The sequence below is a fragment of the Saccopteryx bilineata genome, chromosome 2 (assembly GCF_036850765.1).
Source record: "Saccopteryx bilineata isolate mSacBil1 chromosome 2, mSacBil1_pri_phased_curated, whole genome shotgun sequence".
In the NCBI taxonomy this organism is placed as follows: Eukaryota; Metazoa; Chordata; class Mammalia; order Chiroptera; family Emballonuridae; genus Saccopteryx; species Saccopteryx bilineata.
In genome coordinates, this window is record NC_089491.1 from 268,507,514 (window position 1) to 268,619,328 (window position 111,815).

The 111,815-nt window shown below is 52.0% G+C and overlaps 4 protein-coding genes across 4 annotated transcripts; 2 read left to right on the forward strand and 2 right to left on the reverse strand.

Moving 5' to 3' along the window:
- Positions 1-41,258: 41,258 nt before the first annotated feature.
- LHX5 (LIM homeobox 5) lies at positions 41,259-49,418 on the forward strand. The gene is made up of 5 exons (XM_066255064.1): positions 41,259-41,431; positions 43,357-43,580; positions 44,240-44,517; positions 45,160-45,325; positions 49,051-49,418. The coding sequence occupies exons 1-5, from the start codon at positions 41,259-41,261 to the stop codon at positions 49,416-49,418; spliced, it is 1,209 nt and encodes a 402-aa protein (XP_066111161.1).
- A 14,014-nt stretch (positions 49,419-63,432) lies between these two features.
- Positions 63,433-74,305, reverse strand: SDSL (serine dehydratase like). Its single transcript, XM_066260503.1, has 8 exons — positions 74,169-74,305; positions 70,335-70,529; positions 69,411-69,450; positions 68,581-68,720; positions 67,808-67,896; positions 66,929-67,156; positions 64,745-64,869; positions 63,433-63,837 (listed from the first exon to the last, which is right to left on the reverse strand). Exons 2-8 carry the CDS (start codon positions 70,506-70,508, stop codon positions 63,644-63,646), a joined length of 990 nt encoding a protein of 329 aa, XP_066116600.1. The 5' UTR covers positions 70,509-70,529; positions 74,169-74,305; the 3' UTR covers positions 63,433-63,643.
- Positions 74,306-82,950: 8,645 nt separating this feature from the next.
- On the forward strand, positions 82,951-88,387 carry SDS (serine dehydratase). Its single transcript, XM_066260505.1, has 7 exons — positions 82,951-83,271; positions 83,627-83,666; positions 83,896-84,035; positions 84,146-84,237; positions 85,052-85,279; positions 86,869-86,993; positions 87,688-88,387. Exons 1-7 carry the CDS (start codon positions 83,119-83,121, stop codon positions 87,894-87,896), a joined length of 987 nt encoding a protein of 328 aa, XP_066116602.1. The 5' UTR covers positions 82,951-83,118; the 3' UTR covers positions 87,897-88,387.
- A 1,639-nt stretch (positions 88,388-90,026) lies between these two features.
- Positions 90,027-109,328, reverse strand: PLBD2 (phospholipase B domain containing 2). Its single transcript, XM_066260504.1, has 12 exons — positions 108,957-109,328; positions 103,076-103,169; positions 102,228-102,386; positions 100,855-100,955; positions 100,429-100,643; positions 96,522-96,619; positions 94,198-94,358; positions 93,481-93,576; positions 93,144-93,215; positions 91,905-92,057; positions 91,137-91,299; positions 90,027-90,909 (listed from the first exon to the last, which is right to left on the reverse strand). The coding sequence occupies exons 1-12, from the start codon at positions 109,244-109,246 to the stop codon at positions 90,742-90,744; spliced, it is 1,770 nt and encodes a 589-aa protein (XP_066116601.1). The 5' UTR covers positions 109,247-109,328; the 3' UTR covers positions 90,027-90,741.
- Between the last annotated feature and the right edge of the window lie 2,487 nt (positions 109,329-111,815).

Here is a 111,815-nt window from a genome sequence, read left to right on the forward strand (position 1 = left end):
TCAAGGCCACCTCAACCAGGTGACAGCAAGCTCCCTCCAGCTCTGGCTGGAGGAGGCCAGGGAACACAGCATGAGCTGGCGTGTGTTCTGAATGGGAGTGTAGACTTGCAACATGGATAACATTCAAAGGATGGTAAATGAGATGGATGGTGTTACTGTTGTTGTGGCTAATGGTGACATCGAAGTCTACTAAGTGCTCACGATGTGCCAGGCACTGCACTAAGCCCCTCCAAATGCTATATGTGAGTGAGTCTTCACAGCAGCCCGACAGTCCCCAGTTTATAGAGGAAAAGCGAAGGCTCAGAGAGGTTAAGTAATTTGCTTGAGGCTGAACAGCCACCAAGTAACAGGGCCGGGACTGGGGTGCGGGTTCAAGTGTCTCTCTAACACTTGTGTGATTGAAGACTGGGGGAGCTGGTTCGCTCTGACCTCTCTATGTCTGGTTTACCCTGATTCCCCTGAGTAGGCTGTGCAGGAAGGAAGTGAGTGTCAAGTTCTCTGTGGGTCACACTGCCAACACCCTTACTAGGTGAGCCATCAAAACAAGTCGCCCTTGGTCCCTTGAGTCTTAAGAAAGTTTCCATCCTCTTCAGTGCTTCATTCCCTCCCAGATGCACATTTGAGATCTTTCCCTGTAAAAATGCATGGGTTTGGGCCACATCCCCCAAACCTCAAACACACAGTAGGTCTTCAATGCCTACTCTGCATCTCCTGTTCCCTCCATCCCGCCAGAATGTCCCACCCCCAGATCTTTGTTGCATAAGTGACTCACTCACACCAGCGGACTAGAAGTAACCTTTAGAAAATGCATTCACGCAATCATGTAAGGAAGGAACGTAGTCCCCCATTTTATGGATGAGCTTCTGGGGCCTAGGTAGGGGCTGCCTTGAGTTCACAAGGGGCATCATCTGCAGATGTCAGGTCTTCCCCAGCGTGGGGGAGTGGAAATGGGCCGGAAACAAGGGCTCCGTGTTGCACAAGCCTCGCTAATCCAAAGCAAACAGATAAAGCCAGGGAAGAGAGATCGGGAAGCCGGCCCTCCCACACACCGATGCCCATGGCCAGCTCACGGAGTTCTGACTGCCTTAGGAACCACCTGGTCTCCAGTTAGCAGAAAACTGCCCCCTTCACTTGGCGCGGGCGGTGGTAGGGGCAGTGAAGGGACGTCAGGTGCTTCTTGGCTGGGAGCAGAGAGGAGGCTGGGACTCATGCATTCAGCTGGCCTGGGCTCCTGCCACCGTGGGGTGGACCAAGCAGGCCAGACAGTCTCCTTTCCTGCTGGATAGAGGGGATTTCACTCACCACACTGATGGGGTTTTGTTTTCTTCCTCCTGCTCCTGGCAGGGGAGGCTGGCAGAGTTGGCTGCGGGCCCTGTCCCTGGAATTTGCCATCTCAATTAGGACCCAGGATGAGCGAAACACCTGACAGGGAGAGGAGGGGGAGGCCCACCGTGCAGTGACTCTGGGAAGCCGGAGATCCAGAGAGAAAGGACCTGAAAATCCTGCAGCCTAATGGGCCTCAGCAGAGGAAAGGTAGGGGAGGGGCCCCAAGGAATCACAGCAGCAGGGCTGGACAAGCTTCCTGTCTCTCTGACAGCTGTGACTAGTTACCTTCCAGTGAGCACCTACTGCGTGCCAAGTGGGGCACTATTTTATGTGCATTTTTACATCTCCCTGGCAACCCTTGCAAGATTCCATTCATTCATTCATTCATTCATTCCCACAAGTATTTCTTGAGCACCTGGTCTCCATCCTGAGAATTAAAGATCTTTCTAGATAGACACAGTCTCTACCCTCATGTAGCTTACAGTCTAGTTGAGGGAAAGAGGCAATAAACAAATAACTCAGTTACACAGTATTTTAAAAGGTGATTGGGAAATGTCTCTTTAGGGAGGCAGGCAACAGCTGAGTAGAAACCTGAATGAAATAAGGGTGCAAGTCATAAGGAGGTGGGAGAGCAATCCAGGTAACAGCAATAGCCAGTGCAAAGTCCCTGGGGTGAGAATGAGCTTGTAGATTTGAGTGACAGCCTAAGGACCAATATGGCTGACACAGAGTAAGCAAAGGGGCATGATAGGAGGTAAGGCAGGAAAGCTCAGTGAGTCAACCAGGAAGGGTCTTGGGAGCTGTGGGAATTAGGTAGGATGTGGAGGGCTTGATTCAATTGATAATTTACAAAGATCCCTCTGGCGGCCACATACAGTATGTAAACAAATGGGGATGGCTGTGTGCCAGTAAAACTTTATTTACAAAAACAGGGTGACTGGCCTAGGGGTCAGAGTTTACTGGCTCTTGACTTACAAATGACCTAGGAAGACTTTCAGAAGAAATGAGTAACAAGGAACCATTTAAAGAAGCAAAAATAACCTTATTAACTGATGTAGGTTAATGGGACAGAACTTCTGCTCTTTGGGAAAATAAAAATACCCATGGCAAAGAAACAGTAACATCTGAGTTGAGCTAGAAAACTTTCAACTTCACCAAGAAGCCCTGCCTTAAACTCATGGGTGGAGGCTGGGGGGTGGGGGCGGTGGAGAGCAGAGCCGGACTCCCCACCCAGAGGTGTCTGTCTGGCTGATGACAGGACCTGAGGAGGTGGGGGATTACGACCACCCCCACACACACCATCAACGTAGCAGATGTGTGGGCTGGGAACACCTCCAGACCATTGGCACTCTGCAATCGTCCCAGGAGAGAAAGCAGGACACAGCTGCTATTCCGGAGCATGAAATGGGATGGAGGGAATGGAGACATCGCCGGGGGAGAGAAAGCACCCCTCGAGGTCCCTGTCATCCATATTAAGAAAAGGCTGGCACCGTTCGCAGAGCTGTGGTCGCTGTTTTGTTTGAGTTTCCGCATGTGTCTGTTTGGAGAGCAGGAATTGTTCCATCAGGTTTGTTATTTGGTTTGACAGAGGCACTTCAGCAACACCTAGCTTGTGCCGTGCCCATCCCTGGATGGGAGTCTGTGACTGAACCAACCGGGCTGGGTGAGCCTCAGCTCCCTTCCCTGCAGATCAGGGAACGATTGAGGTAGCAGGGCGTTGTGTTGGGTTAGCCCACTGCCCTCAACCTTGATGGTGCATCCGAGTCACCTGGGGAACTATTGAAACAACCCATGCCCCGATATTTTCCCAGAGATTCTGGTTCAGTCAGTCCAGGGTGGGACTTTGTCATCATAGGTTGAAAAGTTGCCCTTTTAGGAGTGATTCTTGGGAGCAGCCAGAATTGAGACTCCCTGGGCTAGACATATAGCAGGAAGCGGCTCTCAAAGTGTGGGACAAAATTGGCCAGCAGGGACAGCAAATGCAAAGGTCCTGGGGTAGGAATGTGTTTGGTGTGTTTGAAGAGAGATGGAGGCCAGTGTGGTCGGAGGAGGGGGAAGATGGGAGATAGACAAGGACCTAGGTGCTGTAGGTTGTTATGGACCAGTGTCACAGTTGGGTTTTAGTTTAAAGAACACTGGAGATCTTTAGGCAGGGTAATGGCATGCTCTGATTCCTTTGTTCCTAAGGTCACTCTGACCATTGCATGGAGAAATGGCTAAGTTGAATAAATGAATCACTGATTCACTTGGATTTCACAGACTAGTAGATGCCTCCCCCTGCCAAAAAAAAAAAAAAGAAGGGTTATTATAAAGTTGTCAACCCTTCATCTCACCAAGATTGAAAATGTTCAAAGAGAAAAATAAAAACCCTACTGGCTCCCGTGATCATAATTTTATAATAAAAAGGACATTTTGGCATAAAAAAAAAACATAGGAAGGACATAGTCGCAGAATAAGGGACAGTGGTTTGCATTGCATTCCTTTAGCTTCATCCTGACTTTTCTCATTTTCCCTGAGGACAAGCAGCTGCTGTGTCAGGCCCTGGTGCACCCTAACCCCAGAGCTGGCTGGGAGGTCAGGGGAGCAACCAGGGTGGGGAGGAGCCAAGGTCCTTGAAGAGGGGCTGTGTTGAGGTGCTTTTTATGTCCAGAGCCCTTTTGATAACCTTAAAACTCTTCCCAGAGAGCACTCAGGATCTAGTCTCTATACCCCATCCCTGCACCCCAGGGTGACCCCTCACCATCCACCGAATTTGAGATCACTGAGTCCTAAAAGACAGGAGTCCTCGTTGGGAGCTCAGAAGATGTCACTGAACCTTCATTTATATTACAAATAATGAAAAATACCGGTAATGTTTGTGTGCCAGGAACTATGCCAAGAGTGTTATACATATTCAGTCACTCAACAATGATAATATAATAATTATAATGTATTATATATAATTTATACTATCATTAAATATTAGATGTAATAGCTATAGTATCATATTACATAATAAAACAATAACAACCCCATAAGGCAGGTGCCTCAGTTTTACTGTGAGAAACGTGAGGCACAGAGAGATTAAGTAACTTGCCTGTATTAACACAACACATACGTGGTACAGTTGGGATTTGAGCCCATGCAACTCCCATGCCAGTGACTTTATGCTGCTTAGGTTTCCCTCCTTTGCTTTCCAAGTGTAAAATTACATGATAATAATGAATATGCTTTATCAAATTGCACACTCCCTGCCCATTTCCCACCCCAAGATTCGGGTGCAACCTTTATAGATATATGCAACAGAAATGCGTTGAACACCCACTACATGAAAAGTCCTTTATGGAGCACTGCGGGGAGGCCACCAGCCCCACGCCCTGGCTGAGAGGACTGAAGAGGGAATCTGGGGAGGGGGCAAAGCCTGCGGTGTGAGTGTGACAGGGACAGGGCAGAGGGATGGGAGGCAGGGTGTTGGACTGAGCAGAGGATAGACGAGGTGAGGGAGGGCAGGAGGGGCACTCGGGAAGAAGTTGGGAGCCAGGCAGTGTTGGATATCTCATCACCTCACCCAGGCCCACCCGAGCAGCCAGGGGCACAGGGGAGTTGCACATAAAAGCCCTTTGTAGACCCTGTTCCAAGGCCTTGGTTCAAAGCCACCCACCCATTCTCTCAAAGTTTCTCCTTCATTCAACAAAACCCTCCTGAGCACTACTGCAAACCGAATGGACAGGTCCCCACCCTTCAGAGGCACGTGGAAACCCAATGAATGAGCCTGCAATCACAGAGAGAGCGAGGGGAGGAGGCTGAACAGGCCCAGAGACAATACAAGGTGACCTGACCCTGCCCTGGGTGAGGAGGTAGCCTAGCCCTTGGGCGCCGTTCAGAAACGGGTAAAATCGACTAGCTCAGCACGTCTCAACCTTCCCAGGGCCTCAAGATCACCTGGGGAGATTTTTTTTAAATAGCCTGGCTGGGTGCCACCCCTGGAGGATCTGCTTTAATTGGTCTGGGGTGAGCTCAGGAGCTGGGGAGCTTTAGCAACTAGACCACGGATTCAAATGTGCAGGCAAAGTTGGGGGACAGGGGCTGGACAGAGAAGGAAAAGAGTGCTCCAGGCAAGGAGATCGTCCTGAGAAAGGCCTGGGAGCTGCAGAGAGCTGGCCGCTTGGAGGATCGGCAAGAGGGAGGATGACAGGTGGGATCTGCAAGGCCACCAGTGGTCAGACAGCCGGTCCTCTGGGCCACGCAGGGAACCGGATTTTCAAGAGAAAAGGGAAATTTTCAAGTTTCTATGTTCCCAAGGTCATTTTCTTTCATCCCCTTGGAAGAGAAAACAAAGAAGTTAGTTCCTCTGACCCTGTGGGTGGCAATTCCCCTCACCCCAAAGCGAATAGCTTTTCTAGAATCAGAGGGCTAGACAGACCAGTTTTCCTTCAAATGTCTTTCCCTCTCTCATGAGTGTCGCGCCCCAGCTTCAAACCCCAGCCCTGCCCCCAACAATCTGTGCCGCTCTACACATCACTGAGCCTCGGTTTCCTCATCTGCCCAGTGGAGGCAAATGTTTTCCAATTCCCAGGAGAAGCAGATGAGGGTGCTTGTGAACAGGCTCTCTCCTTGGGTGCCTACTCTGCGCCAGGCGTGGTGCTGGGCGCTGGGGACAGAGCCATGGACAAGCCACTGCCTGCTGCCCTCGAGAAACTCAAATGCTAGTGGAGAGAATGAAGTTGACGGGTAGTCTGTAAGCAGAGAGGGGGCCGGGGCCAGGAGGGCACAGCAGGGTCCCCGTTGTGGTTCCTGCAGTCTTATCCTCCCTGTGAGGTGAGGTGGGACAGTGGGCCATCGGAGATCAAGGTGGGGTAGGCATTGTGGGATGGCCCGCGAGGCCCAGAGGGTGGGGAACGGGTTCAGGGTGGGTGCTAGGGGGATGGAGAACCTTGCTTTTGGGATCCTGGAAGAGGCAGCCCCAGAAGGACCTCGGCCACACAAAGGAAGCCAGGAGACAGCAGGGGGAGCCTAATGCAACCTTTTAAAAAACAATAAATAATAGAGCTCGTGATAAATGCATCTCCTCATCTGAATGGCGGCTGGAGAACTGGCCCCTTCTTTCTAATCACTTAATGACCCCCAAGAGGGCAGAGGGGGCTCTCTCAGGGCCCCCCTCCCCCTTCCCTTCTCTGCACTGACGTCTATAAAGAGAAACTCGCTTCTTAAAGAGGGTCATTTACAAACCCTCCTTAATGGAGGGCAGCAGAGCTCCCGGGTGACACCCTTCTGGTCCCGGACAAGGGTCATGAAAAAGGAATTGGCTTTGGAGGCCCCAGCACATGAGCTCACCCAGCCCCGAGCAGCCCCCTCGTGGTCCCCCACGCCTCTCTAGCCAGGAGCCCCACGGCTGGCACACTCCGATGTATTTATTATTTTTCCCCCCATTGTCTCAGCCTCCCCCCACCCCTGCCCGGTCCCCTTCACTCCTCGGGGCCTCCCCCCTCCCTGGCCGCCCCTCCGGTCCGCCCTCCGCCTGCATCCAGCCTCTCTCATAATAGCATCCTTTTCACAGAGACAAATTGTCTGGCCTCAGGATGCACCTGAGGACTTTCGCCCCTTAACAAATGGTCTTTTAATTTTCTACCAGAAGGGCAGAGGGAAGGGGGGGGCTGAATCAATCACACATCCATCTTCATCATTGCTGCCCAGGGACTCTTTTTGCTGGCTGGCTGCCCCTGGGGATGATGGGGTGAAGAAGAGGAAGGGGGGCGCCATCGGAGGGGCCGTGGGGGAGGGGCAGCTGCCGGAAGCCATGCAGAGAAGCCCCTCTCTGCCTCTCGGAAGGCGATGCCCCACTAGGCACACCTCACCTTCCAATCAGACTTGATTAGAACCAGTACGACGCATGGAACCAGGTATGGCTATTTTGACAAGTGGGGAGACTGAGGCCCGTACATCCAGAGGTCTTACGGAAAACAGTTCATGCCTCTTGGCTACTCCTGGCAAAGTTTTTGGAGTCAGATAGGTCAGCTTTCCAATTCTGCTCCTTTCCTACTTACTAACTGCATTCTGCCTCCAACTTTTCATTTGTAAATGGAGTCCTAAGGGTGCCTACCTTGTGAGGGGCTCATGGGGACTAAGTGATCCACAGCGAATGCTGAGCCTGGGACCAAGCATGGAGTGAGGATTTGGTTCATGATAACTAGGTCACGGGAGGTTCCCAAGCCAGGTTTCAAGCATGTCCCAGATTACCCCACCCTTTCAAAAAAATGGTGATTCTACTTCAAAATTTGGTATCCCTGGAGTCTGGAAAGCTGGCATCTACTTTCAAGGTAGGTATGGTCCTGCCTCAGGGCCTTTGCATTGGCTGTTCCTTCTTCTTGCTTCCTTTGGATAGCATCCTTTACCTCCTCAGGTCTCTGCTCAGCTGTCTTCTCAGTGAGACTTCCTTAATCATCCTGCATAGCATTGGAACTTTCCCCCCAGTCCCAGTCTCTTATTCTGTAGAACACTTATCACTATCTATCATACTAGATGTATTTCTCCTGTCCAAGTGCTAACCAGGCCCAACCCTGCTTAGCTTCCAAGATCAGACGCGATCAGGTGTGTTCAGGGTGGTATGGATATAGACTAGATGTATTTCTCATTTATCCAACACACACACTTGTACAGCATCGTCCGTGTGCCAGGCACTGTGCTAAGCACATTTTCAGATACTGACTTATCTAATATTCATACAACCTAGGAGGTAGGGATGACTGTATCCCATATAACAGATGGAGAAACTGAGGCACCAGCTAGGTGTGCTCAAAGAACCTCATGCAGTGACAGCCCAGGAGCAGTGAGCACCCTGGAGCTCAGATCATGACCTCTACATACCATTCCCCACTGGATCAAAGAGCTGTTGTACATTTACACAAAGGAATACTACACGGCCATAAAGAAGGAGGAAATCTCACCTTTTGTGACAGCTTGAATGGACCTGGAGATCATTATACGAACTGAAATAAGCCAGGCAGAGGAAAGACAGGTACCATATGATTTCACTCATTTGTGGAATATAACGGACAAAATGAACTAACAAGCAAAATAGAAATAGACGCGCATACATAGAGAGCAGACTGACAGCTGTCGAGGGTGGGGTGGGAGGGGAAAATGCAGGTTGGATGAGAGAGGTGAAGGAATAGAGAGAAAAAAAGGACTAAAAGAAGCCATGGACATGGACAACAGTGTGGAGACTGGCTAGGGTGGAGGGTGGGGGAAATGGAGGAGGGTATAGGGAAATAAATGATGGTGGTTGAAGACTTGATGGGGGGAGGGTTGAACACACAATACGGCGTACAGAGATATGTTTTAGAACTGGGCGCCTAAAACCTGTATAATGATGTTACCCAGTGTCACCCCAGTAAATCCCAAAAATAAAAAAAGGACCCCGGCTCCTTGGAGAAATAGCTGACTCCAGGTCCAGAGCATGGAAAGTGCAGCGTGAGTCTGAAGCACCTGCCGGCGCGAGACAGTCAGGAAGTGTCGGAAGACTGATGGGGACGCAGCAAAGGGGCACCGGGGCCCGCCCGAAGACTCCCCTTGGCCACATCTAGGGCCACTCAAGCGTCCAAATAAATAGTGATTGTATACGGTTATTGCCCACGGAGTGAAATGAGTCCCGGAGCCCGTGCCGACCACAGTGAATAATTAAATAAATAAGGAATTCTCTTCTTTACAGTTTGGGAAACATGAGCATCATAATTGATTTGGGGCAAATCAATTATGCTAGTCGGTCCAAGTCTGAGGAATAACCAGGTGTGTACCTCATCTCAAAGCATCTTCACACACACACACACACACACACACACACACTAAGCATCTCCCCACAGTGTCCTCCCCTCCTTACAGAGGGGAAAAAGTCAGTGTTAGGTGGGGCAGGCACACCAGAAGCAAGCGGTCAAAGTCAACATCACCCATCATGGGACAAATCGACATCTTGTGCCTCCTGACACAAGGCACCAGGAAGAACACAGCATCACCTAAATAGAATTCTTGCCAAAACGCACACTCTGAATCCAATCAGAGAGAAATACAAGACACGCTCAAATCGAGGGACATCTCATGGAGCTTACTTACGTGTGGGTCTGACATCTGGATGCTTCAAAAAACACACTGTCTTGAACCTAAACACTAAGGAACTGATTCCCAGAGTAAAAGAGGTTAAAAAAAGAGACATGACATTGAATGCAACCATGTGGTCCCGTAATTTCTTTTGCTGTGAAGGACATTATCAGGACAAAGGGGGACCTCTAAGTAAGGGCTTCGATTAGAGGATAGTATTGTATCAGTGTTAACTTCCTGATTTTGATCGCTGTGCTGTGTGGTTCTGTAAGAGAATATCTGTTTTTAGAAAACAGACATTGGGGCATGTAGGGTAAAGGGTACCCTGCCTGCAACTTACTTTCAAAAAGTTTCAAAAAACGAGAGAGAGAAGTAAACAAGCAAATGTTAACATTCGAGGTTAGTCTTGTGCTATTTGTTCAGATTTCCTGTATGTACATATCTTCAAAGAAGAGAAAAAGAGAAATGAGCAGGGAGATTGCAGAGCTCGTCAGGGTCACGCAGAGGAAGTGGAAGAACGGAGGTTGGAGGTTGGAAACCGGGCAGTGCACGCTCTCAGACCCGATGTCACCACCTCCTGTATTGTTGACCTTCCTGCCCACCATCACTACACCCTCAAAGCCACCAGGAGGACAGAATTGCCGTTTATTATCTATTGTGTCCGTTGCTGTATTCCCAGCACCTAGAGCCATGCCTGGCACACAGTAGGAGCGCAATAATGATTTGCTGAATGAATGAATGAATGAATGAATGAATGAATGAATGAATGAATGAAGCACAGACAGGTGGGTGACCTTCGTGCCCAGCATCACCCAGCTTTCGGGGTGCAGTTTGGGCTTGGGAGGGTTTGGGGTAGTCCAACCAAGCGCCTGCTGCACCTGCTGCACCAGAGGGCCTCAGGCACTGCGTTTGGAGACTCAAAGGTCTGGGGATTCCCACAGGGAGCCTGCTTTGCAATGTGCCCTCTGCTCCCCATCCCCACCCGCATCCCCTCCACAGAGGAAAAACAAAAACAACTCTCTCTGTCCCCGGATTGTAGGGCCACATACCTGGCCCTAGTGCATAATGTGTGCTGACCCAGGGTGTCGGGCCTATTAAACAGGAATGCAGATCTCAGATCAGGCCCGAGGCTCTGAGAAAACGAACTCCGCAGGAGGTTTAGCTCAGCCTCTACCCGGAGGGGAGCGGGTACAAAAAAAAAAAAAAAAAAAAAAGCCTGGCTTCTCCTTCCCTCCGGCTTCCCTTCCCCCAAATCCATCCCTGGAGGGAAAGCTGGGAGCCCTGGGAGGGCTGCCTCCCTCTCCCAGAAGGGAACTCAGGGAGAAGGTTAATTAGATGTTTGCATCTAATTTACGTCTTGTTTGTGAAAGCACCCGTTCAGCTGCAGCCCAGGCGGCCCCTTGGCCCTCCGTCGGGTCTCACAGTTACTTCCCAGCTCTGAACTGGTTAGCCCGGGTCAAAACACGTCCATTATCATTTTATCACTGCCTCTTCCTCTATAATTATGCAGCTCTGCTTTCCCTGGTCCACTTTTCCTTTGTTTCAACACCCTTCTCTTTCTTCTCCCAGGGAACCCACATTAAGAGAGATGGGGCTTGGGGAGGTCCATGGGAGTCAATACCATGGCACCTGCCTTCCAGCTCGGGACTGGGCACCTGTTGGGCAGATAAAATGTATTATGCTCACTTTGTTAAAGAGGCCGTTGCCCAGGTGGTATTAATGTGTGTTGGGGTGGGCTAAAGGCAGGCAGAATCCTTGTAGCCTGGGGCTTGGTTTTGGGATTAAGCCTTTCCTACCCTTTTTGGTGTAAGGTGGTACAATCCTATCATGCCTCAGAGAAGTGACTTTGTATTAAGAGACTTCCCTATTATGTATATTGGATTAAGGGTTTGGATTTCTACACTATAAAATGGGAACGGAGCGGGAGTTTGGTTCTTGGTTCCTGAGGTTAGCATGAGAGAGCAGAGAGAGTAGAGCCAGCAGCGGAAGGAGGCCACATGGAGGAGGCCAGGAAAAGCAGCCAAGATGGCGGAGAGCTGAGTGAGATGCCAGTTTGTACAGAGTTTGTATCTGGGATAAGGAAGGAGATGGGGAACTGAGGAGAATAAGGCTGGTGAGCTAGAAACCTTTGATTCTAGGAAACTCGGATAAGTCAGTGGCTTTGTGAGCACTGAATGTGACTGGGTTTTTGGAGCCCAGTGTGTATTTTTTACTTGCCCGCCAGGTGCAAGCTAGGATTAAAGGCTATGGCCCACCAGTTTTTGGCTCCATGGTTTCTTTACCGACTGTCCGAATCCAATGCAAACCTGCATGGGCCAGGCTGCTCTGATAGTGGCCCTGGCCCTGGCTTCTGGCTTTACAGCACCCTGGGGAGATGCCCAGGGGCAAGAGGATAGCCCTCAGCTAGAAGCTCTCACACCAGCTGGCTGCAAGCCAGGGAGGAGAGGCCCCTGACAAACTCAGATGCCTAGTAGCTAAGGCAAGTGAGCCATGTTGGGGTTGAGGTGCAGAGAGTGTGGCTCAATAAGGAGTAGAGGAGACTGTGGCCAATGAGAACGCAACCCGGCCTACAGGGAGCACTATTCCTCTGCTCTGGCCAATGGAGAACTTGATTAGCAGCTCCACCCCGACTGGCTGTGTGACCTTGGGCAAGTTACTTCACCTTTCTGTGCCTCCATTTCCCCATCTGAGAAGAATCGCTACACACTTACATTTTGCAGTGGAAATTAAATAAGTTAACACAGACATGGATAGTACTTAAAACATAGTGCTTGACACAAAGTAAGTGAGAGGGAAACAAATCAATTTGTAAACATGCATCTACAAACTGCACCCCCCCCATCCCCCAGGAGCAGCCCCTGCCCTCAGCCCCCTCCCCTGCTGAGGCTGGAATGGCTAACCCCTGAGCAGAAGCTGTCCGCTGCCCCTGGCCCACGAGCACAATGATGCTGGAACCAGCCTTAACCGTCATGTCAGAGGGGCGGTCTCTACACACTCAAGTGAGAACACATTCCACCATCATCAGGAAATGGAGCCACTGGAAGCCATTTCTTGGAGGAGGCGGGGATTAGAGCTTCAACAGCCTGGGGTCCTGCTGCTGACCTCAATGAGCAAAGGGACAGATGGTGACAAAAGACCTGGCCAAGTTAGCAGGCCCCGACACAGAGTGCTTTCAGGGAGTAACAGGTTGAAGATCAATAGGGAGTGGTTTAAAAATACCTTAGTAGGGAGGGGATTAAGGGGGACGTGTGGGATCAGAGATGCTTGGTCTTGGTCAAAGGAAAGCTCACTGGCCAGGGAGGGAGGAGGTGGCTTTTAGATCCCGTGCAGATCTAGGTCAGGATGCAAGTCAGCTTTGTCCAGAGGCTGTTATTTGCTGGCTCTGTTCTGGGTAATAAAAATACAGCCATGCCTGATCTGTGGTGGCGCAGTGGATAAAGCGTCAACCTGGAAATGCTGAGGTCGCCGGTTCGAAACCCTGGGCTTGCCTGGGCAAGGCACATATGGGAGTTGATGCTTCCAGCTCCTCCCCCACTTCTCTCTCTCTGTCTCTCCTCTCTCTCTCTCTCTCTCTCTCTCTCTCTCTGTCTCTCCCTCTCCTCTCTAAAATGAATAAATAAAAATTAAAAAAAAATACAGCCATGGCCTGTGGCGCAGTGGATAAAGCTTCGACCTGAAACGCTGAGGTTGCCGGTTCAAAACACTGGGCTTCCCTGGTCAAAGCACATAGGGGAGTTGATGCTTCCTGCTCCTTCTCCTTCTCTCTCTTTCTCTCTCTCTTCTCTCTAAAATGAATAAATAAAATAATTTTAAAAAAAAATACAGCCATGGGCCCTGGCCACTTGGCTCAGTGGTAGAGCGTCAGCCTGGCGTGCAGGAGTCCCGGGTTCGATTCCCGGCCAGGGCACACAGGAGAAGTGCCCATCTGCTTCTCCCCCCCTCCCCTCCTCCCCCTCTCCTTCCTCTCTGTCTCTCTCCCCCTCCCGCAGCCAAGGCTCCATTGGAGCGGAGTTGGCCCGGGCGCTGGGGATAGCTCTATGGCCTCTGCCTCAGGCACTGGAAAGGCTCTGGTTGCAACAGAGCGACACCCCGGATGGGCAGAGCATCGCCCCTGGTGGGCGTGCTGGGTGGATCCCGGTCGGGCGCATGCAGGAGTCTGTCTGACTGCCTCTCCGTTTCCAACTTCAGAAAAATACAAAAAAAAAAAATAATACAGCCATGGCCCTAGCCGGTTGGCTCAGCAGTAGAGCATCGGCCTGGAGTATGGAAGTCCCAGGTTCGATTTCCGGTCAGGGCACACAGGAGAAGCACCCATCTGCTTCTCCACCCTTCCCCCTCTCCTTCTTCTCTATTTCTCTCTTTCCCTCCCACAGCTAAGGCTCCTTTGGAGCAAGGTTGGCTCAGGTGCTGAGGATGTCTTCATGGCCTCCACCTCAGATGCTAGAATGGTCCCGCCAAAACAGAATAACGCCCCAGATGGACAGAGCATCGCCCCCTGGTGGGCATGCCTGGTGGATCCTGGTTGGGGGGCATGCAGGAGTCTGTCTGACTGCCTCCCTGCTTCTAACTTTGGGAAAAAAAAATACAGCCATGGACAAGTCATTCAAAGCTCCTAGTCTCACAAAGTTTTTGTTCTAGGGAGAGAAAGAGACAATGAACAAATAAATACCTGTATAAATATTATCAAAATGTTGTAAATACCATAAAGAAAAATAAAACTGGCTGAGAAACAGGGTGCTCATGCAGGGTGGTCAGGGAAGGCTATGCAAGGGGCATTTGGGCAGAATCCTGAAGGAGGAGAGGGCAGCTACAAGAACAGCAAACAAGCAGAGGGACTGGCAGGTGTAGACACCCTAAGGCAGGACCACGCTTGCTAGGGAGTCTGAGGAACAGCCGGGAGGCTGCGGATAGAGAAGACTGAGGGTCAGCATGAAGACAGGGAGCTCTGGGGCCACAGGAAGGACTTCGGCCTTCAGCTGGGATGGGGGTGCTCTGCGGCTCTGTGACAGAGGGGTCTTGGGATCTGGCTTCTGCTCCAAGCCCACTCTGGCTGCTGGGCACAGAAGGAACTGAGCAGCAAAGGCAGAAGCAAGGAGGCCAGCAAGGAAACCACCACAACGACTAGCCAAGAGGTGACGGGGCCCCAGGCTGGGGTCAGCAGCGCAGAAAGTGGGAGATGGTCGGATTCAGGGTAAATGTGGAAGGCCGAGCTGACAGCATGGTGTGACGGGTGCCACCCTGACCCCGGACTGGCTTTCCATCACCTCCTGCGGCAGCCCCAACCCACCCCACAGCGCTGAAAACAGCTGTCAAGACTTCTCTTTTTCAGAGAATGAAAAAAAAAATCCAACAATCTATTAACTCATCAATACAGAGCCCCGCCAATCTGTCCATCACCCGGGCGTCCGTCGATAACTTCATCTCAGGACTGACAAGGCGGGAGAGAAAAGGGGAAAATGAAATATTTATAATTTCTTCAGGGATGAAGCCCTTCCCCAAGGTGATGTTCTCAGGTTCAGGCACATTAAGGTTTCCATCACAGAGCAGTCTCCCTGACTCCTGCTGCCATCTTGATAGGGCAGAAACACCCACCGGAAAGGGAAACCCTAAAGCACATCTAGAAGCACAATTCTTTCATTTTGGACCTCAACTTTGGGGTCAGGCTCATAGATTTCCACCACCAGCTAGCGGTGAAGCCAAGGGCAAAGTGCTTTGCCTCCCTAGCCTCCCATCTGCAAAATGGGGGCAGTGGTAGCACCTATCTCGTAAGATCCTTCTGAAGAGAGAGTGAGAGGCTATGTGTGAGGCACTTAGCAGAGAGTACAGGCACAGGGGGAAGTTACTATAACAAACGTTTCCCGAGTGCCTGTTTGGTTTGAGTCTTGACGTGTAAATGGGATTCAGCCACGGGAATTCATATCAGGCAGGAGGAAAGGTCTAGGCAAAGGCTCTGCCCAGAAGGGGAAGAGCCCTGCAGACAGGGAGGGAGTTTGTGAATGAGTGGGTCAGTTTCTTCTTAACCTCAAGTGTTGAAATTAAATTGATGATTCTCAATTCATAGGATATGTTGTCACCATTTACTCAGTCAAGGCTTCCCTTTGGGTTTTTAATTTTATTATTTTTCTCTTTATTCGTGTATTAGTCAGCTTCTACGGCCATAGTGCTGTATAACAAACAACTTCATAATCCCAGAGGCTTACAACAACCAATTTACAAATTTTTTTCACACATGGGGTGTGCAGGTTGGCTGTGGTTTGGTTGATCTAGGCTGAGCCCAGCTGGGTCAGCTTAGCTCCAGGCTTCCTGAAAGACATGGGTCTGCTTCATAGGGCCCAGAGTAAAAGAACAGCAGCTGCCTAGGGCATGAGCTCACCATGGCAGATCATAAAAGTGCAAGAGAGGAGGTCAAACCCCATATGCATTTTGAAGCCTTTCCTGTGTCACATCCTTTAACATCCCATTACTCAAGCCATACATCAAGTTCAAAGTCAAGGGGAGAGAAGTTTACACCACCATACTGAAGACATGGCCAAGGTGGAGAAGCATAACTCTCTGACAGGAGGGAGTAAGGAATTGGGAACAATGACCCAATCTACTACAATTCCTCATTCACAATTTTCTTTTTCTCCTCACTATAGGCATCTACTCTTATGTATGCCAGATAGACCAATAGACAGATAAATACATAGATACATAAATATATAGAAACATATATAAATACACAGATACATAGATACATACACATGTAGAAACATTGGTATATGTACAGATATATCATCACTAAAATTTTTTAGCATGTTGTCTTTTATATTTTGTTATTTACAATAAGATATTGTCTTAAGTAAACTTTATTGAGGCCAATTTACATGTACCTGTCTTAAATATCTAATCTAATGATCAATTTTGATCAATCTGTACATTCATGTAAGCTCCATAATCAAGACATAGAACATTTCCGTCACCCCAAGAAAAGTTCCCTGGTATCTCTTTGGAGTCCACTCCACCACTTCTGGCTCCAACTTTCCATCCCTGTAGCTTAGTTTGACCTGTTCTCCACTTTCAAATAAATGGAATTCTATCATAGGTCCCCTTTTGTGTCTGGCTTCTTTCATGTATCATGATGCTCTTGAGACTCGCCCGTGTGGAGAGTCAGTAGTTTGTTCCTTTTTCCTTGCTGCATAGTACTCCACTGTAGAAATGTGCCACCATTTATTAATCCATTCCACTCTCGAGAGACCGAAGTATTGTTTTCAATTTACATAAATGATATGATTTTACGCCTCTGACTCTGTTTCTGACATGAAATATTTTTATGGCCAACGTGTTGCTCTGTTTTGCTCTATTTGCTTTTTTGGCTGCTGCATGATCATGCACAGCTTCCTCCACCTCATTCTCTTTATCCCTCTGCCTAGTGAAGGACCATCGGTTTGCCTCTGTTGGCAACACTAACAGCACCGCCGTGAACAGCCCCATGTAGGTTTCCTTACCTATCTGAGTGACAGGTTCTCTGGAGTTCATACCCAAGAATCAGATTTCTGGAGCTTGACATCTACACATATTTAACATCATAAAGTATGGACCAACCACCCCTCAAACTGGCAGCCCACCAGCATGCACTAGAGCTCTCACTGGCCCACATGCTCACCTGCTCTTGAATTCCCAACTTTCTGGTCCTCACTAATTAGATGGAAACACACTTCCCATCACTGAAGTATCAGTTTGCTTTTCTAAGATCCCTCATGATGGGAGAACTTGGCCAGTGCTCTCACCCATACTTGCTGTCAAGGTGGTGCGTTCAGCAGCTCTTTTTTTTTTTTTTTTTCATTTTGTTACATTTTTGGAACAACTCATATCATGCTAGAATCATCTGCTTCTCGGTATTTGTAGAACTCCCCTATGAACCCGTGTGGGCCTGGTAAGCTTTTTAAGGCAGAGTGAGGCATTAACATGCTGGGTCCCATTTTTTGTCCTTTCTGGGGAGCCTGGAAGACTCTGATGCAACCTTTCAGATACTCGGCAGCCAAACACAGGACTGTTGCCTGCAGGAAGAGGAAGGACAGGGGAAGGGGGAAGCCAAGGGTGGGGCTGACACTGAGCCTGGGATCCAGAGATGCAACAGGGGTGTGAAATTCAGAAAGCAGGTTTTGATCAGGTTAGAAGTGACAAGGGGAAGAGCAAAGGGATGGGACTCTGAAGGTGTGTGTTGCGTGCCTACCTGTGGGTGCTGTGTGTTTGCCTTGTGGTTCTTGGTGTACCTGGCCATACACTGTGTGTACCCATGTATATTATTACACCCAGTGTCCACTTGCATAGACATCATACAAGGCACGTGTGTGCTTCCATGTGTGCAATACCGGTCCTTTTCACTGGGGCCCATTTGTACAAGCTCTGTGACATATGTGTATATTCCACAGCTGATTATTATTTGTTCTTTGCATAATGTGAATATCACACTAAGTTGAATGCATTTGTATTTATTGTGTTAGTGGTAGAGGTTCTGCACAAGATACAGGTAGGTGTGTGTGTGTGTGTGTGTGTAATGGGAGGCTGTTATCACACAGACTGAGAATCTCATTATGTGGTTTTATTTGTTAAACAAAACCCACGCATCGACTTTGTTTGCGCGCACACACACGTGTGTGTAGGAGGATGTTACTCCTGTGTCTCTTTCCACAGACCACACACTGCATTTGCATGTTGGTGTCTGCCTAGTGCACCCACACAGCCTCCCCTGCCCCCTCCCCATGCCTGTTTGTAAAGACACCCGGCATAATGTGGACGCGTCTGTGAATGTGTGTGTGTGTGTTTGCCTTTTATTTTGTTCACTGTTCTGTGGCAGCAGAATGCTTTCCCCTGCTTACCTCCTCTTCCACATTGCAATCCTTTGGGGGATATCAAGGGCAAGCCAGAGAAGGGTTACCTGGAGAAAAGGGTTGCTAAGCAACCAAACACCCACCACCCCCGAGCACCACCAACCCAAAACTCCGCTCCAGGCCTGCAACCAGATTAGCATATTAATGAGGCTGTAATTTCCCCCGAATTGTCTGCTCGTACACACTCAACTCACAGCACACTGGCCCAGGAGTTTGCTATGCAAATAAACTGGTTTTACAGACTGCGACTTAATTAACTCATCAAGTTCATCCTCCTAACAGAAAAGGCAGACGAACTACAGATTAATGAACCTGTGTTTGCTCGCCCCTTTCTCTCTCCCTTGCCACAGCAAGCCGCCTTTCTCTTTTTACGGCTGGTTTCTCTTTCTTCTCTTCCTGAACCCCGCAGCTCCCCCGAGACCCACCTGGGGGGATTTCTCCACCTTCCTCTAGTGTTTCTCACTCCAGGCCCTGTGTCCGCCTCACCCCGCCCCCCAAGTCCTTCTCCTTTTTATCTCTACCTGGAGCCCCGGGTTCCCAAATCCAGATCCAGGGATCAAAGAGACAAACCAGCGGCTGGGGAGGCAGAGGGCTGAAAATGGGGACGCTGTTCCTTTAACAAGAAGAGAGCGCAGGCTTTATTTTTGACACACAATTCATAGTTTAGCCCCAGCCCTGATATTCAATCAGCTGAATACAGACTCTGGAAGAAGAGGCATTCTCCCTGCCTGCGTGTTAATTAGAAACGCCAGTCCTGGCTGCCACCCGCACTAATCAACTTTCCCCACGTCTTGATGGAAGATGCATACCCAGGAGGGGTCTCTAAAACTCTTGGTGGAGAAGTTCTCAGTACCCTGGATGCAGGAAGCCCACTGGGAGGAAGCAAGTTTAAACACTGGACTATCCTGCCTTAAATCCCTTTTCTTTTCTCTCTGGGTTTGCCCTTCACCGAGATCTGGGGGGAGCATCACCTTCTCCAGGAAGCCTTCCCTGGTTTGGTGAAATTCATTTGGATAGATCTAAACCTGGAAGAGGGTCCTTGTTCGAAGATCAAGACATCTGTCCCCCTCACCCAGTCCCTGACCTCCACACAGGGAAGGATCTTCTGCAACTTCTCCAGAGGCATGGATGAAATGTTTAATGACATTCTGCCCCCTCCCCAGACTCTCCTGTCCAAGCCCAGTCCCTAGTCTTTCTCACATGGATTATTGCACCCATGTCCTGTATCCATTCTCCCTGCCTGTCATCTCATTTCCTTCCACCCAGCCTTCACTGAGCCACCAGATAAATACACCAGGCCCCTCCCTTGCTCAAACACCTTTGATGGCTCCCTATGACCCACAGGACAAAGTTCTAATGTCTTCCATCCAAGTACTAACCAGGCCCGACCCTGCTTAGCTTCCGAGATCAGATGAGATCGAGCGCGTTTAAGGTGGCATGGCCGTAGACAAAGTTCCAATGTCATATAGCATTGAAGGCCATCCGTGATCTGGTGCTCCCTAACCTCCCCCAGGTGTGTCAGCACCCCCAATGTCTGTAGGGCTGAAATACAAATGACTTTAAGAATCACCTGAAACCCTTGTCACAGTAGATTCCTGGGCATCTCCCTTTGAGATTCTGCTCCTGTAGGTCTGGGGTGGGCCTAGGAATCTGCATCTTTAACCTGTATCCTAGGTGACATGGATACAGGATCAGACCCTTTGCTCACCATCCTGTGAGTTGAGATTTCATCCGCCCACCCCCACCCGGCCTCAGCACTTGCTCAGGGCTGTACCTTCTCCAGTGGCCACCTGGACTTCTCCCACCTGGTGCTCCTCCTTAGCGTCCCCTGTTAGGAAATCATCCTGGACAAGAGTCAGTGGAGGCCCTCTGCCTGGATGCCCAGCCCTGGGGTCCCGTCGCCTCTCCTGTCTGTACACAGTGGGCAAGAGTGCAGCCCTGGGCAGCAGTGTGACTTAATGGGCTGGTTCAAGGGTACTTTTTTAACTGTCCTTCAAAACCAGGAGATATTTGGAAATTTGGGGAAAAAACAAATCCTCCAAAATGGTTGCTCTTACTGTCAAAGAATAAAAGTTTTGAGACCTGGCCAAGTAGTTTAGTTGGTTGAAGCATTGTCCCAATACACCAGGGTTGTGGGTTTGATCCTCAGTCAGGGCACATACAGGAATCAACCAATGAGTGCATGGATAAGTGGAACAACAAATTGATGTTTTCTCTCTCTCTCTTCCCTCTCTCTCTAAAATAAATTTTTAAATCTTTACATTTTTTCAATCTTGAAAATAGAAATGTATGTGAGTTGAGTTCAAAAGTCCAACTTCCTAGGTTTGACCAAACTCCATCTCACCACCTACTTGCTGTGCAAACTTGGGCAAGTGACTTTCTCTCTCTGTGCCTTCCCCATATGCAAAGTGGGAAGAGATTGTACCCACTTTCTAGGAGTGGAAACACAATTTTCAAACATCCACAGGAAGTACCTGAGCCACCCCATCGGTGGTCAATTACTTGGTTGTTTTAGTTGATTCATCATTTACCCGCTGGTCAGAATCCAGGGGTGCCACCAGCTCTTTGCCAACCAGGTGTTTTGGTTTGGGTGTTGGCTTTCCTCTGAGATCACCCCCTGCATCGAGTACCATTTCTGACACATAGTAGGTGCTCAGCCGGTGAGTGTTTCATTTAAATGGAAAGTGAGCAGCTCCAAGATGCAGAGATGCAGCTCCTTCATGCCTCATGGGCAATGCTTACACTCACACACACACACAGAGATACGCACACTTAGATAGACATGCTCAGAATCACACAAAGATAGGTAGGCACTCACACACACAGACATACAGACACACAAAGAAGACAGACACACAGAGACACACGATACACACAGAGATGGACACACACAGGCACACTCTGCCAGGCACAACAGATTTGCGCGTGCACACACACACACGCACACGCACACATAATGCCAGTTCATTTTGTTCTCTGGGGCCAGAATCAGAGGCGGTGGCGGCAGCTGCCTCCTTGTCTCTGTCACAAGCCTGCATTTATTTGAAGAGTGTCAGGAGGTCATTCCTCACTAAATAGTGTCATTCCCATCTTTTGTGTCTCCACCCAGGACCGATCCCACCACCCATTCATCATGCCCGTATCTCCAGCCGCAGGGCCTCCCATGGCCCGCAGCTGGCCCCTCCCGCACACAGAGGGGCGGCCGCAGCCACCCTGCTCAGCCATGACTGCCCCCACCTTACGGATGAGAAGGCAGAGGTTCGGACAGGAGAAATGCGTTTGTTCGTTCATTCCTTCAAGATCAGGTGGAGCCGTTTGGAATTGCCATTTCTGAAAGGTTAACTGTGGTCACGTATCAGCAAATTCAAACAGCTCATATGAATACTCAGTGCCTGGGTCCCTCCTGCCCGGAGATACAGGGGATGGCTGGAAGCTGACATTCTAGCAGGGAAGACAGACACTAGACACAGAAAGGAAGATGCAAGCAACAGACTTGGAGTGATGGTGAGAGTTGAGTAGAAAAGAAAGTGGGGCAAAGGGAGGGGGTGTCCTGGGAGGGTGGTGGGCACCATTCCAGGCAAGGATGGCAGGGAGGACCTCTCTGGGAAGGGACATTTGAGCTAAGGCCTAACTGAAGCGAGGGGCTTAGCCCCCTGGGTGTCTGGGGCCAGAGGGCTTGCAAGCAGGGAATGACCAGAGCCAAGACTGGGAGCAGGGAGCATGGGGGCGGCGGTGAAGGGCAGCAGAGAGGCAGGGTTAGCTGGAGCTGAGGGAGGGGAATGAAGGTGGTGGGCAGAGAAGAGCCGGTCACGTGGTCAGCTTTGGTTTTACTCGAGTGTGATGGGAGTCGCCATCACCCGTCACCGAGAGCTCGCAGGAGGGAAGCAATCTGACCCGACTTAGGTTAAAAACAATACCACTTGCTGGGTACATGCAGGGAAGAATGGAACAGGGGACTCAGATACGTAGTGAATGTAAATGTTCGTTGCCGTCAAAAGGTGGCAACAACCTCTGCGTCGATCCACACATGGATAGACGGGGTGGCGGATTCAGATAACGGAATAGTATGCAGCCATAAAAAGGAATGGAGCCGGGATCCCTGTTACAACCTGGATGAACCTCAGAAACATCAGGCTCAGTGAGAGAAGGCAGAAACTTACATGAAATCTCTGGCATAGTCCAATCTATAGAGACAGAAAGTAGCATAGAGGGTACCAGGAGTTGGGGGGGGGGGTGGAGAATGGTGAGTTGTTGCTTAAGAGAATCAGAGTTTCTGTCTGGAGTGATGAAGTTTCAGAAATAGTGGGCAGATGTTTGCACCACATTGTGAACCTATCTAATGATGTTGAATTGTACACTGGAAACTGATTAACATGGCAAGTTTTGATGCTAACAGTAACACAACAAAACCACCGCTGAGTAGAGAATGGAAGGGGTGAGGATGGCAGCAGGGAGGTCGGCGTGAAGGCCACCGTCTTTGTCCAAGCGAGAGACCACAGTGGCCAGAACTCCTTACCCAAGGCACCTCAGTGACACTCTTAGAACTGAAGCTCCAACCCAGGATGATGGCCCCATACCCTTCCTTGTGCTAGAAATGCTTGGCTTTGGGGACTTCTGGGATAGGCCAGTTGGCTGAGAGCGTGAGTTCCAAGTTCGCTCCTCTAGCTGTGTGACCTTGGGTTGGTGACCTAACCTCTCTGGGCCTCGTTTCACTACTTAGTTGAGGTCACTACTCAGCCCTGGCTTCCCTTCTCTCCTTCTCCCTTTACTCCTACCCCTGTCTTTCTCCCTTTTCTTCTCCTTTTCCCATTTCCTCCTCCTCTTCTTTCCTCCCTCGAGGATGGGCTTTGTCCCAAGGGTTTCATGCATGGTCTGCTGTCACCATCGTGAACTTCTCAGTAACTGTTGGATGAAAGGCCCCTCGTTTTTATTCGGCAGTGGCCAGTCCTGCCACCCCCGTGGCCAGACGCTTGCACACAAAGAAAACCACTTTGCCCATCTCTGGTCTGCAGGAAAGTGTTTCTAGACCTCCCAGCCAGAAGGAGCCGGACCCAATAAAGTTACCATGAGCCCTGTGCGTGTCTAATTCCATGGCCCATCCCCTATTATAAAAGTCTTCCCTGGAAGAAGGCAGCAAAGATGGAAAGTGGGTAGCAAGATAACAAGGGCAGCCCTCCAGGTTCCCTGTAGCTCGGTGCAGACTGTGGCGCGCCTTGGGGACCCAGGGCCCGTGCGGAAGGGAAGGCAGCTGGCCTGAGGAGGCTGCTCAAGGGCCTTGTGTCTGGAGCCTGTCGAGCGGACTGCAGATCTGATCACCAGGGAGCAGATGGGAAAAGTGGATTCTCTGGCCCCATCCACCCCCGGGGGGTTTCTGAGGAAGCTACTGCATGTAGATAAAGTCCAGACTCCCTGCAGGTCCACACCTCATCTGGTCCACCCATCTTTCTGACCTCAAGTTCTCCCAAACAGTCTCCAGGTGTCACCCCCTCTCTCCCTAGGTCTTCCTATAGCTATTTTTTTGACACTCCCCCCCTCCCTGGGACTCCTGAAAGTAACCCTCTCTACTGCCTGACAAGCCACCGTTCTGATAGCTTCTCTGGGTATTTTGACTAAAGATGATTCTCCCCTCATAAAGACTTGGTAAAAAATCGGCCTAGCGTGCGGAGGACCCGGGTTCGATTCCTGGCCAGGGCACACAGGAGAAGCGCCCATTTGCTTCTCCACCCCTCCACCGCGCTTTCCTCTCTGTCTCTCTCTTCCCCTCCCGCAGCCGAGGCTCCATTGGAGCAAAAATGGCCCAGGCGCTGGGGATGGCTCCTTGGCCTCTGCCTCAGGCGCTAGAGTGGCTCTGGTCGCAACATGGCGACGCCCAGGATGGGCAGAGCATCGCCCCCTGGTGGGCAGAGCATCGCCCCTGGTGGGCGTGCCAGGTGGATCCCGGTCGGGCACATGCGGGAGTCTGTCTGACTGTCTCTCCCTGTTTCCAGCTTCAGAAAAATGAAAAAAAAAAAAAAAAGACTTGGTAAAAAAAAAAAAAAAAAAAAGCACCAGCAAATGGCCTGGGGTAGGAACAGGTTGTTTTCTGGAATCCTCCTCTGTGAGCATTCTGGGAGTCTCCTCGGATGACATTAGAGACACACGGCCTCTCAGGAGACCTCTGTGTAACTCCCAAGCCTAACTCCCTCCAAGACCCTCCTGCCGAGGAACTGCAGGTTTCAGGGGGCTGAGGTTCTAGCCCTGCCTGCAGGAATAACTTCCAAATGCTCAGAAAGAGACTTTCCAGTTTATAACCAAGTCCTGTCTTGATCAATATGCTTCTTCAAACAACACAGCCAGGACCTGGGGCTGAGAATCCCAAATTGAAAGCAGCCATCTTTAATAAACAACTAAAGTGACACAACTATGTGTTGATGATTCTCATCTCTCTCCTCCCCCTTTCTCTCTCCCTTCCTGTCTCTCTCTTTAAAAAAATAATAATAATAAACAATTGTCGTTTACAGAACTGCATGTTTGATTGGTCAGGCTGGTCTGAAGATTGTCATAAAGACAGACCCTCAGGGTCTGTGACACCCCCCCCCCAAGTGGACCTCATAAACGTGGATATTTGCTTTTCTTCATTGGAACCTGATTATCAGCATCTTGAAGAACAATCCTTTCCCCTCTGCATTTTCTGTGACTTCCTCTCCTCACCATTTAATATCCTTCTAGACCGTAAAGAAACTTGTGTTTATTTGGGGGTTGAGGGGTGGGATGTGGGAGGAGGCAAATCTCCCAGAAATGGCTAAAAAGGGTGGCTTCTTCAATACTCTACTCTGATTACGGAAGGATTCCAAGTTCATGGTGGAACATTTTGGAGATAAATTAGGTGTCAAAGAATAATAAATGGGAGGTGTCTAATCCAGGACAGGCTTACTTCCCTTAAATCCGGGTCCTCCCTGAGAAATGAAACTTAGAAATGGGAATTGTTGAAGGGCCGGAGGAGGCGTGGCCTGAAGACCTCATGGTTGTTGAGAGGCTGCTGTGTGATGGAGGAATTAAGTCTGTTTCCCGGGGCCTGGAGGCTGACTAAGGACCAGCAGGTGGAATCTATGCGAAGGCAGATTTAGCATCCACACCAGGTCAGTCTTGCCAGCTATTAGGGTTGTTGCAAAGAGAATGTGCCTCCCCATCCCTGGGGCGAGGGGTATCTGAGGAAAGGTTAACGGATGTAGAGGGTGGATGTTGGGATCACTGCTTCAGAGTGAACCAACTCAGGTGATTGACGGACGGAGAGTGACGGGGTTGGTGACTTGCTGTAGATTTAGGCCACAGGTGAAGGGTAAGCTGAGACCAAGGAGCCAGCCATAGGAAGACCCACGGAGAAGCAGAAGTCAGCAGAAAGATAGCTCATGGATGCTATCTGTACCAGGTGGGCCTTCAGGAACGCAGAGCAGCAGAGAACGTTGGCAAGTGACTAGAGCAGCAGGAAGAGCCCCCGACATTCTCAGCCTGTTCTTAGCACAGTGCCCGGCATGTCTTTGGAGTTCAACAAACATCTGATGAATAAATGAGTGAGTGACCCTGGATCCAGCCTGGTCTAATGATCTTGTGCTTTTCTGTCTTTGAATTTTTGTTTATACTGGTCTCTTCTCTCCTCTGCTTTCTCTCAAGTTATACCCCATCCTTCATAGCACAACTCAAAGCCAAATTCCCCCTTTATGCTAAATGAAAACAGCCAGACACAAAAGAATGCATACTGTACGATTCCGTTTACCTAAAGTTGTAGAAAACATAAATTTGTCCACAGGGACCAAAAGCAGATCCGTGGTAGCCTAGGGATGGGGGGGGGGGGAGGAGGGGAGAAGAGATTACAAAGGAACAGGCAGCGACTTTTAAAGGTGTTGGGTATGTTCACTCTCCTAAGTGTGATGATGGTTTCCCAGGCGTATATACGTCTGCCAAAATTCATCAAGTGGTACACTTTAAATACGTGCTGTTCATTTTACCTCAACTATATTCAAATAAAGCTTGACCAAAATAGAAAACTAAATCTGCACAAAATCTTCAGGCTCCCCGCCTCCTAAAAGTGCCTGATCACCTGGTGCCGGCACTCCTGCATTCATTCATTCAGTAATTATTTATTGAGCACCTACCAGGCTGGATGCTATGGACAAGCTCCAGCCAGCCATCGGCGGAGAACCCCACGGGGAAACAGACAAGGGGCGGTGGGCGTGTGGAAGGTTTGCTGAAGGACACATGTCTGAGGGGTGGCCTGAAAGGCAAGACCAGCAAGTGCAAGCGGGGCAGGAAGAAGAGTTGGATAAAAGGCTCAGAAGGGAAAGTACACGTATGGCAAATCCAGTCAAAGCTCAGGGCAGTTGGACTGCCGGGATAGAGGAGGTAAGAGGTCAAGTAAGAGGGGGGACAGGGGCTTGGAAACCAACTCCGGGGCTTGGGTTTTGTCCTGCAGCAGTGGGGGACACCTGGAAGGTTTTAGGTATGGGAGTAACCCGGTCCGTCTTCCCTCTGCCCTCACTCTCAGAAGTTTGTCTGAGGACCCTGATGGTCTCAGATTAGAAACTCCATGAAGACTCTAAGAGGGTAAAGCCACAAAGGCAGGGTGCTCTTTTATTGGTGCAGAAACTGGAATTCCTCCTCTCCCCTGCTTCTCAGTTTCTCCAGGGAACATGTACAATCAGCAGTCGCTCTATTTATCTACACCGATGAGCCTGGTCACCACACACACTTTTTTCCCGGGGCATTTCGTATCTTCCCCCTGGTTTCCTATTTAATCTTCTCCATGGAACTCCTGGGCAGGAACTGGGTCTGATTCATCTTCCTGTTCCCTGGCCCCTCACAAAGTGCCTCGATCACAGAGGGAGCTCAATACATGTCTGCTGATTCATTTTGATCCTTCGATGAGGTGGAAAGGAAAAAGCGCTGGAGGAGGGGAGAAGCAAGCCCTCGGCTGAATAATGCCCATGGCCCTGGATTGCCCTTTGGGAATCTGGGTTTCTATTCCTGCCCTCTTTGCCACCACGTGGGAAATACCAAGGCAGCCATCTGCTCCAGGCCTCAGATGTCTGTAAGATGGAAGTAACGATAGAAGAGAGGGCTTGAGATTTAGGCAATCAGAATTCACATGAAAAGAATCACTCTTGTCATCAAGGAAGGAGGGGGTGGGGCACTCGGTGGCTTTCTCCTCTCTCCCCTCTGAATGCTGTTGAGATCTGAGCCAGAAAGGGCTGCTACTGTTTACAGCAGAGAATGATCGGTTTGGATAAACACACCCAGGTCCAGTCCATGTGGAGGTAGGGTAGCTGATGGCTAGCTCCACTTCCCACATTCCTGCCCAGAGAGGTGGAGTGACTCCCTCAAGCTCACACAGCAAGGGAGTGGCAGAGTTGGGCAATTTGAGATTATTCAAATTAAAGCATCCTGGTTGGAAAAGTGTATACTGGTGAGTTAGCATCAGACATCAAATTCTATCTCAGCTTTGCAAGTTACAGGTTGCAAAATCCCAGAGGTGTCTAACACCTGTTTACCGAATGAGCAAATAAAGGGGGCCATTTGCATATGTTTAATTTCTAAACACCATCCTCCAGATCTAGCACAGGCTCTGTCCCACAGTAGGGGCTCAGTATTATATTGTTCTGTTCAAAGAGCACAGGATAGGTTCTAGGATCCTGGGGCTCCCTAGGGCTTAAGGCAGTTTGGCAGATCTGACTCTATGTCAGTGGTTCTCAAGCAGGGATGATTTTGGATGCTGGGGGCTATTTGGCAACATCTAGAGATATTTGGGGTTGTCATAATCGGGGTTAAAACTGTGCCCCTGGCATTAGCAGGTAGAGGCTGGGCAAATCTGAGTGGGCTCGGCCACTTGCTAGCTGTGTGACTTCCCTCCCTTAGTTTCTCCATCTGTAAAATGGGGCTAACAACAGTAATAAAATGATGTGTTTTACATGAGTCATTTCATTGCAGAGCACAATGTCAGGCACCTATAAAGATTCCATGACTGGCTGGCAGGGTAGCTCAGTCGGTTAGAGTATCATCCCAAAATGATCCCCAGTGGGGCACATACGAGAAGCAACCAACAAGTGCACAACTAAAGTGGAACAACACATGAATGCTTCTCTCTCTCTCTCTCTCTCTCTCTCTCCAATCAATAAATTAAAAAAATTTTAAAGTAATAGGCATTCGATATTTAAAAAAAGACTCAGTGACTTTTTTTAATGCGTACAGATTAGAGAGTGATCATTAACTTAACAAAAGGGTTCTCCAAGAGAATTATCTTAATGTCACATTTCAGTAGTGCGTTGAACACCTGGTGACATTGTCCCCGGTAGGATGGAGACACAGCTTGCAGAGCACTTCTATTATGTAAAGGACGGTTCCTCTGAAAGGTGACAGTGACCACAGTGCCCTAGATAAGGCCTCTAGGAACCAGTTCTGTGTGAAGCTGGACCAGCCCCAGCCCTGAGACTGGATATTGGAAGGTCCTTTAATGACTCCAATCACATAGTTATTTACCTCTTTCTCCAACAAGATAAGCCTCTCCTTCCTACCTTCTCTACCCCAGGGTCCAACAAAATAGATTCACTCACTTTCACTGGCTCAATGAGACACTTCTCTTTGTAAAGAAGAAAAAAAAAGGACTGCCTGTTTCCCCACCACCGTAAGGCCCAGTACCAGCAGCAAACAACTGGGAAGGAAGCAGGGTGCTTCCTAGTTTCTCAAACACCATCTCCCCGAACGCTCCAGGCAGTCCTAGTAGGCAGGCACAATGACCGCCCCATTTTACAAATAAAGAGACTGAGGCCCAGAGCAGCTGAGTGTCCCTAGCTGCTGGGACTGAGTGAGGGCTCTCAGGCACGCCCTCTGACTTCAGGGCCCTCTTCCACCTTGACAGGTAAGAGAAGAGCTCTTGAAGGAGAAAATGAGCTCTTAAAAGTTGAGTCTCATCTTTTTCCCTTTGTGTCTGTCTCTTAGCACCATCACCTCCCCTACCCATCAGCCCCTAAATACTCTGTTCCCCATTTCCTATAACAACCTCTCACCCAAATAAGACAGACTAACACAATTCCCCGTGGCCACTCTAGTAGAGAGGGATACGACTTTTATCCTTATCCCGGAGATGAAGAAACTGAGGAACAGAGAGGCTAAGGGACTTGCCCTGTGTCACACAGCCAATGAGTGATGGAGCCAGATTCCAACCAGGGGGTATTGGGCTCCAGCATCTGAACTGTTCCTACCACGCTGTGTTACTTTCCCTACATGTGGGACTGGCTAGAATTTTTTTTTAATTGTAATTTAGATGTCTTACTGATTTGCTGTGTTTTTCCATTATCACCCTTTTATTTGGAACCATGTGAAGGTTTCTGACTTGACAAGAATGAATAAAATTTTTTTTTAAAAGAATAAATAAAAATCACTTTCCAAGGCGTAGATTTGTTTCTCCAACCCAATGGACTCCTGTTTGTAGTTTGCAGAATCCACCTCATGACTGGGTTCTTGGGGTCCTTGGGCAGACTTTTCTTCCTTTTACCAAACTGGAAACCCACCCAGCCGGCTGCTCCATTTGCAGGGCCCGGAAGATAGGCAGATAAAGTTCAGTCCCTTCTCAGCTTTGCCCATCCATCTCCATTCACTGCTGTAGCCCTCTCACCGTCCATCCATTCATTCATTATTCATTCAGTCAACAAATGCGCACTGAACAGCAATGTTCCAGGTACTGAGCTCAGCCCTGGGGATTCAACAGTGAATGGGACAAACCCAGCCTCTGCCTCGTGGAACCGGTATTTTATTTTTCTTTTATTTTTTATTTTTTTTCATTTTTCTGAAGCTGGAAACAGGGAGAGACAGTCAGACAGACTCCCGCATGCGCCCGACAGGGATCCACCCGGCACGCCCACCAGGGGCGGTGCTCTGCCCCCCAGGGGGCGATGCTCTGCCCATCCTGGGCGTCACCATATTGCGACCAGAGCCAATCTAGCGCCTGAGGCAGAGGCCACAGAGCCATGCCCAGCGCCCGGGCCATCTTTGCTCCAATGGAGCCTTGGCTGCGGGAGGGGAAGAGAGAGACAGAGAGGAAAGCGCGGCGGAGGGGTGGAGAAGCAAATGGGCGCTTCTCCTATGTGCCCTGGCCGGGAATCGAACCTGGGTCCTCCGCACGCTAGGCCGATGCTCTACCGCTGAGCCAACCAGCCAGGGCGAACCGGTATTTTATTAAGGGAGACTGACAATATGCACCTAAACATGTAAGTCAGATAATTCTAGCTACTGATAAAGGCTACAAAGGAAATAGAGAGCTGGAGTCCAAGGTGACTGGGGTTGAGGTGCTTGGGTAAGGTGGTCAGGAAAGGCTTCTTTGAGGTGTTGACATTTGAGCTGAGACCTAAGTTACAAGAGGGAGCCAATCTTGTAAGGATCTGAAGAGACACGGGCAAGCCACGTGCAAAGGTCTTGAGGTGAGAAAAACCAGATGTGTGGGTGGCACAGTGGGGGGCCAATGAAAGAGGGGCATTAGAGAGGGGGCCAGGAGCCCCTCACCAAGGGCCTTGCAGAGCAGGGTGAGGAGTATGGATTTTATTTTAAGTGCATTGGGGAGTTGTCGAAGGGTTGACAAGATCTGATTTATAATTTTGAAATGTGACTTTAGTTATAGTGTAAGGAAAAGACCACAGAGGAGAAGAAACAGGAACAGCAGTCAGGAGGCTGTTGCTGTAAAACAGAGGAGATGATGGGGCTTAGACTGGAGCAATAATGGAGAAGAAGATGAGATGTTGATGGGTTGGAATATACTGCGGAGGCAGAGCTACCTAAAACTTGCTCTTGGATTGGATACAAGGCAGGAAAGAAAGGGGGAACGGAGGATGACTCCCAGGTGTGGGTAGAAGAGATGGTCCAGGACTCTTTTACATTACACTGGTCCCATTCTGTAAAACACCCACCCAAGCCACATGAAGGGAGTGTTCTCTGCCCTCTTGTTCTTATTTCTTGCTTTCAGATTTAGGACTTCTAACTCCAGACCACAGGCCATGATGACCTGAGAATGCAAAGGGATTATGCTAAAAATTATGAGCAATGTACCCAGTGGTATATCCCCACTCTAATGATCAGCATGCCCCCCCCCAGAAAAACATGGGCTATTAGAGAAAGCACAGGCTCCAGTACCAATGAGATCTGAGTTAGGATCACAAACCTTCACTATATAACTTCAGAAGCTAGTTAATGAACAGCTCTGAGCCTCAATTTCCCCATCTGTAAGATAGAGCCATGTGAAATACCTGCTCCTTTTGGGTTGCAGTGAAGACCAGGGAACCAAATACACATAATGGTCATTCAACAAATGGCTTTTAAAAAAATGTCTCCTTTACCCACCCAAGGTCAGGGTTTCTCTCCTGGCACTAGGATGTTTTGCATTCTGAAAGGCTGAAAGGCATATGATCCAAAAGGATGGTTGCTTTGCCTTTAATGAAAGATCTCAGGGTGTTTTGGTGAAAAGATAACAGGGCCTGGAGGAAATGGTGTGCTCATATCCCAAGCCAAAGATGCAACGCCTTACCACAAATTACTCGCCTTACCACAAATTACTCGGTTTGAGAATTCTACTTCCTTTGCATTTATTTTATAGGCAAATTAGCTCTAGGATGTCCAGGTGGGGAGTAAATTCACAGAGAACCCTCTCCATATTGGTAATGCTAACAACTGAGCTTAGCTGACCCCCCTGTGGTGGGGAGGTGAGGAGAGTGCTGAGAAAATCAAATGAGGAGGTGACCCCAGGACCTCTGGGCTCTCTGGGAGGCTATGTACCTATGAGATGCCAGAGGAAATGTGTACAGATCTATGTGCATTAAAATGGGTGCACTCTCCACCCTAAAAAGAAGTATGTGATTTTTCCCCTTCTTCTGCACAAACTTCTTTAAGCAAGTGTGAGCAGAAGAATGGGTGCTTGGTCATACACCATGTCAGATGTCTAGAAAACATCACACACATTTAGAAAATAAAAGCATCAGGTTAACCCTTTCCTACCCAAACTTTCAAAAGGGATCATCTCCTTCTTAATAATCCTAAAGATCGTTATCTCTGCCTCAAAGGGTTAAGTCAATTTAATGTCCATTGCTTTCGTCCTGGCAGGCCATCTATCCACTTGTAGACAAGAGCCTCAGACTGTTTGCCTTCATATTTGCCTACCAATCCTCCCCAGCTTTTATATTTTTCCAGCCAAGAAGTTGAGGTGCCAAGAATATGATGTTTTCTGAAACTAACATTTCTAAAATCCTTCCCTCTTCTTCAGAAATAAATCAAAGGGCAGATTCATGGCGTCCATTAAGGCTTAGTTCTATTGTTTGAAGCATGAATTCCCACTCATTTTGGAGTTCGGAATAGCTTTTGTATCTTTGTCAGAGTACATTGAAAATAAACCTTTCTCTTGTCATTTATTTGGGAAGAAAGGAGAAGACACAATTTTTAATCAATCATTTTTGTTCTTTGACATATACAGTATATATATATACACACAGAGAGAGAGAGACACACACACACACACACCTGTGTACAGAACACGGGTTCCAAGGAAGGATAAAAAGAGGAAATAAACGCCAAAGGAATCAAGAATCACAGAGTGTAGGGAAGACCAGACCGGAGGAGGGGGTAAAGGAGGAGAGGGCCGGGCACAGAAGCCTGTTTGCTCCAGCGGTGGCGCGACAGGTTCAGCACCGCGGACAGCTCCCGTCTTTGTCTTGGTCCGAACTCGGGCGCCCGCGCACAGCCAGGAAGCGACCGCTGGTGCACCCGCAGCCTTTCCCACGAAACCTGCTTCGGAAAGAGAGAGAGAGAGACAGAAAGAGAGACTAGAGACGGGAGGTAGAGGTCTTCCCGGCCTCTCCCCGCATCGTCCGAACTCGGCCCTGATCTCATCCAATGGCATCACGGCAGCCGGTTTTCACTCGGTTTCACGAGGAACCTCGCTTCTGTCTACATCGTGTCGGGAGAGCCAAGGGAGTCGTCGCGTCGAGTTCGGATTGGGTTTGGAATTCGTTTTGCCGTCACTGCCCCAGGTCCCAGCCGCCCGGGGTTCTGGGCTCAGACAGCGTCTAGCCTCGCCTTCAACCAAGGGAAAGGCAGGAGGGGGGAGATCTCGAACTCTTCGCCGGTGCGTATCCGGGGCTTTGGACGCACACGGATGCCCACACCGGCTGAGCCTTGCCCCAAGACCCGCAGTATCAAATCCAAGAGAAGGAAAACCGAAACTCAGAGAGGAAAGACATAAAGACGAGAATGCGTTTCTTCTGATGCAACCGCGGCCCAACCAAGAGCGGTGAATTCTGTCCCGATCCGAGACTAGACATCCCGGTGCGCCAATTCCGCGGCTTTTTCTCCCTTTCGCCAAGAAAAGCGTCTGGTTCCGAGTTCAGCAATCTTCACCCACAGAGGCGGGTCAAAATATAGTGGGGGGGGGGGGTTCTGGGCCCTTTCGTAGGATCCAGGATAGAAAGACTTTCTTCTCACGTTCTCCTCTGCCTGAAACCTTGCTCCCTAGAAATGCGCGCGCGAAGTTCACTCTCCAAATCCTACACACACGCGCGCGCGCACACACACACACACACAAACACGAGCCCAACGTCAGTAAAGTTATGTGTTTTAAGCTTCAGAGAAGTCACCATACCAAGCTATGATTTTTTCTCACGGAATTCGTTCCCCAAGTGAAACGCCAGGGTGCAGGTAAGACCCCGAAAGTAAGTTTAAAAATAAGCCTCTCGTGCAATGAAGACTCTTCCTCTGGCCTTCTGCGAATATGTCGGGAGGAAAGGAAGAGGACTCTTGCAGACCTCCCAAAGCTTAGGGTCCCCACATGGCCTCAGGGGCTCAGGGACCTCTCCAGGAACCAACCAGACAGGAGACCCGGAGCCCAGCCCAGCCGCTACGGACTGATGGGTATTCGCCTCCAAAATAAATAAAATAGCCACCCCCCCCCCCAAAAAAAATATCTCTTGGAATTTTTTCCCCCGAAACAGCCTTCTGCCCTTCCTTTCTCCTCCCCCAAGAAACCTGGAGGAGAGAGGCCGCGGTGCGCTGCAGGAGAGCTCAAAGGACTTTCAGAGAAAGCGCGATCCCCGCTGCGGAGCCCGCGGAGCAGAAGGGAGCGCAGCGGGGTAAACATACTCGCCTTGGGTGGAAGGAGCTGGGGGTCGCCTTCCCTGGGCCCCTCCCTCCTCCCGGGGTCCGCGGCCGTGGGCACCTGGGGGAGTGGGCGGGTCCCCAGCCCGCTGGGCGCTTGTTCAGCCCCGCTGCAGTGTAAACCGCCGCTTTCCGACGCAGATTTCCCTTTTAACACCTTCTAAACAAAGGCTAATGAGGCCACCGCATTACTTTATCAACACACAATCATTAGCAGCCGAGAATTACACGCGCAAGCGCACGCGCAAGCGCGCGCGCACGCACACACACACACACACACACACTCTCTTACAGCGCTTGCAGGCTGCCAAAGTCGGGCAAATTCTAAAGGAACCCATATTAGGCTAACAAAAAGGAGGTGGGATGTGGAAAGGCGGGGAGAGGACGTGGAAAAGAACGGGAGAGAGAGACAGAGAGAAACGCTATCAAACAGGGAAAAAGGACCAAGAGAAGAAAAAGGAAGGGGATGCAAGATACAGACTCAAACACAGACTGGCAGGTTGGAGACAGGGTCATTAGAAAGTTGGGGGTCCTTAATTTGAAGGTTAGGGTCCCTAGAAAGATCTCCCTGGTTAGGCTCCAGAGATGGGGTAGGGTCGCAGGCATGTTCTCAGAAACAACTCCGGGGATGGCCACCATCAGATACACCCAGCAGGGCCATGGGGTCTGTGACCACCGCCCGGTGCATGCCCGGCACTGCCTGTTCTCAAACAATGAGGCGCTGGGGCCCATCTCCAGGCCCAACCACCAGGGCGAGGATGAGGAGCATCCCAGCAGTTCTCAGCTCAGAGCCTCTGCGGGTCTGGCTGACTGGGATCAGTGCTTCACTGAGCAGTCGGCCAGACAGCCCCTAGCTCTGCACAAACTACGGAGTTTTCCTTCTCTGAACAAAAGCGTCAGCGTTTCCCCTCACACGTTGGAGGACTGGTTTGCACCTTTGCTTCTGTCCTCCCCGGGCTCTCTCTAGCTCCCAAGGACCAGCCTCAGCCTGTGCCCTCCTAGGGACTGGAGTTTGGCCCTGGGTTGCAGCCCAACCACAGAAAGTAGCCTGCAGGACTGGTCTGGTGGCTTGATGGGCGGGGCCTCTGAGAGGCGCACTCCAGGAGAGAGGCTTGTAGGAAAGAAGGTGGGGACAACCCACTGCACAATGGGCCAGGTCTCTAAACTAGCTGGCACTCACAAGCGCGTGTATTCGCTTTGGGGCTGATCTTCTCGAACCTTGAAGCACAGTTTAGCTGCTATCCTCCCCAAGTGCTCTCTCTCAGAGCTGCCACACTCACCCCTGGTGGCTCCTAGGGCTGCCCGGCAGACTTCCACTAGCCTCCGACATCCGGCCTGTGTAAAGCTGACCACAGGCTTCTGGCCCCAGTTCCTGTCCCAAAGCCACCCGACTTAGTTGCTGGCCCCTGCCCACTCACGCCCCACAGGTTTCTTAAAGTCCCAGCCCACATATTGGACTGGAGTTGAGTTCAGACTCAGAGTCCCCCTTCCCAGTGCTTGGAAGGGGTCTTGGGGATGGGGGAGGCTTTGCCTCTGTTAAATGGGTGGATAAATGAAAGGGAGGAAGGAACGAACGAAGGAATGAACGAACTGGAGGGATTCCCTGCATTTTTGATTAAACATTCCAGGTCGGCCCTGTCCAGTTAACGAGGCCCTTAATTAAGCAGTGCGCAATTCAACTGACAGGAAGGCCCTGCGCCCCGCAGAGATGTTCTACAAACCAAGCAGTCCACAAAAGAGCTCGAGGGGACACACCAGCCTCATTGCCCCTGCCTTCCAGAATCCAAGACCATTGGGGTTCTGTCCTGACCCTCTTGGGGACGCCCAAGCCCGGACACTCTCCCTATCTGAACCCGGGGCTGCCCCCAGCTGGCCGCCCCCGCGGAGATCCCGGACGCTCACCCACTCCCCACCCCACTGCCGTCCACGCTCCCCGACTCCCGCCATCGCTCCCGCATCCCTGCGCGGACGCCTAGGCCTGAGCCTCCCACACAGCTGGCGTCCACCCGAGCCAGCCAGTGCACACAACGACCGAAATCCTCGGGCAAACCCGAACTCCCTAGGGCAGGGCCTGCGGACCGGGCCTGACGCTCGGCTCTCTGGGTCTCGCCGGATCGCGCCAAAGGCACCGCTCTTCTCAGTCCTCGGGGCTGCAGCCTCCACGCCCGCTCCTAGTCGGAGGTCGAGTCCTCGCCGTGGCGGGCAGGGCGCGGCGGCGCGGCGGGACGCTGAGTATGTGTGCGCTGCGCGGCCTATATTTACACCCCAAACAAAATAATTACACTTTTGTCGGAGGGAGAAAGCCAGTGATTAGGCGCGGGTTCTTTGCAGCAAAACAGTTTCTCAGTGGTACACCAGTATAATTTTTCACGGCTGGCTGAAATCAAAGAGGGGAGGTAATGAATCCGGCGAGCAATTTAAATTTACAATTTGTAACGCCGCCGCCGCTGCCGCACAGACCCGGCCGAGAGCGCAGCTCAGAGGCGCTCGCTGCGTTTGTTTAATGTTAAAGCCGCGCGGGCTCTTGGGGGGTATGGGGGGAGGGGTTGTGGAGCATGTGTGTTGGGGGGAGGCGGTAATGATCGAAGTCGGTAGAAGACCTGCTGAACCGCCCAAGATACAATGGGGAGAAGAAGACGAGGGATGCACCTTCCAGATCCCCTCTCCAAGTGCGCGCGTTCCCCAAGAAAGCAGGCCATTCAGGGGGTGCCTTCAGAAAGGCGAAGAGAAATATTCTGGCCGCCGCCAAAAAAGCCTACGTTTCGGCTTGGCTTTGGCATGTCCTGGTGGTGGTGGTGGGGGGGGAGTTTCTGGTGAGGAGTAGAGAGACGCAACTGAAACGTTCTCTTCAACTTGCGGGAAGGTCAGCTCCAAACGCCCGCAAGAATCCCCCTTCTGGCCGCTGCCCAGTGCCCCGGGTGGAGAGCTCAAGAAAGGCGCCCCCCAAACCCCAGCTCAACGTGCCTGGAAACTCCCACCCGGGCGGGTGTGTGCCTCCTCGCCGGTAATTAATTACCGAACTCAAGAGGGAATATGCAAACCGCATATTACTAACTCTACAGGGCTTAAGTGATTGGAAACAGATTATTATCTTGTTTGTCTTTTGTCTGTTTTACTTATCCCGCCGCCGTCTGTCGAGTTGTAATGTTGATACTCTTTACTCTAGGAGGAAGATTTTGATATAGTAAATTCCATCAACATCTTGTATAAGTGACATTGCATCTCTATGCATTACCCTGTTAAGACATAAGCGGTTTATTAGTTACATATAGGAGGGGATTTCGCTGCCTGGTCGCCATCTGTTAGCACTGTTAGGTTGGGATAATTCGTCTAATAGTTGGTCTGCTGGCGGTTTTTGGATGCTGTGCGCCCTAGAAGGTGGAGGGCTGCAGAAAACCAAGCAAGCTCCGCTGCAGCTGGGCTGGGACAATGGGGCTTTTGGGTTGGGGCTGTGCTGTGCTGAGGCCCCAGGGTGGTCCAGGGAGGTCTGTGACCGGGACAGAATGAGTAAATTCAGCTACAGGCGGCAGAAGACCAGACTAGAGCTTCTGGAAGAGGAACCCTCACCTCCTGCAATGGGACATTCAGCCCCGGATGACTCATCACATCTAGGCTCCTGGGGAACCCAGAGCCGCTCTTTGAGACTGCCCCCTAGTTCTGCTACCTCCCTAGCTTGACATCAGTTACTGGGACCTGGCTGTGCACCGGCATTTAAGTACACGCAGGAAGCCAGGGCAGGCGGGTGTCTGGGATGGGGCAGCACATAGGCACTGAGCAGCCGGCAGGCTGGACAAAGCCTGCACTGGGAAGACGCAGCAGCAGATGGGTCCTTCAGATACTCAGTGGAGGGCGAGGCGAAGGTGAGCTCAGTGGGCCTAGCCCAGGGCCATTAGATGGGGGCTTCTAATGACTTTATGTCTTCCCTCCACAACCCAAAATCTGTACAGTGCACGATGAGAATCGTTCACTACAGCGATGAGTTGGATGCTGGATTTGGATGCCCAGCGGAGAGGCAGAGGGAGGGAATTAAAGACAGAGAAAGAAATTGAGAAAGAAAGTGATGGAGAAATAGAGGGAAAGGGGAACAGAAAGAGAACAGAGGCTGAACATAAGCAGAAAGGGAAACAGATGTGAGAGAGCTGGGGAGAGAGAGGAAAACCCCAGTGAGACAAAGACTGAGTGGAGAGGGCAATTTGCCCCCACTGTGAGCCTCTTCCCTCTCCTCCCCTTCTTGTTTCTCTCAAGGACCCTCCATGCCCCAGGAGGCAGGGCCAGGCACTGTCAGAAACTGAGATTTCATTTGGGGCCCCTAGAACTCTACCAGTTGGGCCTGGGTGACCAGGCGTGATCCATCCTGCTCATTTCTGGTCAAGCCTGGCTGTGAGCAGCCACAGCGCTATGCTGTGTAGACACCTGTCCCTCGGCAAGCTGGAGAACGGAAGCCGCGCACCGTCAGGCAGAAGCTGCCCGATTCGGGGACTCCTTTTTAGAGGTCCAGCTTGTGGGTCAGTGTCCCACCCAGTGGCCAGCATCTGTCAATCCCCTATCCCCAGCCAGATTACCTCCCCCAGAGCCCGGGGGAGAGCACTCATCCTGGACAGGAACAGGGAAAGAAGTGAGTGTGTCTGTGCTTCCACCAACTGTCCCAACCAGGCACCCAATCCCGCCCCCCCCCTTAAATCCACAAAGGTAATGCGCTGTTAGGAGCACACATACAAATATAGCCCTCAAAAAAAAAAAAAAAAACCTACAGGAGTCTCATAAACAAAAATGCTGTTATATGTGCAAGTACCCACGTCTGGCACACATAGAGACTGGCACACAACACAGATCCACAAAATTCTGCTCTTCCAAACACATCCAGCCTGACTCGGTCACATCCACAATACACACATTCTCAGATTTTCAGAGCTCCTTTTTCACATTGGTGTTAGCAGACAAGTACACAAATAATCACTCACAAATGCACACGCAAACAGCCAACATTCACGTGGTCACAAGTAAGCATAGACACATATACACGGGCCAACAATAAACGAGAGTACACAGATACACAAACACGAGCAGAACCAGACATAAATACAAATATGCGCGCGCACACACACCAACCTATACTCACATAATTGATTACTAACTATAAACAGAGGCAAAAAAAAATGCAATTCTCGAATATACACTAACAAACTCAGTGATTGCACGCGGACACACGTGCACAGCCAAGTCTTGGCGCACACGCTCTCTGGCTCCAGCCGTTGGGCCCAGGGCCTACCTTCCCTGGCAAAAGGCTTTGGGAGAGCAGAATGGAAAACCCCCGCCAGCCTTCCGGGCCTCCCTAAACCGGAGCCCCCAGGCGCCAGGTTGGCCCCTTGGAAAAGAAGGCCTGACCCTCTCCCTTCTTCCCCCGAGACCCACACCCTTCTCCACACACACCTGAGGGCACCCTCCCACACTCCCCCCAACCGTCGGCGCCCCGCGGAGCCGTTCTTCCAGCGCCTTATGAGAGCTGGAACTTGCACACCCATCTCACACGCCCTGCGTGTGCAAGCAGCGTCCACCCAATCGCTGGCGTTCCCCCCACCCCCCGCCTTGGCGGAGCGGTGCCGCGACCGGCTGACCCGGGATCTCGAGGGTGCAGCGAGGCAAGGAGAGACGTGGTGAACGCCGCCTCTGAGCTGGCTCCGGAAGACCCGTTGGTCCTGGACTTTCTCCTCCCCACATCTCTTCCCGAGCTCCGTGGGCGGCGCGCTCAGGCCTGAAATTCCGGAATACCGGACTAAGCCAAATAACACGCCTCCCCCCAACCTGAACCTGGGCCTATTTGGGAGGAAATACGCAAGCCTAACAGCCTCCGTTCATATTCCTTCCCCTGCCCCGCCCCCGAAAGGCTGCCTGGGTCCCAGCCCTAGCCCCGTGTATGACAAAAGAAACCGGGCCCGGCGCTGAGAGCTCCTTGAACTGCGCTGTCGCAGCTCCAAGGCGCAGACCCTAGGGACGCGCAGAGGAGAAGGATTCCAATCAGCACAGGCTGGGCTAGGAAAGAGAAGGCGGATTTAGAGCGCGCTTTGGCCCTCTGGCAACTTCTGTAAGTTCCGGGGATGGCGAAGTGGCTAGGCATCCCTCCCCCGGACACACCTAGGCCCAGGAATCCTGGCCCCCAAATATTTGTGAGGAGAGAGAATGGAAAAGAGAAGCGGTTTTCAGATGGCGCGGCCCCCAACCCCCAGCCCCCAACTAGAAGGTAAATACTTACTTCGCCTCCGAACCAGGTACAAGCTAATACTCAACAATACTGATGCCTTGTTTTTTTTGCTCTGTCCGGACCGCAACGTTGTAGCCAATTTAGATATGCTATAAATTTAAGAGGTTGCCATGGCCACCGCGCACCCATTGGCCGGCGGGCCCCCTACGTGCCGCGCCACGTCACCAAATCTGAATAAGGATGCGCGAATTAGGCGGCGGCCAGACAAAGATGAGGATCGGGACCGCTTGAAAGTGGGGGAAAGTGCTGGCGCCTCCGCCACCGGGGAAAGCGGCTCCGCAGCGCCAAGGCCAGCAGCCACCCAAGACACCTGGGGGAGCTCGTAACAAGCGCTGGGGCGCGCGGCCCGGGGCATGAAGCTGTGAACGCCACCACTCCCCACTCCACCCCGGGCGGCCCAGTGCCAGGCCAGCGATCACCCAAGGACTTGACCCGCTGAGTCTTGGTCCGGCCCGGACTCGCCCGGCGGCGGCCAAAAGCAGAAGCGGAGCGCAGCGGCGGGGCCCGAGGGGCCCGGGGGCTGGGGGCCCAAAGGGAGGGCAAGGCGGCGCGAGCCGCCAGGGCGCGGGGCTATGATGGTGCACTGTGCCGGTTGCGAGCGGCCCATTCTCGACCGCTTTCTGCTGAACGTGCTGGACCGCGCGTGGCACATCAAATGTGTTCAGTGCTGCGAGTGCAAGACCAACCTCTCGGAGAAGTGCTTCTCGCGCGAGGGCAAGCTCTATTGCAAAAATGACTTCTTCAGGTAAGAGGCCGCGTAGCCTGCGCGCCCAACCTGCGCGCGCCCCGTTGGGGAGCCGGGGAAGGGGAAACTAAGAAACCCATCCAAGCCTCCCGGGCTCACCAGCTTGAAGGGGAAGCGGGGCAGCCTACTGCTCTCCCCCTGCCCTTACTCAAGGAAAGGGCCCGGGCCCGTGCGGAGCCAACAGGAAGCTGCTCCGCGGCCTCACGGTTGCTCCTCCAGGCCAGCTTGGAGCGGAGGTGCGGCGGGGGCGGAAGCCCTGACAAACTTGCTTCCCACTCGTCTATGCCCCTTTCCGGCCCCTGCGGTTCCAGGGCGGAAAGCTTCGAGCTCAGTTCTGAGAGGAAGGATTTGGGGGAAGTTAGGGGTGGCTAGAGGCTTCCCCCCATGGACAGCCACAAACTTCCCAGCTCCAGAGGGGGCACAGCCAGAAAGGTTTCCTCTGATGTTGGGGGGAGGAAACCTTGACCTCCTCATCCCCTTATCCCAACTCCTTAAATATTTTCTCCCATGTTGAAAAGTGCCAAGGAAATTCAAGCTGAGCTTTAGGAGCTCAAAGGGGGGTGGGTGAGGGGTCCTTCCTGTGTCACCTCCCCTTGCTGCCCACAGAGGCCCTCAGGCCAGGGATAATCACTTCTCTGGGCCTCAGTTTCCCCAAGCTGAGAAATGCCAAGGCGGTGGCCCGGAAGGCTGTGGGGTTTTCGACAGCTCAGTCCTGCCGGCTTCCACCCGGCGCCGGGAGCCGGCTTTGTGAGTGCGAATTCCGGCGCCCAGGGAAAGGGGTGTGATTCACACCGAGGAGCAAGGCTGCTCGCCTGCCCCAGCTGCTTGGCGCTGGAGAACTTGAATAGAAGAAAATGTCAGCCTCCCCTTTACACGTGTAAACTCCCTGGCCCAGGAAACCGAGGCCCCTAATGTGGTGATGCTTGCAAAGTGCCTAATGATTTTTGATAAGGTACATATGGCCAATTACGCTGCCGGATAAGGCCAAAAGTGACTTATGGCTTCTAATGCCCTCACTAAATCAATGTCACCCAAATTCTCCCTGTTTAGAGACCTGGGTGAAAGTAGATGTGGGGCCCCAAAGTCCCGGGCCCTCTCCATCCCCTCTCTGCACTTCACCCCTGTTAGTGCTCATCTGAACCTCCCATTTCCAGAGGAGGCTGCCCTTCTTCCAGCGCTCAGGGAAAAAAGAAAAGGATTTAGACCAGGAATGTGGGAAAGGGGGGGATCTGAGCATGCTGGCCATGCAAGTATACGATTGCCTTCTGGTCACATTTTCCCCGCTGCCTGCCAGGGTCAGGATTTGTGGGTGAGGGGGCTGGGCACTTGGTCCCTGCTCCTCAGAGTCCATGCTTGGAGGCCCTGCTGTCCACAGTCTCCTGACTAGTGTGTCCGCTGGTGTATCCCACAGTGGGGACTGGAAAGCCTCCAGCGCTGGTGGTGCTGGGAATCAGCAGAAGGAGCCTCCTTTCAGCTCAGGTCCAGATCAGGAGAGGGGCTCCCTGCCCCATTGCTAGACCCCACCAGCTAGGCTGACTGGCCCCTCCTGGACCCCAGCAGACTGGAAAGGATCTAGGAGTCAAAGCCGAGAAGTGGTCCAAATCCTGCCTCCCTGGCTTAAATGCCTTTGTGACCTGGAAAAGCGAGTTTGCCTTTGAGTACCCCAGATGGATGCTGTGCCCATTGCTCTAAGTCTGGGGGAGTCCAAATAAACCTGAATGTGGCGTGACAGCCCCAGTCCCAGGAGCAGTCTGGGACTTTGTCTCATCTCTTGTGCTCCAGCTAGGGAGCACAGCATTGGGGTCTCATTTAGTGGATATGGAAATGGAGATTTCTTGAAAGCTAGGGAGGGCGGGAAAAGGTCAGGGGCTTGAGAAGATGGGACATCAGACTGCCCCAGCTGACAGGCTGTGCTGTGTCTGCAGGCGCTTTGGCACTAAATGTGCAGGGTGTGCACAAGGCATCTCGCCCAGTGACCTGGTGCGCAAGGCCCGCAGTAAAGTCTTCCACCTCAACTGCTTCACCTGCATGGTGTGCAACAAGCAGCTGTCCACGGGCGAGGAGCTCTACGTCATCGATGAGAACAAGTTCGTGTGCAAGGATGACTACCTGAGCTCATCCAGCCTCAAGGAGGGCAGCCTCAACTCAGGTAGGGGGCTTCCGCTCCTCTCTCCTCTGCCCAGCCTGGCGCTCTCTACTTTGGCCCCTGCGTGCTGTGGCCACTCAGAGCTCTCCGCTCTCAACCACCCACCAGGCAGTGCTAGGGGAAGGCAGGGGCCAGGTGCTGGGGGAAGAGACACCGCGTTCGGAGCCAGTCTACAGGCTATCAGAACACCCGCTCTTTCCCTGCCCTCCTCCAGTTCAGGAGCCTTTTCCACGTTGCCACCTTCCCCAATCTGGAACTGCGCGCTTCTCCTTTCCGCCTCTGTTGAGCTCCTGGTCATTTCTACGTGCACCGGGAAGACGCTAGTTGGAAGATGGGAAGGGGGAGGAAGACCCGAGGCCCGAGGGCATCTGTAGCCTCCTTTCGTCCCCTCTCCGAGAAGGCCGGGCTCTCTAGAGGGCGTGCCTCCCCCTCGCCCAGGCACTAGGTGGAAAGTGCTGCAAAAGGGTCTCTTTAAAGGCCCAGCCCCCCCCTGGAGGGAGTGGGCGGGCACCGGGCCTCTGGGGGGAGGGGCTGTCGCTGCGTTTGGGAGGGAACCAGCATGGCTGGTGGTGGTCTGGGCCGGCTAGAACCGGCTACCCGATTGGAGAGGCCTCAAGCCACCTCTCAAGTCGCTGTCCCCTTCCCACTCCGTCCGCCCGCAGTGTCATCCTGTACGGACCGCAGTTTGTCCCCGGACCTCCAGGACCCGCTCCAGGACGACCCCAAGGAGACGGACAACTCGACTTCGTCGGACAAGGAGACAGCCAACAATGAGAATGAGGAGCAGAACTCGGGCACGAAGCGGCGCGGCCCGCGCACCACCATCAAAGCCAAGCAGCTGGAGACGCTCAAGGCGGCCTTCGCAGCCACGCCCAAACCCACGCGCCACATCCGCGAGCAGCTGGCACAGGAGACCGGCCTCAACATGCGTGTCATACAGGTGCGGCCCTGGTCGGGTCACCCCCTCTCCCTCCTACCCAGCCTCGTAGCGTCCTGGAGCTGGGAGGCTCGGAGGAGCCTCGCACCCAACTTCGTGCAGAATTCGGGTTTAAGGGCAGACGGTGCGGTCCAGGTCCGGACCAGCTGGTCACACTCGATGCCAAAGTCACTAGTCACTTCACCTCTCTGAACCCGCCCCTGCTCATTCTAGGAGGGTTTTAAAACTCTCTGGGGGCAGGCCCCTCCCTTCCTCTCATCAACCGGTCAGAGAAGGAGGCGATGCTGCCAATGTTTGGGCAGGCAGACAGACAAACGGCCGGAGTCCGGCTGGGAAGCCAGGGGCCCAGACCAGAGCCAGGCCAGGCGGGAGACCTTTATAAAGCCGTCATGCCGCGGGGCGGGCCAAGGACCAGGAAGCGCAAGTCTTTATGAGTCGCCCCAAGGGTCCGCGAAATCCTTCACCCTTGACTAGTTCACCGAGGCCCCTCTCCACCCCTCCGGCCTAATCCGCTCCCCCCCCCCCCCCGCCCCCGGGCTAGGGCAGTCTTGGTGAGAAGAAGGCGCTAGGACCCAGAGGGGGCGGCCCCGCGCAGGAAGAGGATCCCCCTCCCAACCGAGAGCTCAGCCCCCTTCTCTGTCCCAGGTGTGGTTCCAGAACCGAAGGTCCAAAGAACGCAGGATGAAACAGCTGAGCGCACTGGGTGCCCGGAGACACGCCTTCTTCCGGAGTCCGAGGCGCATGCGTCCGCTGGGTGGCCGCTTGGATGAGTCTGAAATGTTGGGGTCCACTCCATACACCTACTACGGAGGTAAGGAGCCCCAGGATGCACTGCCCTACACCAAGACCCTCGCCCATTCTGGAGGCTTAGGGCGCAGGGCCCATCCCCAAGATCTTGGCTGCCCAGGGGCTCCATCCCTTTTATTCACGCAGGACAATAATGGACACACCTTAACAGGCACACATCAACACATTCATACTCAGCCACAGATACTTCTTGAATGCAATATCAGACACATGGGTTTACTCACCCATAGGGCAGTGCGCACAGATCAACACATCAGACCAAGCAGTGACACACTCACCTACACAGGACACATGGGCACACTCCCTCACACACACTCAAGTTCTGAGAACTCAGGGACACAAATCTACACACAGGATCACACATGACCACACAAAGGTATACTCCAACCTACATACACTGACAAATACACCTGGAGAGACCCATAGGCTTACCCACTCCCACCCGTCGTACCAACTTGGGCACTCACAAATCCACATGCATCTTGCCCCAACCGGACACACAACCTCCCTCCTGCCCTTGCCGGTGGCCTGGTGTGTTTGGCACTAGTGAAAACTCAGGCACTGGAGGGCAGCGCTGGCCGTAGGGATAGAGGAATCAGGATTCATCACGCAGCCCGCTTCTAAGACGTTCACTCGGGTTCTGGGCCACCGGGTCTGTGCTCACAGCATCTAGCACTAGTAGCCCAGATTCAGACAGGTGCTCTGGACAGGATTCTCAAGTCCTCTCTAGCCCCAAGCATTCCGGGTTTAGTGGCAGCTGGAGGCTCAAGGATTGGAACAATCCAGTTATCCACTCAGTCTTCGGGGCTACAGGGGCTGGTTGCGAAGTTTGTGAACAGCAGTTCTGCGGTTGACGTTCCCAGGGTGAACTTTCTCTTGGTTACCGCTTCTCTTTCTCTTCCATTTGCTTGGGGGAGACCCATTTCCGTTCCCCCACTGAGGTTTTTAGGGCATTTTCTCTGTGCTCTGGGGCATTTCAGCCCTTGCTCCCTGTCCTCCACTTCCCAGACTCATGGGCTCAAGGAAGGCCCCAACCCCTTTGTTCCCGAGTGTCTGAATTTAGTGAGCCCCCAGGGGTGTATATGCCTGAGATGGATCTCCACTCTGGATTTCCTAGTGCCACGGGCCTGCGGGGTTGGGAGGCTAGTAGCTCAGTTTGGGGAGAGGCGACTTCTCTTAGAAAAAAAAAAAAAAAAAATGGGTTTAGTAGCAATACCGAGGGCCAGGCACCCAGCGCACCGGCAGACCCGGGAAGATGGATACGGGCTTTGTACAGCCTCAGGCCTGGGAGGTTAGTTAGATCTTCAGGTCTGGCCAGGGTCCTCAAAAATTGTGGACAAAATGTGGCTGCGCTCTCAGGGGAGACACTGAGATGGCAGGGCCCAAGTTGGCGGGTTACTGTGCCTAGGGCAGCCCGGATGGTGGACCGTCCGGGAGTTCCCATTCAGGGACCCTCTCGACCTAACTTTGTCTCCTTCCGCAGAAAATCTCGGCGGGTGCAGGGAGGTGGTGGGGCGGTACCAGTCCGGAATTTTCCCCCGCCTGGGTAATTATCCGAGGATTCCCTGAGGCCAGTGCGCCCCACCCATCCTGTCGCCTCCTTTAACCGCGCGTTTGCTGCTGGACACGAGGGTCTCTCTTCCCCCAGAGTGGAGGGGGGGGGGCGAATACCCCTCTCCCCAGCCCCAGTGAGGGAACCCCGCCTAATCCGCGCTGGGAGATCCTGGCGGCGGCAGCGGCGGCGGCGGCCGGCAGCGGACGAGAAAGGGGCCGGGCGGCGGGCCGGCGGCTCCCCGTGGGAGCGCGGACAAAGCCCCAGCTGCGGCTTTTGTGCCCTTTTCAGACGGCGTTTGTTCCAATTACCTCCGGCCCGGCCGCCATATGGGTGGAGGCGGCGCACTCCGCGCGGGGGCTGCAGCCCTTTCTGGCTTGCCCGCTCTTTGCGGACCCTGGCCGGCCCCCATCCCAACCCCTTAGGGGCCCCAAATTCGCGCTTCTAACCTTTCGCTTCAGTTTCGGAGAGAATGGAACGAGTGATTCATTAAAAAAGTAACTGAGGACTGTTTTAGCTGCGGCCCAAACTATCTCCAAGCTTGCCTCCAGACACCTCCATTTGGACTGATTTCGGGATTTGGAGAGGGAAAGGGGATTACAGGGGGCGCCCAGAACTCTCTGGGGACTGAGACCCCAAGACGAAGCAGGGGGTGTGGGTTTGCCGAACAGACTTCTGCCTCCTGGCACGCTGGGAGCGTTGGTTTTCCGCGTCCAAAGCGGGTTGTTGTCACCAGTGCGGCGCTACGAGGTGTTCCTTTCGTGGGCTTGCACGCCCAAATCCTTCAAGGGCTGTCCTGGGGGGAAGGGAGCAGGCTGACCGGAAGGACCAGGGGTGTGGGCTTTGAGAGAGGGTCAGAAACAATTTGTTGAGAATGAATAGGTTTGTCACCTAGAGTCCCTATGTCTCCTGGATTTGCGAGCAGAATGCACATTTGTGCATTTTTCTGGAACGAGATCCCAAAACTATCACCAGATTCTCAAAAGGGCTCAGTGTTTCCCAAATGCTTTAGAACCTGGGTGTCCTGGCCAACCCACCCCAGAGTGAAACTGTAGGACTGAACCTTTACCCCGGGCGGGGTGCCCATGGAACACCCGGCAAGACCTGGAGAAGGCTTGAGTCCTCCGCCTTGGCTCCCAAGTCGCTGGGACTCAGCTTTCTGGTTTCCAGGCCAGGCAAGGCCAGTGCAAGTGGTGGGACGACATCATTCCCCCTGGAGCGCGCAGGGCTGTACTCAGCCAGGTGCAGAGGTGCTGGACGGGGCACTGAGCCTGCCTAATGCACTTTGACACCCAGGTTTCCGTGCCCTCGCTGAACTCACCAGCCCCCCCGTGGTCCGGCTGATGCCCAGATCCCTACTTCTCCCTGGCATGATCGCTGCTGGGTCTCAACCTTGCGTCCTCGGGTCCCTGTTGCCCCGGCATCCGTCCAAGCCCTGCTCCTCTCCTGGACTCTCTGCCTTGCATCTGTGGCTTTGTCTGTGACAGATCTCCCCGTCTCTGGGTACATCTCTCTCCTGACCTTCGGTCTTGTTCTCAGGTCTCTCGCTGGATTTTTCACGTGTGTCTCTACCCACACTGTCTCATCTGTTTCTCTTGGCACCCCGCCGACTTTCTTCCTCAACCTCCACTCTCTCCACGGTGCAGTCTCTAGGTCCCTTTTCTAGTCTTGCCTCCGGTCCCAGGGGCTCGCAGCTCGGTCACCTCCTGGGTCCTCTTTCACTCTGTCCTCTGCTGATCTCTCACTGTCCCTCTGCCTCACGGCGTCTGCCTCTCTCGCTCTCTGCCTATCTCTCAGCGGTTCTCAGACACTGTCCCTGTGTCCCCCGTGTCTCTGTCCATCTTCGAGTCAGGGAACCTCTGACGAAAGTCCGCTCCTCTCGCTCTGGGCTTCGCGGGCTCGGTGGCTCTCCAGTCCCATCCCCGTGTCTTTTGAAGCTTAAGTCTCTCCCCTTTCCTGTGTCTCTCATTGTCTCTCTCCTCAACTCGACCCCAGGTCTGCGTCTCCCTGCATGGGCTCTCCCTCTCCCTCGGTCTCCGCAGGCCTCTCTGCGGGTCTGTAACCTCGAGTCAGTGCCACGTTCGCTGTCCCCCATTAGTGTCCTCTCCCGGTCCGGCAGGTCGCCCCGGGCTCCGGCCATCTCTCACCTTTCCTGTCTCCTCCCGTCCCCTCCACAGACTACCAAGGCGACTACTACGCGCCAGGAGGCAACTACGACTTCTTCGCGCACGGCCCGCCATCACAGGCGCAGTCCCCCGCCGACTCGAGCTTCCTGGCAGCTTCCGGGCCCGGCTCGACGCCGCTGGGCGGCCTGGAGCCGCCGCTGGCCGGGCCGCACGCTGCCGACAACCCCAGGTTCACCGACATGATCTCGCACCCGGACACGCCGAGCCCCGAACCGGGCCTGCCTGGCGCGCTGCACCCTCTGCCTGGAGAGGTGTTCAGCGGAGGGCCCAGCCCGCCTTTCCCCATGAGCGGCGCCAGCGGCTACAGCGGACCCCTGTCGCACCCCAACCCGGAGCTCAACGAAGCCGCGGTGTGGTAAGGCCCCCAGGCTGGGCCGCCCCTACCCCCCGGACGCAGCCTCCCCAAACCAAAACACGCCCAACGCGGCCCGCCTGGGGCTTCCTCAGGGGTTCTCTCTCGGGTCCGCACTCAACCGGCAGCTGCCCCTCGGCTGGGCGCGGAGGGGGAACGACCCCCGTTGCCACCCCACGGGCTCTTCGGGACTCCCAGCCTTCCACCAGCTCTCTCCTGGCAGCAATTTCTTGGGACCAGAGTCAATACTGCAGAGGGTCAAGACATCTTAAGCACGCTCTGGACTTCCCCTGACCCCCCACCCATCCACCCACCACTTCTTTGAACCAAAAGAAGGTTGAGGCCAAGGGGCGGAGACGAGTTCTCCCCTCCCCCACTCTCTGCAATCAGAGTGGCATTTTTATCATCTTATTTCTCACTCTGCTTTTCCCAGTCTTTCGAACAAGATGATAAGAAAAAGAGAGAGAAGGGAGAGAGAGGAAAGGGAGCAAAATGAGGAAGAAAGGAGAGATGGAGAGAGCGCCAGCCAGAGAGAGAAGATGGAGAGAGAAAGCGAGCGAGAAACACGCTTGAATGGGGGGGGGTGTCACTGGGAAGCAGACAAATCCGCCTGCACGTTGGCGCCCCCTGGTGACCAATCTTGAAGATCAAGGTCAGCTTTTCCAGGAAGGTGGGGCGGTCTGAACATTGCCAGCCCTGGGCCAGACCACCCCCTTCTCCCTTACTTTGACATTTATTTGGAGCCAGGGGTCCAAGCCAGACTCGAACATTCGCCCACCCTGCTCTCCTCCTGGGCAAGACGCCAAGATTTCTGGGCTCTGGCCTACAGAGACCACCCTCCCTGCTGGAGGCCTGGAGGCTGGGTCGTCAGGATGTACAGTATACTTTTTTGGAAGTTGGACGCTTCTAGTTTCCTTATTTTGTATAAAGAAGAAACAAATAAAGTATGTTTTTGTGTTTACTGTTTATTTATTGTACTCTAGTTATCTGGGGTTGGACATTTTTATATTTTTAAGAGGAGGGTGGGCGGAGCGAGGGAGGGAAGCAGAAAGGTTTACCTAAAAAAACACACACAAAAAAAAAGCAACAAAAAAAACAACTTTTCTAAAAAGAAAGATTAATAAAAAAAATTCTTTTTTTTCCCCTCAGTGCTGTGTGTGTCTGGTTTTTTGTTTGTTCGTTTTAAAATTTTAAAATTTCCACATGGGGTTGTGGGGGATCACTAGGCTGGCTCCAGGCCTCCCTTGGTTGGTTGGTTGGTTGGTTGGTTGGCTGGTTGGTTTGGGGGCATTTTTGGGGGTGGAATTGTCTTCATAGTCACTCATAGTGGATGAAACTATTCTTTTCTCTGTTTCCCTGTTTCTGATATAAAAAAAGACTTGACAGGTGCAAAGGCCTCTCGTCTCAATGAGTTCTTTTGGTAACTATCAGGTAAGGAAAGTGCCGGCCATTTATTTGGACAGCTACTCTGCGCTGGGCACAGAGCTCCCCTCCCTGCTTTATGTAACACCCCAGTCTCCCATAGACCTGCGTGGCACACAGACAGCCTTCAAAATATTTGATGTGTGATTTGTTTGTCCCCACTACGTAAATATAAACAAATAAATAAATTCTAGCTTCCCTCCTAGTTCTGCCCCATGCAATCCAAGTGGGTAGGTGGTGGGGGGTGGGACACTAGGCTGGTAAGCATCACTTGTTATCTGCAAGGCTGTATTAGGACAGTTGTGCCCCCACGGAGAGGGAGGCTGTTGTGCCCTGCCATCCTTACGCAGTACAAGTTGTGTCACTAGGTAAATCAGCATGATGGAAAGAGGACTGGTAAGATTTAGGTGTCCTGAGGCTACTTCCTAAAGAGAAGACCCTTCCTCTTTGCCTCAGTATCTCCCTACGTAGAAAAGGGATCAGAAAGAGTCCTCTCTGCATTCCCTTCCAAAAGAGACTGCAGATAAGAGAGATAAAAATAAATGGAAGAGTGTCCTGCATTCGGATCCTGTTGCCCAAGCATGGGGTGGGGGTCTTGCCCATGTTAGTGGTGGCAAGGGAAAGAAGGGGGGTGCAGGAGGTGGGGAGACATGCACCCCCATGGGATGCATGCACGCTAAGAGCCCTACTCCTCTGGGGAGGGTTTCTTTCTTTCATGTGGACTTCACGAGAATAATGCAAGGTGGCCAAGCTTTCTCTTTTCTCTCCTTATTGTGCCTTTGTCATCTGACAAATGCTACTTGCTCATTGTGGAAAATTTTAAAATTTCAGATAAACAATGAAATCCCCCCCAAATCTCAAGCACAGTGGTAATGTAGCTAATGCGTTTCCTTCCAGACTTTTTTTTTTTTTCATTTTAAAACAAGAGGTGGCACACACACATACACGAGGCATGCAGGTGCCCTTGGCTTGCCCCAACTTCAGCCCAGCAGAAACTCTCATGTCAGGGAACACTTGAGTGACCCTGGGTGGGGGGAGACATCAGGCCTCCAAGGGTGGCTCCAGAAACCACATTTCAGGAGCGAGGATAATCTAGTCTAGAGTCATGATGGGTACTTGGGAATAACTCCCCATGGACCCCTCCTCTGAGAGGTCACAAGGGAGAAGGGTTGGGAGCAGAAGCCACCCAGGAGAAGCATGGGGGCAGAACAAAGCAGGGCCCTGGGGCCCAGGACACCACCTGGCTGGCCACTTCATTTCCTTTCTGAGCTTCGCTTTACTCCATTATGAAATGAGCTCACAATGGCCTTTCATCCACATTGAAGAGATCTCATTTAATCAGGGGCCACGGTTCAGGCACCTAAGTTCCAGGTTCAATCCCCACCCTCATCCACATCCAGACACACACACACTCACACACACCAACTTCCCTGAAGGTTCACAAGGGAAGAGACAGGGACCATTGTCAAAATTAGCTCAAATTTACTCCCACTCTTGTGAGCTCATTTCAACTTCCCTAGTGCCTACTGGGCCCAGGGGCTCAGGAAGGAGAGACCACACCCCACCCTACACTGTCACAGCGGCCCTTCAGGTGTCACAGTTATGACACTGAGTGCACTTAGTTAGGGAGGCAGTTCCTAAGGAAGGTGATTGGAGAAGGCAGAGCATTGGGAAGGGACCTTTTTGTCCCTGGATGCCCACAACCATTTTCTCAAAGTGTGATCAGAGGACCGATGCTTACTATCCACACGTACCCCTGGGCCGCACCGCCCGTGACTGGAGTCGCTCTCTGGCTTGGTGCCAAGATGCTCCACCTTTGTCAAGCTCCCCGGTTAAGTCTGATGCCTCCAAACCCAACAGTCTTGCCCAGAGTCTAGTTCAGTCCTCACAACAGCCCTTCAGGATGACTGTTGTCATTCCCACTTTGTGATAAGCAGACTGAGGCTCTAGGGGTAAAGGGAGCTGCATGGGATCACAGCCCCAGGGAGCAGCATAACCAGGTTTTAAATTGAGATCATCTGCTTCCAGGAGCCACGTTGTCCCTGGACCCAGGACAGAGCCCTGTGCTGCCATAGCCTCATTCTGCATCTAGTAACTACATAGATGAGTGAGTGAATGAATGAATGAATGAATGACATGCCCTCCAGCTGCCATAAAAAGAAACTGCTTAAGAAAGGGTCTGATGAATGCTAATTCTTACTGCCTGCAACCTCACTGGGTTTTGTTTAAAACACCTTCCTGGGTGAAACAAAGCTATCCAGAAGGGCAACGAAGCTAATGAAAATTGCCAAGGTCAAAAGACAGAGGGACTCCCGCTCCTCCAGGCTTGCCCTTGTTTCTTTCTTTCTCCCTCCCCCCTTGTCCCTTTCCTCTTCCATTACTGTATCTGTTCATCTCTATCTCTTCATCGCCCGTATATATTATCATTTACAAATAAATAAAAGATTATTTCAAAGCATGCAGGTAAAGGAGGTTAGCCGGCCCCTTGGTCAAGCCCTCTGGTTCTGGGGGAAAGGGGATGTCACCTCCCCCTCACTGTCCCCGGGTTGTAATTCTGGCCAATCCTGGACAAGTAAACCACATGTATTCCAGCCCCCCTCGTGCATGCTCTCCCCTGTCCCCATCCCTGTCCTCCTGTCCGGAAATAAACCCCCCACAAAGCATGAGAGCTGACCCACTGTGCTTAGGACTAATATTTAAAATGCAGAATGGCTGTGGAGGGCTCCTGCTCCCAAGCCTTGTCGTGCAGTAAAAAGATATAAACAGAATAAATTACCTCTCTAGCTCGGATTATGAGAATACCCATCTCCTGACCGGAATTTTAAGTCCTGCCTCCCTCATAGCGCCGCACGCGGCTGATTTATGGAAACCAGAGCACTTCTCTGCATATTTCTCCTGTTCAGTCAAGTGACCGAGTTTACCCTTCCTATGCCATTAGCGTTATTAACACCTGGGCAACCGATCATTGCAAATGGGCCATTTCTGTGATGAACGGGAACCTCTCCCACTGCTCCTCTCAGGCCGAGCCACCTCCGGCCTCCTCTCTCTGCATTTTGTGCTGGAGCTCAGGACCATCCACGCTTCCCCGAGCTCCTACCCATGGGCTCCTGGGAGCTTTGGGAGGAAATCCCTCACCCCGGCAGGTACCTGCATCTGTCCAGCATGCATGCCGAAAATGACAACTTTTGCTCCTGTTTTTTATTTCTTTGGAGAAGGTTCCAGATGGATGACAGTGCCCCCATTGACCAGGGGAAGAAACTGAGGTTCAGGGAAGGCAAGAGATTGGCTTAAGGGACTACAGCGGGTTTACCGCAGAGTTGGAATCAGAATTCACCTATTCTAGCCCCTTGATACTCAAAGTGTGGTCTGCAGACCACCAGCAGCAATAGCAGAAGGAAGCCGGGTAGAAATGCAGGTGCACAGTCCCCTCCCAGAATTTCAGACCAGAATAAGCACCCCATGGGGTGGGCTGCATGTTTGGTTTTTGAACCATTGCCTCTCAACCATCCAGATTCTCAACCGTTTTTTTTTTTTTACACGGAAGGAAAACTTCACAGTGTAAATTCTCTTCGCTCGGGAGCCCCCGAGACCTCAAGTCCAAGGTCAAACTGTGTGAAGCTGAGGCAGCCGGGCAAGCTGCTGATGCCCACCAGGCACCTGCTGCACTCCACCCACTTCATCCTCCGTGATGACATCTCAACCCACATATGTGTCTTTGTCCCTATCCCCAGTTGTGAGTGACGTGAGACCAGGGTCTGCATGATCTGACGCTGGGCACGCAACCTCTCTGAGCGTCAGCTTTGCCACCTATATAAAAAGGGCACAGTAATATCTAACTGCAGGGACCTTCAGAACGCCCAAACCTAGGTAAAAAATGAATCCCCTAATGGGGTTTCCTGGGAGCCACAGCAGGTGCTCCGGCTCTACCCCCTACCTCCCCTGCCCTCCTCACTGCTCCCCCTCTCCGCACACACACACACACAGAAACACACACACACACAGCTATTGCTGGAGGAAGAGCTTGACTCCCACACTTTTGTGGTGTCCCTGAAACCAGAGTCAGTATCACTGTGTGGTACTACTAAGCCATTCTTAAACTGAGGCAGGGTTTCCTGCAGTGTGGGACAGGGACCCCTGGAGACGCTGCATCATTGCACAGGTGCCCGGTTTCTCATAAGGAAGCCACTCTTTTTTTAGTTCTTCTTCAGCAATTTTTTAAAGATTTTATTTATTGATTTTTTATTTTTTATTTATTTTTATTTTTTGCATTTTTCCGAAGCTGGAAACGGGGAGGCAGTCAGACAGACTCCCGCATGTGCCCGACCAGGATCCACCCGGCATGCCCACCAGGGGGCGATGCTCTGCCAATCTGGGGCATCGCTCTGTTGCATCCAGAGCCACTCTAGCGCCTGAGGCAGAGGCCAAGGAGCCATCCCCAGCGCCCGGGCCATCTTTGCTCCAATGGAGCCTTGGCTGCAGGAGGGGAAGAGAGAGACAGAGAGGAAGGAGAGGGGGAAGGGTGGAGAAGCAGATGGGCACTTCTCCTGTGTGCCCTGGCCGGGAATTGGACCCGGGACTCCTGCATGCCAGGCCGACGCTCTACCACTGAGCCAACCAGCCAGGGCCTATTTATTGATTTTTAGAGATAGGAGAGAGAGAGAGAGAGAGAGAGAGAGAGAGAGAGAGAGAGAGAGGAGAAGCTGGAAGCATCAACTCATAGTAGTTGCTTCCCGTATGTGCCCTGACCAGGCAAGTCCAGGGTTTTGAACCCGTGACCTCAGCGTTCCAGGTCAACGCTTTATCCACTGCAACACCACAGCTCAGGCATCCTTTAGCTCTTCTGATTGTTTTAGGAAGAGTGCCCCGTGCCAGCATGCCTTCAATGTCCCTCGGAGATGTGCAGATCAAACATACAATGGGCGGGCTCACAGACTTGGCCCAACAGAAGCTAGCTACAATGTAATGATGTCATTTTGTCCTTTCTTGTACTGTATTTATTGCTACACTTATTATCCAATTCTAGGAAGTGATACTGTTTCACCATTTAGAGTGAGGATGGATCTGGCACAACCTGAGGTGACAATGAGTTTGGAGATGATATTTCAGGAACATATGCTCCCTATGAGTCCCCACCAGGTCACTTCTTGGTGCTAAAGTTATACAGCCTCATGAGAGTTTCCGTTTGGAACCACCTTTGCTGGAGCTATCCTGTGTGACTGTGACTAGGGTACTCACCCTCTCTGGACCTTAGCCTCCTCAGCTGAAAAATGTGAGCAAGACCAAAGATCCTGGAAGACTTTCACGGGGTGCTTTTATTCCTCACTTTACAGGAGAGGGAACCGAAGCTCAGAGAGGTTAATTCACCTGCTCAGTGTCCCAGCTAGAAAAAGCAAAGGTGGGTTTTGAACTCATATGGGCCCATTTTCTGCCCACCTGTCATAGGTGGTTAGACAGCCATGAGCAGAGCAAGGATTGGGGAGCAGCTGTGTTAGGCTTGCTCACGGGGTTACCTGCTACAAGCACTTTGCCTGATTGGTACATGGGTGCGTGGCAGTGCCACGTGTGTGTGGCCTGTGTAAGGCTATGGGTGCTTGTGCTGGAGAGAGATTGGGGATGGCAGATTGCCTGCCCAGCACTGTGAGGGGCCATTTTGTTGTTTGTTTGCCTGAGAGTCGGTTTCCCTGCTTGTGTGTTTGTCCGCCATTGTGAGACTTTATTAAACGGAATGGCCCAACGCGTTTCAGCTCCGCGGTTTTTCTACCATCTGCCCGAATCCAATGTGAACCTGCCAGGCCTCAGCCACCAGCATTACAAAGACTATAGGCCAGGGGCAGGTCACCAGGACAGAGGGCCTTGGGTGCCTAGCAATGGGCAAAACTGGGGAAACCTCGTCCCCAGGGTGACCTTTCCTCCACTAGTATTTTGCTGATCATGCAGTTCAGACCCCCTGACCTTTCATATTGCTAGCCATGTTGTTCCGACCCTCCCCTGACCTTTCCTCCCCTGGCATGTCGCCAGTCATGGGGGTTAGACCCCCTCAAGAGGGGAAGCGAACAAGGGGGCTAGAATAGCCCTTCAGCATTAACCCCTAGGAATAACATCTAGGCCTCAGTCGTGTTTTAGCTCCAGGCCCAGAAAAAGCAGCAAAACCAGAGGACAGAAAGCCGCAGCTGACAGGACTAGCTGCATGGACTAATGATCCAGCCCCCACCCCCCACCCCCGCGTTCTGGCTTCGACCAATCAGTGGAGACCACTACTCTAAAAGGACACACCTGAAAACTTCATGAATATTCTATTACGGTCCTCCCCTGGGACCGCCCCTAGAATCCCCACCCATAAAAGCCCGTAGGCCAGAAGACCCAGCTCCCAGCTCCCAGCTCCCTCTCCTTCCCGGAAGCATGGGAGCATGTCCTTGCCTTTTTCTTCTCTTCCTCCTCTTCTTCCTCCTCCCCCTCCCCCTCCCCCCAGGAGCATTTTCCTAGCTTCTCTCTTTCTCTTAGACACCGGGGGACCTCCTGAGACTTGCAGCCGAGGGAACAATGGGCAGCGGTGGCTCGGCCTAGGCTGGCGCCCTGAGCCCGTCCCCAAAGCAGCCCGGCCTCGGCTCCCCTGTTGCTTCCCAGCGCCTACGCCCTTCCCGGTTTCACTGTCGCTTCCCTGTCCCCAGCTCTGTCACTGAGGGGCTCTCATTCTCCCAGTGAGCTTTCCGCTCGGTCCCTCTGAACGTGCTCCGCCTCCTGCCTTCTGTCTCTGGGCTGGTTTCTTTCCTTCAAGAAGTCAAGAGTCAGGCCCTCATCTCAGAAGAAAGGGTTTATAGATCTTGTAACTTTAGGCAAACCTCCATTTTCTTCATCCGCGACACGACGCACATTGTAGCCCCCATTCCCTGGAGTCCAGGAGTGGAGGAGACGAAACACGCCACGCACAGGTGCCGTGCTCAATAGCTTTTACCTGAAAAGGAAGCAAAAACAGAAAAATAAAAAAATAAAGCCCTTTTCCACCCATTTCTGTCTCCGCTGGTTCTTCCCTAAAAGGAGAAACTTTGGTATTTGTTCTTCAAACATTTATTTTTTCGGTGGTTTTTTTTTTGTTGTTTTTTTTGTTTTTGTTTTTGTTTTTGTATTTTTCTGAAGTTAGAAACGGGGAGGCAGACAGACAGACTCCCACATGCGCCCGACCGGGATCCACCCCGCATGCCCATTAGGTGTTTTGGGGGTTTTTTGTAGGTTTTTTTTTTTTGAAGGGGGAGGATGGGTGAAGGTAATCAGTTTTCGGACTTGAGATAAAAAATCGCAGCGAAGGGTCGACTTGACTCGTTATAATGAATGGGGCGGCTTGTAATAGGATTCTCCTGCCCGTGGTGTTCCCAGGAAACACCTTTTTACATAAGATATTGCCCACGCCGGAGTGGCAGCGGTCTGATTTATGGGATTCCTGGCTCCAGAAAAACCTCTCCGGGGGTTGCCCAGCCAGTGGAATTTATCAGGGAGTCTGGAAGCAAGGCGAGAAAGCTGCCTGTGACATTTTTGGTGGAGTTTAAAAAGCACAAACACTGGGGAAGGGAGAGGCCGGTGGGACGCAGAGAGGGGAGAGGGACAGAGTCCGTTTAGGTTGGGTTTTCTGCTTAGCAGAGGTTTCGAGAGAAGAGATGGGAATTCTTGGCTGGCGATTTCTTAAGAGCGGGTGCAGCGTGGAGGGAGACACGGAGGGAAACCCAGGGAGCCCAGGGAGCCGGCAGCTGGGGTGGGAGTCAGGTGGAGGCTGGCCCCAGCCTGACCGCAGGGGGAGCCCAGGATGGCAGCACAGAGCTGCCCTACCTTGAGGGCACAAGGGAGTGTACCTTTCTTATTCCTCTCTCATTAGTCACTGGCTATTCCCACCTGATAACGGAGACTTGAGTCAAGGAGGCGGAGACCACAGCAGGGGCAAAAAGTTTCTGGGGACAGACAATAAAAATCAAGACTGGGGTCAGGGCCAAGGGAGGCAGCAGGGGGTGTGTAGTCTGACCCTCTACTCTTGAAGGTCTTTCCATTCTATGTTCAGAATAGAAACCAAAGCCCTGACCATAAGAATTTGCAAGGCCCTTCCCCCACCCCACACACTCTTTATGTCTCTGTTCATCTTCCACCATCGTCTACCCTTCCCTTCTTCACCCTCTTTCCTGCAGCCACACAGGCCTCAGGGCCTTTACACTGGCTGTTCCTACTGCACTCCCCCACCCCTCTGCCAACGCCCCACATGGCTTGTTTCTTCATTTCCTTCAGACCTCCGCTCAAATTGCACCTTCCCAAAGAAGGTGTCTTTGACCATCCTTTCTCAATAAACCAGTAGAAAGAGGTTTAGGAAACAGATAAACCGGAAGCCATGCGAATACTTCAAAACCTGATTCTGACTAGCCAGTTCTAACAAGATGGTTGAGACCATCTGGGAGAAGTTGAGTGCAGGCAGCTAGTATAGTAAAATTAAAGGAATCATGTGTTCATTGTGATGATGTAGGAATGGTATTGTGCTTACATTAAAAATGGTTTTCCTGGCCCTGGCCGGTTAGTTCAGTCGGTTCAGAGCAGCATCCCGAAAAGACAAGGTCACAGGTTCGCTCCCTAGTCAGGGCACACACAGGAAGCAACCAATGAATGTACAACTGAATGGAACAATAATTGAATGCTTCCCTTCCCCCTCCCCTCTCTCTCCTTCCTCTCTCTGTCTTAAATAAATAAGCAAGCAAGCAAGCCCTGGCAGGATAGTTTGGTTGGTTGGAGCACCATCCCAGAGCACAGAGGTGGCCAGTTCAATTCCCCCGTCCGGGCACATACAGAAGCAGGTCCATGTTCCTCTCAAAAAAAAGGGGGGGAGGTTTCTTATGTTAGGAATCCATACTGACATGCTTTATGAATACAATATGATGCCTAAGATTGCTTTAACAAACTCAAGTAGACAGGTGCACACACAGCCACACTCAGACGACTTGGGATACAGAGCTGTCTGCAGCAGCTGGGGCATGCGCACTGGGTTCTCACCCCGGCTGGGAGAATGGGGCCACAGCAGCGTGACCCCAGTCCCCCTCCTCACACCTGCTTTGCCTGGGGCCAGCTCTGGGGTAAGAACACCTCCTTTGCCTGCTGTTGGTCAGATAAGTTTGTAAATATGATATATATGTTTGCTCACTTATAGTTTGCATTGAGTGTGGGGGACAGGCTATAAGCAGGCAGGGTCCTTATAGCCTAAGGCTTAGTTTTAAGACTAAGCCTTTTTCACCCTTTTAATACTAAGATCTTTTCAAAATGAAGCTTTTCCTTACACCAGGGGTCGGGAAACTTTTTGGCTGAGAGAGCTATGAATGCCACATATTTTAAAATATAATTCCGTGAGAGCCATACAACGACCCGTGTACGTTACGCATTATCCCAATAAAAATTTGGTGTTGTCCCGGAGGACAGTTGTAATTGGCTCTAGTCACCCACAACCATGAACATGAGTGATAGGAAATGAATGGATTGTAATACATGAGAACATTTTATATTTTTAACGTTATTATGTTTTTTATTAAAGATTTGTCTGCAAGCCAGATGCAGCCATCAAAAGAGCCACATCTGGCTCACGAGCCATAGGTTCCCAACCCTTGCCCTACACCCTTGACTGTTGCATGATGTGGGGTGGTGCACTCTCATGAGGAATCCCGTTATGCCTCAGATAAGTGACTTTGTATCAGAGAATTCCTTGTTTGTATATCGGATTAAAGGTTTTGATTTCTACACTATAAAAAGGAGAGCAGAGAAAGTCCACATAGAGGAGAGGAGAAGCAGCCAAGATGGTGGAATGCTGAAGGAGAAGCCAGTTTGTGCAGAAAGAAGGAGATGGGGAACAGAAGTGAATAAGGCTGATGAGGTAGAAACTTTTGATTCTAGGAAACTCGGATAAGTCAGTGGCTTTGGGAGCCCTGAATGGAAAGGGAAGTGTTTTTCCACTGTGTGTATTTCTTGCCCGCTGGGTGCAAGATAGGATTAAAGCTAATGGCCCACCAGTTCTTGGCTCTGTTGTTTCATTACTGTCTGTCCGAATCAAATGCGAACCTGCACAGGCCAGGTGGCTGTGATGGTGGCCGTGGCTACTGGCTTTACATCTGCCAAAGCCTGGACTCCAGGCACCTGCCTCACCCCAGGTGACAGCCGGAATGAAGGACTAGGTAAGGAGAGGCCTCTGCAGGCAGGGGTGTCAGTCAGCCTGGTGAGGGGACAGGAGAGCCCTCAGCTGTAGGACCCACAGGAAGCCAGAGGGGCACCCAGCCCTAGGAGTGCGGCCCCAGCTGGGGTGGCAATGCTGAGTGTATCTCAGGCAGGTACGCGCACCTGGTGGCCCAGTGTGCCACGCTTTCTGCACAGCCCTGGGCCAACACAAAGAAGTCCTGCCTCCTGGCAGGCTCCCCATTTCCCACTGAGCACCCCAAGAGGACAGAGACCGTGTAAGATTCTCTGTGGTCCAGGGCTCGTCTTGCCACATCAGCTCATAGCTTCTGTGGTCTCGGCTTCAGTCATCCTCGTCCTTGCTCTCCCCCTGTGCCTCCTCCCTGCCCTTGGCGTTCCTTGGGTGTCAACCAGGAAGGGTTGAACTAAGGTAATTGATGTGTGTTATCTGGATGGAGTCAACACGCCCCTCGGTTTCTTATCTCCAGCTTGCTGAGACCAGGAGAGGAGCAAACGGCAGCTGACAAGTCTCCCAGGAGTGCAGCCAAGGGCGGAGGCTTGCCTGGGAGGCAGAGCAGCTGGATGGAGATGAGGTCTGCCACTCATCAGAAGCAGCACGGGGTGGGGGAGAGTACTGCTGGCTGAAGGAATCCCAGAAGGCTTCAGGGAGGAGGCAGCTCTACACTGGGCTTCGAAGGCTGTATAGGAGTTAGAAGTGGCTAGGGCATGCCAGGCCAGGGACACAGCTTAAGTAAAGGAAAGGAAGGCGGTGAAAACAGCAGGGGTTAGATGCATGAGCCTCAGATGTGTATGTATCAGGGTCCCAGCCCAGCTGCATGACTTGAAGTTCGAAGCTCAGTGGCTCTATGCCTCAGTTTCCTCATTTGCAAAACTGAAGATAAATAGTAGTACCTCCCATGTGGGTATTTGTGGAATGAAATGACTGTGAAGGCTCAAAGCACACAGTGGGTGCTCAATATATAAGGGCTAGCTCCTCGAAGGATAGTAAGAACTAACATCTATTGAAAGATGCATAGGCCGGGTCCGTCGTAATAATCCACAAACAAGCCATTTTACGGATCAGAACACTGAGGCACTGAAAGGGAGCTTCATGTGCTCAAGGTCAATGGACTAGCAAGGAGGAGCCAAGTTCAGACTCAGGTCTGGCTAAGTCCATCTCTGGCTGAGTCCATCCTGTGTCCCTTCTGTTATCCGGTGGCTTCCGGAGGGGCGACCCTGGCACAATGTCTGGGGTCAAACAGAATGCAACCAGGGCAGCAGAAGAAGCAGAGGGGGTCACTGCCTCTCGCAGGCACTCCTCCTGAGGGAAGGGGGCAGCTGGCGGAGGGCACAGCTTGGGCAGAGGAGAGGTGATGGGACATGGCCAGGGGGCCACCTCCAGCACAGAGGTGCAGCCCAAGCCTAGAGAGGGGAAAGCACCTGCCCAAGGTCACACAGCCTTCATGAGGCAAGGGGGCCTCAGTGGGACTAGCAGGTGGATTCTGCCAGGGGCTGTGGAGCCGGGTGGACCCCACACTCTCTGAGTCGTGTTTCCTGCTATGAAGGGCTATGAAGGGTTGGGTAGAGCTCCCCATACAAAGACCTTGGGCCTCAGACATCTCTGGGACCTCCGCACCCTCCAGCTGGAGGGCGTGTGGGTGGGGGGTAGAGTCAAGGAAGACCAGAGGGGCAAGACGGCCTCCCCACCACCCCCATTCCCCATTGGAGGCGTGTTGCTGCCCCCTGGTGGCTCCAAGAGATTCTAATGTCCCCTCCAGTTTCCTAAAAGATCCTTCCCAGGAGCTGAAGGTGCCCAATTCCAGGACCAGCACCCACTCTTTGTGACCTACAGGTGTGTCCAAACTGACCTGAAGATCCCACTTCCTTCCTCAATGTCCCACTGCCACCAACCCCTGCACAAAGAAGGCCAAAGTCACAGGTTTGAACCTGACTGGGCTGCATTCCAGCTTTGTGACATTGGGTGGGCTAGGTAACCTTCCCATGCCTCAGTTTCCCCATCTGTAGAGCAGAGATGACAATAATGGTTTTATTTCATAGTGATGTGAACGTCAGAGAAAAAAATGAGTAGAAAGTTCTTAGAAGAAAGTATTTAGAAGTAGTAAGTTCTTCGAGTTTCTGGCACTTAAGCAGCACCTGATAAAGATGGAAAATATTGTCCTCATCTGCCCGGGCCTGTGAAGTGACAGCATCCCCTCCTCTTCCTGTCCCCAGGTGAGGGAAGCCCTCCTGGGAGCTCAGCGTGGGCCAGACTCCCTTAGAGTCCCTAGTTTTGAATCCTTGGCTTTGTTTCTCAAGCTGTGTGAAAGAGTTGCTTCATCATAGAGCCAGGCTCAGGCTGCCATGCGCCTTCTCTGAGCTCAGGGAGGTGGAAAGATTGGACCCACCAGAGTAATAAACACAGTTCAGAAAGGGTTTATTGGCCAGGGTTACAGAGGAACAGAAGGGAGCCGTTTGGGAGGACTTCCTGCAGGAGGCGGCCAGCACAGAAGTACAGGGCAGCTTCCTCTGCCATCTCTGAGCACAGAGGGCCCCTCCGCCAGCACAGGAGTATCCGTGACCCTTGTGGGGATCTCTGGGGTGCAGCCGGCCCTCCCAGACCAGGAGCCCTCAGCTCAGGCCCAGCTGGGTTTTCAGAGCCTGCAGCTCTCGGCTGTCAATGCTGTTGCCTCCACACACGATGACCACAATGGAGGCCAGGGAGGGGCTCAGGTGGCCCTCAGCCTGCAGCCTCCCCAGGAGGCCTGAATAGATGGCAGCTAAGGCTGCCCCGCAGGCGGGCTCCACCAACATACGCTCATCATCTGCCCAGAGCAGGGGCGTGGGGTGGAGGAGAAGAGAGAAAAGGGGAAAGCAGTTAGTGCTCGGCAGTCTCGGGGCACTGCAAATCCAGAAGCCAGCCCGCCATCCATCTCACAGTCTGTCTGTCTGACTCCCTCTCCATCCATCAATCTGACCATCTATCTCTCCACCCATCTACCTTTCATCTATCCATCCATCCATCATTAGACTGTCTGTCTGTCCATCTATTAGTGTAGCCATCAATCAATATAGCCATCCATCCATCCATTCACCCTTTCATCCACTATCCATCATTTGACTGTCTGTCCATCCATCAATGTGTTCATTAATCAATGTGTTCATCCATCTATTCATTTCTATGTCATTCATCAATTCGTTAGCCCCCTCAGTTCATTCGCCCATCCATCCGTCCATTATCCACCCTTTCACTCACCCACTCACCCCTTCATTCAACATTTTTTTACTGGGTGCCCACCCCTTGCCAGGCCTTGTTCTAGGAAGGTCCTGGGGACACAACAGTGAACGAGACACACTGGCCCCTGCCTTCAGTGAGTTCACACTCTAGTAATTTAGATGAATAAGAATCAGGCAGTTATGAGACTAGTGAGATTGGTGTAAAGGAAGTCTTCAGCCCAAGTGGGATGGGGGTGAGAGATCAAAGGAGGCTTCCTGGAGGAGGTGCCATCATGGCTGAGCAGCCCTTAGTGACATGAAACTGACAGAGAACAGGGCCAGGGACAGGCAGCTAGAGGGAAGAACACACCCCTTCTGTATCCCCACTCATTTTATCTACTCAACGCACACTTCCTGCACTGTCACCACATACCCCGCACAGAGAACATGCTCTCGCTAGGAGATCCAGGGACCTTGTAGGTTTCCGAGACCCGGCAGGGGACAGTGCTCACTCACCGAGGAACCGCTGGATGGCACTCACAGCCTCGCTGTCCTCCACCACCTCGGAGAAGATCTCAAAGTCCTGCACACAGGCCAGGGCCCCTGCAGCCACCGTCTTGGCACCCAGGCACTTGGCCACACTGCAGGAGCGGGCAGTTGGGGCAGGGAGTACAGGGAATGCAAGGAAGAGCTGGCGAATCTCGTCTCCTCCTCACGCAGACCGGCCCTCCCCTGCTTGGACCCCCTCCCATCCTCCAACAGACTAGGGCTCAGCGTTGCAAGAGTCCAAAGCAGCGTCCAGCACAGAGGCCAGGCTCAAAAATTGTGTCCCATGCACAGCTGATGAACTCACAGCACACCTTCTGGCTCTATGGCCATGATTGTGCCATATTTTGCACAGATACCAGAAACCCAAACATAGAAAAAGATTTTTAAAATGTCCTTCATTGATGACCATGCATCAGGTCTATACTATACTATAGCTAATATTTAATATTTTCAGAATGTCCACAAGGTGCTGGATGATGGATTTTTCTGTTTTAATCCTCACAGTCACCCTTTGAGTGAGGAACTTATGAGCTCCATCCCTTTTGGTCCTACGCCATTATATCCTAAGTCCCAGCAACCTTTGATAAAATGTGGGCAGTAATGGTATTGGTAGAGGGCTGAATAGCTCCCCTCCCCCCCCAAAAAAAAATCCGTGTCCACTCAGAACCTCAGAAGGTGACCTTATTTGGAAATAGGGTCTTTGCAGATATAATTTGTTAAGATGGTGTCATACTTGATTAGGGTAAACCCTAAACCCAATGACTGGTGTCCTAACAAGAAGGGTATGGACACACAGAGGAAAAGGCCACGTGAAGACAGAGGTAGGTGATGTAGCTGCAAACCAAGGAATGACAAGGATCAATGCCAAACCCAGGACCTGTGGAAGGCAGGGAAGGCCCCTTAGGGCCCTCAGAGGGAGCATGGCCCTGCCTGCTCACACCCTGACTTCAGACTTTTAACTTCCAGGGATGTGGAAGAATAAATTTCTGGTGTTTTCTGTTATTTTAAGGCACTGAATTTGTGGTTATTTCTATGGAAGCCCTAGGTGACTCAGACAGCATCCATGATGATGGGGGTGGGGGTGGGGTGACCATGAAGAATATAAGATGAGGCCCTGGCCGGTTGGCTCAGCGGTAGAGCGTCAGCCTGGCGCGCGGGGGACCCGGGTTCGATTCCCGGCCAGGGCACATAGGAGAAGCGCCCATTTGCTTCTCCGCCCCCCTCCTTCCTCTCTGTCTCTCTCTTCCCCTCCCGCAGCCAAGGCTCCATTGGAGCAAAGATGGCCCGGGCGCTAGGGATGGCTCCTTGGCCTCTGCCCCAGGCGCTGGGGTGGCTCTGGTTGCGGCAGAGCAACACTCCGGAGGGGCAGAGCTTCGCCCCCTGTTGGGCAGAGCGTTGCCCCTGGTGGGCGTGCCAGGTGGATCCTGGTCAGGCGCATGCGGGAGTCTGTCTGACTGTCTCTCCCCGTTTCCAGCTTCAGAAAAATACAAAAAAAAAAAAAAAAAAGAATATAAGATGAGACAGGGGTTGGAGGTTGGACCACTCTTTGCTTGTTAATTGGTTTATAAGGACTCTTCCTCAATTGAATTAAAATCGGTTGCAAAATGCAATGGGGAAAACGTTCTCTAATGGTGTTGCTAAAAAAAAAAAAGTTCATGTTATATAATAGGAATAGAAAAATAGAGATTACAAAACAGTGTGACAACTATAATCTCAACTTTTAAAAATTGATTCATTTGTTCATTTCACAAGTATTTGTTGAGCACTTACTATGTCCCACCGGGCACATTTCACTTGGTAATGACTCATGGATGGGGCCAGGGAAAAGGCGGCCAAGGGCAACCTAATCTGAGCAACATCAGTCTTTGGATGGTGGAAGTGAGGGTGATATTTGGTTTTCTTCTGCTTATTGCTCGCCTACATTTTTGAACTGCAGCTTCGTTAAAGTGCTCTGGTAATGACACAAACCAGCGGCAAGCCTTAAATGAATCAGGCCCTTCATCTGCCTTCTCGGCACTGCCTTCTAATTTAGACCCACATTGCTGCAGTTGGAGCCCCAGGGGGAAGAGGCCCTCCTGAGTGTCCCCCACCTCCACTCATCGAGGAGGCCCTCACCCTCCAGCGCCCCACAGATGCCTAGCCTGAGCCTACCTGGTGATGTTCGGCAGCGTGACCAGCCTGCCTGCCTCGATGGCCGCGTTGAAACAGTGTGCCCCTCGGGTCTCCATGGCGACAATGGGCACATGCTTCCAGCCCACCTCCGCCAGGCCTGCTGTCACCCCAGCCAGGAGCCCCCCGCCCCCGACCGCCAGCACCAGGGCCCCTGGGGGGGTCCCCAGGGCTGCCTTCAGCTCTCGCACCAGGCTGGCGTGGCCTTCCCTGGGTGGGAGGGAGGAGCCCAGTGAGGGAGACCCTCAGCCCCAAAGGCTCCCATACATACAAACTCCCCTCGTTGCCTCCCCTCCCCGCCTGCTGCTATGGGAGAGGCCCTGTAATGCTGAGTTCACTCAGCTTTCATCCTTGGATTTATTAATTCACTCGTTCTCTCCCCACCTCTACCTCCACCTCCACCTCCACCTCCGTCAACCTCCCAGTTCCCGCATATCACTTGGAACCAGCTCAACTCAAGTTCTGGGCCCAGGACCCAATGTCTCAGCCACTTATTAGCTGTGTGATCTCAAGCAGTTGCTTGGCCCGTGATGCCTCAGTTTCCTCACCTGTAAAACGGACATAAAACACCCACCTCTAGGACTTCAGGGAGGATTCAAAGGACTAATTGTGTCTCAAAGTACACACTCAATAAAGGGGGTTTATTATTAGCATTCTTTCTTACACATGTGGAAACTGAGGTACAAGGCGGTGAGGTGTTTTAAAGAGTCACACAATTCGCAAGTGGCAGAAGCAGGGTCTGAACCCGGTGTGCCTGGATTCTATGCCTCTTCTACTCTCTGGGCCTCAGTTTCCCCTTCTGTGCAATGGAAGGGCCCTGATTCAACCTGAACTCCATAGGGGGCGTGGCAGCAGCCTTACCATAGCAGGGGGTGGTCAAATGGGGGGACGTTCACCCAGCCGTCCCTCTTGGCCAACTCTTGTGCCCTGAGATTGGCCTCGTCCCAGACCTAAAAGGAAAACGGGGTCAGACCACTGTGGGGGTCTCCTGGGAGCCCCTCCAGCCAATCTCAATGGTAACTATCTCCTCTCCTAATGAGTAAAGGGTGACAAGGGGGCCAGAAACAACCCCTGCCCATCCTCTGGCTCCCTGTAGTGCCCACTCTGGGCCAGTCCTGTGCCAGGGGCATGCAAGAAAGACAAAGACATGGCCTCTGCCTGCATGCACTCCCCTATCTAGCTGAAGAGTTGGGCCTCATTCTCTTGAGTGACACAAAAATGAGACGCGAACTGTGCGGCCCTTGACAGCCCCCACCGGGATGCCACAGAGCCTCCTCACGGCTTCCCTGCCCCCATCCTTGTCCCAGAGCCCCGGAGTGAACATCCAACTGTGTCCTCCTCATCCCTCCACGGCCCCCACGGCCCTCAGGTTAAAAGTCGGCTCAGCCTCACTACAGGCCCCGGCCGGTCAGCACCGTGCCTTCCTCCACCTCCCGGTTCATGCGGGAGTCTTCCCAGCGTGGAGACCAGTGAGTCGGGTCCCAGCCCTCAGTACACAGCACACCACGCCCCACCCTTCAGCTCAGCCATCCTGGGGGGAGACCAGGTCCCAGGCCTAGTTCATCAAGAGGAAAAGGAGACAGTCTCTTAGGGGTGAAGTGCAGTGAGGGGCTTCCCCTTCCTGGGGTCCTTACCTTTCCAGCCAGCTGAACCTCGGCCCCCTCCCCCTGCAGCCTCCTCACCACCTGCGGGGAGGTGCCCTCGGGGAGCACAATGGTGGCAGGGATGCCCAGCTTCCGGGCACAGTAGGCAGCTGCGATGCCCGCGTTGCCCCCTGTGCAGGAGCAGAAGGAGGTGCAGTGGGCAGTGCTGCATTAGCCTGTCGATAACCCTTCCCACCTCCTCCTCCCTTTCCCTTTGAGTCACTCCATACTCATATGTCCCATGATTGAGTCCTAGTGCCAAAGATGGATACATGATCTAGACTGAGCCAATCAGAGAACTCAATTGTCCATGAGTAGTTCAGGGATGAGTGAGTACATGATCCAAACTGGGTCAAAAAGACCAATTCATGGATTGAGGAGACCCATCGGGAAGGGGTGCTCCCTTTTCACCAGGGTTGGTAGGATGGCAAGGAGCAAGCCTGAAACTCTGATGGCCATCTTGCTACCATGAGGTCTGTATGAGAATAAAGCTAGTGGAAAGGAAACAAAAGCCAAGAGAAAGGAGAGATACAGATGAGAGCTCCTGGATCCAGCTGTGCCTGAAAGCCATTTATCCCAAGAATTTTCAGTTCTTGTAATCTGTAGCTCACACCTGTATGAATTGGGTTTCTGTTACTTCTACAATGGGTCCTGAATGAGAGAAACATGGCTGGAAGAGGATATACAAAATGGTCATCTGACCATGACCTTGAAGAGGCTGGGCCTTTAAAAGGAGGTCAAGACCTAGACATCTATTGCTGTTCCTCCTCCCTCACACTCAGTACTGAGGACCCTCATGAAGCAGAAAGAGGTGGGGTCACCTGAGGAGCACACCAGGTGTCTGCATCCCTTCTTGGCCACCTGGGAAGAAAAGAAATGGGGTTAGGGGCCAACCCAAGCAGATGTCATGGAGCCCTATGTGGGATGGAGTTAGACCTTCCCCACGCCATTCCAACACTCCTCACCCCTCACCTGCCCACTACTTTCTCCTCCCATCTGGACAACCCCACAACCCCCTCCTGCCTCACACCCTCACCTCCCCCTCCTGCCCTCACACCCTCACCTCCCCCTCCTGCCCGCACACCCTCACCTCCCCCTCCTGCCCGCACACCCTCACCTCCCCCTCCTGCCCTCACACCCTCACCTCCCCCCTCCTGCCCGCACACCCTCACCTCCCCCCTCCTGCCCGCACACCCTCACCTCTCCCCTCCTGCCCGCACACCCTCACCTCCCCCCTCCTGCCCGCACACCCTCACCTCCCCCCTCCTGCCCGCACACCCTTACACCCTCTCCTGCCCGCACACCCTCACCTCCCCCCTCCTGCCCTCACACCCTCACCTCCCCCTCCTGCCCTCACACCCTCACCTCTCCCTCCTGCCCTCCTGCCCTCACACCCCCCTCCTGCCCGCACACCCTCACCTCCCCCTCCTGCCCTCATACCCTCACCTCCCCCCTCCTGCCCGCACACCCTCACCTCCCCCCTCCTGCCCGCACACCCTCACCTCTCCCTCCTGCCCTCCTGCCCTCACACCCCCCTCCTGCCCTCACACCCTCACCTCCCCCCTCCTGCCCGCACACCCTCACCTCCCCCCTCCTGCCCGCACACCCTCATCTCCCTCCTCCTGCCCTCCTGCCCTCACACCCCCCTCCTGCCCGCACACCCTCATCTCCCTCCTCCTGCCCTCACACCCTCACACCCCCTCCTGCCTGCCCACCCTCACACCCCCCTGCCCGCACACCCTCACCTCCTGACAGAAATGACCGATGCCCCGGATCTTGAAGGAGCCGGCCGGCTGCACATTCTCACACTTGAGGAAGACAGTCGTGCCCGCCACCTGGGACAGTGCCCAGCTCTCCAGCAGAGGCGTGACGGTGTGGAAGTGCTCCCCTTTAGCACGCTCTGCCTGAGAGCTCTCCATGCCAGCATCCACCTAGCGGGCCTGCAGGAGGACACAAATGTCATAGCCCAGGCAGCTCCACTGAAGAGTCCTCTTAACCAGAATGGGAGACGGGAAAGTGGAGAAGCCCCTCAGCTCGGCCCCCTCAACCCCATCTGGCTGCCAACCTTGAGACTGCACCAAGTACCCGCTCCTCCCTGGGCCTCAGTTTCCCCATCTGGACAAGGAGGCTTGGACTAGGGGCCCTGTCATTCTGTAACTGCAGCTGCCCACAGGTCTGAGGATGCAAAATATGGCCAACATGAAGTTATGAGTGAATGAAAATGGGAGAATTCATTCATGCAATATCCATTCATTCAAATGAGTATTTATTGGGCACCCCGTAAGTGCCCGGGGGGGTCCATATTTTGGGGTCTGGAACAGGACAAGTCAGCGGGGGCCCCTGCTTTGCCAGAGCTCCCACTCAAATGTGGGAAACAGAGTCACAGAATTTCAACCAGGAGTGACTGGGAAAGGTGTTTCTTAGCAAGGGTGGTGGGGAAGGACCTCTCTCAGGAGAAAAGCTTTTTTAAACTTCTATTGCGGAAATTTCAGACACAGCAAACATGTCAAGAACTGCACAATAAACCTCTTGTGTATCCATCACTAGGTTCCATCGGTCATCAACTTACTGCCTGCCCTGTTTCACCCATATCTACACCACCCCCTTTAGTGTTTCCTCTTTTATTATCATTCTTATATTTTTCCTCTGCGTTATTTCATCTGTAAATGTTTCAACATAGACCCCAAAGGTAAAGAACTCTTTTTATTCTGGCAAGATTTATTTTATTTTACTTTTAAATTTTTTACAGAGATATAATTGACAGGCAGCATTATATTAGTTTCCGGTCTACAACACAAAGGATTCGATATCTGTATATTTTGCAAAATAATCACCATAATAAGTCTAGCTAACATCTGGCACCATACATGCCTACAGAATGTTTCTGTGTGATGAGAACTTTTAAGATCTACTATCTGAGCAACTTTTAAATAGGCAATACAACATTGTTAACTCGAGTCACCATGCCGTACATTACATCCCCAGGACTTATTTATCTGATAACTGGAAGTTCATACCTTTCAACCACAAAGAACTCTTTTTTAAAAAAAAAAAATGAAGCTACATAATTTTTCACAACAGTGTATATTTTTCCAAACTCTGAAGTTGACCTGAAAGTGGGCTCATTTTATTGTATGTAAATTATACTTCAATAATGCTAACTTGTAAAAATGCAATCACACTTAAAATAGTAATAATTTCTTAATATCAGTTGTCTCATTAAATGTGCTATGCGATCGATTTGTGGTTGGTGGTAGTTTGGGGATTATAAGAGTTTGAATCAGGATGCGTATTGGACTTGAACATTTGTTTGGTTGAGAGGTCTCTTAATTCATTTGTGATCTGCGAGTTCTCAAAGGGGCAACTCTGAGATGAATGACAAGAAGAGAGCCAAGGCACAAGCATTCCTGTGTGGGAACAGCAGATAGAACTACCCCAACCTAGAAATGAACTTGAGCGTTGCTGGTGCAGAGAGAGGGGTTTGGGCGCAGGAGCAAGAGGTGGGCGGGGACGTGGGGAGGGCGGGGGAGTAGGGCGTTCCAACCCAAAGAGAAAGGTTGGGACGTCATTCTAAGTCTACTCGCCAAGGGAAGCAATGGAGGATTTTAAGCCTAGGTACGGGTGAATGAGCAGTCAATGAACCCGTGGATCAGAAGGAGACTGAAAAGAGGGAGGGTATGAAAGGGAAGAAAAATAGAAGGATTTTTTTTAAAGGAGCAAACTCAGCCCCTCTTTTCTTTCCTCTCTGGGCTGCCCCCCTGCAGTTCCACTCTTTGCCACTAGTAGGAGCACTGAAACCTCTCTCACCAACAAGCCCAAGATTCTTGTCGGGGCTGGGGTCCCCCCATCGAAGAGTTATGGGTCCACCGTCCCTGGATTTAACGCCTTGGCCTTTGTTGGGATGGCCCTGGGATTCCCCAGGCAGGGCGAAACCTGAGCCACTGCCACCCAGTTTCACGCAGGGCACCTCTCCAGCTGAGCCAGGCAGTCCTTGAGTTACCCAAATCCAGCATACCCTGCCTGGGTCTCACCGCAGCCCAAGCCCAAGAAGGTGGACATAGGGCCAATCCAGGACCAAAGTGAGAGACCAGCTATGATTTCCTGCCTGTGAGACAAGTGTCTCAACCTCTCTATGCCTATTTTGCCTCCTATAAACATGATTAATAATAGTTTCTAACTCACAGGTTATGGTACATATGAATGTAATAATTGTTGAGAACCTATTATGTACCAGACATCTGCGGAGTCCTCTGGAAGCGTTATCTCATTGGGACCTTCTGACAACGCTGGTGTGCTCACCCTTACTCTAGCATGTCTAGAGGGCACTTATGAGGTATAGATCCTGACTCTGGAACTGGGGATCACACGGGGAACAAGACGTCTACTCTTGGAGATGACTTATAGTCTGATAGGGAGATTAGTGCTCATCAAATACCTGCATAGACAAACAAACTAATCAGAAATGGTGAAAATTGCTAAGAGGGACACATGCATATAGGGAGTCTAGAAGAGAAGAACAAGGGGACCTACTTTGGGTAGAGAGGTCAGGAAAGACCTCTTGGAGGAGGAGGCCATGAAAACAGAGACTGAAGAGTGATAATGAAGTAACCACACAGCAAGCTGGTCAGGCTGATCTAATATAATTCTTAACAACCACTCTGAAATAGGTTTAATTATTAACTCTATGTTAAGGACAATGAAACTGAGGCCCAGAGAGGTTAAATAATTACTGAAGGCCACACAGCTAAAAATGGCACAGCCAGGATTCAAACCCAGGCAGTGCGCTTTGGCATCTGTGATTATAACCACCATACTTTACTTTCTCTATTATCATTATTAATTACTTAATTGCCACTTGTCCTTAGGAGCCAAATGCTCCTGGCTAAGCTTCTAGGATCCCCCAACCCTATTGGTTATACCAATTGCCCACAAGAGAACAGCAGATATCAGTCAAATGAACAAGGCCAAAGTTGCCAGCAGCCTTATCAAGCCCAGATGTCCACAAGGTCGGGGCCAAGTCCCGGCCTTGGCCTAGGGACGTGTAGTTCTCACTGCGAGTGTCAGCCCATGGGGCTGAGGTGGAAGCTCAGGCTCTGCTGGCTGTGGGGCAATGCAGAGAGAAGCCCAGGGCTTGAGTTCAGGTCCCAACATGCATGACCTGGGCCAAGTCCCTGGGCCTCACCTGTTGCATCCATGAGTTGAGTAAAGACCAACTAGCTTTTCTACCTCTGTCCTTCGGGCTTTTCCCCAGAGGCCACCTGTGTGACACTCCACAGCCAAAGCCCAGGGGCCAGGGCTGGGGAACCTCAGCTGGCCCCTGGCTGGCAGAATGCCCAGCCCTGCCTCTCTGGCAATCAGAGCCTTCTTCCTTCCTTCTGCAAGGCGGGCAGGCAGGCTGGGCCCAGGGCACTCTGAGCTGAATCGATATTCCTGGGAGGGTTTAGGCCGCTGTCACCCTCTCTCACTTCCCATCCACTCAGCTGGGACTTCGCCCCAGGACCTTGCAAATTATCCTACACGCACATTCACATATGCACACAGAGCCCTGGGGGCCCCTCTTTGACCCCCAGACCCCTTACCGTTCTGCCCAAGATCCCGTGGACCAACTTGGCCGCAACCTGCTGCCCACCAGCCTAACTGGGCACCAGCTCTGTCCAGCTCCCAGCAGCCTCCTGTGACCTTGGCCCCTCCTCCCCACTGTTAAAGAGACAGCTCCAGCTGCCTCCCTCACTGTGTCCCCCTGCACTGTTCCCGACACATGCATTACTTGGTCCCATTTGGCCGATGAAGAAACTGAGGCTCAGAGAGGGAACTTCGTTTGACCATCCAGCCAGTGAGAAACACCCTTAATCTCTCAGCCTGGACCACCACTTTTATGACACAGACATCTCCAAGTACGTGCTTGTCGCAAGAAAACAAAGACAAAGGAACAATTGTTCTGCGTCATGTAAGAAAAGCATATTTTTTTTCTGAAGCACCTCCTCATCTTTGATACTTGACACCCCACACGGGAACCCAACAATTATTTACCTTTCAAATGAATGACTCTGGCAATTGATTCATTCAACAAATATTTATTGGACACCTACTATGTGTCACATCCCGGGACCTTTAGCCTCAAACAAAACAGCCTGTTCCCTGCCCTTATGGAGCCCCACAGGATCACTGAAGAGTAGTTACAATCAGTGCCAGCTCCCAGCAGCCTCTGGTATTGGCAGGGCTGTGGGTGCCCAGAGCAGGTACCTCACTTGGCTGCAGAGGGCCAGGAAGGCTTCCTGGAGGAGGAGAAGGCTGAGCTCAGCCAGGAATAAGGAACATGGAGTGCAAAGGTCTGGAATTGAAAAACACAGTGTGTTCCAGGGATGGAGAAGTGTCCAGGAGGACTGGACAGAAGAGGCAGGGCTGGGGCAGCAGGCCTGCTGGGGACTGGGGAGGTGGGCAGGGGTCAGAGTCCACAAAGATTGCTATGCCAATCCAGAGTCTGGACCTGAGCCAGGGGGACTAGGGAGCCATGGAAGGCTGTGGGAGGAAAGTGATATCATCAGATTCCCATCTTATCTCTGCCACCGTCTCATTGGGTAAACCTGAGCTTGTCACATCCATCTGGCCTCAGTTTCCTTCTATGTCAAATGGGAGGTGAAGTCCTAGAAGGACCTGGCAGCCCGAGTATTTTGTACCCTTCTCGGTCTTCAGGTGACCTCCTCAGGTTGGATGATTAACTCCTGGTCACTTGGGTCCAGTTGAGCTGCTTGGCCCTGGTCCCTGATGAGGATGCTGACAGCTTCATTCCTGCCCACACATTAACATGTAGCCATTGCCAGGTGTTCTGTACTGAACGGGGTGTAGGAGCAGAGAGGGTAAAACCCAGTTTCTGCTCTGAGTGCCTCCCGAGCAGGAGGGGAGAGGAAGACACCCAATTCAGTGACAATTCTAACACTCCTTCGGAGGACAGAAAGCAGAAGGTCCTCGCAGGGCATCTAAGGGAGGGGTGGGATCAGGGATGGCTTCCTGGAGGAGCAGGGCCTTAGCACACAGCTCAGACTTGGACAAAAAGCGCAACTGCTGCATTTATTGCATGCCTACTGTATTCCAGCCCTTCGGATCTCATATCCTAAAGGTTTTTTTATAGTTGGATATTCATTTTTGTGTGCAGTAGGAGATATCAAACCCATACATGAATATTATTGCTTCAGAAGAAATTAGAGAGGTATTAAAGTTTGAAAATAGTCTGTTTGTTTGTTTGTTTTTTAAATCTTATGTAGTAGCAGTAGTAGTTTCTGGTATGAAAAGGCAGTGTGCTTTAGAATTAGAACACAGTCCCTGGGGCCAGGCTCGTGTACAGATCAATCCCAGCTCTGCCACTCACTGGCTGTGTGACCTTGGGTAAATTACTTAACCTCTCTGTCTTGTTGCCTCAACTGGGGATAAAATATTGCCCTAGTGGAATTCTTGGGAAGATCAAATGAGTTAATAAATGTGAGACATCCAGAACAGTAATAAATGGTCTGTATTTACTGCTATTGTTGTAATCGTTACTATTATAGAAGAGGTGAGACAACAAGATGACAAAGATTGCAGTGTCTAAAGTTTGGGAACATGACATCAGTATGTCATGAAATGTGTACAGCGCCCTGCAGAGGTGAATGTTGTAATGAACGCTACATTGTGGAATCAGATTTGGCTCAGAGAACTCTAGTCACTTGCCCAAGGTCACACAGCAGCCATAGAACCAGGGTTCACAGTCAGAGGGGCCGGGCTCCAGAGCTCCTGGCTTGAGAGAGGATGTGCCAGGGAAAGCCAGGGTGGCTATGTCAGAGAAGGCTGGAAAGATGGGCCAGGTCACTGACCTGTCCCCTCCCAGGGCCACCTTCGTCAGCCAACTCCTGTCCCTGATACCTCAGGCTGCCACACACCCTCCCTGGCCAGCGCCGTGGGTTATTCGTTAATCTTAATTTCATCATCTTTGCCCTCATCTGGCTTTCTTGTTTACAAGGCAAAGGAACCACATAGAGAGGAGTGACAGTACCTCAGATACAAGCGATTGGCCACACGGATTTGCAGGTTTAACTCTGGACTCGGGACATATATTTTCCAAGCCATGGGGCTCAGTTTCGTTAAATGGATGAGAGAACTGGAGTTCAGGCAGCCATGCAAGCAACCTAGCTAGTGAGTGGCTCAGCTGAGGTTTGGACCCACATCTCCGAAGCCCCAATGCATCTTAGGTAACTTCTCAGACCCTTGCTGAGATGATAAGCACTCGGAAGCTGAGAGGGCCTCACTGCTGCTGGCTGGAGCTAACTCACTCTGTCCTCAGTAAGGGACACGGCTCTCCATTTGCCACAGTCCCCACCTCTTCCTATTGCTTGAACAGGGGAACTCTCCTTCTCTCTTCTTGCCCCTTAAAGAAAAGGAGTCAGCCTGACTAGTGGTGGTACAGTGGATAAAGCGTCGACCCGTAACACTGTGGTCGCCAGTTTGAAACTCTGGGCTTGCCCGGTCAAGGCACATACAGGGAGTTGATGCTTCCTGCTCCTCCTCTCTCTCTCTCTCTCTCTCTCTCTCTCTTTTCTCTCTTTCTCTTTCTCTCTCTCCTCCCTAAAATTAATAAATAAAAAAACTTTTAAAAAAAAGAAAAGAAAAGGAGTCACACCTAACCAAGGCAGTGCACAGTGGATAGAGCGTCGGCCTGGGATGCTAAGGGCCCAGGTTTGAAACCCTGAGGTCACCGATCTGAGTATGGGCTCATCCGGCTGGGGTGCGAGGTCGCTGGTTTGAGCATGGGATTGTAGACATGACCCCATGGTCACTGGCTTGAGCCCAAAGGTCGCTGGCTTGAACCCACAAGGGGTCACTGGCTCGGTTGATCAAGGCATGTATGAGAAGCAATCAATGAACAACTAAGACTGCCATAACTACGAGTTGATGCTTCCAAACAATGTGATGTTGATGACAGACATGGATCTGACATGATGTAATGACTGAGACATTTCTCTTCTATGCTCTATGACCCCAGTCCACTCATGAGAAGAACATAATTCATGACCAGTGCTGTTCAAAACTGTCAAGGTCACTGAAAACAAGGGAACACAGAGGCACTGTCACACCCAAGAGGAGCCTACAGAGACATGATGACCAACTGTGACATGGTGTCCTGGGTGGGATCCTGAGACAGTAAAAGGATATTCAGTAAAAACTAAAGAAATGTGAATAAAGTATAGACTCCAATGAATAATAATGTATCAATAATGCTTCAATAATTGTGACCAAGATACCATATTACTGTCACTTGTTACCAATAAGGAAATGGGAAGTGGGACGCATGGGAACTCTATTACTATCTAGGCAGTTGTAGTGTTCCTTTCCGGTCAATCTAAACTATTGTTCTAAATTAAAAGATTTTTTTTAACAGAGACAGAGAGAAAGTCAGAGAGAGGGATAGACAAGGACAGACAGACAGGAACGGAGAGATGAGAAGCATCAATAGCCTGACCTGTGGTGGCGTAGTGGATCAAACCTCGACCTGGAACACTGAGGTTGCAGGTTCAAAAAAAACCCTAGGTTTGCCCAGCCAAGGCACATGTGGGAGTTGGTGCTTCCTGCTCCTCCCCCCTTCTCTCTCTCACTCTGTCTCTCTTCTCTAAAATGAATAAATAAAAAAAAAAAAAAGAAGCATCAATCATTAGTTTTTTGTTGCGCATTGAGACACCTTAGTTGTTCATTGATTGTTTCTCATATGTGCCTTGACCACGGCCCTTCAGCAGACCGAGTAACCCCTTGCTTGAGCCAGTGACCTTGGGTCCAAGCTAGTGAGCTTTTGCTCAAACCAGATGAGCCCGCGCTCAAGCTGGCAACCTCAGGGTCTCGAACCTGGGTCCTCGGCATCCCAGTCCAACACTCCACTGCGCCACAGCCTGGTCAGGCTAAATTAAAAGATTTTTTTTAAGTCCCTGTACCCAAACGTGCAAAAGTAGTGGAAAACAAAAATACCTCTTAGAAGATGATTCTTTGCTTTGCAGAAATATTCTCTGTGGAGAGTGCTTAGATATAAATTAGACCAAATTAAGGAAAAATAGAGTCTTCATTTGTTCTGCATTGAGTTAGTGGTCTGAGATTTAATCCTGCCGCCAATATCTTGACTTCTTGATGAACTTGGGACTAAATCCCTCACAAACTCCACACATCACATGCTGACTGATGGGTGGGTGATGATAGCCCTCCAAGGGGCAGCCCTAGTGTGGCCTTGGGGTCCTGACCTTGGACATGACCAGCTTTAGCTACAAGGGCCCACCAAGGGGCTGTTCGTCACATGTGGGGAAGACACAAAGCCGGGAGGCAACACTACAGATCATACCACAAGGTCTCAACCAAATGGAATAATGGGTTGAAGCCAGGCGAATGAGCATGAGGAAGGCTAGCTGCCAGGTGCTAGAGGAGAGTCTCAGAAGACAGATTCATTAAGTCCAAAACAATGGAGGCCTGATGCATTTGTATTAATTTCACCAAGAAAAAAAGTTTCACTTCTTTGCGGGTTGATTGAATAGCAGTTAAATATATAGAGAGCAACAACTTTTTATTTTATTTTATTGAAGCAGAGAGAGAGAGAGAGAGAGAGAGAGAGAGAGAGAGAGAGAGAGAGAGAAAGGAACATCAAGCTGATTTTGTATGTGCCCTGACCAGGGGGTCGAACTGGCAACCTCCACACTCCTGGACAATACTCCAGAGCTATCCTGCAAGAGCTTCACTTTATTGATTTTTTGTTTTAAGAGAGCCAGAGAGAGAGGTGTGGGGGAGGGGAAGCATTTATTGTTCCACTCAGTTGTGCATTTTTTGGTTGCTTCACATGTGTCCCCTGACCAAGGATCAAACCCCCAACCTTGTTTCGGGAAAACGTTCTTAACCAACTGAGCTAACCATCCATGGCCAGCAATAGCTTTTAAACTGAGTACCTTCTGCCCACATCAGATTAAGTCCTGGCAGACCTCAGCACTACTAACATTTGGGGCCAGATAATTCTTACTTGTGAGGGGCTGGCTGACCTGTGCATGGTAGGATGTTGGATGGATGGAGGAGAGAGTGGTGGACCCAATGGGAACCAGGTCAGAACAGACCTGCCCTAAGGCTGCTCATGACCCCCCGCATGGGGGAAAGACTCCAGGGACCGCCAGGCTGCAGAATCCCAGAGGGTCCAACCCAGATTTGCTGGGAAGGAAACATGAATGAGAAACCAGGTCTGGAGGGAGGACACAGGAAAAGGGGACCTAAATGGGTGGGAAAGTCCTGGATAACACTAATAAGACCAAAGATAATAATATTAGGAGCTACTTTTCTTTGAGCCCTTCCTCTGTGCTTGGCACTTGTCTGCCATTATCCCTAATCTTGCTAAACCCAGTAGCTACCATGTCCTCATTTCTCAAGGCAGGAAACTGAAGCTAAGGGAAGTTAGGTGAATACCCTGAGGTCACACAGCTGGGTGTCTGTTTTAGCCCAGGTGTGATGGACTCAGGAGTGGAGACCTTAACTAATCAGGAGTCAGGGATGGATGGCTTCACCAGCCAGAAAGACAAACAGAGGTAAGAGCTGTCTGTTCCTCCCTGAGCTGTGAAAACAACCGTCAGAATCCCCACCTCCCGCAGCCAAGGACACTCTGATCTGGTCACGCTCAGGGACACCTCCTGGGAGGGTGTGATGTAACAAGGCTAAATCTACAACTGCTGTCTGGAAAAGACATGCCTTGGATGCAGGAGTCACAGACATGAACAGATCCCCCTGAGGTTTGCACAGTGACACAGTGACAGCAGCCAGCCTTTCCCCAAGACCCTCCAGCAGCTAACTGGTCAGAATGTCCCCATCACATCGAGACTCTCCCTGGTTCCGCTCTGTTTCCTCCCCAGGGTAACCTTGGGTGAGTCCACTGCCCTGTTAGGTAGGGTCTTGGGTTCCTATCCATGTTATGGGACACAGAACCACAAATGAACACAAGCATGCACATATATTTTAATATATTTTAAAATGAAGATATGCCCAGATGACAACTATTCATCAATACATAAATAGATAAATAAAATGTGGTCTATCACTACAGTGGAATATTATGCAGCCATAAAAAGGAATGAAGCACCGACATGTGGAAATGTGGATGAACCTTGAAAACACAAGGCCAAGTGAAAGAAGCCGGACACAAAAGGCCGCAAATTGTCTGATTCCATTTATACAAAATGTCCAGAATAGGTAAACCCATAGAAACAAAAAGCAGATTGGTGACTGGCAGGGGCTAGAAGGTGGGGGAGGGGAGTGACTGTTAATAAGGATAGGATTTCTTTACCGAAAATGGGAGATGAAAATGTTCCAAAATTGAGTCTCTGTAAATAAGTGAGTTGTATGCTAAGCAAATTTTATCTCAATAAAATTGTTATTTAAAAAATATATATGCCTGCCTTGGCTGGATAGCTCAGTCGGTTAGAACACCATCCCAATACACCAAGCTCATAGTTTTGATCTCTGGTCAGGGCACATGCAAGAATAAGCCAATGAAAGTGTAAATAAGTAGAAAAATCTCTCTCTCTTTCTCTCTCTGTCTCTCTCTCTCTAACAAATAAATAAATGATATGCCCAAATAGGATATCAACAACAGTGATATATATTTTGTTTTTCCCTCTTTTTGGTTCTTTTATGATTGATTTTCTTAATTTGCATTTTTTTTCAAATCACAACATTGACACATTCTTGTTGAAATAAATGGAACAACATAGAAAGTTCTGAAGAAAGAATTAATTATCTCATTTCTTGTCCTTGCAGCCCCCCCACCCCCACCCCCGTGCAGTGGTGTAGGATAATTCAGCAGATAGGAGAATCCTCCCTTCATTTCCGTCTCCCTGGCTGCGAGGACAACCTCACGTCACACACCCTCCTCTGAGAGGCTAGCGTGACCTCCGCTGGCCCTGCGGACCCTACGCCAATGCCCTGTCGGAATCCCTGAGACTGCATTTCACCATGCCAGCTGGTGACAGTTTTACTCCACCTCTGTGCCTGTTTCTCCACCTGTGACATGGGACTCAGAATGCCCACTCCCCTTGTTGAGGATTAAGTGACACCCCACATGGGAAACAGCTGGCATGCGATGGGGCACCAGCAGATGTTGGGCAATGTGAGTGCCGTCTGCATGCACTCAGATGCGCACAAGGAAGCTGTCTGTACGTGCGCTCCAAGATGCCCTCATCACTTGAGCTCTGCCCAACACATGCCAGTGGACACCTCACTGGGGAGGGGGCTTGGCAATGCCAGGGGAAGGTCGGTGGGGCAGCAGGAGGGGACAGCTTGTCCCACAGAGAGGGACAGCTGTGTAGGCTGTCGGAGCCCTCACTACCCTCTGTCTCATCAATATTCTTGTCTTGGTCAACCAGACAAGAGAGCTTTGTGGAGGGGGCCAGGGATACAGCCAACAGTGCTGTGTGTGTGTGTGTGTGTGTGTGTGTGTGTACAGACAGACAGACCCCTGCACACAGCCAGACACAGATAGGAGGCTTGGCATGGGTCAGGGAGTGAGTTCTGGTGCAAGATCCTGCAGTTCTGTGACAATGATGTTAATGACAATGACGATGATGATGACAGTAGCTGCTAACACTTGCTGAACAACTGAGTTCTATACCCCTTACATACATAATCGGGTCATTTCTTCCTAAGAGAATGGCACCACTATCATACCCATTTTACAGATAAGCAAAGGGGGGCTTTAGGAGGCCAAGTAACTGCCCAGGACCACACAGCTAGTAAATGGCAGTCATGATTTGAACCCTGGTCTGTCGGGGTCTTACCCATAATGGCATCTGCCCCTTTAAACAAAAGAGTCATAGAAGGATGACAGTGGAAGGCAATCAAGACTGTGCGGATTGCACGTTTGGGAGTCAGACTGCTGGGTTCCAACGCCAGCTTATCCCTTTTATTGTCCGTGCCTCAGCTTCCCTTTCTGTAAGATGGGGATAATGATAGTACCCAATTCTTCCGTGGTTTCTTTCTTGGGTGCATAATATGTGCTGAACAATGCTAGTGACTCTAAGTGCATTATCTCACACCATCCTCCTGCAAGCCTCCGAACAGTCTGGGAAGCAGGAACACCTGGGAAAGAGGACAACATCCTCTTTGCAAATGAAGCAGCTGAGGGTGGGGAAGGGAAAGTGACAGGAGAAGAGCAGGGAGGATAGGGTGAGAGAGAGACAGGAGGGAGCTGCCAGGGGGAAGAACAGCCAGCCTTCCCTTCCCCTCCTCGCAGCCCCAGGCCTCAGCCCAGGGGGCGTGTCCAGGCGGGGGTGTGGCCGGCCCTGCGGCCCTATTGGCTGCCAAGAGGTGCCCAGGGAATAAAGCCCGGGACCTGGGAATTCCGGGACAATTTAGAGGACAGTGTACCTGTCCATCTACCCTCCATCTGTCCGTGGACTGACTACCGTCCTCCATCTAGACCATCGCCAATCTCTCCCTTGCTCTCTTGGTCCAGCCCACCCAGCGCCATCGCTTCTGCCCTTCCTTTCTCCAGCAATGACTTCCCGAGAGCCCCTGCACGTGAAGACCCCCGTGCGTGACAGCATGGCCCTGTCCAAGGTGGCTGGCACCAGCGTCTATCTCAAGATGGACAGTGCCCAGCCCTCAGGCTCCTTCAAGATCCGGGGCATCGGACACCTCTGCCAGACGGTACAGGACAGTTTTAGGCGAGGGTGGCAAATCCTCTTTCTTCTGTGGGGCAGGGCCAGTGTCATGTGAAATCCCAGCAGTTCCAGGCTAGGCCCTGATGACTCCCACAAGGACTGAGCACCCACCATTAGTGCTTCCTTTGGATAAGGGGTGCCCCTGGAGCTGTCAGCTGTCAGACTCTCCAGAGACCTTCCCTGAGTCAGGCTCTTTAGGGAGGGAAGATGTCATTTGAGAGGTTAAGGCAGTGTAAGTTCCCTGTGAAGGAAGGAGATTTCAGTTAGAATCATGGGGAGGTGTTCCAGGTGGAAGGGAAGAACCCAGGGACAGCCTGACCCCCTCCCCCTTATTTCCCTAGTGGGCTGAGAAAGGCTGTAAACATTTCGTCTGCTCCTCTGGTAAGTGGCCTACATACATGTCCTCTGCTGTGTGTCCCAGGGCCAAGAGCTCCACCTCTCTGGGCCCTGGTTTCCCCAGCCATGAGCTGTTGCAGACACTGGCAGCAGGCCCAATTTGGAATTCCAGGGGGAGGCCTGAGGTCACCGGAGGAGGGGAGGCTCAGAGGCCAAAGGTTGGGCTCCCAGGCCCTCCCGCACTGACACACTCTCCACCCCCCACCCCTGGCAGCGGGCAATGCAGGCATGGCAGCTGCCTATGCCGCCAGGAAGCTGGGCATCCCCGCCACCATTGTCGTGCCCAATACCACACCTGCCCTCACCATAGAGCGGCTCAAGGATGAGGGTGCCACAGTCAAGGTAGTGGGTGAGGTGAGTGCCAACCTGGGGCAGGAGCATAGAGGGCAGTTGGTGGCAGAGAAAGGCACCCCGGACACTCACCCTCTCCCTTTCCCTCTCCCGACTCCCCTATGGTCTTGCAGATGTTGGACGAGGCTTTCGAGCTGGCCAAGGCCCTGGCAAAGAACAACCCAGGTTGGGTTTTCATCCCTCCCTTTGACGACCCTCTCATCTGGTATGTGGAGCCCAGATCACCTGGTATGGGTGGCATCCACCTCCTATACCACTGGGTGGGCACCTGCCACAAGGCATGTCATCATATCATGCACAACAGCTGCACGTGTGTGTGCACACACCATCACCTAGGAGCACACACACAAGTGCTCCAATGCCCACTCTCCATGACCAGGAGTGAAACGGGCTCAGATACACAGGTGTCTGCCATTACATGCCCTCCGGGCAGATCCCAGAGAAGAATTTTAGGAAAGCCGTTTACTTGAGAGGTGATCCATTAGAAGGATGGGGAAGTGAGATGAGGAAGGATCCAATGGGCTGGTGACTACTGGGGGCAGCTGGAGCTTAATTTCTGGGGCCCCTGGGAGCCAGCGGGGAACACAAACCAGAGATACCCACCGGCAGGAGAGGATGCTGGTGTGATTATACATCAACACCCCTAATTCCCACAGTCACTGGGGAACGGATGTTCTCAAGGCTGTCATCTGCTGGCACTGCCAGCTGCCACATCCCTAGGCAGTGATCAGAGTAAGCTTTCAGTTAGATTCTTGTATGTGCCCTGACTGGAGACTGAACCCACGGCTTACGGCATATGGGGACATGCTAACCAACTGAGCTACCCTGCCAGGACTAAGCCTTCAGGGAGAGATGCAGATGCTGGCGGCTGGAAATCAGGCAGAGTCAGGGTAAGGGGACTAGCCCCAAGACCTGTCTGTGCTTAGAATGAGGACAAGATGCAAGTAGCATCTCTAGGACCCCTGTGTCCCATCTCCAGGAAGCCCAGCCCTGACCTGCCACCCCCACCCACCCTCCAGGGAAGGCCACACTTCCATTGTGAAGGAACTGAAGGAGATGCTGCACGCAAAGCCGGGGGCCATTGTGCTGTCAGTGGGAGGTGGCGGCATGCTGTGCGGAGTGGTCCAGGGCCTGCAGGAGCTGGGCTGGGGGGACGTGCCTGTCATTGCCATGGAGACACTTGGAGCCCACAGCTTCCACGTTGCCACCTCTGCGGGCAAGCTCATCCCTCTGCCCCAGATTACCAGGTGAGCAGCCGGGGGTGCCTCCATCAGGGGTTCAGAAAGACTTGGGGAGCCCCCCTCGGTGCTGGCTGCCAGGGAGAGCCTGAGGTCCCATTTTACAAGTGAGAAAACTGAGGCTTGTTCATTTGCCCAGAGTCACACAGCCAGTGAGTGGTACTGCTGAGACTGAGTCTAAGTCTGTATGACTACCACGAACGTCATGCTTTCTCATACAAGCCTAATACTAATAATGCATTGAGCTCTTCTGTGGTAGGGTTTCACACTCTTCATTGATTTTCCAACCGTGTACTGTGCCCCTAATGTGTCCCAATCTTTGACACATGGTGTTTAAGTGGGATTAGATTTGGCTGCTTTACACAGGAATCCAAAATAACAGCGACTTGACTTTTATTTCCTCTCTTGTTATAAAAAATCTCAAGGTAGGCAATCCAAGGGCAGCTCCTTGAAGCCAGGGGCCCGGAATCCTTGAGTTTGTTCGCCATCTTTATTACGCAGTGTCATAGGCCAAAACATCTGCATGAGTGCCATACTCCATGCCACCCATACTTCATCTGGAAGGAAGGAGGAAGCAAGGCAGAAGTTATGCTCCTCCCCCTTACTTCCACTTACCTCTCATTGGCCAGAACTTAGTCACATGGCCACACCTGCTACAGGAGGCAGAGAAATGCCTAATACCAGCCATGCATGTGTGCAGCTAGCATAGATAGATATTGGGTAGACAAGTCTCTGCCACAGATAGGGAAGACCGAGTCCAGGTAAGAATTCTTCGGGATTCCTGAGCCCAGCACCCCGGAGCTCTCATACTGGCCTCTGGTTGATCTCTCCAGGTTGATGTGAGCATGAACACACTGCTTACGAGTGCAGGTCCCGGAGGTTCTATGGGTCCTGTTTACAGACCCAACACCACAACTCCCTGGGCATGTGATAGTGCATGATCTGCCTCAGTTTTCCCTCCTATGGAATTGAACCAATAAGATCTGCCTCAGTTTCCCCTCTTATGGAATTGAACCAATAAACAACAAAAATTGTTGTGAGAATTAATGCTTGTAAAGAGATTCGCACCGAATGCTTTCTCAGGAAGTGGTCACTGTGTGTATGTTACGAGGAGGGTCATTTGGGAATTCCACATGGGGACACTGGGCTGAGTGCTCCCCCAGGAGGACTCCTTGAAGGAGGTGACCTTTTTTTTTTTTTAAGATTTATTTATTGATACTTTTGGAGGAGGAGGCAACCTTAATCCTGAGCCTTGAAGGAGAGGGTAGGACTTGAGCAGGCAGAGCGGTGCTGAGCTTAGTGAGGGCTAAAGGCAGAGGGTGACGACCTGGAGCAAAGGCTGGGGGTCCTATCCAGGGATCGCAAGGTGGCCTTTGAGGCATTTGTTCCTGAGCTGTGCTGAACAGCAAGTGATGCCTTAGAAGACCCTAGGACTTTGTGGTGCTTTAAGCTGCCAGGGGCCACCCAATCCCGTGCTTGCGGACAGCTCCTCCTCCCTCTCACATCCAACTATCTCTCTCACCCTCCCCATCCTGATCTGCACTTCCCTCCTCTCCCTTGCCTCTGTTTTCCCCATTCCCATTTTCCATGCCCCCCAGTGTCGCCAAGGCCCTGTGCGTGAAGACCGTAGGGGCTCAGGCCTTGAAGCTATTTCAGGAACATCCCATTTTCTCAGAAGTTATCGCAGACCAGGAGGCTGTGGCCGCCATTGAGAAGTTTGTGGGTATGTGCCAAGTCCCTTCAAGACCCAACCTGCTGGCTCAGGAACTAAGTGGCTGTCCTGGCTACTCAGTATGCCAAGGGTTTCCATCGCTTCAAGATTTCCTCACAGTTCTGTCTCCCACCCTTTCCTAGTACTTCCCATTGAAGATACATAATGCAGTGGTAAAAACAGAAAGGCCAAAGGCACAAATGAAGTAACCATGACAGCAGGGATTATTTTAAAATATTGATTCTGAGCTTCTTAGCAGACAGGGTGAAAAAGGAAAGTATTGGCCTCAGTGATGGATTCAGAAGTGGGTCTGTAACTAGGTTGGACTCTTTCTGGGTTCCACTGAGGACAAGGGACACACACACATACACACACACTGAGAGCACTTATGCTGCCACTTAACTCTCCTGTGCCGGCAGTCCGTTTGGCTAACCACCCTTGGCACTCTTGCTCAGATGATGCCTGAGAACCCTTCTCAACACACTGCTCAGGCAATTACAATCATCCTGTCAGTGTTAGCATTAATGATGAAACCTAGCCCGGCTCGGGTTTTGGAAGCTCAATCTAGAATAATGATGGAAGGACCTGGGTCTATGGCCATGGCTGAGAACGAATTGGCTCCTCACCCCCAAGTTTGCCAATGACTCAGCAGTCCCGTGTACCCTGCAGAACTCAGGCCCTGCCCTCACCACCCTCTCCTCTACAGATGATGAGAAGATCCTGGTGGAGCCCGCCTGCGGGGCTGCCCTGGCCGCTGTCTACAGCCATGTGGTTCAGAAGCTGCAAGGAGAGGGCAAGCTCCCCACCCCCTTGTCCTCCATCGTGGTCATCGTCTGTGGGGGAAGCAACATCAGTCTGGCCCAGCTGCAGGCCCTCAAGAAACAACTGGGCATGGAGAACAAGCTGCCCAAGTGAGGATCCTCCCCCACTTGCCTTCCGCGAGACCCCTGGAGGGGCTAGAGTTTTATCCAGTGCCACGTTGTACATACTATTCCTGTCTGGTTGTGAGCCTGCACCCAGGCCAGTCAGTATTTTCTTATGCAGAGGGGCCACTGCTCCCAGGTGGAGGCCAGGGGTCAGCAGCCAGTAAGACTATGAACTGAATCTCTGCTATCGTGTGACTGCTCTGTGAGGGTCCTTAGCCACCCTGCCAGGGTGACAACTGTCCACATGTAACAGATCAGGTCCCCAGAGCAGGGTGGACATGAGGGATTGGGATCACAGCAGGATGTCCCCCCTCGGAGCCGGTGTTCCCACCCCAGGCTTTCAACCTAGGAAGGTGGACAGAACCACAGTCCAGAGTTTAGGAATCATCTTGTGTTTTTTCTCAGGAAGCCCAACCCTACCTTATTCATTTTTCTAATGTGCAAACATTTTCATTAAAAGAGAAAAAATATCTATTTAAAGATCCTGAGTTTTCCCATCATCACTGTCTTTCTCCCTCCCCTCCCCCACCCCGTCATGCCTGCTCCCAGTCCCCTATCTGCAGTGAGCATCCCAAACCTCCGTCCCCAACCCCAGGAACCATGGATCCCACATGGAACTCAAGACCTCCCCCCCACACACAGCTGGGCTTGATGCTGGGAGGTGGGAAGCTGGTGAGGGACATGGCTCTGAACAAAAGGGGCTTCAGACGGGACAAGGGCTGCCCCAAGGGGAGGCAGAGTTTATCACAGAGTGACTCCATCACAGAACCACTGGGAGTAGAATAGTGAGCCCCTCACCCCTGGGCAGGGGAAGGTGTGTCGTCTCAGGGACAGGAAAAAGTAGACGCAAAGCCAGTGTCAGGCAAACCCTCTGGAAACCTGAAACCTTTTCTCCCAAGATGTGCTGAAACCAGCATATAAAACAGAGGAGGAGCCTCGAGGTTTGGGAGGGGGACCCCCCACTCGTTACCATTCAGCAATGTCCCCGTACTAACCATAGCAGCCACTGGGCACCTCATTGGATCCCCAAGTTCAAAGTGAAGTTTGAGAGCACTAAGCTCTCAGGAAAGCACACAGATGAGCCCAGGCTTGCAGAGCCCCCCACCCAGCCCAACCAAGAGCAGAGGCTGTGAGATTTCAAGGGGGGTGGAAAACCCACCCAGCCACACTGCCAACAGGCCTACCTACTGATTTCTACATGTACTTGAAATCTCCAGGGGACAGGACATCAAAGCAGGGCCAGCAGGAACAAGGTATATTGGCCCTGCGGCTCCAGAAACATTCCCGGAAATAGAGTAAGGCTAAAATGGTACCCAGTCCAGGGAAACCTGCTCAGACTAGGACTGCTTCCAGCGTCCACTGTCCCGCTTGGCTCAGGCACAAAACCCTTCACTAGGCAAGGCAGACACTTCTGCCCACTAGAAGAGAAGCCAAGACGCTGTGGACTCGGGGCCAACCAGCTGGCCAGGCCCCTGTCTGTCAGGGAAGGGCAGAAGCCACAGATGAGCCAGCAGCCACCATTTTCAAGCTGAGGATTGTGGGAAACTCCCAGGGCACAGGTGCCAAGAGGAGCTGCCTTTCTGGGAGTTTCTGTAAAGCTGGATCCTGCCTTTGCTGGGTTGTTCGCATCATCACCCCATTTTACAGATGAGCTAAACCAAGGCTCAGAGAGGTTAGGTCCCATTGCTAGCAAGAGATGGAGACAGGATTTGAACCCAGGTCTCTGGCTCCAGCACTGTATGCTTTCTTCTCATCAAGCACATAGGATTGGGCGAGTCTTTTCTCCAGTGTAGGTTTTCGGGTATGAACAGACAGGGTGGGACTCTGTTTTGTGTTGACCAGTACCCTACAGTAGGAGTTGGGACAGTCCTGTGGTTAACAGGGTCCCAGAACAGGACCCAGAACAAAGTAGGTGCTCAATAAACATCAGGTGGCTGGCTGGCTGGCTGGCTGGATGATGTGGTGGGGGGGGAGGGGGGGTTGGCAAATAAATAGATAAATGGACAGACAGAGGGATGGACAGGAAGATGCATGAGAAGATAGTGCAGATCCCAATCCTGAGAGGAGAAAAGGCACAGACCCAGCCTTCCCCACATCCCCAAAAAGTACCATACAGGACCACGGCCTCTCTCTTTTAATGATGTCACAGCCAGCGGTTAGGTACCTGCAGCAGGAGAGCTGTGGGCACTGCCCTGAGGCCAGGGACGTGCCCAGCTTGGGGGCAGGGCATGAGGCTGGAGCATGGTGGCCAACACGCCTGCCTGCCCCTGGAGAGAGGGCACTCGGCTCCTCCAGCCACACGTCACCAGAAACTTTGGTTTTTGTTTGTGTTCAAGTTCCTGTCCTTGAGGAAGCTGCCCAGAGGGGACACAGGCTCCTCCCCAAAGAAGCAGAGGAGCTGGGGCTGAGGAGCAACGCCAACCACAAGTAACACCCAGTTCTCGGGGGCTGAACCCCCACAAGCTCCAGCTCCAGAGCCACAGGCCACAGGCCTGGAACAGCCCCTCTTGCCCCACAGGGGGCCCCAGAACCTGATCCCTTGGGAGGGGCAGCATGAGGACAGGCCCCAGCGCAGGGGGGAGAAAGAAGCAGGGAGAACATAGAGAAAAACAGAAAGAGACACAGACGCAGAGGCAGAGGGGGACAGAGACGGCACTCACCCCCCTCAGGGGAGAGGCAGTCAGTTCTGGGCCCCATTAGTTAGGTCTGTGCCCACCCCCTGATCCCAGCTCTGGGCACAGTAGGGGGCAAAGGCCACAGAAGGGACAAGCAGGAGGTCATGAAAATGGCCGGAAGTGTGGCCCTGCTGGGGTCAGCAGGGCAGAGGAGGTGCCTCAGTCCCACCAGACCTCTACGGGCGAGAACTTCCAGAGGTCGGGCTGGCCCATGTGCAGCAGGTCACTGAAGGGCGAGGTGCTCCACTGGAAAGGGGGAACCTGGTCCCACGTTGGGCCACTGGCTGCCACAAGGCGCAAGGCCTTGGCTAGTGCCATGCTGGTCACCTGGGGACCGGGGCAGAACAGATCACTGGTGTCAGCCCAGGCTGGGCTCCAAGCTGCCCCAACCCAGGGGGCCTGGCACCCACCCTCACTTGGACCCCAACCACAGCCAGTTCTGTCCCTGACTCCTGCCCTGCCATCGGCGTTGACCCCAGTCTTCACCCTGTCCTCTCGCTGGCCTTGAGGGTGACCAAGCCCACCCACATCCCCGGGCCTGAGGCACGTGGCACCTTGACATCAATGCCCCCATGGGAGCGCTGCTGCAGAGCCTGGAAAGGGTAGGAGCCATTGGCCGGGTTGAGGTCGGAGCGGGCCGAGATGGCGTTCTCCCCATTGGGCTGTGGGTTGCAGGCTTTGCACAGTGACAGGGGGTCGTGCAGGAAATCATTGTACCTGGATGTGGGAAGGAAAGGACCATCAGTCATACAGGAAGCGGAGGTTAAGGAGGGGCCAAAACTCCTCGGGGCAGCAGCCCCCTAACACAGCTACCTGCTCTCAATGCACCCACACCCCCTCACAGCTGGGGTCCCTCACCCCCTTTATCATGTTATCCCACCCTCATCCAGACCTCTGCTCAAGCATCCCGTCCTCTGGGGATGACTGCATTCCATCCCAAGTCAGGTTAGAGCCCCCAACTTGTCCCCTTATAGCATTTCTGGGGACACAGATAGTCCTAGTCACACATCCCCATCAGAGCGCGTGCTTGATGGGGTTCCACATCTCCACGGGACAGGGGGCCCCTGAGGAGAGCACCTCCAGTTCCAAGCACAGTGCCAGCACTGATGGTCACCCAGCAGCAGTTCAGTGTCCCCCCTCCCCCCGTAACAGGAGGAGGGCAGCAGGACTCACGCTGAGCAGGGCCATGGCACGCTGGACTGGCGGTTACACACTTTCACCCTGCCGTCCCCCTACCCCCGGCCTGTTGTGAGGTTGAAATGAGTGACAAGCAAGAGCACAGAGCGCTCCATGTGACTCCAGGCCCACTGTCTCCCACGCACCTCATGAGCTGGATCATGGAGTCCACGTCGCGCACCAGCGACTGGTTCCGCTGGAAGATCTGGGCCCGGGGGCTCTTGTCGTAGGAGAACCAGTCCCCATACTGGGCCACCAGAGCCTGCAGCCCACTGGCGTTGAACACACTCTCAAAGGACCTGCCGGGGATGAGGGCGGTCACTCTTGACCCTCACTGACCTCACCTGGCTGTGACTAGGGAGGCGGAGAGGAGGTCACGCCAGAACATTAGCACTAACAACTGGGACAGTCATGGCAGCTACAATACTGTCTTTGGTTTGAGCTGGGGGGTGGCTTGGTGGGATGGCCAAGCTTGGGCTTTGGGTATCCAAGAGACATAAATTCAAATCCTGGCTTCATCACTGACCAGCTATGGAACCTTGGGAAAATTAGGCACTCTCTCTCAAGGCCTCAGTTTCATCATCTGTGAGATGGGAACAGGAGCCGTGGCTAGCACGTTGTATGGATGAAATGACATAACCCAGGTAAAGCGCAGTGAGCGTCAAGAGGGGATGGAGCAGCGGCCCAGGGGCGAGTGGGGAGGAGCCATGGCAGCAGTCTACACCTGGGATGAGCCACCCCAATCACCCGGCCGACCGGAGGTCATAAGAATGCTGACCTAAGCCCCACAACTGTACCCCAAAACTGATAAGGCTTTCCTGGCCATAGAAGGAGGTGGGGTGGATTTCTTGGCTCTGTGGGTTTAAAGAACCACTTGGGGCCCTGGCCGGTTGGCTCAGCGGTAGAGCGTCGGCCTAGCGTGCGGAGGACCCGGGTTCGATTCCGGCCAGGGCACACAGGAGAAGAGCCCATTTGCTTCTCCACCCCTCCGCCGCGCTTTCCCTCTCTGTCTCTCTCTTCCCCTCCCGCAGCCAAGGCTCCGTTGGAGCAAAGATGGCCCGGGCGCTGGGGATGGCTCTGTGGCCTCTGCCCCAGGCGCTAGAGTGGCTCTGGTCGCAACATGGCGAAGCCCAGGATGGGCAGAGCATCACCCCCTGGTGGGCAGAGCATCGCCCCTGGTGGGCGTGCCGGGTGGATCCCGGTCGGGCGCATGCGGGAGTCTGTCTGGCTGTCTCTCCCTGTTTCCAGCTTCAGAAAAATGAAAAAAAAAAAAAAAAAAAAAAAAAAGAACCACTTGGAAGGGCCTTGTATCAGCATGGAGAGCTGAACAGGTGGTAGGGCTGGTACTGGATGGGGGAGGGGGAGGAGGAGGGAGGAACACTTACGGTATGTTGTAGCTGGCCCAGTAGGTCTTCTGGTAGAGTTCCGAGGTCTTGTCAGCCACCACCACCATGCCCCTGGGACCAAGAAAGATGGGGCAGGAGTGGTGAGAGAAGGGGCTCATGTGGACCCTGTCCTGCTCAAGGACCCTCGATGGCTCCTCACTGCCTGGAGGTAGGTTATTGCCTGAATCTTCAGCCCCAGTCAGGGCTGCATTCTCCTCCAACCTCGCCTTCCTTGGATTGTCCCTCCCCAGGCACGCAAGGTCCAGCAAGCCTCCAGGCCTTCACCAAGGCAGTTCCCTTGGCAGGAGCGCCCTGGCCCCATCCCCAGGATACTCACGGGATCTGTTCCAGGACGGTGAGCACCCTGCTTCCTGGGCTGGGCCCGCCGGGGATGAACGCATTGTAGTCCACGATCATCCACTGGTTGTTGTATCTGCCGTGCCCAAGGACAGAGGACTGAATGGACCCTGGGGCCAGTGCCCCAGCCTCCCCCTGCCCCAGCGCTCCACAAAGACAGGAGTCCTGTGGCAGGGGTGGTCTGGGGGTGTCTGCATCTGACTGTCGCTCTGATACTGCAGCCTGACCGAGTGTGCTCACTCTTCTCTCAACATGCCGTTTGCCTGCTCCAGAGGACTCTATGGCTCCCTAGTGCTGCTGGAGCAAAGGGCAGTTCTGCCTGACGTTCTGAGACCTGCACTAGGCAGCTCCAGCATGTCTGGTTCACAGAGCCCTCACCCACCCATGTCCACCTCCTCGGATGGCTCTCTCCTCTGTCCCCAGAACTCTCAAGTTCCAAACCCCCTTCCTATCCTTCCCCTGAAGCCCTCCCCCTGGGTGGGGAAGCCTGCGAGAGAAGGGCAAGCGCTTCCCCGCCGAGCCTCAGTTTCCCCATGTGTAAAACAAGGGAGGGACTCTAACGAGAACGAGAAGGGCTCTGCAGAGGGTGAGGGGTATTAGTTCTGGTGGCACATTAGGTGCCCCAGGGTCTGAGTATTCGGGGGGAAGTTGGCACACTTCTTGTGTGGGGAGGCCACAGTGCCAGAGGCCCACTCACGTGCCACTGTTGAACTTCTCGAAGATCTGCGCCCAGGTGCCCCCGTCCGGGGCCAGGCGGTTGGCCACAAGGTTGCGAACCCACTCCATCACGCAGCCCCTGGGCTGCACATACTTCCACAGGGCCGGGTTCCTGTTGCCAATGGTGGTCTCCAGCGTCACCTGTGGGAGAGCCAATGGGTGTTCATGAAGGGTCGCCTGACTGACAAGGGGGGCATGCTGCCACCAAGGGGCAGTGCTGTGCCAGTCCTCGTTCATAGGTTGACTGACAGTTTCCAAACCTCCTGCTCTGGTGCAGGTGCCCGCGCCTCATGTTTTCCCGGATGAGTGCGGAGGGGGGCTCGGGCCCATGCCTCCAGCTGTGCCCTGGGGACGAGCCCAGGGTGCCATTCCTACAGCCCTATTTCTCCCACCAAGTTGGTCAACCCTTCCCCCGAGAGAGAACAGCCCGTTTCTACCCCTTCCCTGCAGTGTCGCAGGGAGAGTTGGGCGACTCGAGGCTGTTAGCCTGGCAGACAACCACCCTATCCACGAACTCACAGCCCAGCTGTTAATGCCCCTCTGGTTGCGAGGTAAACTGAGGACTGAGGAAGCTAGGAGACTTGCCAACAGTCATGGCTGATAAGTGGATGAGCCAAGATTCGATCCCCAAACTTCCAGCTCCTAAGTCAGTGCTTGTTCCCCTGGGGCAGGATACGAGCACCATCTCCCTTGTTCATACAAAGCTGGAAAACAGCTAGACAATACAGTCGTCATGAGGTGATTTAAAAGAGGAACTTGCAAACCAAGGCTCAGCAGCGGTGCCCAGGCAGGAACAGCGCTTCCTCTCCCTCCACCCCGTTGCTCTTAGCATCCAAAGCCGTGGCCAGGATAGAGACCAGCTTGGCTCCCAGAAGCCTGGGGGGGGGGGCGGGGAGGGGTCAGTTTCCTCTCTCTATGGCAGGGCAGTTCTCAGGGAGTCCACAGACTTGGGTGGGAAAAACATGACATCTTTATTTCCACTAACGTCAAACTGAAATTCAGCAATCTCCTCCATTGTTAACATAGTGACCCACCACGGAGGTATCAGCAGTACCTGACACTGTCACCAACAGAAATCTCACGTTTTCCCACCGTGTGACAGGGTTACATATATCTCAAAATATCATTTCCTCTCCTTGTTACTTCTCAGTGAGGGTAGGTAGCACCTGCTACTGCATCTTGTTATTTGATGTGCTCATAACACAGCACACAGATTTCAAGCTGACTTAGATAATACTTTGATGAACACATTTCCATAGAATAGGTTTCCTTCCTAATCCTATATATCTTGGTTTACACACTTAAAAACATTATCTGGGGGATGGGGTTTACAGCTCCCCAGACAGCCAAAGGGGTCAGTGGCATAAAACCGGTAAAGGACCCAGATGGAAGGTAAATCTCCCACCAGGACACCTGCCAGGTGACCAGAGTCAACCATTTTGACTGTTCTTCCCCACTGTCCCCACCCAGGGCTTCAGCAAGGGGGTCCCCTCACCCGCTGCCTGGCCCTTTCATGTTTCTTTCAACTTAAGGGGACTAAATCCCATGTTCTCCTCAAAAGCTAATAGAAAAGCGCCCCTCTCTCGCCCTCCCCGCCCCCCGGGGAATTGGCGTCTGCCACTGGAGGGTTCCTGTACAGCCGTGTTTTTCTCCTCTGCAGTGTTGCCTGGGCGATCGCAGGGCTCGCTTGCCTGGCCAAGGGGTGCCCAGGACAGACTTCTAAGTGAGTCTGGACCCCAGCCAGGAAAACCAATAAAAACAACGCATTGTACACCACATTTATTCAGAACACCTGACCAAAGTAGAGGGGTCTTGTGGGAAAGCCAAAGAGAAGCTAAGGTGTATCAGAGCAAGGTCTTGCGTGTTCTTAAACCCTTAAGAACAAAACAGGGTGACTGAGGTCAAAGATATTGCATGAGGGCCCCAAGACCAGCAGTTTCTGAGCAGCTGTGTTACGATGCAGAGTCTTAGGCTGGCTGCAGGTTCCACAGGCCCAGATGGGGCCTGGGCATCTGCATTTAATACGCCCCATCCTATGTGGGTGTCAGACAGATACTAGATTTATTGGTTGATCGCTCTGTAAGTTATATAAATGTCTAATTACTATGTTGTACACCTGAAGCTAATATACCATTATACGTCAACTGTAATTGAACATTTGGACCAGTGGTCTAAGGACTGTCATAGGAGAACAGAGCTCGGCCCTGGGATGGCAGTGGGGTGGGGGCCGCATTCACCTGCCCACCCAGAGCTGCTGGCTGTGGAGCAGCTCCGGGGAGAAGGGTCACCGGGAGGGAGACTTACCAGCCCGCTGCCCAGGATGTAGAAATCATCACAGGAGAAGATGGCACCGGGGTAGGATGAGAAGACCAAATTGTTGCCAGGGGCCATGGGCGAGCCCTCTGTAGGGGGAGAGCATGCGGGGGGAGGGGTGTTACAGTCAGACAAGCCCAGTTGGGGGCCCTGCACCCCCATCTATTGAGACTTGGGAGTCTCCAGGTGGGGGATAGCAGGCCCTGGAGGATGCCCCCCACCTTTCTTTCTGCTATTCAGCAAGCCAGGCATTTGGAGAGAGTGTGTGTGTGTGTGTGTGTGTGTGTGTGAGAGAGAGAGAGAGAGAGAGAGAGAGAGAGAGATGTTCTTTTTTTTTACAGAGACAGAGTCAGAGAGAGCGATAGATAGGGACAGACAGGAACGGAGAGAGATGAGAAGCATCAATCATCAGTTTTTTGTTGCAACACCTTAGTTGTTCATTGATTGCTTTCTCATATGTGCCTTGACTGTGGGGCTACAGCAGACCAAGTGACCCCTTGCTCGAGCCAGAGACCTTGGGTCCAAGCTGGTGAGCTTTGCTCAAACCAGATGAACCTGCGCTCAAGCTGGCGACCTCGGGGTCTCGAACCTGGGTCCTCCACATCCCAGTCCTATGCTCTATCCACTGCGCCACCGCCTGGTCAGGTGAGAGATATGTTCTTTACTCATGCACCATTAGTGACCACTTAGGCTGTTTCCATATCTCAGCTATTGTGGATAGCGCAGCAATGAACAGGGGAGCGCAGCTATCAATTTGGGATCCTGACTTCATCTCTTTTGGCTAAACACCTGGAAGTCAGAGCTGAGTCATACAGGAGTGTGGGCTTTAGAGGGAGCAGACCTGGGAAGAACCCCAGCTCAGTCCCTTATTAATTGTTTGGCCCACAGCACGTCATGAAGCCTTTCTGAGCCTCAGTTCCTTTATCTGGGAATAATCACCCCTCACCCACACAGGGCTGTTGTAAGGATTTAATTTACAAGCTTGCAGAGGTAAAGAGCCCCTAGCACAACAGCTGGGTGCACAGTAGGCCTACAATCAAAGGCATCATATAACCAGACCAGCACTTGTCAGGGGATGGACCTCCAGTACCAGGGCTTCTGGGTCGGGGCAGGAGCACCTGGAGTAGAGAAGCTGAAGAAGCCATTTCTGTACAACTAATGAATAAATAAAACCAAAAAGGCAAAGTTGTAACTCAATAGCTGAAACTGGGAGGGAAAATAACATTAATGGTGGTTTTTTGGGGGTTGGGGGCAGAGTGGATTACATGTGATTTTTATCCCTTATCTGTGCTCTGTTATATTCCCTAACCTTCTACCGTGAACATGTATTACTTAAGTAATTTGTTTTAATTATGAAAAGTTTATGGGAGAGCCAAAAGGTGAAAACAACCCCAATGTCCACCAAGAGATGAATGGATAAACGAACTGTGGGCTATCCACACAACGGAATATTATTCAGCCATAAAAAGGAGCGAAGCGTGTCTGGTCTGTGGTGGCGCAGTGAATAGAGTATCGACCTGGAACACTAAGGTGATCGGTTCGAAACTCCAGGTTTGCCCGGTCAAGGCACATACGACAAGCAAGCAATGAACAACTAAAGTGAAGCGACTATGATCTCGCTCCTTCTCTCTCTTTCTCTTTCTCCCTCCCTAATATCAATAAATAAGTTCTTTAAAAATAAAAAAAAAAGGAACGAAGCGCTGATAGATGCTACAATGTGGATAAGCCTTGAAAACATGAGTGAAGAAAGCCAGACATAAGAAAACTGCTATTGTGTGATCCATTGATCTGAAATGTCCAGAATAGGCAAACCTGCAGAAAAGAAAGCAGATTGGGGGTTGCCAGTGGCTGGGGGAGGGGAGAACGGCGAGTGATGACTAACTGGGGACCTTTTGGGTGATGAACATGTTTTAGAAAAATGATAGAGGTGGAAGTACGTTTTGTAAAAGTCTAGAAAAAAAAATAACCAAATGTTCAGAGAAATGAACATTTCTCTTGCAGGTTGTGGGGAGTTTGAGTGACTTTCATTGCGCCTGTGTGTTTTGCTGTATTCTCCAATTTCCTATTACATACGTGTATAACTTTTGTGGGTTTTTAAAAAGATATTGAAATGTAGAATGAGTAGATTGCAATGAGAATGGCAAATCTACAGCTACAAACAACCACGCAGATGACTCGCAGACGTCACGCTGAGCAAAAGATACAGACAAGCACAGTCTGTATGCTTATGCGTCCGTTTAGAGAACGTACCAAACCAGGCTAACCTAATCTGTGCTGCCCGAAGGCAGGGCAGAGATTGTGCTGGGCTGGCAGAAGCACCTGGAAATGGACAGCAGAAAAGCTTCCAGAGTCTGGGAATGTTCTGTTTCCCAACCTGGGTGCTACACATAGGTGTGCGTTCACCACGCACAAATTCCAGCTACACCCTTTGGATGTGCACATTCTTTGGTATAAATGTGCATTTGGAGGTTTACTTAGATTTAAATCATCCCTGCACAGAAATCACCATGTTTCTGTACAGACAGATCTGAGCCATAGACTTGCTGGATCATGGGAGTGACAGATTTCAAATTCTATCAGATGCCAGCTGGGTTCCTCTTCAAAGTGGCTGCGCCAACTCCTAGTGCCATTAGCACTGAAGAGGGTATGCATGTTCCCACCCTCTCGCCACCTCCAGGCAACAGTAAGTTTTTAAGTTTTGCCAAGAGGGAGGTACTATAAACATTTGGCAGTGGCTACCTCTGGGGTTGACCCTGTGGCTAGGGGTGGGGGGAGGCACTCTGGGGTCTTGGGCCTGAGCTGCCAAGTTCTCGCCTTTGACAGGAAGAGTTCATTCGTGCAATCATTCCGTGGTTTGCAAAAATGGCTGTAATTCTTTCTGTGCTTGCATCCACCCCGCTGCTGTGGGACTCTACAGTTCCTTATATCAGATGGCGGGGGCTGTTCCCCCACTTCTCAAATCTGAGCTGGTCACCTGACTTGCTTTGAGCAAAAGAATGCTAGGCCAGTTGTTTAACAGGCCCTCGTGAGGCCTGCCACACTTTCCTGCCCGTATGTCACACGAACATGCCTGAGCCAGCCTGCTGAGCTCGCCATGAAGCTCAGCTGCCCCATCACGCCGGCTGATAGCCAACCCCAGACCCAGGAACGAGGTCATGCTAGGTCAGCCAGCTGGTGCCGGCTGACCCCAGAAGCATCCCTGAGCCAGTCAAGATCAGCCAGGTCTGGCCCAGGACAATAAAACCACCCAGCTGACTCATAGATGTGTGACAAAAACAAATGGTTGTTTAAGTTTTGTTGTTTTAAATGTGGGGGTGGTTTGTTATGTAGCACTAGCTAACAGATATACCTTGAAAAATAAAAACTAAGAGAAAATTAGCATGTTAAAAATATGATGAGGCCCTGGCTGGTTGGCCAGTGGTAGAGCGTCAGCCCAGTGTGTGGATGTCCGGGTGTGATTCCTGGGACAAAGGAAAAGTGACCATCTGTTTATCCACCCCTCCCCCTCTCCCTTCTCTTACTCTTTCTCCTCCCTTCTTGCAGCCATGGCTTGATTACAGCGAGCTGACCCGGGGTACTAAGGATGGTTCCATGGCCTTTGCCTTAGGTGCTAAAATAGCTCAGTTGCCAAGCAACAGAGCAACCACTCCACGTGGGCAGAGCATCACCCCAGAGGGGGCTTGCAGAGTGGATCCCAGTCGGGGCACATGCGAGAGTCTGTCTCTCTGCCTCCCCGCTTCTCACTTAAGAAAAAAAATATGATGAGCTCTTAGAATGGCCCTACAGTGACCACGGCATGTCCAGGGCCAAGATCCACCTGTCCTAGTAGTCCCCCCACCCTGCCCCTACCCCCTTGCCCCATCCATGCTCACACATAGATACACCCACATCCACCCACCTTGGGGACCTTGCTGGAACTGGAACCGGTACTTCTTGACAATGCGCAGCATGTTCTGGTAGGAGTTCCAGGTGTTGTGGGCGACCAGGAGGTCACTGTGGTTGGGCAGCAGCTTGATGAGGGCAGAGCAGGAGCCAGAGCCCAAGGTATGCTTGGTCTTGGTCTTGTTCAGGGCCAGCTCTAAGTCTTCCAGGTCCCCAGAGATCTGCAGCAGGCTGCGGAGGCCAGGGCAACACAGTGTCACCATGCCTGCTCTGCGTGCGGTTACAGACCCATTCCACAGAGGGGGAACAGCCTCTGGGGGGCTAGGCGGTCGCTCTGAGACTGGGTAGCCATGGAGTGGCAGAGCTGGTGCTGGAACCCAGGTCTGTCTGACTAGGTGTGTGGCCCTCTGGGTGCCTTGTCCACTCTGGGGGTGGCACTTACAGGAACCCCAAGGGTTTGATGGTGAACTTCCCAGTTGGAAAGGTCACACTGCCTTCATAGCTGTCCTCTAGGCCTTTCAGCTGCAGGAGGGTCAGCCGCACCTGGGGAGGGGGCAGAGGGCAGGGGGGAGAGGGAGGGTGAGGCCTCTCCCCCAGGCTCATGCCTTCTGCAATGGAAAGGCTCTGGCCTGGGCATCCAGACAGAGCAGGAGAGGCCTAGCTATACCCTCCAGGCTCCAGCCAGCCCTGACACCACCTTAACCACCACCTACCCCTCCTGCCAAGCACCCTCCTGCTTTGAATTAATTAACTATATGTCCCTGCCCTGTGCCAACTCCCAAATCACATCCACTTAAGAGCCCAGAGCAAAGCCACCTCCTTCAGGAAGCCTCCCAGGCTGTTCTGAGATTAGCTACTGGCTGTGCTGCTGCCTTAGGGCCCCTGTTTCATGTGGCTGACTTCTCCCCATCCTCACTGTCATTGTTATGTAACCAAGGAGTATCATCACTGTTTCCCCATGGGGCCTGAGCCTGGCTGGGCGTACACCAGGCACTTAACCAGCATCTGCAAGATGGAAGGTGTGTGGATGTGGATATATGGGTTGAGGGGCGGGCAGACAGATGGGTGAATGGATGGATGAATGGGTAAGTCAGGGGGTAGGTAAATGGGAGGGAGAAAGAGCCTGTTCTAGTGAGGGTATGAGTAGGTGGGTGGGTAGTCAGTGAGAAGCTCTACCGAGCGACAGGTGGACACCTGGCCTAGGTGAGGTGGAGGTGCTCACAGACACCGACAGCCACTTTTCAGACCCTGCCTATGGTGTGTATGTCTCATGGTTAAAGTCTTGAGGTGTTCTAGAGAATCCATAAAGAAACGACTTCTTTGACGACCTGGCCAGTGGCCCAAAGGCCAAGCCCCCCCCTCCCCCCCTGGGTCTCTCAGCTAATCAGCACTCATTGAAGCAAAGGAAAACAAAGTCATTGGGCCCAAACTCCCTGGGCTTTCTAGTTGTCTCTCTCCCTTTCTCTTTTAAAAAAGACAATTTGTTGACGTAATCTCTTAGTCAAGCCAGCTCCCTGGTATGCAAGTAAAACAGCATGCTGACAATGAACCTCAGTGATCCTTCGACAGCAGAGGGTGGAAGGTGCTGGAGAGACAGGAAGGCTAGGGTGGATGGGCAGGAGGACAGACAGGTGGAGACTGGACTGATGGACGAACGCCAGGTGGCCGAGGAGGGATGGAAACAACGACAGACACCTCAAAGGGCTGGCTGCGAGGGGCGGGGGACAGGCTAGGGCCCACTGTAAGAGCAGTGACAGTCCCAGAAACAGACCCAACCCGCCGCCCCGCCCCGCGGAGCACAGAGGCCACGCCCACCTGGTGCCAGTAGGCAGAGTCCTGGTTCAGCTCCATCTCCTCCTGCATCCACTCCAGGTTGGCCTCCAGGAAGCGCTTGAGCTTCTCACAGTAACCAACTTCGTACTCGAAGGGGCCGCAGTAATTCACCACCGTGTTCATCCAGTGCATGTAGATGAGCTATGGGGTGGGTGCGGTGGGCAAGGGCAGAGCAGTCGGGCTGCTTGCTTCCGAGGACCCTACAGGAGCCCCACTTGGGCTGAGAGACCTCAGCCCCATCCATGTCTCCAAAGAGCTGGGCGCCCTGGAGTCCACCTCTGTGCCTCTACCCACACCGGTTCCTTTCCTTGAAGGCCCTCCCCACCCACCCAGCTCTTGCCCGCAACAGGGCCCGACGTCTCTGGACATCTCCCCCCTCTGACAGTCTTTAGCATTCAATGTCCTAGATTATGCCTCCTCTGTGTCTGGGGACCCCCAAACTAAACACGCAATTCATTGGTCAATCAATGCAGCACAGGCCTGGCCCAGAGTTTGACCACCACCCCGGACGTCGAGGTGCCCAAAACTTCCACCGGCTGTCAGAATGGGGAATGTTGGCTTTATAAAAGGTTGTCACACTGCATGCTGTCCTCTGTGATGGGCTCTTTCCCCCTCACCATCATGCATTTCAGATTCACCCGTGTCACTCATTCACTTTCATTGGTCTCTGGTTACCCATTCACCCGCTGGTGACCTTTGGGTGTCCCGGCCTCGGGCTCTGAACACTGCATGCATATCATCGGGCCACCTCTAGAGAGCAGGGCATGTGTGCGTGTCTGACTCCAGGAGCTGATGCCACATTATTTTCTGTTTCTCCACCTGGCCCTCACCTCCTCGGTCACTGCGGCCTCCACCACGCCTGCTGCGTAGGCCTGCAGGCTGTCATTGTAGTGGCCATTCGTGTGCAGCTCCAGAAAGGCCCACCTGGAGAGGGAGGCAAGGGGACACTTGGTCAGCACAGAGATGAGTGCTGAGCCGGCCCTCAGCTCGGCATACAGCCGTTTCCAGTGTTAAACCATCCAAAACAACAGTGATGAACTGCTTTTTACGTGAATATCTGTCTGTTTTTGTGCACCTGGCCAGCTACATCCCTAAAAGAGAAAATGCTGGGTTACAGGGAACATTTACTTTTAGTTTGAATGGATATTGACAAGCAGCTGCCCCCCAAAGCTATACTAACCTTCACTCCCATCCCACCATAATACCAGCTAATGGCTATTGAGGCCTTCCTCTGTGCCAGGCACTGTTCTAGTCACTCATCTATTACCTAACTCTTGAATCCTCACGACAACCCTATAACCCTACAAAGTCGGCACTGTGACTGTGTCTGTCATCCTGAACAGGAGGAATTGCAGCAGTTACATAACTGCTGTGGTAGAAGGCACTGCTGTCCCCTCTGCCCACATCCACACCCGTTGCTAAGTCACCTTAAAGTCCCTATTGCAAGTAATCAAGTATCCTTCCTCACACCCTTGATTTGCCACATGACTTGCTTTGGTCATTTGGAAACATGGATATGGGCAGAAGGGACTGTGCCAGTTATAACATTAGCCTTCAAGAGGACACCTGTCCTCGTGTGCCTCTGCTATGGCCATACAAAGAACACGCCCTGGCCAGCCCACTTACAACACAAGCAGAGTTGTTCCAGCTGCCCCGTGGGCCCGAGGGTAAATGGTTGCTGTTTTAAGCCATGGGGTGTGGGAGGTGGTTTGTTACACAGCACAATTGCTCAATCCTAGCTGATACACTTGCCAAAGGTCAGGGAGCTGGCAAAGAGCAGAGATAGGATGTGATTCTAGGAGGCTGGTCCTCACCCCTCCTATGAAGTAGCACTTCTCACACTCTAGTGTGCATCTGTGTGTCCAGGTCCCTGGAAGACCTTGTCAGAAAGCATATTTTGATCACGAAGTCTGGGATTGGCCCAGAATTCTGTATTTCTACCTGCCAGCCCCAGAACCACACTAGGGTATATACTGCCTTTCTACAAAGTACAAACTCCTGACTGCCCACTTCCTTGCTACAAATAATTCCTATCAATCATTTCCATCTTTGCTAAGATGATAGTAGAAAAATTCAATCATGTTGTTTTAATTATGGTCCCTTAACTAGTTGTTACATATATTTTCTTATTTTTGTTGGTCATTTATTGTTCTTTGGTTTGTGTCCTTTACTCATTTTTCTCTCTTGTGTTTTTAAAGAATCTTTTCTTATTGGTTGGTGAAATTCTCTCTGTACACATTGGCCCTTGGCTTGTCACTAACATTGGAAATATGTTTGTATTTTAATTGATCGTTGCTTTTGTTTGTCCATAGAGAGGTTTTCATTTTTGTGCAGCCAAATCTATCAACCTTCTCCTGATGGGTCTAGATTGTATCCTTTGCCCTGAAAAGCCAAAACTATTCATCTAAGTGACTTCTACAACTTGGAGAAAAACATTTGTTAAGGCAATTTCTATTAAGATTATGAGGGCAACAGGAAGACCCTAATGTGACCTTGAAGAGGCCAGGACTGTCTCATGGAAATTAGCTAAAATGTCACCAAAGAGCTCCAGGACAGGAATAACTCTGCCTCTGTGCAGAGTCTGGGAAGGGAACAGCTATTAAAATTCCCACATCTGATACTTCCAGCGAGCAAGGCTCCCTGAGTGCCTACCGGTGCCAGGCACTGAAGGCAGACCAGGATGAATGACACCCAGTCCTGGCCTTCAGAAAGCCAGTGTGGGTGGTGTGACTGACATGTAAACAGGTCATGACATAACAGGGTGACTGCTGTGATGAGAAAAGGAGTAGCATCCTGAGGAGGTTTTCTTTCACTGCCACCGAAAAATTCTGGAAGAAAGAGCTAACAGCGGTTATATTCAGAAAAAAGCAAAAAATGTAAGGAGAGTTTTACCTCCTACATCCCATCCCACCTTTCTAAACTGCTAGAATTTTTACCACGAAAGGCTCATTGCTTTTATGATAATTACTGACATTTTCAAAAGTGCAGTGTGGTGTTTTCTGCAAGCTGGGCAGAAAGAGGGATGAGTAGAAAGTGACAATTTCCTGGCTGGTACCCCGCCAGGCTGCAGTACCACAAACATGGCATTAGTCACTTCCCTTGTTCAGGAGATTGTTCCCTTATTCCATAGGGCCACTGGGGTGATTCAGTTTAGATGGCTTTTACTCACTTTGCCTGAGCCTCCCAAAAACCCAGACAAATGGGTTCCTGCCTGTCTTTCCAGAACGCCTCCAGGGAGGAAGGTTCCCATTCCTGAGATTTGGCTCCCAGCTACCAGATTCAGTGCCCGAGTTGCTGGGGCTGATCCCTTCTATCCGCCCTAATTAGATTTCTTCTGACCCAGGAAGGTTGTCACCTTCTGCAGCACTGAGATGAGGCTGCTGCCCACCGCCACCTAGAGCCAACGTCCTAGATCTCTGATAGGAACCTAAAATTCCGCCTCGTGCCTTATGCCCTTGCCCTTCCGGCCTCAGCTCTCCATCTGTAAAATGGGAAGGCTTGGATGTCAGCAGCTGTGCTGGTGGACAACTTTGAGAAACTCCACCTCAGTCCTAGGGCAAAAGAAAACCGCCAACAAGTGTGTTTCTAGAGCTAAATGTGCCCACCAAAGACCGCTCTTTATTCCGAAATCGTGTCCCATCTGCTTGTTTGGTTCTTAAAATAGCCGATCTCTTACGACATAGAATTGACAGAGGTCAATAAACGGTGTTCTGTTTTGTTTTTAATGCGGCTGCTTGACAAAAATGAAAAGTTGGCAGCACTGGACCTGTTAAGCCAATCTTTATTCACACTGTGATTTCATGTCAGGGATGGGGATGGCCTCTGAGGTGACTCCAGAGTCTTATCAAGAAGCCATGGTTGGAAAAAGTCAGACCTTTCATGCAGATGGGCCGGGGGGTCGCCACCTGGCTCCTGTGTGCAGCAGAACCCAGATAGCCTCACCAGGTAGGCTGTCACTCCTTTCTCATTCTTGATGGCATATGTTTATTTTTTGTCACTTTCCAGAGGAATAGCTGGGTTGTACTGATCCATTTTACTGGGCTGGGTTTCTGTGTGTTGGTTGGTGGATTTGGGTTGTTTTCTGCCTTCCCAATAGGTTAATTCCCCCTTATTGATATTCACTTCCTCCCCTAACTGAAAGGTGATTGCTGTCCAACAGGTGGTGGTGGGGGGGGGTGGTCAGGTGAGGAGGAAAAGGCAAGGCTGGAAGATTGGGCCACTCCAGGACCAAAGCCAGAGCCGGGCTGGTGCAGGCTCCACCTCCAGGGCCATCTCTGATCCCCACACACCAAATCCTAAATGTTTCCACACCACGTGAGGAGTGTCGGTCCAAAGTCAGATGCTGCACAACTGAAAAAGAGAGTATGAGGAAAGAGGATATGAAATGTACTCCAGGATCACCAGTGGCAAAATCTGGGGTCCAGAAAAAGGAGTGATCCCCATTCCTGGTGGAGAAGAGTCAAGTGCCTGATCTCCATCCTTCAAAAACTGAGACAGTCACCCACAGTCCCAGATCAGAGGTTCTGCTGATCGGGGGCCAGCATCCCAGATGTCTTTCTTTCATCTTACCCTTGAGGGCCTCAGTTTTCTTGATTATAAAATGGAACATCCAATATGGTTTTCCCTATATCATAGCCCCAAGTGCTGTCAGACTCAGAAGAAAAAGGGGCATGTGAGTCTAAAACAGCGGTTCTCAACCTGTGGGTCGCGACCCCGGCGGGGGTCGAACGACCAAAACACAGGGGTCGCCTAAAGCCATTGGAAATACATATTTTATTTAAAAGTGTATTGTATAAAAAATATGTATTTTCTGATGGCTTTAGGGACCCCTGTGTTTTGGTCGTTCGACTCCCGCCGGGGTCGCGACCCACAGGTTGAGAACCGCTGGTCTAAGAGGAGGGAATAAGAGATCGGACAGAAAAGATGCTGGAACGTTAAAGTGAGAGCAAGAAGGGTGAAGGAGACCTGGGCTCACATTTCAGGCCTCAGTTTCCCCAACTGTAAAATGGGGGCAGAGAACATTTGTTCCTTTCTTTTACTCACCCCTCCTTCAGCAAATAAACAGAGGTGCCTTCTGTAATCCCATTGAATTTCTCTTTAAGCCACAACTTCAGGTAAGGAAATAGGCTTAGAGAGGTGACTTGCCCAAGGTCATAGAGCGGAGGAGTTGGGCCTAGAAGAGCTTTCCACTCAGTACAACCAAGGAAGCCCTCTCTCCACTTCTGTTTTCCATAACTGAGAGCAAGGTAGCCCAGTGGGGGCCTCCTGGGTCAAAGCCCCCTCCTCCTGCTGGGCTTTTTTTCTGTGTTTCCTCCTCTGGCTGGCATCTGGGCAGAGATCTGTCCTGCCCTCTTGGCTCTGGTAAGCAGGGCCAAAAATGTGTGTGAGTCAGCAGAGAATGGGTCACCAGATTCTAGAGTCACGGAGCCACAGAGCTCTGGTTCCCTCTATAGATGCCAACCAACCCTGTGGCCTCCTCTCCGTGGGAGCCTTCCCAGATTAGCTCAGCCCAGCTCCTCTATCTACAGCAATCCCTCCCCCAAATTTCCACTTTATCTGATACCCTCCCAAGTGCCACAGAGCACAAGAATGAGGGTATCTTGTGTCTCCCCAACACCTGCAGGAGTTAATGCATGCCAGCAAAATAGATGTGGGCAGCAGCGGCCATGCCTCCTGGAGGGGGCAATGAAGTTTAATTGCTGGGGTGAGCCCAGCATGGGATGGGGAGTAGAATTCCCTAAGATCCCCAGCAGCTAGGATCCAGGGCCCCGGCCTTGCTGACAATGTTTGAAGCAGATTTTCCCCATTCCCACTGACTCAGGCTTCCCTTCTGTCTCCCCCACTGAATGGGGACCTCTTACCTGCTCAGCTCTGTGTCCCCAAGGCCAAGCACACCAGGTGAGTGACTGAATGAATGAATGGGCCCATGCCCTGGTACAAGGCCTGGGAGGAGCACCACCCAACCTCCCAGACGGAGCACATCCTCAAAATCTGGGCCACAGAAGGAGAAATGGGAGCTCAGACAGGCAGAGGAGTTAAGTGAGAGTCACACAACAGAATGGCAGTCCCAGCGAGAAGGCTAGGGATCGTGTAGGCCAAGGATGGAGTACTTGGCTCCACACTAAGTATCTGGTCAGGAGAGAAGAAAGGGAGGAGCAGAGCTCTGGCAACAACACACTGTGGGTCTTTGGGAATTCAGGGACACTCTGCTTTCTGACTGGCCTTAACCCAGGCTCCATCCTGCTGCCCCGGTTCTGGAACGAAGGCAAGGGGCTGGCGCCCAGGGGAAAAGGTACGATCAAGAAAGTGAAAGTTAGTCTCCGGAAGAGCTCACCACCCCTCAGACCCAGCAGAGGGGAAGTGAAGGAAGGAAAAGGGGGAGTTAATGTATTACCCATCAGCCACGGACCGGTCTGGATGGAGGCTCCGTGGCCCTGATGACAAGGAACTGGTCTCTGCGGGGACAGAAGTACTGTCACCCCAGGCTAAAGGCAAGGGACTGGTCCCCATGAGTTGAAGGATGCTGCGTTAGCTCCCACCCGACTAGGACCTGGTCCAGGTGGCGGTGCTGCATCCTCAGGAGCGGGAAACTGACTCCCCAGGCAGACAGGGCACTGTCACCTGCAAGAGTTCTGATCCTAGGGACAAGCAAGAACCGGCGTCCACGCCTCCACACCTGGCTGGTTCCTGCCAGAGTCGAGTCAACCTTACCCGGTCTCGTGAATGGCGTTGGTGAGATTGGCCCAGGCCACGGCGTCAGGCTGGCGGCCATCCACCAGCCGCAGCTGGCCCGTCCCGGCGTCCAGGAGCACCGAGCGGCTGCGGGAGGCAGGAGGGACTGGCCCGTTTGGCCCCCAGCTCCCTCCCGGGGTCGGGATCGCGCCCGTCAAGCCGCTCAGGAACAGGCCGACCAGAAGGGCCAGCACCAGGGCCAGCGCCGGTGCTCGCGTCAGCGCCGGGGCCAAGCGGCCACCGGGGCAGCCGTACATTGGGGCCACCATCGCCGCGCGGAGCCGGGCACCGCAGCCCGGCTCACGTGACTGCACTCCGCCGCTCAGGGCAAAGAGACAGAGGGCCGCGGAGAGGGACGGGACTTGAATCGACCTCGTCCTGGAGGGTGGGGCTTGGAGTGGGACGAAAGGGGCGGGGCCCATCTTAAAGAGCCCAGCACCTCAGTTCGCCTATGAAAACCCTGTCGAGCACACCTATCCCCAACTTTTTACTTTTAAAATTTCAAACTACAAGCAGAGTTGCAAGAATTTCCTCATTATGCCCGCCATCAATTGCTAATATCTTGTCAGGTTTAATCAATCCCTCTTTATATAAGTATATGTAATTTCATATATTATTAAATTTTTTTTTAATTTTTAAAAAATTCATTTTAGAGAGGAGGGGGGAGAGAGAGAGAGAGAGAAGGGGGAGGAGCAGGAAGCATCAACTCCCATATGTGCCTTGACCAGGCAAGCCAGGGTTTTGAACCGGCAACCTCAGTGTTTCCAGGTTGACGCTTTATCCACTGCGCCACCACAGGTCAGGCCCATATATTATTATATATGTGATTTTTTTACATGTCTATAACATTTTGTTCAACCATTTGAAAGTTAATTGAAAGCATCGTGACGTGTCAACTCACTTTAAATGCAGCAGATGCACAGTATCTCATAAGAGAAAGACATCATCCTACATAAACCATAGTATACCATTGTAATAGTCATTTTCTATTAGTATCTAATACAAGGTTTTATTCAAATGTTTCCAACTGTCCCCAAAATGCTCTATTTTTCTTTTCTTTTGATGTGGGATCCACTCCTCACACCATACACAAGAATAAACTCTTAAATGATGAGAGTCTAAATGTAAAAAATGAAACTACAGTTCTAGAAGAAAATATGGATCAACTCCTCCATAACTTGTGTGTGGGAAAAGTCTTTCCAACCATGACTCAAAATCCAGATGCAATAAAAAGTGAATATATTTGACTACATAAAATTTTCTTTAACATCTTGTGCCCAAAACAAGGAGATACTTAAAGAGGGATGGATGGCCTGACCAGGCGGTGGCGCAGTGGATAGAGCGTTGGACTGGGATGCGGAAGACCGAGGTTCGAGACCCCGAGGTCTCCAGCTTGAGCGCAGGCTCATCTGGTTTGAGCAAAAAGCTCACCAGCTTGGACCCAAGGTTGCTGGCTCGAGCCAGGGGTTACTCGTTCTGCTGAAAGCCCGCGGTCAAGGCACATATGAGAAAGCAATCAATGAACAACTGTGTCACAATGAAAAACTGATGATTGATGCTTCTCATCTCTCTCCGTTCCTGTCTGTCTGTCCCTGTCTATCCCTCTCTGTCTCTGTAAAAAAAAAAAAAAAGAGGGATGGATGGACACATGTCAAAAAGGACAGGAGCTGGCTTGGAGGAGCTCCTGCTGGGACCATATGAGCCCAAAAATAATTGCAGTAATGCATTTAGAAATGCCACATTAGCCCTGGGGGGCTGGCTCAGTGGTACAGCATTTGCCTGGCATGTGGCTGTCCTGGGTTGGATTTCCAGTACACACAGGAGAAGTGCCCATCTGCTGGTCCACCCTGCCCCCTCTCACTTCTCTCTCTCTCTCTCTCTCTTTCTCTCTCTCTCTCTCTCTGTCTTCCCCTCCTGCAGCCATGGCTCAATTGGAGCAAGTTGGCCCCAGACACTAAGGATGGTTTCATGACCTCCACCTCAGGCACTAAGAAGAGCTTGATTGCTGAGCAACGGAGTAATGCCTCAGATGGGCAGAGCATCACCTCCTAGTGGGCTAGCTAGGTGGATCCCGGTTAGGTGCATGCAGAAATCTATCTCTCTGTCTCCCCTCTTCTCACTGAATAATAATAATATAAAAAAGCCACATTAAATAAAACCCCAAAAGCCATGCTGAGAATATTGGCACCTTTATCTTGGACTTCCAAAGGCCCCCAGTCTGTTATATTTTCATATGGCAGCCCAAGCTCACTAATTAACCTATGATTATATCATAGGATAATTCTATATTTAGCATTCTGAGGAACTGCCAAAGTTGAGCAAAACAATTGCATCACTTTACATCCCCACTATTGAACGCGAGTTCCATTTACTCCACATCCTCACCAATACTCATTATCTGTCTTTTTAAGTTATGGCCATCTTCCTGGTGCAAAGTAGTATCTCTTGAGAGAAATGTCAGTTCAGATCCTTTACCTATTTATTACTGAGTTATAGAAGTTGTTTTTTGTTTGTTTGTTTGTTTGTTGTTATGCTGGATACAAGTTCTTCATGAGATCAGAGATTTGCAGAACATTTCTCCATGGGGGAGTTTTGAGCAGAATAGGATGTGATCAGACTTAGTGCTGTGACAGGGGCCCTCCAGCAGCCGTGGTGATGACGAGGGCAGAAGCAAGGAGACAGTGAAGAGTGTCTAGCAGCCACCTGGGCACTCAGACCAGGGTGGCCATGGAGAAGAAAAGCGGTCAGACTCGGGACAAACAGTTCTTGTCATTCTTGGAAAAAGATTTGCTGAGGGATGGTAGGGGCAGGCTGAGGGGAAGAGTTGGGAGGACCCCA

Coding starts and splice junctions, on each gene's coding strand:
- LHX5 (XM_066255064.1), top strand. CDS start 41,259: ATGATGGTGCACTGTGCCGGTTGCGAGCGGCCCATTCTCGACCGCTTT. Junction 41,432..43,356: donor TGCAAAAATGACTTCTTCAG/GTAAGAGGCCGC, acceptor CTGTGTCTGCAG/GCGCTTTGGCACTAAATGTG. Junction 44,518..45,159: donor TCAACATGCGTGTCATACAG/GTGCGGCCCTGG, acceptor TCTCTGTCCCAG/GTGTGGTTCCAGAACCGAAG.
- SDSL (XM_066260503.1), bottom strand. CDS start 70,508: ATGGAGAGCTCTCAGGCAGAGCGTGCTAAAGGGGAGCACTTCCACACC. Junction 69,451..70,334: donor TCGGTCATTTCTGTCAGGAG/GTGAGGGTGTGC, acceptor TTTTCTTCCCAG/GTGGCCAAGAAGGGATGCAG. Junction 67,897..68,580: donor AGGTTCAGCTGGCTGGAAAG/GTAAGGACCCCA, acceptor TTTTCCTTTTAG/GTCTGGGACGAGGCCAATCT.
- SDS (XM_066260505.1), top strand. CDS start 83,119: ATGACTTCCCGAGAGCCCCTGCACGTGAAGACCCCCGTGCGTGACAGC. Junction 83,667..83,895: donor ACATTTCGTCTGCTCCTCTG/GTAAGTGGCCTA, acceptor CACCCCTGGCAG/CGGGCAATGCAGGCATGGCA. Junction 84,036..84,145: donor CAGTCAAGGTAGTGGGTGAG/GTGAGTGCCAAC, acceptor ATGGTCTTGCAG/ATGTTGGACGAGGCTTTCGA.
- PLBD2 (XM_066260504.1), bottom strand. CDS start 109,246: ATGGTGGCCCCAATGTACGGCTGCCCCGGTGGCCGCTTGGCCCCGGCG. Junction 93,577..94,197: donor GAGAAGTTCAACAGTGGCAC/GTGAGTGGGCCT, acceptor TGGGCACGGCAG/ATACAACAACCAGTGGATGA. Junction 93,216..93,480: donor ACCGTCCTGGAACAGATCCC/GTGAGTATCCTG, acceptor TCTTGGTCCCAG/GGGCATGGTGGTGGTGGCTG.